Source organism: Hyperolius riggenbachi, chromosome 2, assembly GCF_040937935.1.
Source record: "Hyperolius riggenbachi isolate aHypRig1 chromosome 2, aHypRig1.pri, whole genome shotgun sequence".
NCBI lineage: Eukaryota > Metazoa > Chordata > Amphibia > Anura > Hyperoliidae > Hyperolius > Hyperolius riggenbachi.
Window position 1 is genome coordinate 250,457,791 of NC_090647.1, and position 118,492 is coordinate 250,576,282.

General features: G+C 42.3%; 1 protein-coding gene across 2 annotated transcripts; it reads left to right on the forward strand.

Annotated features, from left to right (window-relative positions):
• Window positions 1-7,294: 7,294 nt before the first annotated feature.
• On the forward strand, window positions 7,295-106,363 carry RABEP1 (rabaptin, RAB GTPase binding effector protein 1). 2 transcript variants are annotated; one of them, XM_068268491.1, is made up of 18 exons: window positions 7,295-7,426; window positions 32,448-32,579; window positions 51,294-51,497; window positions 57,271-57,431; window positions 65,095-65,214; window positions 65,924-66,059; window positions 80,039-80,217; window positions 82,545-82,667; window positions 84,712-85,170; window positions 86,272-86,376; window positions 87,482-87,598; window positions 92,026-92,124; window positions 92,986-93,126; window positions 95,023-95,212; window positions 97,646-97,701; window positions 98,666-98,764; window positions 101,773-101,889; window positions 105,981-106,363. In XM_068268491.1, exons 1-18 carry the CDS (start codon window positions 7,393-7,395, stop codon window positions 106,080-106,082), a joined length of 2,574 nt encoding a protein of 857 aa, XP_068124592.1. In that variant the 5' UTR covers window positions 7,295-7,392; the 3' UTR covers window positions 106,083-106,363. The 2 variants fall into 2 exon arrangements, with proteins under 2 accessions (XP_068124592.1, XP_068124593.1); XM_068268492.1 differs by lacking the exon at window positions 7,295-7,426 and adding an exon at window positions 24,327-24,474.
• Window positions 106,364-118,492: the final 12,129 nt, after the last annotated feature.

The window sequence follows — 118,492 nt, forward strand, 5'->3', positions numbered from 1 at the left end:
GCACTTTTGGTGGGCCTTGAGGACAGGGTTGGGGAACAATGCTTTAAAGGACAACCAAGGTGACATGTGACATGATGATATAGACGTGTATGTACAGTGCCAAGAACACAAATTACTATGCTGTGTTCCTTTTTAACTTTCTCTACCTGAAAAAGTTAAAAATCAGGTATGCAAGTGACAGTTTCTGTCTGGGTAGGGACTGGACCAGACTATAGCATAACCCTCACTGATAAGTGGTTACAGCCATAAAACACTTTCCTGTCAGTAAATGGCTTCTGAAAGCAGGAAAGAGGTATAAAGGGTTAATAGTTCATAAATTCAAGCTCTGGCATATTGCAATGAAGGTGTCATTGAGCAGATGAAACTGTAAAAATGTAAAAAGTAGATATAAATATAAAATAAAACTGTAAGATATCTAAAAAAAGGTCATTTTTAGGAGAAGGAGGATAGATACAATTGTGTATCTCATCACTTTATTTTCACCTTGGATGTCCTTTAACTGAGTGTATTTGATTAAACTGATGCATTTGAACGGAAGTTAGACCAATAGAATGGTACCTATCAGAGTCCTGTTGATCTTGGCACCGCTGACTGGTGTGGGCACTCCCAGGTCGTGGAGTCTAAGTGAACACGTGTCTTCACCAGCGCACCACACAAGGGATGATAGGCAGTCACCCCTAATGGGCGGCAGGCTTCTATGCTACCGAGTGCCCACAAGGTCACAGGTCACGACCCCAAGGACTGCCCCACCAGAGACGAGAAGAACAGAAGGGCTTGACCTTTCCATAAAGGAAAGAGAAAGGCATGACTGGGGGGACAGGACTGACTGGCAAGACTAACTGACAGGACTGGCTGGCAGGACTTGACTGACTAGACTGACTGGCAAAACTGACAGGACTGGCGTTATAAGACTTGACTGACAGGGCTGACATGGCAGGAATTGCTGCCAGGACTTGACTGACAGGGCTGGCGTGACAGGACTGACTGACGGGGCTGAAGAAATGGCATGGAAACCCGTTGAGGCTGTGACTCGATGCAATAGCACTGGGTGATTGGTTTGTATAAATACCCTGACCTTCGCGCCAGTGCTGAAGCCAATGGCGGGACAGCGTCTGTTGTTACACAAGAGGCCTGCATTGGAACCAGGGAGTGGTAAGTGGGACAGTACCTTTACACTGGTGCTATGGTATTGATGCTGCCCTCCATCATTTTTTTTTTACCTCAGTATTGATCTACTGTATATGCAGCGGTGCATTTGTATATTTTCTTTATTCACATTTTATTATTTAGTTATGCTGTAATTTTTTTTCTTCTTTCTCCTAGTCTAAGTTAATGCAGAAAGCATAGGGGTATTTCTCAGTTATTTACAGCATCAGACTACAAGATCTTCTGTGATTGTTTCTATGTATGTACCTTTTTTTGGTAAGCAGTACCTTTATGTGTTGTTTTTGTCTTTCTGAGATGGATGTTACAAAACTCTGATGTATAAAGGTTACAAAACTCATACTAAACAACATGGAAGTCAGGCAGGACATTTTAACATTCTGCCCAAAAAAAAAAGTATGTATTGATACCTAAACAGTCAAAAGGTATTCTGTATAAATTTGATGAAGAAAATACATTTGAATACTAATTTAGATATGAGACTTCAAAATTAGTTCTTTGTTAATTATTTGGAGTTTACAAAACCTAACTCATAGCTCCCAACTGTCCTTCTTTTGGAGGGACAGTCCCTCTTTGGGAACCCTGTCCATCTGTCCCTTTTTCTTTCTCATGTGTTCCTCTTTCAGGACTGATGTACAGATCTGTGTAAATATATATATATTTTTTTTACTGAAAAACGAGCTTAATTGACTTTAAACTTTATTCCCATCCTTTAAATTGATATATTTCTTGTATTCAAATGTTAATATGAAGGAGAATAAACCAGGATAGAAAGGATCAGTGTTGTTTGAATTAGAAAACAACATATTTTTCTTATGAAATGTTTATGGTATGCGTTACTAGGAGGGGGTGGGGGGGGCATGATTGGGGTGTGGCAGGGGCATGGCTTAAGTGTTCCTCTTTCTTATCTTAAAAAGTTGGGAGGTATGGCTAACTGGTACAGAAACTCAGAATATTGCTTCCCAAGTATTTGGTAACACCTTGTATATTTTTAGACTAGTAACTTGTCAGACGCATGTTTTGGAAATGACATTTGGGCCTGCATACTGTATGAGAAAAGTTCCTAATGTAGCGGGTTAAAATGAGTGAAATAAGTACTACTAGAATCTATGATTACTGAAGACTTTATGGCTGTTATGGCTGCACCTCGACCACTGTATGCACCATAAATATACCCTGTAGCAGTATGTGAGTACATTTGTGCCAAACACTTGTATTCTACTGTTCATCAGAGTGATCATGAAACCATGCAAAGGCTGGTCTATCCCCTTCTCTCCAGGGCAACTGCACCACATCATCATAGTGCACTACATTACTTTTTCTGCGAGTTTCTGACTGCATGATTGAACAGTAAAATGCAAGCATTAACAACATTTGTATAATTGTAACACGTTTATTGTTATACTGTAAAGCATGACGGGTGCAACCATAATAAATACAATTCTGCCTGGAGAGGAACTTCTGGTTGTATGTTAGATTAAGGGAGGAAACAAGTATATTCTGCAAAAGAAAGTGTTGCCTTGCTGGTCTGTTTGAGCAAACATACAGTGCTGCCCATAATTATTCAAACCCTGGCAAATTTTGACTTAAAAGTTACTTTTATTCAACCAGCAAGTAATTTTTTGATGGGAAATGACATAGGTGTCTCCCAAAAGATAATAGGATGATGTACAAGAGACATTATTGTGGAAAAAATAATCAATAGAAAAGCCTTTATTGGCTATTACAGCAATCAAACGCTTCCTATAGTTGCAGACCAACTTCTTGCAAGTCTCCACAGGTATTTTTGCCCATTCATCTGTAGCATTGAGCTCCAAATCTTTCAGGTTGGAGGGTCTTCTTGCCATCACCCTGATCTTCAGTTCCCTCCATATATTCTCAATTGGATTCAGGACTCTGGCTGGGCCACTCCAAAACGTTAATGTTGTTGCCTGCTAACCATTTCTTCACCACTTTTGCTGTGTGTTTTGGGTCATTGTCGTGCTAAAATGTCCACTGGTGCCCAAGGCCAAGTTTCTCTACAGACTGCCTGATGTTGTTGTTGAGAATCATCATGCATTGCTCTTTTTTCATGGTGCCATTTACTGTGATTAGGTTCCCTGGTCCATTGACTGAAAAACACCTCCAAAGCATTAGGTTCCCACCACCTTGTTTGGTAGGGATGGTGTTCTTTGGGTTGAAGGCTTCTTTTTTTACGCCAAATGAAGGAAACATCATTGTGACCAAACAAATTTTTGTTTCATCTGACCATAACACAGAAGACCATAAGTTTTCTTCTTTGTCCAGATGAGCATTTGCAAAGGCCAAGTGAGTTTTCGTGTGCCTTATCTGGAGAAGCGGCGTCCTCCTTGGTTTGCATCCATGGAACGCAATAATGTGCAGTGTCTGTTGGATTGTCTGCCTTGAGATATTGCCACCAGCAGAGCCCAGATTCACCAGGATGGCCTTGGTGGTGATCCTTGGGGTTTTTTCACCTCTCTCACTATCCTCCTGGCCAGCACAGGTGTCACTTTTGGCTTCCGAGTCCCGACCATGTCCTCTGAGATTTTCCACAGTTTCGGAATTTTTTAATAATACTTTGCACTGTAGCCACTGGAACTTAAAAACATGTAGAAATGGCCTTGTAGCCCTTTCCTGACTTGTGAGCAGCCACAATGCGCTGGTCCTCACTGAGCTCCTTCTTTGTCTTAGCCATGACAGTCCACAAACCAACTGCAGAAAGCTGCTGTTTTTCACCTGTTGAGTTGATTAAAACAGCTGTTCCCAATTAATCAGGGTAATTATGATGCTTTAGAACAGTTTGGACTATTTAGAATGGTTTAGAACTTTGGATTTTCCCACAGACTGTCACAGTTTGTGAAGGGTATGAATATGAATAATTTTGGAATGGATTATTTTTGCTCAAATGTAAATAAAAGCTGAGAAATGTTTTTTTTTCCACAATAATGCCCCTTGTACATCGTCTTATTATCTTTTGGAACACATCTACAGTATGTCATTGCCCACCAAAAAATTACTTGCTGGTTTAGTAAAAGTCATTTTAAGTCAAAATTTGCCAGGGATATGATTAATTATGGGCAGCACTGTATGAGAAGGTGCAGGTTTAGCGTCACATGCATATACTGTTCACATTTCTGGATATCCAGACAGATAAAGGGTGGTTACTATGACGCCGTCGATATGACATATTGAATGCGTCATGGAGTTACAAACGCCAGTTTCTTTGCAAACCAACCAAAATGACATTTGTTGGTTTAAAATCACTTTTTTTTCCTCTCCTTCCTGGCTCTACTAGCAAGCCCTGGCAGTTTTGTGTGAAATTTGTCACCTAGCGTTTCTGGGAAGTTATATAGCCCCATCCATCACAGATAAGCCTGGCATAAATCGTAAAGCCCAAGTTTCTGGGAGACTGGTGTCTCTAGCTTTCACACCTCCACACAGAACTAGCAAATGCCCAGATCTTATCAGTTTCTCTCTGGAAGCAGCTGACCTACTGTGACCTCAGGAATCCCAATATCCATATTTCCTTCACATTTTCTTCATAATTCATCGCATAGCAAATCTCTATGCCCATCAAATCTGCACAGGTTGTGTGATTCCGCAGGACGCTGGTTCTGAGAGGTTTACGGACCACTCGGACTCCCAGATCTAGCGTAAGACTGTTTTAAAATAACCCTCTAATATCCCAGGGGTCTGACCCCCAAGTTTGGTATCACCGTTCTTATTAAATTCTGACAAACCTAAAAATGTTACTAAATTTAACATAACCTGTATGGTTTGCAGATTACCACACCTATCATGATTCAGGTATATTCCTGTGTCCATGAGAGGGGCGGGCATATCTCCTGTTCCAAAGAGGTGTATGATCCACGCCCCCTAACCCCTCCTGCTGGAGTGAGGGCTATAACTACAGAGAGCCCAGAAAGCTCTGGTGTCCAAGTCCATCATCTGGAATCTTTGTCTATAACATCTGACAGGACAGCTTGACACTGGCAGAATCTCCATTTTGGATTTCTCACTGGCCGCATGGCAAAACTGCCATCTTGGACTTTCCTCCAAAGACTTACGATTGCCGCATGGACTACCAATAACGGTATTTGAACTGTATATCCAGACATTCTGTTTCTTTTCATCTCTACTCTCTTTCTATCAAAGCAAACTGTTCTAAAGTAAGCTCTGTGTGTATGTAGTTTTAGAATAAAAGTAACGATTTTTATCGTTCAGTCTTGTGCCTGTTCTGGTCATCTGATTGCTGCTATAACGAATCTGCCCTCTGAAGAGTCAGTCATACTACCGCATTGTTTTATTATTTGCTTATAAATTCTTGATTTGCTAGCTAGGTTGTAAATAACCGTTTCTTCCTTTTAGGATTATCCAGTACCAGATTTCCTGTGCGAAATCGATAACTTTAGTTTTTCGATTGTAAATACAATTCGAGATTGCATCATATATAGACCCAGTAACCTTTCTTTAAACGTCGCATTGCTCACAGTCTTTAATCCTTCGGAAGTGACTATTCCCCGAACGGTGACTGGAGCATGTCGAACGTGATTGGGCTGGCTACCATATTGTGATAGCATTGGGGTCTCCTCGCCCTATCAATTGGGGAGTGGTGGCAGTGTATTTACCCGATTTCCAGCACGAAATCAATGTTTTTTTAGTTTACAGATTGTATATACAATCAGGATTGTACATGTATGGGCACCTCCAAACAGGGCCGGCCTTAGGTTTCACAGCGCCCTGAGCGTAACCAGATTTTGGTGCCCCCCCCCCCCCCATTCATCCTCTCTACACACGCCACGCAGTGCATTGGGAAGAAGATTTCAGTTAAAACGCGTTAAGTGTGAAAAGAGCCATAGGAAAACATGGGACTGACTTTGAACATCAGTTTTCTTTCTGTTTTAACTGAGAGCAACTGATTAAGTGTAAAAGGGCCCTAAGTGTATATAGGCTGCTGGTCTTGTATATGTAGGCAGATCCCCCTTCAGTGTATATATAGGCAGATCCCCCCTTTAGTGTATATATAGGCAGATATATACACCAAGGGGGATCTGCCTATATATACACCAAAGGGGGGGGGATCTGCCTACATATACAAGACTAGTAGCCTATATACACTAAGGGGGGATCTATCTATTATAGGCAGATCCCCCCACCCTTAGTGCATATAGGCTACTAGTCTTGCAGGCACATCCCACCTTTAGTGTATATATATTAGGCAGATCCCCCCTTAGTGTATGGGTAGCATGGTGGCGTAGTGGTTAGCTCTCTCGTCTTGCAGCGCTGGGTCCCTGGTTCGAATCCCGGCCAGGGCACTATCTGCAAGGCGTTTGTATGTTCTCCCTGTGTTTGTATGGGTTTCCTCCGGGCACTCTGGTTTCCTCCCACATCCCAAAAACATACAGATAAGTTAATTGGCTTCCCCCTAAAAAATTGGCCCTAGACTATGATACATGCACTACATAATATAGACATATGACTATGGTACGGACTAGATTGTGAGCCCCTCTGAGGGACAGTTAGTGACAAGACAATATATACTCTGTACAGTGCTGTGTAATATGTTGGCGCTATAAAAACTTAAATAAATAGTGTATATATAATATATACACTAAGGGGGATCTGCCTAATATATATACACTAAAGGGAGGATCTCCCTACATATACAAGACTAGTAGCCTATATACACTAAGGGGGGTTATCTGCCTATTATAAGCTGTTCCCCCCTAGTGTATATAGGCTACTAGTCTCGTAGGCAAGTCCCCTCCTTTAGTGTACATATATTAGGCAGATCCTTGGTGTGTGTATATATATATATATATATATATATATATATATATATATATATATATATATATATATATATATATATATATATATATAAAATAAAAGTAGAGTGACAGACTGTACTAGGAGAGCGCCAAGTGGATGGATTGTTACCCAACAAATGACCTAAGTATTTTAATGAGAGCCGGAGAGAAGTCGAAGAACAGACAAGCAACCTAGAAAAGATTGTTTTATCAATAACGAGTAATTAAGACATGCTCTCAGCCAGGGAGAAACATGGAAATCAGAACTCCTTGCCAGATCTCTCCGCGTCATGTCCAGCCACGTCATGACGTCGCCTGTCACGCTGTCAGGATGACGCGGTTCTGGAGGATGCCCAGGCCGAGCTCAGCAGTAAACGTTTCCCGACACTGACTGTGGCCGACTCGGGGGGTGGTCGGCATGGCGGAGTCGGGGCAGGATGTCCCCGTGGACGGTAAGTGCTCACTCACACGTAGCTTCCGTTTCGCTCTGCTTTCTAGTGAGTAGGTGAGGGGTGGGCCGGGCAAAGCCGGGCCATGCATTGCTCAGCTTAGGCAGCTAGAGAGAGGGTGCCTGTCAGCCGGTGTGTGTGATGTGCCGGGAGGGAAGGAGGTGTACCGCTAGCTGTGTCTGGCTGCATCTCACACCCTGACTGCAGCCTGCAAGCTTTCATTCTGCAGCTGGCTGGCTGGCTGTGAGCACAGGCTGTAACATGCTGACAGCATCCTGAGCTCAACACTGGGCTGTCATCTTCTGGCACAGTCACCATCCTGCGTACTGTTGCAAGAACTCAATACACCATCCTTGGTGTGCATGCTTATTTTGTTCATCTTAGGTGAAACTTAGCCAGTGATAGAACTGTAGTGGGTGCAGCCCCTGTGGTTACTTGGGGGACCACTTTTTTTTCCTCCACAACTCGCCCTTAGTCACTGTCCACCCTATGTGCAGATGGTTACTTGGGGGGGACCACTTTTTTTTTTTTATCCATAACTCGCACTTAGTAGTCACTGTCCACCCTATGTGCAGACTAGCACTTCGATCACTCAGGCGACATTTCAGGGACAATGCTGTACAAACATGTAGGCTAACGAAGTGGTGGGCATAGGGCCTGCAAGGTGGCATCTCGCAGCAGGTGGGGGGAATTGGGAGGACCATGCTTTTGGCCAAAGTGAGCTTCCAGGCTGATCGCTGGCTGAGGAGTGGATACCATTGGGTGTTCACCTGCTAGATGCTTGGCAGATGTGGTTGTTATTGCAGTGTTCTCCCCAGAATTTTTTTCCAGCCGAGTGGCATGAAATAGTAGCCGGGTGGCATGAAATAGTAGCCGGGTGGGTTGAGATGAAAATGCAGGGCAACTCTGCTTACAGCATAGGAGGAGGTGAGCCGATGACAGCCGGGTGGTCACCAAAACCAGCCGGGTGGAGCACCCGGCTAAAAGAGCCTGGGGAGAACACTGTATTGCATGCCTATGCATTATTTGTTTCATTTAGCATGTGTACGAGAATTAAGTGTAACTGCACGCGGGGACATTATAGGAAACCTTAAAGGATATCCGAGGAGAAAAACAATTGTATCTATCCTCTTTCTCCGTTTTATAAATACTATAATCAATAATACTGACAGTAAAGTGTTTTATGGCTGTAATTACTTATCAGTGAGAGGGGTACACTATAGTCTGACCCAGTCCAACCCGGTCCTGACTCGGACAGAAACTGTCACTTCCATACCTGATGTTTAACTCTTTCAGGCAGAGAATGAAAAAAGTAACACAGCTTAGTTATATGTTTGACACTGTACACACACATGCCTATCTCATCATGTCACATGTCACCTCGGTTGTCCTTTAAGGGCCTGAGCCCATTGACGCAGTTGTATCTGCTTCTGTCCGCTTTTCAGCATCTGTACCATCGATGAGTAATTGAAAAGAGGACACAACTGCATCAGTGGGCTCCGGCCCTAAGTGTGTAAAAAAGAAAAAATAATTTATATTCACTTACCTGGGTTTCTTCCAAGCCCCTTTAGTCCTGCAGGTCCTTTGCTGTTCTCCTAGTCCACTGCTGTCACTGTATGCGCTGTCCCAGCCACACACATCTCCTTGCTCGAGCTCCCATGGCCGACAGCATTCTGCACATTCGCACTTTGTATAACTTGCAACTGCACATGCGCAGATCACGCATGGTGATGGAGGTGCAATCTACTGCATGCGCAGTAGCCTGTAGCTGACTTTTGTTGAGGCATAACGGTGAAGACTGGGAGGACAGCGAGAGACCTAATGTACTCTGGGGGGCTGGAAGAAACCCCATGTAAGTAAATATAAACTTTTATTGACTACTTAAAGCGGAACTGAAGAGTATTTTAAAACACAGTTTCACTTACCTGGGGCTTTTGCAAGCCCCCCAGCAGCTGTCCTGTCCTGCGCCGGCCCTCTACGCGCCGCCACTTCATTTTGTTTATCAACTTGTAAGTGGAGGGGCACAAGTGTATCCTTTTCACGCGTTCCCGTCTGCGCTATTGCGGATTGGAATGCGAAGCGGCAAAACCGAAAGTAGCTGGCGGCGTGAAAACGGAGGCTAGTGGAGGACCGGTGTGGTACAGGATAGCTGCTGGGGGCCTGCAGAAGCCCCAGGTAAGTGAAACAGTTTGTTTTTAAATACTCTTTAGTTCTGCTTTAAGATTAAGGGTGCAATCAAACTAGGTTCATTGCATAATACTGCATGCCACTAATTCTCTTATGTGAATATGCCGATACCATTGTATGGGATGTGAGTTCACCTGCGGTACTACTGTGAAACGCATAGTGGGAAATGCTCTAAAGGTGCGCACACGCCTATTAATGGATGTTGCCTGCAGGGGATCGAGACCCGAGCCCCTTGGTCGACATTGCTGGGCTACACAGACACGTGTCAGCTGTGTAGCTGACGACGTGCTGGGTTGCTATGTGGGGAGGCAGAGAGACAAGGGACGTGTGGGGGAGTGGCGTGAACAATGTGATAAGCCGTCGCGGGGGTAATTTGATTCCGTGGAGCGGAATGTTTGGTGGTTGGGGGCCACTGTACACATCAGGGCTGTAGAGTCGGTACAAAAATCATCCGACTCCTCAGTTTATGAAACCTCCGACTCCAGGTACCCAAAATGGCTCAGACTCAGACTCCTTAGTCTAATACTTACCAGGGCGATGGATTTGGTACAAAAATCATCCGACTCCTCAGTATATAAAACCACCGACTCCAACTCCAGGTACCCAAAATTGCTCCAACTCCAATTTCGACTCCACAGCGCTGGTACACATGCCGGATTATTGCCTGGGGCTGTTGTTATAGCTTAGTCAGGTGTATGCATGAGCCTTAATAGCTGTGTTTACATAGTGGGCGACTGCAGTGAACAGTGGTAGAGTACCTGGCACTAGAGCAAGTAAAAAACTCTTATGCTAGGTAATACCATACAATTTTCTGGCAGATTTACCTGCCAGATCAATTTACAACATGTCCGATCTGAATTTCGATTTTCTGATCTTTTTTTTTAATAGTTTTTTTATTTGATTTTTGTTCTGTTCTATAAAAATCGGAAAATTGTTCAAAATTCAGATTGGACATGCTGTAAATAATCGAACTGGCAGGCAAATCTGCCAGAAAATTGTATGGCGTGTACATAGCATTAGTATTTGTTTACTGCATATGGGGAAAGTGTGAGAGTCTTAGCCCTTCTGACGGAGGTTTTTTCAAGGGGGGGGGGGGGGGGGGCTGCATGGAGAGGAGAGTTATGCAGCGTATCATATACAGTGGCTTGCAAAAGTATTCGGCCCCCTTGAAGTTTTCTACATTTTGTCACATTACTGCCACAAACATGAATCAATTTCATTGGAATTCAACGTGAAAGACCAATACAAAGTGGTTTTACACGTGAGAAGTGAAACGAAAATCATACAGGATTCCAAACATTTTTTTATAAATCAATAACTGCAAAGTGGGGTGTGTGTAATTATTCAGCCGCCTGAGTCAATACTTTGTAGAACCACCTTTTGCTGGAATTACAGCTGCTAGTCTTTTAGGGTATGTTTCTACCAGCTTTGCACTTCTAGAGACTGAAATCCTTGCCCATTCTTCTTTGCAAAACAGCTCCAGCTCAGTCATATTAGATGGACAGCGTTTGTGAACAGCAGTTCTCAGATCTTGCCACAGATTCTCGATTGGATTTAGATCTGGACTTTGACTGGGCCATTCTAACACATAGATATGTTTTGTTTTAAACCATTCCATCTTTGCCCTGGCTTTATGTTTGGGGTCATTGTCCTGCTGGAAGGTGAACCTCCGCCCCAGTCTCAAGTCTTTTGCAGACTCCAAGAGGTTTTCTTCCAAGTTTGCCCTGTATTTGGCTCCATCCATCTTCCCATCAACTCTGACCAGATTCCCTTTCCCTGCTGAAGAGAAGCACCCCTAGAGCATGATGCTGCCACCACCATATTTGACAGTGGGGATGGCGTGTTCTGAGTGGTGTGCAGTGTTAGTTTACCGCCACACATAGCATTTTGGCCAAAAAGTTCCATTTTGGTCTCATTGACCAGAGCACCTTCTTCTACATGTTTGCTGTGTCCCCCACATGGCTTGTGGCAAACTGCAAATGGGATTTCCTATGCTTTTCTGTTCACAATTGCTTTCTTCTTGCCACTCTTCCATAAAGGCCAACTTTGTGTAGTGGATGACTAATAGTTGTCCTATGGACAGATTCCTCCACCTGAATTGTAGATCTCTGCAGCTCATCCAGAGTCACCATGGGCCTCTTGACTGCATTTCTAATCAGCGCTCTTCTTGTTCGGCCTGTGAGTTTAGGTGGACGGCTTTGTCTTGGTAGGTTTACAGTTGTGCCATATTCCTTCCATTTCTGAATGATCGCTTGTACAGTGCTCCGTGGGATGTTCAAGGCTTTGGAAATCTTTTGCAGCCTAAGCCTGCTTTAAATTTCTCAATAACTTTATCCCTGACCTGTCTGGTGTGTTCTTTGGACTTAATGGTGTATTTGCTCCCAAGATTCTCTTAAGGCTCATACACACATCAGACCATAGTCTTTGGAAAATGAAAGATCACAGACCAATCTTACCACCCTTCATGTAGTATGAGAGCCATACTCTACACAGTCTTTTCTATGGAGCTGAACTCCACATCAGAAAAAAATCTTTGCAAGATGCTGCACACACAGATGCTGTACAGACACAAAAGATCAGTATCTGCAAAAGATCTGTTGCTTCCAAGAATCCATTCCCGCAAATTGCAATGATAGTCTATGAGATCTGCAGATCATCATACACACATGATTTAACTGACATTCATCTGCAGATCAAGCAATCATCCGCAGATCTGAAAATCCATCCTGGTGGATCTGATCTGCAGATGAATGTCAGTTAAATCATGTGTGTATGATGATCTGCAGATCTCATAGACTATCATTGCAATTTGCAGGAATGGATTCTTGGCAGCAACAGATCTTTTGCAGATACTGATCTTTTGTGTCTGTACAGATCCGTGTGTGCAGCATCTTGCAAAGATTTTTTTTCTGATGTGTAGTTCAGCTCCATAGAATAGACTGTGTAGAGTATGGCTCTCATACTACATGAAGGGTGGTAAAATTGGTCTGTGATCTTTCATTTTAAAAAGACTATAGTCTGATGTGTGTATGTGGCCTTAGACAGTCTCTGAGGCCGTCACAGAGCAGCTGTATTTGTACTGACATTAGTTTACACACAAGTGCACTCTATTTAGTCATTAGCACTCATCAAGCATCGTCTATGGGCAACTGACTGCACTCAGACCAAAGGGAGCTGAATAATTACACACACCCCACTCTGCAGTTATTGATTTGTAAAAAATGTTTGGAATAATGTATGATTTTCGTTCCACTTCTCACGTGTAAAACCACTTTGTATTGGTCTTTCACATTGAATTCCAATAAAATTGATTCATGTTTGTGGCAGTAATGTGACAAAATGTGGAAAACTTCAAGGGAGCCGAATACTTTTGCAAGCCACTGTAGGTTAAGGTGGCAACACTTGGTATAGGGGGATTATCAATACTGTCCCTGTAGTGTTTTTTTTGTTTTTTTGTTTTTTTTTGTTTGTTTGTTTCTTCAGCTACAGAAACATAATCAGTAATGTAACCATGTGGAAGTGGAGGTGCAATTAGCACTTTGTCATGCATCGCTGCAGGACTTTATAGAGAGTCAAATATATTTGCTAAAATTATCTACTATGTTTTGAAAGATGAGTTGAGTTGCTCATGTGAAGCAGATATAATGGAAAAAACATGTAATCAGTTTCATCAGGTGATAAGACCATGATTTGCTGGTCAAAGTCATATGTCACTTCTGTTTCCTGAGTAGGCGAAAGCAGGAAGTGATGACAGCAGTTTGGAGCCTTACAGATTCATCGCTTGTTTACATTTCATCATGTGTAGAATATGGACATCTGTAAGGCAGAGCTCATACTTGTACCTGTGATCGCTTTTTACATGTTTGTGGGGCTGCTTCTTAGCACACATTGAATATGCATGTTATTGTGCATACCTTTGGCTGCCATCAAAGAAGGCTTTTAAAGCAAACCTGTGACTTTTAAATAGAGAGAAAGTAACATGCTTACCTCAGCATTGTGAAGCATAAGCAGACACGATAGAGCACTAGCAAAAAACACCAAAAATCCATGTTGATGGACAGTTATACAAACTCTAATATCAAACAGATGCCCACAACATCAAAAATAAACCAAATCTCCAGCTCCATCTTGCATATCAATAATCTTTATTAAGGAAGAAATGCTCATTAAAAACAATTAAAAAATGTTAAGGTACACGGGCTGAGCCACAAAGTGTGGACCATATATTCAATACATAGATACAATATCTCACATTGGGTAAGGAGGACAATCCCCTCTGTCTCAATAATCAGTCATTCTGAATTGCAGTGCCACACAGAAATATAAGGTATACAATGTTGTAAAGCCCTCAGGCTAGATAGGTGAAAATGAACCTGCGCAGCCGCAAATAGAAGATCAGACTAAGACAAAAGCTTAGACTTACCCTGCATGTGCTGGTATCCACACAAGGAGGCCCGGCCCGGTACCTATCTAACGCGTGTCGGACATCCGTCCTTCATCGGAGATGATGTGTAGTGTATACATCTCTCCTTAAGTAGCCCTGAACTTCCGCGATCGGGAGGCGTGGCCACGCCCCCCCGCCGGACAGGAACAAGCGTCATTGACGCATGCACACTATCCGGCGCACCGCCGGAACCAAGCCTCATTGTGGTGTCAACCGGCACCAGGAAATATTTAATTACTGTGGAGCGCAGAATCATACAAGATAAATAAACATAACATATATATATAATATAACATAGCTGATCCGCTAGAAAGCACCTGAATAAAAAACGCTGGGGGAATTTACATATACATACAGATTTTACATAGATATGAATATACATACACTTTAAAAGCTCGTATAGGCTGGAGCAATAGGGAATAGATATAGAGAAGCCGACCATCACAGTTGAAGCCTGTTCAACTACTACCCTCTAGTGTTCACAAAGTATAGTGCATGCCAATTTACTATATACTACTGTGGCTAAACAATGCATATAGATCATAAATAGACATAGCCACAGCATTCCTATCATCTGGACATGTGTAGTAGCAATAATAAAATTAAATTAAAAAAGGGGGTCCATACCAAAAACCCACAGGATGTTCTGAACACTCCACAGGAGTTGTGTGAAACAATGTGAAAGTGTGAACGTAAGATGGGTTATATATGTGTATATATGCAAATGCCTATGCACACATATACACATCCAAGGTGCGAGTCGTGCATGAAAAATATGTGCGTGCATGTATAACTCAATATCACATCAAAGTGCTAAGTGTAAAATACATTGATACAATTGTACAAAATATATATATAAATACAGTGCATGGGTCAATATATATAGCCATCATTCAGATCTCAAGGTGAGCTGTCCATGAGTGGATACGTTCACTTGCTTGCGTAGTAATTATCATGTAGGTAGACTATAGACCAAGATCCACCTACTACAAATGAAACACAGACAATCATGAGTACTTGCTCACAATAAAAGTGACATATTTACATAGTCCAAACTATGGACTCCACACCAAATGAGTGCTCCCCTACTTCAAGTGGCCCCCCACCAAGAGAGTGACCCCACATCAAGGTACTGAACTGTACCAGTGATTTGTGCAAACCATGAGCCGCAGCGAGGTGATACTTACAACACCGAGCTAACGGCTAACAAACTATATTCAAAAGCAGTGCTCCTGTACCACCTAATGAAGCATCTATTCAAAAGCAGTGCTCCTATACCACTATGAACACTAGAGGGTAGTAGTTGAACAGGCTTCAACTGTGATGGTCGGCTTCTCTATATCTATTCCCTATTGCTCCAGCCTATACGAGCTTTTAAAGTGTATGTATATTCATATCTATGTAAAATCTGTATGTATATGTAAATTCCCCCAGCGTTTTTTATTCAGGTGCTTTCTAGCGGATCAGCTATGTTATATTATATATATATGTTATGTTTATTTATCTTGTATGATTCTGCGCTCCACAGTAATTAAATATTTCCTGGTGCCGGTTGACACCACAATGAGGCTTGGTTCCGGCGGTGCGCCGGATAGTGTGCATGCGTCAATGACGCTTGTTCCTGTCCGGCGGGGGGGCGTGGCCACGCCTCCCGATCGCGGAAGTTCAGGGCTACTTAAGGAGAGATGTATACACTACACATCATCTCCGATGAAGGACGGATGTCCGACACGCGTTAGATAGGTACCGGGCCGGGCCTCCTTGTGTGGATACCAGCACATGCAGGGTAAGTCTAAGCTTTTGTCTTAGTCTGATCTTCTATTTGCGGCTGCGCAGGTTCATTTTCACCTATCTAGCCTGAGGGCTTTACAACATTGTATACCTTATATTTCTGTGTGGCACTGCAATTCAGAATGACTGATTATTGAGACAGAGGGGATTGTCCTCCTTACCCAATGTGAGATATTGTATCTATGTATTGAATATATGGTCCACACTTTGTGGCTCAGCCCGTGTACCTTAACATTTTTTAATTGTTTTTAATGAGCATTTCTTCCTTAATAAAGATTATTGATATGCAAGATGGAGCTGGAGATTTGGTTTATTTTTGATGTTGTGGGCATCTGTTTGATATTAGAGTCAGCATTGTGAAGCCTCTGGATCCTCCAGCGGCTTCCCGCGTCCTACCTGAGATCACCGATCAAGCGCTGCGACCCTCTGGAGTGCGCACCTTTCAACAAGCCTCGTCATTAAAGAGAAACAGTGACTAAGAATTGAACTTCATCCCAATCAGTAGCTGATACCCCCTTTTACAAGAGAAATCTATTCCTTTTCACAAACTGATCATCAGGGGGCTCTGTATGGCTGATATTGTGGTGAAACCCCTCTCACAAGAAAAGGACCATGTTCCTGGCAGTTTCTTGTCTGTGAACCTTGTTCAGTGTTCTCCCCAGAATTTTTTTCCAGCCGGGTGGCATGAAATAGTAGCCGGGTGGCATGAAAAAGTAGCCGGGTGGGGCGAGTTGAAAATGCAGGGCAACTGTGCTTACAGCATAGGAGGTGAGCCGATGACAGCCGGGTGGTCACCAAATCTAGCCGGGTGGAGCACCCGGCTAAAAGAGCCTGGGGAGAACACTGTTGTTGCATTGTGGGAAATAGCTGTTTCCAACTGCTAAAAAAAGCAAGCAGCAGCTACATCACCTGCCAGCAGTAAAAAAATGTCACCATGTGATAAATGTCAGAATATAAATTAGGTACACTTTAATACAAAAAAAGCACACCTGTCTTTGGGAAAAAAAACAGCTTTTTTCTTTTTTGGGGGTTTATTTTCCCCAGAGGTGGAAATTTGCATTAGACGTGAGCAAACTCATTGATTTACATGGACTGTCAGTTCCAATGCCTTTTACAATTGCAGAAAAATGTTGGTGATAAGGAAAGCAAGCGCTGCTACCAAATGTCTACATGATTTCTACACTAATGGTCCCATCAAGTGCCATGGTAGTTCTTGCTTTCCCAATGAAAATGCAATACTATCTCAGTGGAAAAACCACCAGCAAAGCAAGTGACTATGCTTTTGAGAGTAAAGTCTAAAGACAAGTTCAGTCTAGTGTTAGTATTTCATTAAACAGTATGAAGTGCAAAACTGAAAGTCTAATATCCATAGACACCAACCAAAACATATTCTTTTAATATTCTGGGTTGCCATTCATTTTCTTCAGCGTTTGATGTGCTGTTTTCTATAAAAAGAAAGGTGTTTTTTTTATCAGTCTCTCAAATCTGTCTAAAAAAAAAAAAAAAGTGGTTAGTGAGTGTATGCAAACAGTCTTTTACATTTTGATTAAAAAGTTTTCAAATAAGACAACACAATGAATGCATAGATGTCCACATATACGTTTGTTAAGGTCCTGCATAGAGTCCTTGACAATTTTTTTTTTTTTTTTTTAACGAATACTAGTTTCCACAAAGCTTGCTAGATCAGTGTTTTTAGATCTTTCTGTTAGTCGTTTCTGTGGTGTATTGAAGTATATTTACAAGCATTTCATAAGTTTCATAGGCCTCAATTCACTAAGATCATGCTAGAGATAATAAGGCAAGAGAAAACTTACCTCCACACGTGAGAGTTATCTTACCTCTTCATGCCTTATGCCATGGTGCTCCATCATGCTGGAAAAGGCATTGTTTACCAAACTGTTCTTGGATGTTTGGAAACAGTTGCTATCATAGGATGCTTTGGTGTCATTCTCTGGTCATGGCATTAGGCAAAATATTGAGTTAGCCCACTCCCTTGGATAGGAAGCAGCCCCCAAACAAATAATCTCGGATGCTTTATTGTTGACATGAGACAGGATTGATGGTTGCTCTCACCTTTTCTTCTCCAGGCAATTACAGTGGGATGCAAAAGTTTGGGCAACATTGTTAATCATCAGTTTTCCTGTATAAATCGTAGGTTGTTATGATAAAAAATGTCAGTTAAATGTATCATATAGGAGACACACACAGTGATATTTGAGAAGTGAAATGAAGTTTATTGGATTTATAGAAAGTGCTTAGGCAGCTGCGTAAATGTAGGCACTGTTGTTGATTCCAAAACCTTTAGAACTAATTATTGGAACTCAAATTGGCTTGGTGAGCTCAGTGACCCCTGACTTGCATACACAAGTGACTCCAATTATGAGAGAGTATTTAAGGGGGAGTCAATTGTAAGTTTCCCTCCTCTTTTTTTTAAGTTTCTCTGAAGAGTAGCAACATGGGGGTCTCAAAACCAGGGCTGTGGAGTCGGTCCAAAAATCCACCGACTCCTCAGTTTAGGATTCCACCGACTCCGACTCCTCGACTCCGACTCCTCTAATTTGCATATTACAATTTTGTTGATTAAAAGTATGTAACATGAAATTCGTCTCTTAACTGCCAACGCTTAGGAATTTTACAAGACAACTGAAGTGAGAAGGATATGTAGACTACTATATTTATTCCCTTTAGACTAAAACTAGTCCTTGGTAAGAGTACTTGTAAAAGGTACAAACCGGAACAAAGAACACCTATCAGGCCCTAGGCAATGTAAGTGTGGGTACATGTAAGAATGATGTGCAGGTACTCTGCAGGGGAATGAGGAGATTGTAAACAGACAACACCTCTGTGTTCAATGTGCACAGCATTCTCAGTGGATTCCCTGCAGCTCTGTGGGGAGTGCATATGTAGAGTATAGTACCACTGTGTAACAAAGTAAACCTGAGACAGATTAAATTAAAGTTTTATACATACCTGGGCTTCCTCCAGCAGCCTTCAGGATAATCAGTCCTTCGTTGTCCTCCTCCACCACCTGGATCTTCTGCTATGAATCCAGGTACTTTAACCAGTCGGGTGTAGTGCGCATGCACACACTCCGCCGCCAGGAGCATACTACACCTGTGCAGCACTATTGCGCAGGTGCAGAATGTTCCTGGCTGTGGGAGCGGCATGCGGCCGGACAGTGCTGACTGGCTGAATTACCAGGACTCATAGCAGAAGATCCGGGTGGTGGAGGACAGCGAGGGACTGATTAGCCTGAAGGGGGCTGGAGGAAGCCTCAGGTATGTATAACACTTTACTTTTCATCCGTCTCAGGTACCCTTTAATTTGTAGTCACCAAACAAAATTTTAACAACATATCAAATTATTTGATTTCATCAGCAAAGAGAGTGCGTACATTTGCATAAATCAGCATCAATGCAGAATTATTTCCATCTCGTTGACCATCTCTATTAGTGACACAGCTACACATCAGGCTTTATTCTTACAGCATAGATGTTATTTAGTATATATAAGAGATTCCTGTGTACACATCATATATACAGTCACAATCAGATATGTATATCTGACCTTAAAAATACGGGGACTGCTTTATTGAAGCAGCACAAGTAACTCATTTTGATTGGTTTATTTCATTTTTGTGGACTAAGCACAGCTATTACTGTATATATACTGTATATATACATTATTTTTAATGACTATTATCTGAGAAATAGAACATTTTATCATATTTTCTATTTTAATTACAGTTACAAATTCATTAGGAGTCAGAGTCGGTGCATTTTTTCCCGACTCCGACTCCAGGCACCCAAAATTGCCCGACTCCACGACTCCGACTCCACAGCCCTGCTCAAAACAACTCTCAAATAACCTGAAGACAAAGATTGTTCCCATCATGGTTTAGGGGAAGGATACAGAAAGCTGTCTTAGAGATTTTAGCTATCTGTTCCCACAGTTAGGAACATATTGAGGAAATAGAAAACCACGGGCGCAGTTCAAGTTAAGGTTCGAAGTGGCAGACCAAGAAAAATCTCGGATAAACAGAAGCGACGAATGGTGAGAACAGTCAGTCAACCCACAGACCAGCACCAAAGACCTACAACATAATCTTGCTGCAGATGGAGTCACTGTGCATCGTTCAACCATTTTGCACACTTTACCCAAGGAGATGCTGTATGCGAGAATGATGCAGAGGAAACCTTTTCTCTGCCCACAGCACAAACAGAGCCGCTTGAGGTACGCTAAAGCACATTTGGACAAGCCAGCTTTATTTTGGAATAAGGTGCTGTGGACTGATTACACCAAAATTGAGTTATTTAGGCATAACAAGGGGCGTTATGCATGGAGGAAAAACAACACGGCATTCCAAGAAAAACAGTAAAATATGGTGGTGTTTCCACCATGCTGTGGGGCTGTGTGGCCAGTGCAGGGACTGGGAATCTTGTCAAAGTTGAGGGACGCATGGATCCCACTGAGTATCAGCAGATTCTGGAGACCAATGTCCAGGAATCAGTGACTAAGCTGAAGCTGTTACGGGGCTGGATCTTTCAACAAGACAACGGCTCTAAACACTGCTCAAAATCCACTAAGGCATTCATGCAGAGGAACAAGTACAACTTTCTGGAATGGCCATCTCAGTCCCCAGACTTGAATATAATAGAAAATCTGTGGTGTGAGTTAGAGAGCTGTCCATGCTCGCAAGCCATCAAACCTGCATGAACTAGAGATGTTTTGTAAAGAGGAATGGTCCAAAATACCTTCAACCAGAATCCAGACTCTCATTGGAACCTGCAGGAAGCGTGTAGAGGCTGTAATTTCTGCAAAAGGAGCATCTGCTAAATATTGTTTTCATTTCTTTTTTTGTGGTGCCCAAATTTATGCACCTGCCTAATTTTGTTTAAACAATTATTGCACACTTCCTGAAAATCCAATAAACTTCATTTCACTTCTCAAATATCACTGTGTCTCTCCTGTATGATATATTTAACTGACTTTTTTTTTTATCGCAACAACCAATGATTTATACAGGAAAATCATGATGATTAACAAGGTTGCGCACACTATCGCATCCCACTGTATTTGCCAAATGCCCCAAACATTCGGAAAGATGTTATATCAGTGAAAATCATTTTACCCCAGCCCTCAGCAGTCCAATCTCTGTATTTTTTTTTTCAGAATATCAACCTGTCCTTGATGGTTTTTCATAGAGAGAAGTGGCTTATTGCCCTTCTTGACACCAGGAGATCTTCCAAAAGCCTTCACCTCACTGTATGTACAGATGCATTCATACCTGCGTGCTGCCATTCCTGAGCAAGCTCTACAGTGGTGGCATCGCGGTCCCACAGCTGAATCAACTTTAGGAGATGTTCCTGACACTTGCTGGACTTTCTGGCCTTCTTCACAACAATTGAACCTCTCTCCTTAGAGTTCTTGATAATACAATCAATGGTTGATTTTAGGTGCAATCTTAGTAGCAGTAATATCCATGCCTGTAAAGCCCTCGTTTACGCAGTGCAATGACTGCATGTGTTTCGGTGCATGGTTAACAGAGGAAGAACATTGATTTCAAGCATCACCTTCCAGTCTGCTATTCCAACTCAATCAGCAAGACAGAATGATCTCCAGCCTTGTGCTCATCAACACTCTGAAAAGATTTCAGCTCGTCCTTTTGTGGCACCACTGAAACGCAGTGGATTTTTTTTGGGGGGAGGGGGTATCTTAGCAATCGGATCCGCCGTGATGGTCGTTATTGCTACGCGACAATAAGTGATGTTACGTGGTCGTGCGCCTGTACCCACATTGCGAAATCGCAGAAACGACTGCCCGGCTTTTAAAAAATTGTCGGTCGGGGTAAAATCGTCGGGAAAAGGTACTGTGCTATTTGCTGTTGCAAACAAAACCCTGCGATTCCCCCATGAGGAGATGGACTGGCCTAAAACCTGTTGGTTCTGTCAGATTTTAACTGCCAACTTTTTTCCTTTAACACTGTCTGGGAAATGGTATTGTGCTTAATAGTTATGAAAGTTATAGTGTTTCTGTGTGCATTGTTTGCTGCTTTGCTAGTGCATTGTACATGTCCCTTACATAATCTTATTAGTAATCGGCTCAGTTTTATTCAGATTACATCTTGCTTTTGTCATTGTTTTGTCAGATTACAATTCTGTGTTTTGTAAGTATTGTGCATAACAATATTTTATATTTCTCATGCACAATAACAGTACAGTTTATGCAGACATTTGGAATAACTTTCATTATTTATTTTGAGACAGTTGCCACAAATTTATTTTAGTTAATCTTTCTATTAGAAAAATGTATTTTTACTCTATTATTATAAGAACTATCCTACACATGTAAACAATCCACATTATAATGCAGTCTATTATAATTTGTCGTAGGTGTACTATAGGTCATCATATAGATTGGTAAACTAATGGACTAGAGAGACTGCAGCTGCATCAAGGCAGTCTGAGTTTCCATGACCTATGCTTAAAGGGAACCTTAAAGAGGAACTCCAGTGAAAATAATGTAGTAAAAAAAGTGCTTCATTTTTTACAATAATTATGTATAAATGATTTAGTCAGTGTTTGCTCATTGTAAAATCTTTCCTCTCCCAGATTAACATTCTGACATTTATTACATGGTGACATTGTTACTGTGGGCAGGTTATTTAGCTGTTTCTAGCTGCTCTGTCTGTTACAGACAGCTAATAACAGCTATTTCCTGTCTCTGAACATTGTTACATTGTGGCAGTTTGCCAGCAGTACCGCGGTATTCAGAGCCTCTTGTGGGAGGGGTTTCAGCACAAAATCAGTCACACAGCGCCCCCTGATGGTCTGTTTGTGAAAATCATTGTATTTCTTATGTAAAATGGGGTATCAGCTACTGATTGAGATAAAGTTCAATTCTTGGTTGGAGTTTCTCTTTAACCTCCTGAGCGATAATCCCGAGCTGAGCTCGGGGTATGTCGCGCAGGAGGATTTCTCAGGCCCCGCTGGGCCGATTTGCATAATTTTTTTTTTGTTACACGCAGCTAGCACTTTGCTAGCTGCGTGTAACTTCCGATCGCCGCCGCTCGCCGCCGATCCGCCGCTACCCGCCGTTCCGCGCAGCCCCCCCCCCTCCCCAACCCCTTGCGCAGCCTGGCCAATCAGTGCCAGGCAGCGCTGAGGGGTGGATCGGAACTCCCTATGACGTCACGACGTCCATGACGTCGGTGACGTCATCCCGCCCCGTCGCCATGGCGACCAGGGAAGCCCAGCAGGAAATCCCGTTCTGAACGGGATTTCCTGCTTACTCTGATCGCCGAAGGCGATCGGAGTGGGTGGGGGGATGCCGCTGCGCTGCGGCTATCATGTAGCGAGCCCTGGGCTCGCTACATGATTTAAAAAATAAAAAAAATTAAAAAATAGTGCTGCGCCACCTCTTGGGCGATATAATTGTATCGCCCAGAGGGTTAACTGTGGGCCCCAAAAAAATTCACTTACCTGGGGCTTTCCCAAGCCTCCTGCAGCCGAAAACGAAACTTAGCCGCGGAGGGAGACCGGAGGGCACCGAAGGACCGGCTCAGGCACAGGACGGCTGCAGGAGGCTTGGGAAAGCCCCAGGTAAGTGAATTTTTTTGGGGGGCCCACAGTCAAGGTTCCCTTTAAGGCCTTTTTTTTGCATGGGAGGCTGAAGGAGGTGATGCTCTCGTGCACTGGCTGGAGCAGAGGCAGCTACCTAATTGAGTCAAATCTGAGCATGGCCTTGCCAAGGTATGGTTTGATATGGTTTTTGGGTTGCCAACTAAAGGGGCACTACAGCGAAAAACTGTAAAATTTAAAATGTGCAAACATACAAATGTACTTTTTTTCCAGATTAAAATGAGCCATAAATTACTTTTCTCCTGTGTCGCTGTCACTTAGAGTAGGTAGTAGAAATCTAACAGAAGTGACAGGTTTTGGACTAGTCCCTCTCTTTATAGGGGATTCTCAGGGATATATTTGTTTTTAAAGAGTAACTCCAGTGAAAATAATGTAATAAAAAAAGTGCTTCATTTTTACAATAATTATGTATAAATGATTTAGTCAGTGTTTGCTCATTGTAAAATCTTTCCTCTTCCAGATTCACATTCTGACATGTGTTACATGGTGACATTGTTACTGTGGGCAGGTTATGTAGCTGTTTCTAGCTGTTCTGGCTGTTACAGACATCTGTAAACAGCTATTTCCTGTCTGTGAACATTGTTATATTGTAGCAGTTTGCCCAGAGTACGGCGGTCCCAGAGCTTCTTGTGAGAGGGGTTTTACCACAATATCAGTCATACAGCGCCCCCTGATGGTCTGTTTGTGAAATGCAATAGATTTATCATGTAAAAGGGGGTATCAGCTACTGATTGGGATAAAGTTAAATTCTTGGTCGGAGTTTCTCTTTAAAAGCCCTTAGTGAATGGCAGTTGCTCTGTCCAACTGTCAAAAAACTGTGTAGGAAGCAGGGAAGCTGGCCAGCATCATTGTTTAAATCCTTTTTAGGGAATAACTTTATAAAGAATAAAAGCCTTGCTGATAATTCCCTATGAAGAGATGGACTAGTCCAAAACCTGTCACTTCTGTGAGATTTCTACTACCTACTGTGACAGCAACATAGGAGAAAAGTAATTTATGGCTCATTTTACTCTGGAAAAAATGTACTTCTTATTTGTATATGTTTGCACATATTTTACATTTTTACAGTTTTGCGCTATAGTGCCCCTTTTAACTGCACTGTGGGTCAAATGATGACATGCAGTGTGGTTACTCGGCAGCGCAAAAGACACTCCATGTCTAGTCTGTTAGCTGGCAGAGGGGTGGCTAAACTGACAGTTCAGCTGTCAGTGTGAAAGAGGCACATAGCAATCTTGATACACCAGAGTAAGGTTACCCAGCCGCACACCACTTATTGTAGCTGAGGTGCAAATGATCAGACCACCAGGTGGAATCAACATGTATGTAATCCAAAAAAGATCAGCACACTCAATATTAATAATGTAAACCTCTTGCTGTTTATTACAGAAGTTATGCACAGTGAAAAAAACATGTAAGACAGATGCCAGTAAATTGCAGTAGATAGGCCTCATAAACCCCCAAAGTCCATCAAATGCCCACTGGTAAACCGGTCGGGCTATCCGAGGGCAAGAGTCCATAATCTACAGTACTTAGATCTATGTGTCCTAAAGCATGGCAGCAGACACTGGCCTAGAGCTGTTTCGGGCGTTCTGCCCGTCCTCAAGCTGAAAAATGTGCACTCATTATAACCTTCCACATACAGAACTTAAAGGGATACTGTAGGGTGGGTCAGGGGAAAATGAGTTGAACTTACCCGGGGCTTCTAACGGTCCCCCGCAGACATCCTGTGTTGGCGCAGCCACTCACCGATGCTCCGGCCCCGCCTCCGGTTCACTTCTAGAATTTCAGACTTTAAAGTCTGAACACCACTGCGCCTGCGTTGCCGTGTCCTCGATCCCGCTGATGTCATCAAGAGCGCACAGCGCAGTCCCAGTATGGTCTGTGTCTGCGCAGTACACTCCTGGTGACATCAGCGGGAGCGAGGACACGGGCGTGCAGGCGCAGTGGTTTTCTGACTTTAAAGTCAGAAATTCCAGAAGTGAACTGGAGGCGGGGCCGGAGCATCGGTGAGTGGCTGCGCCAACACAGGATGTCTGCGGGGGACCATTAGAAGCCCCGGGTAAGTTCAGCTCATTTTCCCCCGACCCCCCCCCCCCCCCCCCCCCCTACAGTATCACTTTAACCAGCTGGGCGGTATGGACGAGCTCAGCTCGTCCATCACCGCCGGAGGCTGCCGCTCAGGCCCTGCTGGGCCGATTTTCATGAAATAAAGAGCAGCACACGCAGCCGGCACTTTGCCAGCCGCGTGTGCTGCCCGATCGCCGCCGCTCTGCGGCGATCCGCCGCGAGCAGCGGCGAAAGAGGGTCCCCCAGCCGCCTGAGCCCAGCGTAGCCGGAACAAAAAGTTCCGGCCAGCGCTAAGGGCTGGATCGGAGGCGGCAGACGTCAGGACGTCGGCTGACGTCCATGACGTCACTCCGCTCGTCGCTATGGCGACGATGTAAGCAAAACAAGGGCGCCGGAGGCGATCGGAAGAACGCCTCCGGAGCGCCCTCTAGTGGGCTTTCATGCAGCCAACTTTCAGTTGGCTGCATGAAATAGTTTTTTTTTTATTTAAAAAAAACCCTCCCGCAGCCACCCTGGCGATTTAATCAGAACGCCAGGATGGTTAAAGAAAACCTGTAACATAAAAGTGCCCCTTGAGGGTACTTACCTCGGGAGGGGGAAGCCTCTGGATCCTAACGAGGCTTCCCCGTTGTCCTTCGTCCCACGGTGGTCTGGCTGGGCATCTCTGAACGGCGGCCATGTAAATATTTACCTTCCACGGCTCCAGCGCAGGCGCAGTAGCGGGTCTCTGCTCGGGATCCAGTGAAAATAGCCGATCCCAGTCGGGTCAACTCTACTGCACAGGCGCAAGGTCGTCTTATACGCCGGGTGTCATTGATGCTGGGTGATACGCCCTATTCTGTACCCGCCTCTCAGATCTCGCTGCTAGGACTGTAGTGAAGCTGCGCAGGCGCACATGTGTGAGATCTGAGAGGCAGACAAGGAGGTAAGTGGGATACAAGGGAGGGCCAGAAGGGTGAAAGAGGCATGTTTTATGGGCACAGCGCAATCTATTCTTCCATGCCGTCCTGATAAACGGGTAGACAAGGAAAGCTAACCAATCCACTTAGGGAGAGGGAGAGTTGACCAATCCATCCAGTCAATCGCCTATATGCTGTTATATTCTGGGTACCACATGCAGTACAGCTAACAGTATCTGTTCATACATAGCACCAGCATACGATTTATTTACATTTTGTATTTGGTGTGCGTTGGAAGAGGGAGTAGTCTTATACGGCGGGTATATCCCAAACTCTATTTTAACTGGAAAAGTTGGGGGGGTTGTCTTATATGCTGGAATATATCAATTTAATAAAATGTTTCAGGTATGTTCTAAGATTGCATTCAAACTAATGTACTGGGTTCACAACACATACCATACATATTCTTACCCATTAAAATGTGTATGTTCTTAGTAAAAAAATACAGCACTTTTCAAAGTAAATGTGAGGGGTGTGGGGAGAAGTTTATACTGAGCATCTGGCTAGGAACCCACTAGAGCGTTTTTGGAATTGCCGACAATCGACGGCGATTCCCCAAAACACTTTGCCAATGTTAAGTGAGTAGGGGGAAACCCATGAGTGTGATTGCGATTATTGGTAATTGCAATCGCAGGACATGCAGCATTTTTGGGTTTGTGCTCATTGCAAATTGTATAAGCGCTGCATAAATCTCTTATGAAAGTGATTATGCAGCGATTTAGGTGGCCGAGCGATCGCGGTTTAAATAAAACTTTAAATACTCACCCAGTGTCTGGATTACCTTCTTCCGTCTGTAGTCCCGCCCCTAAAGGAAAAGGTCACAGGTGCTTCTCTGATTGGTCCTAGAATATTACCTATGACCTCTTCTATTAGGGGACAGGACTTTGGTCGGAAGAAGGGCGCCTGGTAGGTATAATGAAAGGTTTAAAAAAAACAAAATGCATCGCGAATCAGGAAGTTTAGCCCTTCAGCGATTTTCTAGTGGGTTCCAGGCCTGAGAAGTGTATTCAGTTAGAACCAGCTGTCAGAAATAAGAAAGAAACAGGAGAAATTCCTGCAGTGTGAATGGGGGCACAAGGTGACTTAATTTACCAATTGTGCTGTAATAGTGAAAATCTATGGGGGTGGTTCCACTGCAGCTTTGCAATCGCAAAAACACTGTTTGCAGCAGGGCTGTGAAGTCTGAGTAATTTTGGGTACATAATCACAGTTGGGGTCGGTGGTTTCACCAAATCCACAGCCCTGGTAAGTATTAGACTAAGGAGTTGGAGCTATTTTGACACCTGGAGTCGTTGGTTTCAAAAACTGAACAGTCGGAGTCGAATGATTTTGTTCCGACTCCACAGCTCTGCTTTGCAGCATTCTTGGAGCAATTGTGGAACAATTGCATCCAAGGGATGCAGGGGCAAATCATGATTGCTTTGATAATCACTTAAGCGATTTCAGAATTTCTGAAACCAAAACATCGCTGCTAAATGTTTAGAAGTTCAAAAACATTTTTTATTTTCTTTTAGTTATTTTCTGTTTATTGTAAAGAATAAAAAAACACATAATTGTGACTAAGTGCACATGGTATCATGAGACGATCTCTCACTGCTTGTGATGGACAAAATATAGAATGTAAGGATTTCCTGTCTTGTATAGTTAGACATATATTTAACTGACCTGATTTTATAGCTGATCATCATATGCTCGATTTATGTTTCTCACATTTAAAGCAGGGTCATTTACAAAGTAAAATTTTGCTAACATTAGAAATAAAAAGGTACTTGTGGTATCATGAGAACCAAATTCTTTGCTCTAGTTTGGTGAAGTTACACACCAACAACTTCTGGCAAAGGACACTGCAGCTTCCATGCTAGCATGCAGGTCCCCGTTAGGGATTTGTTGACTTTTGTGGATCCCGGATTGCAGGACAGGAAAATAAGTTAATGTAAAGGGTGCGTGAGTTAAGCTGTTTTTCTGAATCACTAATACACAATAAGGACTAGTGCACACCAGAGCGGTTTGGTCGCGGTTTCAGATCCGATTGCGGATGTGGAAACGCTAGGGTAATGTATTTCAATGGGGTGGTGCACATCAGAGCGGGAGGCGTTTTGCAGAAACGCATACTCCCGGTCTGCTGCAGATTTTGGATTGCGGAGGTGTTTCTGCCTCCAATGTAAAGTATAGGAAAAACGCAAACCGCTCTGAAAAACGGCAGTTCAGAGCGGTTTTGCAGGCGTTTTTGTTACAGAAGCTGTTCAGTTACAGCTTTACTGTAACAATATATGAAATCTACTACACCAAAAACGGTTCCCAAAACCGCAAAATGCTAGCTGAAACGCTACAGAAAAATAAAGTGTTTCAAAATCTGCTAGCGGTTTTTGGTGTGCACCAGGCCTGAGTGTTTAGATCAGGTATTCTTGGCTCCATTGGTTGCATGTTTATTGCAATTGTGTTGCACAAAACTTCAGATGTCCAAGCAATCAACAAAAAACAAATTGATTGTCACTGCAGTCTCCACGGTCCTTATTGCTTTAAGGACTCTTTCATAAATTTCAACACCTGCACAAATGCTGTTTTTGCCTTCTTTTGCCAACATATGGGGTGCATGGTGTAGTACATTTAAAAGGCGGATGTCAGTGGCTGCAAAACTATACAACCTGCGTTGCCCGATGAAATGTTCCTGGACGTGATAATTTGCAATGTGCAGGAACTCTCTCCTGTGATATAAAAATTAATTGTGGAGAGAAAAACTTGTGTTATGTAGGACAAATTTAATTTGGGAATCTGGAGCCACTTTGTCCAATCTAGAAGTCAGCAAAAAAGTTTTTGGAGCTGTCTGAATCTTAAGAGTTAGGAGCCATTGGTAACCTTTTTGGAGCCTACCAGGCACCTGGGAGTTATCCAGCTCTGGCTTATGGTACTTCTCCCCCCTTAGTACCACTGCTCGCTGATGCGCTTTCGTATATCTTTGTGCACAGTTAGATCTCAAACCCACTTGCGTTTTTGCCATCGTTTTGAAAATGCCCTCCCATTCACTTGAATGAGAATTGTGGCAAAAGCGCCACAATTTCTGAAAATCTTGGTAAAATCTCTCAGTTCTTATTCAAGTGAACAAGAGAGCCTTTTCAAAACGCTGGTAAAAACACTTCAAGTGGGTTTGATCTCTAATTTACTATATCCTGTATGCATCTCTGTAAGAAGATCATTGACAATTAGTTACCGTATACCTCCTCTTTGGCCACCTCATAGTGATACAGGAGCAGTTCTGTGAAGCAAAGCAGTTATCGTATTACCCTGCCTGTTTGGTTAGCAAAAGATTCTATGACTGAAAGGGATGGTGTGATCTTTTTGGAAGTCCTTGTGCCTATTGGCAGATGCTTGAAAGTGTTAAGGTGGCCACTAACGATCCAATTTCTAGCGAAAAATCGTTCCATCAGATGATTCTGATCTGAAGAAAAATCGTTCACTACACCATCAACAAACCAATCTTTGCTTCCTATCTATCACAACCAACAAGAAAATCCAAATTTTGGTTTGATGAAAATCCAATCGGAAGACTATTTTTAGAATTGTTTGTAATCGATTGTGCCCATCAATGGAGATTATTTACAACCAATCCGATCAGATCTGATGTGTTTTTAGAACATTTTTTACTAAGATAGAATTCCAATAGATTTCAGTTTGAAATCTATTGAAATTCGATCTGACGGCATTTTTTTGCCATCAGATTTCCATTAGGGCCAATGCAAAATGATAAGCAATCTCATCAGATCGACCTAGATTTTCCACCCTGCTAGTTCGATGGAAATCCATCGAAATCGATTGAGATCGGCCGTCGATCAGTCGATTGGCCAACCGATTTGCAATCGATCGATTTTGATCGATCGAACGGCCAGAAAATCGCCTGAGTGTATGGGCCCCTTAAGTATATGGTGGACATTGAAATGAGATGTAGAGTGGCATCTCTAGTATATTTTTTCCTGGTGTTTGCTTAAAGGTCACATTTATCAAAATCATTGCTTAGACTTTTAGAAAGAGAAAGCATCTTTATTTTGTGCTGTACATCCCACAAGTCTATTAATTATTTAAAAAGTTCTCAAGGTCATAAGAAAAACTTGGCAAGCATACAATAGACGTAATGGGGACTGAGGGTACAATAAGTGGTTATTTAGCTTTTCAGTCCATTTTAAGACTGTCAATGAAATTTAATTTGCTGTTAAATGTGGTAAAATGTTGGCTGCACAAAACCATGTGTGAGGACTTCTGCAATGATCGCAACATGGTTGAAGGATTGAGATACTCCACAGTTATTTCCTGACTCCTCTGTTGTCAGTGACTGTTTATGGTTGGGAAGAAGGTGAAAATGTGAATTTCTTTTTGCAGGCTATTGCAAAGTATATTATTGACAGTATCTAGTCTGTGTAGTTTTACATTTTATCTAGATGCTGGATCTGTAAATAACTGTTCATGTCCAGGTCTTACCAACAAACCTGTCTTGGCACATGTTCTAAGGCCCTAGTTTAAGCTGGCCATACATGTATAGATTTCCACCCAGTTTTCCGAAATGATCGATGGCTTTCTGAAAGGAATCTATTCCTATCAGACACAGCACATTGATTTTCAACAGATTCCAGCAGGAAATCTAATTCCTTGCTGGCAGTAGAATGGATTTTGCTTTCCCGACCATCTTAAAGAGAATCTGTATTGTTAAAATCGCACAAAAGTAAACATACCAGTGTGTTAGGGGACATCTCCTATTCCCCTCTGTCACAATTTCACCGCTCCCCGCCGCATTAAAAGTAGTCAAAAACAGTTATAAAAAGTTTGTTTATAAACAAACAAAATGGCCACCAAAACAGGAAGTAGGTTGATGTACAGCATGTCCACACATAGAAAATACATCCATACACAAGCAGGCTGTATACACCCTTCCTTTTGTATCTCAAGAGATCACTTGTGTGTTTACTTTCTGTCCCCTGCAGCTCTAATGCACTGAATACTAGTGACAGGATGTGACGCTGATCCTTTCTTCCTGTCTGTAATTCCTCAGTATGTGTCAGCCCAGCTCCTTTCACAGCCTAACAGAGGAGGATTTTTATCCAGCTCTTTCTATCACTGATAAGATAGCTTATGTAAAACACACGCACGCGCACACACATGCACACACATGCATAGAGTGGCCTGGAAAGTGGTGTGCATAAACAGACCAGCACGGAAGAGTTGGCAGCCTTCCAGACACAGGGCGACAAGTCTGACAGGGGAGATGCATTGATTTATTACAGAGACAATGATAGTAGAAAGTGCTGCAGTAAGCCAGAGCACATTAGAACAGGTTTAGGAACTTGTAGGATGGTAGAAAAAACGCTGTAATTTTTGTTACGGAGTCTCTTTAACCCCACTAGTGTTCTTGTGTCTGAGTAAATCCCTGCAGCCTTCTCAGAAGGGTAGAGGCTTTTGTAGCAGCAACCGAATCGTGTAAGGGAAGTCTCATACATCAGAGTCCTTAGTGGAGAGTACTGGATCTGTCGGTAGGTATCCAAAATCATATTATACTGAACATAGACATCAGTCCATATGTACAAGCAGCAACTTGAATCTTTCCATTCACCTGTGTACATCGTCTCCATTTACTGACGATGTGATGTGGAGCCACGCATGCTCCCTTTTGTCAGTCTTACACAGACTGTTGCAGCAGCTTCCATTCAATGGTAATGCCTATGGTTTTGAAATTAAATGTTCGAGTGTATGAGGACATCTGTAAGCTTTTAACCATATGGGGGGGGGGTGAGGTACTGCTCTTGGCAGAAGATGATGGATAATTAGGATGTTGAATGTAGAATGTTGACAGCAAAGCTTGGTGGCCATATGTAGTATGCACGTTTCACCACCTGTGTGTTGTGAGTATAGCAAACAGTATAATCTGTATTCATTTTTTTTCCTTATTTCAGCAAATGCTCTGCAGAAAAGAGTGGAAGAACTGGAGAAAATGAATGCAGAATTTCTTAAGCACAAGCAGCAACTGGAGCAAGAATTCAATCAGAAGAGGGCTAAATTCAAAGAGCTTTACTTAGCCAAAGAAGGTAAGCATAATTTTTCTCTGGCTATCAAGATTTATTTTTAAGATTCCATACAAAACATTTACATGTAATGTCAGCATGCTAAAAAAAATGCCCAGGGAACTCCAGCCCAGTCAATGCCTACAAAAATGGCACCAGATAGAGACCACTCAGTGGTGTAAATGGAACAGGTGGTATAGTTTAACAATATTAACATCCTAAGCAAGAAAGGTTTGCATATAACATTTAATAGCTCGTGTTCATAACCTAAAGAACATCTTAATACAGTTTGTGGCATGTGGACCATCCCCAACTAAAGGTAAGGTTTTACTCTGGGCAAAGGCGATAAGGTGGCTCTGATCACTCCCTGTCTTAATCCAGAGAGCCACTTCTTGCAAATATTTAGTCATATCTGTGCAGTACATAGCAAGGAAATGAGCAGCGCTACTTAAAAACAGACTAGTGCCTGCCTGCAAAAGAGTGCAAGCCCCACTTGTGGGGTCGAATACACACCGAGCATACACATGACCTGTCTATCACTGGAGGATGTTGGTTTCCTGTAACAGCTTGCATGCAACCTATTAAGTACTCGTCCCTCCCACTGCAAAGAATTCAATCCTCCATGGGAGGGGCCTAACACTAACCAAATCCTAACCTATGTATATGCATTCACAGGGATGGAGGCTGGCACATCCAAAAATAAAAAGCTCTTTTATTGAAACATCAAGTTTAAAATCTGTGGTAATACAGCGACAGCCCGCTGTTTCAGGTCTCCAGCCTTTCTTCAAGCTGTTTCAACCACACATTGGAGATCAAGTGTCATCATATTTATAATGCCCACCCTCAATCACATCCAATCATTTTGAATCCCAAATAGCCAATCCGTTTACCTGTACAGACTCGTGGACCTGATGGAAGACTGCAGCCCCTTCCCAGGGAAACACCCACTTCACTGTCCAAGCCTGGGCGCCGTGGCAGACACCGCTCACAGACATAACCCCTGGCTCCTCATTTGCTGAAGCTAGAACAGGTGACTCAACACTAGGTGACGTCACCAGTCAAAGCGCCGCGAGGGGTCCGTTCCAAAATCCTGCGCAAACCTAGTGCGCAATAGACATAACACGTACTCGGATACCGCCCACAGGGCAGATACCACCTGACGTCACTTGTAAACAAAGCGCAGCCATACAGCTACACGCACGGCCGTCCGCAGCGCTTCTATGGCAACACCCCCATAATAAACATTATATTATATCTCACCAATTCCTCCTCAGCAAACATATGGGAAGGGTATCCCCAACCAGGTACCACCACTGCAGGAAAACGGAGAGCTCTGCAATAAAAGAAAATATAAAATATACTTTAAAACATGCAACCCAGATTTGATCAATAGACATTATACACAAAAACCCAATTCATATTCTCGGTTCAATCCTCCATTACCCATCACTCCCAACCTTTTAATCCAACTTGCTTCCCTTCTACGCAGTTCATTAATTCTACTGAGTTTACCCCTCCATGTACTGGGAACCCCATCAATAATTTGAACCCTCAGTTGGGATACACTATGATGTTTCTCTACAAAATGTGCTGAAACTGCCTGTTTTCTATCCCCATTACGAATGGTGCTTTTGTGTGAGCAGATCCTATCCCTCACTTTTTGCGTGGTCATGCCCACATAGCCTAGGCCACATGGGCATTTTAAATAATAGACCACAAAATTAGACTCACAGGTAAAAAAGTCCCTGATCTGATATTTGGTACCTTTAGTGGGATGGCAGAAGTCTGACCCCTTAATGATGTGCCCACACATATGGCACCCCATACAGGGAAAAGTACCCACTCTCCTAGTGGAGGTAGGGCCTGTATCCTTATGATGAAAAATTTTGTCCCTAACTGTGGGTGCTCGTTTAAATGACTGAAGTGGGGGGTACCTGAATTCAGGAATATTAGGAAATGCATTACTAAGGAGGTGCCAATGACGTCTAATACTTTTGCTAATCTCTGAACTGCATGTATTATAAGTTGACACAAAGGGGAGTCGGAATTGTTTGTTCGGTCTCTTCCTAGAGCTCACCCCAGGTTTAACTACCTCCAGGGGATATCCTCTTTGTTTAAATTTCTTGGTCATATCACTCTGTCGTTGATCCAAATTCTCAGGATTGGATACTATCCTATCCAATCTCACAAACTGGCCCTTGGGGATAGCATTTTTAACATGGGGCGGATGAAAGCTATTGTAGTGTAACAATGAGTTACAATCTGTACTTTTAACATATAGGTCAGAAGTTAAGGAATTACCCTCTCTCATGATAGTGGTATCTAAAAAGGACACCTGTTCGGCACTCACATGACTCGTCAATCTAATTTCCTGGCAGCATTGGGACAGTGCAGTTAAGAACTGATCAAGGGTCGAACGTGGCCCCGCCCACACACAAAAAATATCATCTATAAATCTGTACCAACATTTGGCATGTCGTCGGAACAGAAAATTAGTGTAAACAAAAGCCTCCTCAAATAATCCCATGTATAGATTAGCATAGGACGGGGCCACGTTCGACCCCATCGCCGTGCCCCGCAGCTGCAAGAAAAACTCACCCTGGAAGGAAAAGTAATTATCTCGTAGGACCACATTGAGAAGTTCAAGAGCAAATGAACGTTGTTCGTTGGACAAATCTGACTGCGTCATTAAAAACCAGTCTATAGCCTCTACACCCCCATCATGTGGGATGGAGGTGTAGAGGCTCTCCACGTCCAATGTCACCAAAAGGAGCTCTCCATCCCCCATCTCAAGGCCTCTAACTTTCTGAAGGAACATATCTGTGTCCCTTATATATGAATCCAATCCAATCACCATGGGCTGTAGTAGTTTGTCCAAAAACTGTGCAATGGGAACAAATACAGAACCCGTACCGGCCACTATGGGTCTCCCCGGTGGCCGGCACGGGTCCTTATGTATCTTAGGAAGGGTATAGAATCTAGGTGTCATAGGATTTTCTTGAATGAGAAATTTAGTCAGGCCCTCATCAATAATTCCTCTAGCCCTTGCTTTATCAACAAATCAACAATGCTTTTAATTTTCTTTTGTATGGGACCTATTGGGTCCTGTTCTATCTTACAATACACCTCCACTTGTGCTAACTGCCCCCTAATCTCATCTTCATAGTAACTGGTGTCCAATACTACTACGGCTCCACCTTTATCAGCAGGCCGAATAGTAAGTTCAGTTCGTCTCCCAAGATTCTCTAGTGCCTGACGTTCCTCTTTGGTGAGGTTAAATTGTACCTTTTTCTTCTGCTGCTCTAACTCTAATTTTTTGATATCCTCCATAACCGATGTACAGAAGGTATCTATTATCATATTCCCAGATGGAGTAAAGGAACTCTTGTTCCTCAGCCCCATATCTCTCAAGGAGAGCATAGATTCATCCACTTCCCCATGTGCCCCACCAAAGAGAGGTACTGTCCCAAAAAAATATTTCAGCTTGATAGTTCTAAAAAAACGATACAATTCTTGATCAATTTCAAAAAAGTTGGGTAGGTTGGTAGGACTAAAGTTCAATCCATAATTTAATACTTTCTCCTCTATAGGCGTCAACGTGTGTTGTGAGATGTTAACCACTAATTGAGATGGTTCTATCAGTTCCTCTTCCGTAGCTCCATTTGACTCTTTATCGGCTCTTTTCGTACGTTTGGCTCTGGCCCTACTCCCGCCCCTCCTACTGCTCCTCTTCTCACTGGGGAATTTTCCCGGGAGGATAAAAAATCGGATGCAGAATATTGTCGGAGCAGAAGAATTCCACGAGCAGTACGCTCTCAAGTATCACCAATGCTCTTTGGGAATGATCCCACATTTTGCTCTATTTTTGAAAGGATATGGAATAAAGCTGCATTTGATACAATGATCCTCACCATTGAAAGGATTCACCAGGAGCTTCCGGTTCTGGAAAAGAAAAGCTTAGATATCCTTACTCAACTTACTGCAATTTTACCAGCAGAAGAAATGCAAACATTTGTGGACCAGTTGTCCAAGAAAATAGCTACCCACACTAAAGCTATTGAGGAAACTAAACGTTCCAAATTCCAACGAGACTCCCAGGACTATATAGGGGGGTTATGTGTACTCATGGCAAAAGATGATACCTGCCAATTCCCAGAGGAGATTTGTTAAACCCAGGAAACCAAGAGGGAAGTTGCCTCGTCCTCAAGGGGGCAATCCAGGGTCCTCTGCATCCGATTTTTTATCCTCCCGGGAAAATTCCCCAGTGAGAAGAGGAGCAGTAGGAGGGGCGGGAGTAGGGCCAGAGCCAAACGTACGAAAAGAGCCGATAAAGAGTCAAATGGAGCTACGGAAGAGGAACTGATAGAACCATCTCAATTAGTGGTTAACATCTCACAACACACGTTGACGCCTATAGAGGAGAAAGTATTAAATTATGGATTGAACTTTAGTCCTACCAACCTACCCAACTTTTTTGAAATTGATCAAGAATTGTATCGTTTTTTTAGAACTATCAAGCTGAAATATTTTTTTGGGACAGTACCTCTCTTTGGTGGGGCACATGGGGAAGTGGATGAATCTATGCTCTCCTTGAGAGATATGGGGCTGAGGAACAAGAGTTCCTTTACTCCATCTGGGAATATGATAATAGATACCTTCTGTACATCGGTTATGGAGGATATCAAAAAATTAGAGTTAGAGCAGCAGAAGAAAAAGGTACAATTTAACCTCACCAAAGAGGAACGTCAGGCACTAGAGAATCTTGGGAGACGAACTGAACTTACTATTCGGCCTGCTGATAAAGGTGGAGCCGTAGTAGTATTGGACACCAGTTACTATGAAGATGAGATTAGGGGGCAGTTAGCACAAGTGGAGGTGTATTGTAAGATAGAACAGGACCCAATAGGTCCCATACAAAAGAAAATTAAAAGCATTGTTGATAAAGCAAGGGCTAGAGGAATTATTGATGAGGGCCTGACTAAATTTCTCATTCAAGAAAATCCTATGACACCTAGATTCTATACCCTTCCTAAGATACATAAGGACCCGTGCCGGCCACCGGGGAGACCCATAGTGGCCGGTACGGGTTCTGTATTTGTTCCCATTGCACAGTTTTTGGACAAACTACTACAGCCCATGGTGATTGGATTGGATTCATATATAAGGGACACAGATATGTTCCTTCAGAAAGTTAGAGGCCTTGAGATGGGGGATGGAGAGCTCCTTTTGGTGACATTGGACGTGGAGAGCCTCTACACCTCCATCCCACATGATGGGGGTGTAGAGGCTATAGACTGGTTTTTAATGACGCAGTCAGATTTGTCCAACGAACAACGTTCATTTGCTCTTGAACTTCTCAATGTGGTCCTACGAGATAATTACTTTTCCTTCCAGGGTGAGTTTTTCTTGCAGCTGCGGGGCACGGCGATGGGGTCGAACGTGGCCCCGTCCTATGCTAATCTATACATGGGATTATTTGAGGAGGCTTTTGTTTACACTAATTTTCTGTTCCGACGACATGCCAAATGTTGGTACAGATTTATAGATGATATTTTTTGTGTGTGGGCGGGGCCACGTTCGACCCTTGATCAGTTCTTAACTGCACTGTCCCAATGCTGCCAGGAAATTAGATTGACGAGTCATGTGAGTGCCGAACAGGTGTCCTTTTTAGATACCACTATCATGAGAGAGGGTAATTCCTTAACTTCTGACCTATATGTTAAAAGTACAGATTGTAACTCATTGTTACACTACAATAGCTTTCATCCGCCCCATGTTAAAAATGCTATCCCCAAGGGCCAGTTTGTGAGATTGGATAGGATAGTATCCAATCCTGAGAATTTGGATCAACGACAGAGTGATATGACCAAGAAATTTAAACAAAGAGGATATCCCCTGGAGGTAGTTAAACCTGGGGTGAGCTCTAGGAAGAGACCGAACAAACAATTCCGACTCCCCTTTGTGTCAACTTATAATACATGCAGTTCAGAGATTAGCAAAAGTATTAGACGTCATTGGCACCTCCTTAGTAATGCATTTCCTAATATTCCTGAATTCAGGTACCCCCCACTTCAGTCATTTAAACGAGCACCCACAGTTAGGGACAAAATTTTTCATCATAAGGATACAGGCCCTACCTCCACTAGGAGAGTGGGTACTTTTCCCTGTATGGGGTGCCATATGTGTGGGCACATCATTAAGGGGTCAGACTTCTGCCATCCCACTAAAGGTACCAAATATCAGATCAGGGACTTTTTTACCTGTGAGTCTAATTTTGTGGTCTATTATTTAAAATGCCCATGTGGCCTAGGCTATGTGGGCATGACCACGCAAAAAGTGAGGGATAGGATCTGCTCACACAAAAGCACCATTCGTAATGGGGATAGAAAACAGGCAGTTTCAGCACATTTTGTAGAGAAACATCATAGTGTATCCCAACTGAGGGTTCAAATTATTGATGGGGTTCCCAGTACATGGAGGGGTAAACTCAGTAGAATTAATGAACTGCGTAGAAGGGAAGCAAGTTGGATTAAAAGGTTGGGAGTGATGGGTAATGGAGGATTGAACCGAGAATATGAATTGGGTTTTTGTGTATAATGTCTATTGATCAAATCTGGGTTGCATGTTTTAAAGTATATTTTATATTTTCTTTTATTGCAGAGCTCTCCGTTTTCCTGCAGTGGTGGTACCTGGTTGGGGATACCCTTCCCATATGTTTGCTGAGGAGGAATTGGTGAGATATAATATAATGTTTATTATGGGGGTGTTGCCATAGAAGCGCTGCGGACGGCCGTGCGTGTAGCTGTATGGCTGCGCTTTGTTTACAAGTGACGTCAGGTGGTATCTGCCCTGTGGGCGGTATCCGAGTACGTGTTATGTCTATTGCGCACTAGGTTTGCGCAGGATTTTGGAACGGACCCCTCGCGGCGCTTTGACTGGTGACGTCACCTAGTGTTGAGTCACCTGTTCTAGCTTCAGCAAATGAGGAGCCAGGGGTTATGTCTGTGAGCGGTGTCTGCCACGGCGCCCAGGCTTGGACAGTGAAGTGGGTGTTTCCCTGGGAAGGGGCTGCAGTCTTCCATCAGGTCCACGAGTCTGTACAGGTAAACGGATTGGCTATTTGGGATTCAAAATGATTGGATGTGATTGAGGGTGGGCATTATAAATATGATGACACTTGATCTCCAATGTGTGGTTGAAACAGCTTGAAGAAAGGCTGGAGACCTGAAACAGCGGGCTGTCGCTGTATTACCACAGATTTTAAACTTGATGTTTCAATAAAAGAGCTTTTTATTTTTGGATGTGCCAGCCTCCATCCCTGTGAATACTTGATCGGGATCTGAAGGTGTGAGGATCCGTTGAGGCTTGGGCACCCCTGTCCCATGTAATTGAGTGCCACTCTTTTTATCACTTGGACCTATGTATATGCATAGCATGGGTGCGCTACCAAGTAAAATTGAAAAATCGAAAATTGTGCAAAAGGTGGATCAGCGCAACACCAGGCCGCCTCCGAATGGCCTCCAGTCAGAGATGCGCTGAGCCCCCCCAGGAACTACAAACGCACCTTGAACCCAAACAGAAGCTCTGCATATACACCAAAAGCATGGCTGTTAAGTGGGAGCAGCTGACCAAAAACGAATTAAATTAGTACATAGCAAGGAAATGAGCAGCGCTACTTAAAAACAGACTAGTGCCTTAGTGCAAAAGAGTGCAAGCCCCACTTGTGGGGTCGAATACACACCGAGCATACACATGACCTGTCTACCACTGGAGGATGTTGGTTTCCTGTAACAGCTTGCATGCAACCTATTAAGTACTCGTCCCTCCCACTGTAAAGAAGTCAATCCTCCATGGGAGGGGCCTAACACTAACTAAATCCTAACCTATGTATATGCATAGCCTGGGTACGCTATACATAGGTTAGGATTTAGGCTGAATTTACACTGTTGCAAACAGACTTTTCCCTGTCAGATTTGTTGCTGGGTGTGCAGCAGGAAACGCCAGTGAAAATAAGGACCTGGCTTTGTTGGCAGCATTCTCACTAACTTTGGCCATATTCATTTGACGCACGTTAGTGCAGCCTGTAACGCTCCCCCAACGCACAGCAATGTAACACAAGTGGGCTGTTCACACAGCCCACGTTGCGTTACATGTAACGCTGCACGTTCTGTGCAAAGTGCAGCATGCTATGGCGTTGGAGCGGCTATAGCCGCGTTAGACTGTTTGCACATGCGCAGTAGGGGGCGGAGAGGAGGCGGGGAGATGCCGCTACAGTAGCTGCGCACAAGGCTACTTAATATGCAAGGCACTGGCGGCCGCTGATTGGCCGGCGGGACCACGTGATGCGGAGTGTCTCGCTCCGCATTACGTGGTCCCGCCGGCCAATCAGCGCCACTCTGGGAGACCTTATGCGGATAGAGCCGCCTAACGCGGCTCACTCTACCGTCCTCTCCCGCACCACCATGCGTTGCGTTAGGGGCACGTTATGCGACCATAACATCCCCTAAAATGCAACGTCTTATTGTGTAAGTAGCCTTAGGGGAAAACTAAATCCATACATTGCAAAGTGAGTAGTTAAAAAGTAGGAGAAATAACTGATATTTGCTGTGTAATTTGTTCATGTTGTTTGATCCACTGTGAGCCTGCAGATCATCATGTGTACTACTGGCAGACAAAAAAATTAAAATAAAATTCATCAATCATTTATAAATGCACTCACTAGTAAATTAGAGATGTGTGTGTGTGTGTGTGTGTGTGTGTATATGTGTGTGTATATGTATGTGTATATATATATATATATATATATATATATATATATATATATATATATATATATATATATATATATATATATATATATATATATATATATATATATATATATATATATATATATATATATATATATATATATATATATATATATATATATATATATATATATATATATATATATATATATATATATATATATATATATATATATATATATATATATATATATATACATATATACATGCACACATACACACATAATTATTATTATTTTTGCCCTGGGGAGCTACTGCTTGCTATGCAGACATCCCCGATGAACTATTCAATAAGAGGTAAAGGTTTCTTGTGGGAAAGGGGGAATCGGCCACTGATTGTGGTGAAATTCAATCCTGGCTTAAAGTTTCTCTGTAGGGTTTTATAACTATTTCACTTTGTGAATAGGACAAAAACTCATACAGTGCTGCTCATAATTATTCATAACCCTGGCAAATTTTGGCTTAAAGCTACTTTTATTCAGCCAGCAAGTAATTTTTGGAAATGACATAGGTGTCTCCTAAAAGATAAGACGATGTACAAGAGGCATTATTGTGGAAAAAAAATTCTCAGCTTTTATTTATACTTGAGCAAAAAGTGTCCAGTCCAAAATTATTCATACCCTTCACAAACTGTCACAGTCTGTAGAAAAATCCAAAGTTCTATACCATTCCAAATAGTTGAAGCTGTTCTAAAGCATCCTAATTACCCTGATTAATTGGGAACAGCTGTTTTAGTGAACTCAGCAGGCGAAAAACAGCATCTCTCTGCAGTTGGTTTATGGACAGTCGTCTTTGCTAAGACAAACGATCTCAGTGAGGACCTGCGGCTGCGCATTGTGGCTGCTCACAAGTCAGGAAAGGTCTACAAGTCCATTTCTAAATGTTTTCAAGTTCCAGCGGCTACAGTGCAAAGTATTATTAAAAATACAAGATGTTCCGCACTGTGGAAAATCTGAGAACTAAGTCGGGACAGCCACCATTGCCCCCATTTTTAATGCAGAGTATGCGCAGCGGAAGGTAGAGGACATCTCACCTGTTCCACGGCGTTAGAAGGTCCCATCGTGCTGCCCAGAAGCTGCGCGGCCTGTCCTCTCCGTTCACTGTCCCCCACTGTCGTTCACTGCATTAGGAGGCGCCGGCACTAGGGGGCTTTTCCTGATTGCGTCATTATGCGACGCCGCCGGGAGGACAGTGGACGGAGCGAGAGGACGGGCCGCGCAGCTTCAGGGCAGCATAATGGGACCTTCTACCGCCGTGGAACAGGTGAGATGTCCTCTATCTACCTTCCGCTGCGCATACTCTGCGGCAGCAGAAGAGGTAGTCCCCAGCGGCGTGAAGTCATTGCAGTGGGTCGGCGGGTGTTCGTATCGGCGGGTTGTTTGTAAGTCGGGCGTTCGTAAACCGGGGATTACCTGTAAAGGCTTTTCTGTTGATTATTGAGAAGGGTATGAATGATTTTGGACTTGACACTTTTTTGCTCAAATGTAAAAAAAAAGCTGAGAAATGTTTTTTTTCTTTTCCCCACAATAATGCCTTTTGTACATCGTCTTATTATGTTTTGGGAGACACCTATGTAATTTCCCGTCAAAAAATTACTTGCTGGTTGAATACAAGTAACTTTAAGTCAATATTTGCCAGGGTTATGAATAATTATGGGCAGCACTGTATCTGGTCGTTCTGCTGGAATAATCCCAGTGCTCAATGATGGGCAATTTTTTTTTTTGCAATCATTAATATGGCAGATCATGATGGCAATACAAAATGAGAAAAATTAGATGAGAGAGCATTTGCTGTGATATTTTTATTCAAATAAAATCTGATGAAACCGGCTCAGTTTAATCATTGAGAAGGCTAAGAAGGATAATTTTTGTTCTGAGTAATGGAATAGAATTGAAATAGAAAAATGGGCATGTACACAAACGTAACGGTAGGAATAAACTACTGTATGTGAGGATGCTGAGGTCTTGTCGTGATTGTAATGCTTTAGGCTACTTACACACCAGGACGTTGAGTTTAGGGGACGTTATAGGGCACTAAACGTGCCCCTAACGCAACGCCTGGTGGTGTTGGAGCAGGACGCTACCAAGAGCCGTGTTACAAGCAGCTCTTGGTGCGCCTGCTCTGTCAGAGGCGCTGCGGAGACCACGTGAGCGGAGCTCTCCGCATCACGTGGTCCCGCCAGCCAATCAGCGGCCGCTCCAAAGAGTAAACACTGCAAGTGCAGTGAATGCCAAGTAGCCATGTGCCTGGCTACGTAGCGGCCTCTCCCCGCCTCCTCTCCGCCCCTAAAATAAAAAAAACTGCCGTACTGAGCATGTGCAAACAGTCTAACGTGGCTTAGCCGCGTATAAAGTACTGCATGCAGTACGTTGTCTTGACGTGAAGCGTTACTGTGTAACGCAACGTGGGCACTGTGAACAGCCCATTGATTTTTCATTGCTGTGCGGTGGGGGTGCGTTACAGGCTGCTCTAACGTGCGCCTGTAACGTCCCACTGTGAAAGCAGCCTTAATGGTCTTTCAAGCACAGCAGAATACAGCATGTATTTGAAAAAAAGCAATAGGACCCTGGTTCAAACACTGCTGGACCAGCTGTGTGTACATGCCCAAAATGAGGCCTGTCCTTCAACTTGAATGGCACATCTTGCATGAGAATAATTTTGCTTTTGAGGTTTTGTACAAGCTATTTTCCACTGAGTGTGTTTTTTGCTATTGAATTGTTAAATGCTAGGTATGTGACACAATTTTTCTCAATTTTCGATCATTGTGCCAGCTGCATTTTCCATGCAATTGGCCTCTTACACAAAGTATAGGAGCACAGGAATATCACATAGTAATCATGTCGCTGTGCAATTTTTCCATGATTTGGCAATTTAAAATCTCCCACCTATGTGTTTTTTGTTTTTTTTTCCTTCTCCTGTTGCAAATGCAACGCAATTGCATCCATACACACTGTGGATCTCTGCTCAATCGCTGTAGTGGGAAATGTTAGCAATGCGATCGAATCCATTGCGATCATTTTTTTTAAGTGAAAACCAGGCTTATACAGCCATGTCACACTGCTATTCTGAGGAAGTGAAGCTGACCTTATTGTTATGGCTAGTGAAAGCAGCATATGAACTAGGAATAACCACTTCCACCAGAATCTGACCAGAAACACTCGTTTTCTGTTGTTGCTTTAAACCAAAATGGAACTGAGGGCTGGTTCACATTACAAGAGGTTTTCTAAGCGCTTTGTGATTTTTAAAACCTCTTGCTAATTTAATCGTGTGTGTGTTCTCACTGAAGTGATGGGATTTGTAAAAATCTCCCATAGCATTGCATTACCCTGAGTTTTTCAAATCACTACCGCTTAAAAAGCTCTTGCAGTGTGGACAGCTGAGAAGAATCTATAAGGAGCCAGTACACATTTTGTTTGCTTTGAACATACTACATGCCATGCTATTCATTTTCTTACTTATTCTGTGTCACATATTTAGAAAGTACTGTGTAGGCCAGGGGCTCTGACTTCACTATGTGCATGACTAAGGAACTTCGCTAGTCAAAAATGAATCCTTCTAGTCAATTAACTTGTATGTTAAGTAGGAAATGGCAACAGTGGCTGCTGTACACTTTTACATTTAATTCCTTCCAGTGTGTTTTTTTTTTCCAGAGCTTCAGACAGAACTTTTTATCCATCTTTATTACTATATATAAGGTTTGAATTTGGATGTGTCAAATGCTTTTTTTGCAGTGGTAACAGCCTAGATAATTTTATTTTACTGGAATTTTCTAAAAGCTATATGAGACCACTCTGATTAAATTCCCCATAGCTGTTACAAAATAAACTAAGCAAGATCATGGCTGGTATGTAACTGTGTTACTGGCTTATTTGAAGCTTTATTGAGCAAGTACTGCAGTGTGCATACATTTTATCCAGACTAGCCAGATTCCACGGACATGCTTCCTCATTACCCTGTTAACATTAATTGTCTCATAAAATACATCCAATTCACTTTAGATTTAATTGTAACCGCTCACCATATGGCAGTCACAGTGATGTCTGCTGTATTTTTACATTTTTCATTACAGGAAATTTTGTCTGCTAGAATGTAAAGCATCAGTCTGTGTAATGAGAAAGTCTCTTTAAAAATAGTATTCTGCACCACTTTATTACAAGTCTAGCTAAACCTGGCAAGGCACCCCAACCCACGCATTTTGATTGCATTGCTCACACGACCTTATGTATGGAATTCTCATTCAAAGTCTCCGCCCCACTACCTGCGACCTGGATCCTGGCCCAACTGGATCCTTAATGCAGTGCCCAGATCTGATCAGGCCAGCACTTCACAAAATCACTCAGTGCTCCTTGCAAAGTGGACTTTTCCCAGAAGAACTAAAGAAAGCAATCATAAAACCCCTCTTGAAGAAACCATCACTAGATCCTGATTCTGTAACCAACTACAGACCTGTGGCGAACTTACCATTCCTATCAAAAGTTATCGAGAAAGCAGTCGCCAACCAGCTAGAAGCCAGGCTTACAGATAACAACATTTTTGATACTTTTCAGTCAGGATTCCGGAAAAGGCACAGCACTGAAACGGCATTAGTCTGAGTAATGAATGATCTACTTACTGCAAGGGACAAGGGTGATTGCTCAATTCTGATTCTTCTTGACTTGTCTGCAGCATTTGATACTGTGGATCATGAAATACTAATCCAGCGACTGAAGAATTACTGTGGCCTAAGGGGTACTGTTCTTAGCTGGTTTCAGACCTTCCTATCTGGCAGGACACAGCAAGTATGTCTGGGCACACACTACTCTAATCCAGTGCCACTTCCCTATGGAGTTCCACAGGGTTCTGTACTATCACCATCAAGGCCCATATACACGTCTGATTTTTTTTGGAACGACGGGTCGTTTGAACGTCCCGTCGTTCAGACGTCCGCCCGCTAAATCGGGCATGTGTACAGACTGTCGTTCGCGTGATAAGACTGAGTTTGAGCGATCCGCCCGGCGGATCGCTCAAACTCAGTCTTATCACGCGAACGACAGTCTGTACACACACCCGATTTAGCGGGCGGACGTCTGAACGACGAGGCGTTCAAACGACCCGTCGTTCCAAAAAATCAGACGTGTATGGGCCTTTACTCTTTGCAGTCTACATGCTCCCACTGGGCAAAATAATCCAGAACTATGGCCTAGGATACCATTGTTATGCAGATGACACACAACTGTATCTGTCCTTCAAGCCTGGCACCCAAGACCCATCAGCATCCATAAATGCGTGTCTAGTGTATTTACAAAATTGGATGAACACCAGCTGGCTGAGGCTGAACTCTGACAAAACAGAGGTGTTGGTGGTAGGTGGTCCACACATGATGGATAAAGTTCAAAATGCTTACCACCTCAAACTAGCAACTGGGGGAGATACTGTACAGTATAACGACTCTGTGCGAAACCTTGGGGTGATCCTGGATGGAAATCTAAAACTCAAACAGCAGATATCCGCTGTCGTCAAGTCGTCCTTCCATCTAAGAAATATAGCGAAAATCAAACACCTTATCTCAGCTGAAGACCTACCTGTCCTGGTTCATGCATTTGTATCCTCCCGCCTAGACTACTGCAATGCCCTGTTCATCGGATCTACAGATAAGGTTCTGCGCCCCTTACAGCTAGTACAGAATGCTGCAGCCAGACTCCTAGCCAATGCCCCCCGCAGCTCACACATCACCCCATTACTGCAAACTCTTCACTGGTTGCCAGTAAAATGGAGAATCAATTTTAAGATCTGTCTGCTGACGTTCAAGGCTCTACACCACATGGGACCCAAATACATAGCGGATCTATTGGAACTTTATGCCCCTCCACGCACCCTCTGCTCTGCCAACAAGATGAAGCTAGTTATTCCCAGGATACACTTAACATTTGGTGCTCGGGCCTTTTCCTATGCAGCCCCTACTCTATGGAACTCACTTCCACAATCAGTACGAGAGGCTCCCTCTCTGGACCGCTTTAAAAAAAGGCTAAAAACTCACCACTTTTCCCTAGCCTTTGAGACTGTATAATGCAGGGTCACAGCGCTTTGAGTCCCCAGGGAGAAAAGCGATATATAAATATTATTGTTATTGTTATTCCACCATAATCAACCCTAATTATATTCACCCATACCAACTTGCCTGTGAGCAAGACCTGAGAGATGCCTTAGATGCAGACCAGTTGTCTCAATGTCTTGAGACAGTGTCTAAGGGAAGTATGCAGACAACAAATATGGAGGTATCTATTAGATTGCTTCACTGTACCTATTTGGTACCCTATAAATTACATAAAATTGATCCCAATAAAGATCTGCTATGCTTCTGCGGCTGCCAGGCACCATGCTCCATATTTGGTAGACATGCCCCAAGACCTCTCGCCTGTGGAAAAGGGTTCATACTCTGAAAAAATGCTACTTTCCCCAAGCGAATTCCCAGGGATCCCAAAATCCTTCTATTGGGTCTCAAGCCTGATGCGATCCCACATACTCAGCACAAGCTACATCCGTTAAAACCCACGCAACAGCTAGTTGAAATTCATCCCGTCTATCTTACCAGAGGGTGGTGGACAAAATTAACCTCACTCTTATATGCAAATGTATCAATGCAATAGTGTATGATTGTTATGACCACTTTAGTAAGGTGTGGGATTCTTGGATCGAACATAACCTCTCTATAGGTGCACAGATACAATTGGGGCTTTGAAGGTCTTCTACCATGCTTGTGCCCATTCCTACTCTTATCCATCCCCAATGAGTGATCCTATACTCCCAGGATTTTGTGTATTAGCATGATATAATTTTACGTCAAGGTTTCTTCCACTTACTTTTTGTTATTGTGAACTGCTATGCTGCAAATGTATTGCTGCTAGATTGAGTTTTATCATTCTTAAAGGGAACCTAAACTGAGAGGGATATGGATGTTTCCTTTATAACAATACCAGTTGCTTGTCAGTCCTGCTGATTTCTCTGGCTGCAATAGTGGCTGAACCACACACCTGAAACAAGCATGCAGTTAATCCAGTCTGACTTCAGTCAGAGCACCTGATCTGCATGCTTGTTCAGGGGCTGTGACTAAAAGTATTAGAGATCAGCAGGAGAATCAGGCAACTGGTACCGTGTTTCCCCTAAAGTAAAACATCCCCTGAGAATAAAACCTAGCAGGAATTTCAAGAATGCTTGAAATGTAAGACATTCTCCGAATTTAAGCCCTAGCAGCATCCCACATGACACCAGCAAGTCACGCTCAATACAAAGCCTGGATACAGGAGAGCATCAGTATAATGTGAGTTCTACACAGTCCTATATAAGTGTCAGGCAATTTGTGTTTTTGTGGGAGCCAGCCCTTCTGATCTGTTGTGATGATAAGCATCACCAGCACTTCACCTCTTTACCTCTTCCCAGGACACACACACACAGCTTATCCCATCATAGCTCTGGGAGACTGACAGTCCTCTGCCTGCAAGAAATAAACTATTACCCACATGATCAGCAGAATCAGTTTCTTGTAATTGAGAGCCAATATCTGCAAACCACAAGCTCTGTGTATGTTGCACATGGCATACAGTATGCACATTTTGTATAGGAAAAATTCCAGTGTGTTTGCCCAAAAATAAGACATCCTCTGAAAATAAGCCCTAGCACATCTTTTAGAGCAACAATTAATATAAGACAGTGTCTTATTTTCAGGGGAACACGGCATTATTTTAAAAGGAAAATCCATATCCTTCTCAGTTTAGGTTCCCTTTAATCTATGTGTATAATCCATTGCTTACGATATGGTACTGATGTTGGATCGCCATGTTTGTCATGTTTTTGCCTGAAAACTTGGCTCGTTGAGCCTAATAAAAAAAACTTTGAAACTAAAAAAATAGTGTTCTTTATAGATAAAATTGGGCAAGTCAAGTTAGTCCAAGTGCTCATTAGTGCCAGGGGTTGAGCTTCTTTCTTTTAAGGTTTAAGGCTTTTAATTATCATTTTCTAAATGATCAGCATTGTGTGGAATGTATTTTTGCATATCCATCTTATCTGTTGGGGTAGAGCAGTTTAATCAATTATGGAACCTGAGGTGAGAATGACGTGGAGGCTGCCATATTTGTTTCCTTTTAAAACAAAACCTGTTGCCTGGCAGCCCTGCTGATCTATTTGGCGGTAGTAGTGTCAGAAGCACACCAGAAATGAGCATGCTCCTAATCTTGTCAGATCTGACAATAATGTCACACGTGATCTGCAAATGCTTGTTCAGGGTCTATGGCTGAAAGTATTAGAGGCAGAGGATCAGCAGGACAGCCAGAAAATAAATGACAGCCTACATATAACTCTCACCTTGGGGTCACTTTAAAGGGAACCTAAAATGGAGTAAAGGTGGCTGGTTTCATTTACTTCGGGCTTCTTCCAGTGCCTTGCAGTCCCACTTGTCCCTGGCCATCGTTCCGCTCTTCTCCCTTCAGCCGCTATGTCCCTCTGGAAGGCTAGTTAGATGCATGGTCCTGGCTGCTCACCTCCTTGTTCGCCCATCCACAGTAGTAATTTGTTCATGAGAGTGCAATCAGGAGATATTCAGCCTGGGGCCAGCCATGCATGCAACTTACAAAGGAGGAGCTCAGTTGCTGAAGGGAGAAAAGCAAAATAGTGGCAAGGGACCAGAAGGACTGCAGAAGGCTTAAATAAGCCCCAGGTAAGTTAACCACTTTAGCCCCAGCGGTACGTATTTCTCCATCCCTTTTCCCACCCTTTTACCACCAAGGGGCGGAGAAATCCACACCTGACGCCGTTCCCGCCGCTGTCCGCTCGGAGATCAATGAACGGGAAAAACCTTTCCCGTTCGTTGATCTAAGCCCCCCGCAATGATCAGCTGCTTCTACGAGAAGCAGCGCGATCATTGTGAAAAAAAAAAAAAAGGTTCCCAGTCTCCCTGAACTTCCTGCAAGCGTACTTCCTGTACGCTTGCAGGTCGCATAAACAAAAACTTACTGTGGCCATCTTGTGGCCAAAAAGTAAAACTACACCCTAAAGCATTTTTCATATACAAATACATTAGTTAAACTTTAAAAATTAACTCATTACCTCCCACACTCCCCAATTTATTTATTTTTTGTAATTTAAAAAAAAAAAAACACAATTAAAAAAAAAAATACATAAATAGTTACCTTAGGGACTGAACTTTTTAAATATTTATGTCAAGAGGGTATAACACTGTTACTTTATAAACTATGGGCTTGTAATTAGGGAAGGACGCAAAACTGAAAAAAATGCACCTTTATTTCCAAGTAAAATATTGGCGCCAAACATTTTGATAGGGACATAATTTAAACGCTTTTATAACCGGGACAAATGGGCAAATACATTTCATGGGTTTTAATTACAGTAGCATGCATTGTTTAAAAACTATAAAGGCCGAAAAGTGAAAAATACGTTTTTTTCCCACATTTTTTACTATTTTTCCATTAAAACACATTTAGAATAAAATAATTCTTGGCATAGTGTCCCACCTAAAGAAAGCCTAATTGGTGGCGAAAAAAACAAGATATAGTTGGTTTCATTGTGATAAGTAATGATAAAGTTATAGACGAATGAATGGAAGGGGCGCTGAAAGGTGAAAATTGCTCTGGTGCTCAAGGGGTAAAACCCCTCAGTGGTGAAGTGGTTAAACTGGCCACTATCCCACTCTTAAGTTCCCTTTAATACCCATTTTACGAAATGTTTTGCAGCACAACAGATGTAAATGTGCAGAATGCAAGGGCATCCTTGATGGCTTGAGACTGCACACCTACAAAATTGTGTCTAAATGCAGCATGGCGGTGCATATACACATGCACATTCTGTGCAAGTTTCTTTACGTTTTTGTGTTTTAACACATTTTTTTAATTAACTTTACCATGTGTATGTTTACTTTCTATATGCATTTGCCTTACAGAGGACTTAAAGCGACAGCATGCTGCTGTACAGGCTGCAGAGGATGAGATAGGTCAGCTGAATATCCAGTTATCAGAAGCACATGCAGAGATAGAGGATATCAAAGCTGTGGCCACCGTGTCTGAGAACACTAAGCAAGAAGCCATTGATGACGTAAAGAAACAGTGGCAAGAAGAAATGGCATCTCTACAAGCCATCATGAAAGGTATCACACTAATGGTAGTAATTAGAAAAAAAAAAATAGCAGTACTAAACAGCAGTGTACTCCAAGGCCATCTTAAGGGTTTGGACAAACTGTATTAATGAATAACTGCATTTTGGTCTTTAGCTATTGATGGACCATAAGATGCACAATTTATGCTAATTGAATGCACATTTATGCAGCTGGGAAATATTTCGATTTAAACCATTTTGAAGCTGCATTACAGCTACATCATTTACACCAAATTGTGTTTTAAAGGGGAAGAGAGTGCTTTCTTTTCATGCTTTATATTCTAACCAATATATTTTGCACTAAAAAGAGCAGGTGGCCCGTTTATTGTACAGACACACACTTTCACACTTTAAAAGTTTGTCTCTACTTTTTTGCTTGTACATTCCTAATGCTATGGATATATAAATGGATACAATAATACAAATTTGAAAATATGTACACATACATATGAGTTGTAAATTACTTTATTCTTGTGCACCTGTCACTTACAATAAAGGCCCATACACACGTCAAATTTTTTTAACGACGGGTCGTTTGGATGTCCCGTCGTTCAGTCGTCCGGACGTCAAATCGGGCGTATGTACAGTCCGTCGTTCAGCTGATAAGACTGGTTTTGAGCGATCTGCCTGGCGGAATCTGACGTGTGTATGGGCCTTAAGTGTTATTCAACTAGAGGCTCTGACCTGTTACCTGTAGGTTTCAGGTCCATTTCAGGGTTTTTATTTTCAAAAACACCTATACTACTTTCTCACTATATCCGTTGCTTTGCACATCCAGAAAAAAAGCATTGCATTTAGGATCAAGAGTCACATTGCATTTTTTTCAATGTGACACATACAGCGCACCATGCAGTATATAGATTTATGCTTGCATTGCACGCAGGATTGCACGCATCACCTGCTAATGCACTGCTTGCACAGTGCTATCCTGACAGAATGCCAATGTGAATGCACCATAGAAATATAATTACATTGCAATGAGATTTCAATATATTGTCCGCTGCGATTCAACTGACAGTGTGAAAGGAGCCTTACTGCATGGCAATTGCAGTCTAGCATACTGTGCAAGCGATTATGACAGCCAGCCGGCACCTTTGTATAGTCCATTCCAGGAACTGCTTTTAAAAGAATAAAGGAAATCTTGTGGTTGCCCCATGAGTGAATGTAACGGTCCACAACCTGTCAGTAAGAAGTTCTACCGTAAGGTGTCAGATTAGTAATCCCAAATGTATGTGATAGCTATATTGGAAGCAATTCATTTACAATGCATTTTACTTTAGGACATATGAACATTTTTTAATTGTATATGTACCGCAGTTTAAATCTTACAATGGGTGTCATTGTACTTTTTTAAAGGAAACCTGTAAAAAAAAAAAAAAAATAAAGAGTAAAACTTCTTGTTTCTACAGACGCCCTGCAGGCATCCTGTGCAAAACGATCTTCTGGTTCCCCGACGCGGCTCAGTTTCCTTAACGGCTCTGGCCACGTGTGCTCGTTTGTGCTCCGATCGCCGAGAGCGTCCTGTGCAGGCGCAGTACGAGGTTTTCTCGTACTGCGCCAGGCGCTCCCAGGGACGCACGTGGCCATCGACTTGCAAGCCGGCGATAACGAAACTTGCCAGCAATGATGGACCTGAGGATCATTTTGTCCCGGAGCGGCACAGGACGTCTGCAGAGGCCCGGTAGAAGCCCCAGGTAAGTAAAACTTGACTCCTTACAGGTTTCCTTTTAAGAGACAAAGGTTATCTTTTCTGAGACTATCCTCACTGCTTTTGGTATTGTTTCTTGCTGGTGGTTGGACAACACAGGTATAGCTCCATTTAATTCATTTCTGAGATTTGAGGATCAGATGCACCTTTCTGACTATGATCTAATCATTCTTGTACATCATGAATACATCTGTTAGTCCAAAAGCGGCTTTAATGGCTATAAACGACTTGTTTCAAGGGACAGAGATGGACAGCCAGACAGTACACTTGTCACTTTCTCACACAAAGTGAACTAAACGCTGATTTGTGAAATCTGTATTTAAGCATGGAACCATGCCACAGGTCAAACTGTTCAGCTGTTTAGTTATTGGCACTTACTGGATAAAAAAATTGAATATTTTCAGTTTAATATGGCTGTTTAGAGGGTTGCACGGCTCTGTTGCAATGCCATTGTTTTCCAAACTGCTCTCAAGTTCCTCCAGCAGTAGATATTTTTTTGCATATCTACACAAGTATGTAATGTTCATTGTCGAGACACCACTTTGCTTGTGCATAGATGTTACTTACAAAACCTGAACTGTTGGCAGTACTTGAGGACAGGTATATGGAAACGCTGACCTGACTGAATGTTTTGACATGGTAAATGCAGCTTGTTGCACATAGGAGAGTGTGAAACTGAAAGGTAAGTTTACTGCTTCAGATAACCTATAGCGCTCTAGTGTGTGATACGTTTTATTTCTCTTTACAGATTACTGCCAATGTAATGCTAATAATTTCAAGTTGGTTTAGCAGGAGGGCTTTTCGCTCTCTTTTAGCACCTTATACCTTCCTATTGATTCTGGGTCACCATGAGCTATCTGGATATTCTGTAATTTAGCCATGATTGATTTACTTAACATATGAAGCATGTCTGGTGTGCAGTATATTTAGTGTAAAACTGATTAGTGATTCCCTTGGTATAGTCTGACCTGTGTAAGCTCTCTGGTGTGCATCTTTTTATTATAGTAGACAATACCTTATGTGGTAATACAGTGGTTCCCAACCTTTTTGAAGTTGTGACACATCACATACTGTATGTATAATACAGGGCTGTGGAGTCAGTCGTGGAGTCGGAGTTGGGGCAATTTTGGGTGCCTGGAGTCGGAGTCGGGAAAAAATGCACCGACTCAGACTCCTAATGAATTTAAACTGTAATTAAAATAGAAAATATGATAAAATGTTCTATTTCTCTGATAATAGTCATCATAAATAATTTATACATACAGTAATAGCTGTGCTCAGTCCACAAAAATGAAATAAACCAATCAAAATTAGTTACTTGTTCTGCTTCAGTAAAGCAGTCCCCGTATTTTTAAAGTCAGATATACATATCTGATTGTGACTGTATATATGATGTGTACACAGGAATCTTATATATACAAAATAACATCTATGCTGTAAGTATAGTGTTCTCCCCAGGCTCTTTTAGGCGGGTGCTCCACCCGGCTAGTTTTGGTGACTACCTGGCTGTCATTGGCTCACCTCCTCCTATGCTGTAAGCAGAGTTGTTCACCGAAGCACCGGCCCTGCATTCTCACCTTGCCCCACCCGGCCACTTTTTCATGCGACCCGGCCACTTTTTCATGCCACCCAGCCACTTTTTCATGCCACCCGGCTGGAAAACATTTCTGGGGAGAACACTGAAGTATAAAGTATAAAGCCTGATGTGTAGCCGTGTCACTAATAGAGATGGTCAGTGAGATGGAAATAATTTTGCGTTGATTCTGATTTATGAAAATGTACGCACTCTCTTTGCTCATGTCAACAAATAATTTGATATGTTGTTAAAATTTGGCTTGGTGATGACTAATTAAATGGTACCTGAGAAGGATAAAAAGAAAAGATTTATACATACCTGGATCTTCTTCCAGCCCCCTTCAGGCTAATCAGTCCCTCGCTGTCCACCTCCACCACCTGGATCTTCTGCTATGAGTCCTGGTAATTCAGCCAGTCAGCGCAGTCCGGCCGCATGCTGCTTCCACAGCCAGGAGCGTTCTGCACCTGCGCAACAGTGCTGCGCAGGTGTAATACGCCCCCGGCACTACGCCAGACTGGCTCAAGTACTTGGACTCATAGCAGAAGATCCAGGTGGCGGAGGAGGACAGCAAGGGACTGATTAGCCTGAAGGGGGCTGGAGGAAGCCCCAGGTATGTATAAAACTTTAATTTTATCTGTCTCAGGTTTACTTTGTTACACAGTATTACTATACTCTACATATGCACTCTCCACAGAGCTGCAGGGAATCCACTGAGAATGCTGTGCACATTGAACACAGAGGGGTTGTCTATCACCCATAAACCTGGTTCAGATTGTGCATGAAGAATGTGTAATAGAGGAAGAATCTCCTTATTCCCCTGCAGAATACCTGCACATCACTCTTACATGTACCTACAGTTACATTGCCTAGGGCCTGATAGATGTTCTTTGTTCCGGCCTGTACCTTTTACATGTACTCTTACCAAGGACTAGTTTTAGTGTATGACTAAAGGGAATAAATATGGCAGTCTACATATCCTTCTTACGTCAGTTGTCTTTTAAAATTCCTAAGCGTTGGCAGTTAAGAGACGAATTTCATGTTACATACTATCAATCAACAAGATTGTAACATGCAAATTAGAGGAGTCGAAGTCGAGGAGTCGGAGTCGGTGGAATCCTAAACGGAGGAGTCGGAGTCGGTGGATTTTTGTACCGACTCCACAGCCCTGGTATAATAGATATAGTAATAACAACAAAATTGACGGAAAGAGTACATTATCCTGAATAGACTTAAAATGCCTTTCAGGGGGACAGTTAGGGGTCCCTTCCAATTTGGAATGATAGCATAGTACCAGCAATTTTCAAATTTGTAGTATAGTTGCCCCAGTATAGGTAGCTAGTTTGTTTGCTCCCAGTATAGGTACTATAGATTCCCCAGTATAGGTAGGTAGCTAGTATAATTGCCCCAGTATAGGTAGTATAGCTGCCCCAGTATAGGTAGTATAGCTGCCCCAGTATAGGTAGTATAGCTGCCCCAGTATGGGTAGTATAGCTGCCCCAGTATGGGTAGTATAGCTGCCCCAGTGTGGGTAGAATAGCTGCCCCAGTGTGGGTAGAATAGCTGCCCCATTGTGGGTAGTATAGCTGCCCCAGTGTGGGTAGAATAGCTGCCCCAGTGTGGGTAGAATAGCTGCCCCAGTGTGGGTAGAATAGCTGCCCCAGTGTGGGTAGAATAGCTGCCCCAGTGTGGGTAGAATAGCTGCCCCAGTGTGGGTAGTATAGCTGCCTCAGTGTGGGTAGTATAGCTGCCCCAGTGTGGGTAGTATAGCTGCCCCAGTGTGGGTAGTATAGCTGCCCCAGTGTGGGTAGTATAGCTGCCCCAGTGTGGGTAGTATAGCTGCCCCAGTGTGGGTAGTATAGCTGCCCCAGTATGGGTAGTATAGCTGCCCCAGTATAGTAGCTCAAGTATGGGTAGTATCGTTGCCTCCCTGGTATAGGTAGCTAGTATAGTCGCCTCCAGGTGGGGGTCAGCCCGTTTCCCCCTCCTTTCCCGCTGCCACCGTTCATGTATCCTTCTGAGCTGTCGGCTGCTTCCTCTATACTTGTACCTGGCAGGCCCCCTCCTCTGTCACAGGCGTCTTCTCTTCCTGCTTCTCCCCGCCTCCTCTCCGTCTGTAGTTAGATGGCTACAAGAAAATGGCTGCCGATGTTTCCATTTGTGGACATCGGTGGCCTTTTTCTTGTAGCCAGGCTCTAATTACAGCGGACCAAAGGCTGGGAGAAGCAGGGAGAGGCAGAGCAAGCGGCGAGTGTTGACACATACCCGATGACCATGAATGTCGTGGCCTGTGGATTGGGAATCAAGATAATAGATGTCCTGTGTGGCTTCTGATTATTATTATTATTATATATATATATATATATATATATATTTTTTTTTTTTTTTTTTTTATCAAAATTAAACCATTTTCTGAGTGATTAGTTATTCTGATAGCCAGGTGATAGCCAGGTTTGACATTGCTTCTGTTTGACCTTGTCTTAGACACACTGCATGAGTATGAGCTCCAGTTTCACCGCAGATTGGAGCAGGAGCGTGGACAGTGGGGACAGTACAGGGAGTCTGTGGAAAGAGAGATTGCAGAACTCAGGAGGCGGCTATCTGAAGGTCAGCAAGAGGAAAACTTGGAAAATGATATGAAAAAGGTATGTAAGCTGTGTATAGATAAGTTGACAAGTTCCCACCCATCTCTTGTGTGGGTGAGGTCATAAGTGAATGGTGCAGAGTAATTCCATGCCACTGTTCCTGTCCTTTGCCTCTACCTTCAGCTATGTTTTGTACTAAATGTTGAAAATGTAATTTTCCTGTTTTTTTTTTTTTTTTCTTACTTTGGGAGTCACATCTGATTGACACACCCACCAACTAAATCCCGATGAGGTAGGAAGCAAGCTGTGTTGTAGTTACATGGACACTTCTTCCACAAACCAGTATTCTATACACCTCTTTTCTTCTATACACTGATAGTATTTGACAGCTATGAGCATATCCTAATTGATGCAATTACAATTTGCCTCAGTATGGTTTATCCTGTTCATTGTGGAGTACCAATTTCCTTTTTATGCAGAGCCCGGAGGCTCTTTAAATTGACCCTGTAGTAAGAGGCTATTAAGGCTGTTCATTTCCTTTTAAATTATGGCAATTTCCAGGCTGTTCTGATGATCTTCCTCCAATATTAAAAGGGAGGAGGAATTGGAAGCAGACCTCTTTATTCCCTTATAAACAATGTGATGTCAGAGAAATCTGATCTGCATTCTCATTCTGGGCCAGTGACTTAATGTAATAGAAGTCAGGCACAGAAGTCAGGCATTTTTTATTAGAAAACGAAAATGGTTGTCTCCATATTCCTCTCACTTCATGTTTTTCTTACGCCAATGGCCCAGAATGAGTATGCAGATCATCTGTCCTAACTAATGTTTGTCCAGACTTTCTGCATGCTTGTTTCAGGTACGTGAGCCAGACAATGATGCTAAAGACAATTTGCAAGACAGCCAGGCAACTGGTATTGTTGAAAAGGAAATGTATATATTCACCTCTAAATACGTCTCACTATTTCATCACTTTGAGAAGTTGCAATTGTTTATCTGTGGTCACATGTCAAGAAAACGTATCCTGCCTTAAAGTGAACCAAAACTGAGAGGGAAAAAAAGCTTTTAATTTACCTGGGGCATCTACCGGCCCCCTGCAGCCGCCCTGTGCCCTCGCCGTCACTCTACGATCCTCCGATCCCCCACAGCGCCCCTCTGTTGTTTTGTATGCGCAGCCCTGGTCTGCACGCCTCCTGATCCTCCTCTATGCATGTGCAGTACGAAAAAATCTCTACTGCGCTGCATGCTCCCAGCGATGGGAGCGTGATCGAAGAGACGATCGGGTCGCTCGTGTGCAGTGGCCATTGACTCGCCAGTCGGCTGGAATATGGTCGCTGTGGGGGACTGGAGGATAACTAAAGTGACTGGGCGGCTGCAAGGGGCTGGTAGAACCTCCAGGTTCGTTCATTTTTCCCCCCCTCAATTTAGGAATTTAGGTTCACTTTAAAGGATGTTTCTAAATGTCATTCTGAAGTCCTCTCACAGCTAACAGCATTATTTGATGAAATTTGGCAAATTAGCCATGATTTATCCTAGTGTGGGACCAGCCTAAAGGAAACCATGAAGCGTTGGACTCTTCCAAAACTTATCAGAGGCTCATAGCTGTCAAATCAATAATGTCTACTGTAAGTGATGGCTACATAGTAAATAAAACATTTGTAAAAAAAATTATTTACAGGGCAGTTTACTTTGGAACAAATGAACAATGTATACAACAATGTGCACCATCTGTACACATGCGTTTTTAATTTTTGTTGTTGTTTTATCATACTAGTCTTTTTTTAATATGAGGAAGACACATGGATATGTGTTTGAGTCAGCTACTTGATACAAAAGTATTTGAGGTGTAAATATTATGGCTAATGTATCTAATTACTCTGAAATTGTGTTACAAATGTGTTTACTAAACAGTTATGTTACTTCAGAATACAGTAAAGCAGCATATCCCCTCACCCCCCCCCCCCCCCCCACTCCAGATGTATAACAGATTTATTTCTCCTAGTGCATCCTTACAGCCCTCTGGAAGCGCCGTTTCATTTTGATGGGAACTGTATCTCCTGGTTTATAAGGAACTGTACACAATAGTGAAGCATCTATTCCAAGAATCTGGGTGTGGTGTGTCTCTAATGAGCACAAGCCATCTAAATGTTCTTTAACCGCAACACTGCAGGAGCAGGATTTGTTTGATGCTGGACTTATAGTGTAAATAAGAGCAAGCGCTCTTGTTTGTGTATGGTTAGTGTTACAGCTACACTGTAGAAGCAATCAGGTAGAAGGGATCAAGGATTTAAGTGGAACTTCTGCTTCTTTGCTATTGCAGAATATTGTATCAAAACTGCATTTTGTGTTCTTATTATTTATATATGTGATCAGTATGAAACTGCTTTCTGTAAGTTGATGTCTATTACGCCAGCATGTTTTCATTAAATTTAGTCGAATGGTCGATATTTTTGCGTGTTACACAGTTTACATGAATTAGTAAATTTATGCAGCCTAGAATTGGACACAATCAAAATCACCAGTTACTGCATTTTACTGGTACAGGTCTAACCAGCATACTTTTGCTACAATTAAAATACAATTTATTTCAGCAAAAAATCTTTGAATTAAAAGACAATATTTATGTAATTACTTATTAAGTAGACCTCTTACATTTATCAGCTGTAGTGGGTATGAGGTAGCAGACAACTTGAACAAATGCGCACAGTGTCTGGACAACTACACATGAAAAGATGCGCTGGACACTGCAGGCCCAACTGTAAATTCAGACTAAGGCCCCGTTCACACTTGCGTTTTGGCAAGTAAACGGACCGGATCCTGATCGGATCCTGACCTGATCCTGATCAGAACCGGTTCCGGTTCCGGATCCGGTCCGTTTGTATCAGGCATGCATCAGGCTGCCATCCGGATCCGTGGGCAAAAAACAGTTAAATATAAATAAAAAATGTTGGGGTCAGCAGAAGGTGCACCTGGTGCACATGTACAATCAGGTTCCTCCGCTGTAGGCATCACCTCCACCTCCGATATTCTGCCAAACAGCTCCAGCACGTCTGTCACTGCTGCTCCACTCCAGACATGCTTGGCCCATGTGTCCCCATCCGAAATGGCCGCTTGGATGCGCATAGGAAGTGGGGTAGAACGTCAGGTTTTTGTAGGCAGTGTGTTCTGTGCCTTCCTGTTACTCACTCTTATGGGTGTGTTCAAACACACTAATCTGTACATTTCTGCTCCAGTGCTGTCAGTTTTATTTGTTTGATTTCTATGGGTGTGCTCACACATAAAAGGTGTACAGTCCAAATCCATTCAGGTAAAACTGATAGAAAACTGATTCAAAACTGACAGCACTGGACTGGCAATATGTAAATTTATGTGTGAACCAGAGCATTGACTAACATGGGCTGTCACATCTAATGCGGTTCTGTATTTGGGGAAACCTCATGTGACCTCTGCCTAAGGGTCAGGACTTTTACTTGGTCATTCTAGAACATTTACATAATTATTCTTTAACCATTATTTGGTACCTTGAGTATTGTGTTTAGGATTATTGTCTTGCTGTATAACCCAATGCCTTTTGAGATTCAGTATATGGGCAGATGCTTGACCTTTTAACATTTTCTGGTATTGTTTACAATGCATTGTTTCATTAAAGACAGTGACAAGACAATATATCCTCTGTACAGCGCTGCATAATATTTCGACGCTATATAAATAATTAATGAATTAATGATGGCAAACCATTCAGGCCCAGATGCAGCAAAACAGGCCCCAACCAGAACACATTTCCAGCTGTTCACTCATAAAAATTAAGTAAAACCAGCATGAGTTTTAACTGGCTCTCCCCCATGAGTAGGCCACCCAAACTGGCTCCCATTATGCATGTTGGAGCTTCTTCCAACGTGGGGTGAGTCACTTTAAGTGACAAATGCCTCTGATGGAGGAGAGATGATCAAGAGTATTGTATAAGGCAGAGGGGAGGCCTCATTGAATACCCTTAAAGGGCTGCAGACCCATATAACAGGGTCACCTACTAACAGTGAGTTCTCCATCAAAAGGGTGTGGTGCAGGTATTCATCCAACCAGAACACTCCTACCACATTTCAGATATAGGATAAGGTTCTTATGCTGGAATGCAGTTTCTTTTTTTCCCTCCAAAAATAAACACTCCTCATTTAACCACTTCCCTACCACAGGTTTTTCCCCTTCAAAAGCTCTTCACATTCATTTGGTAATAACTTTATCGCTAATTATCACACTGAAATTATCTATATATTATTTTTTTTGCGGGACAAACTAGGCTTTCTTTGGGCAGTACTTTATGCTAAGAATTATATTATTGTATATGCATTTGATAGGGAAGAAGAAGAAAAAAAAATAAAAAAAAATCACAATTTCTCAGCTTTCAGCCATCGTAGTTTAAAAATAAAATGTGCTATTGTAGATAAAACAGACACATTTTATTTGCCCATTTGTCCTGGTTATTACAATGTTAAAATTGTGTCGCTAGTACATTGTCTGGCGATATTTTATTTTGGGTTAGAGGTGGAGTAAAAAAATAATGAAAATGTATTTTATTTTTATATGGTAAGTGTATAATGGTGTATTTGGAAGTAGTTTTACTTTTTGGCCACAAAATGGTGCTATACTAACTCCGTTTTCTAAAAATAGAAAACAGAACCAAGTGTTTACAGGTGTTTATAAACAGCAACTTCTGCCACGCTTTTCTACGTCCCTAAAGTGGTTAAACCATAAAGTTCTGTTTTAGCCTGGTGTCCAAAAACATTCTTCTTCCAGTATCCTTCTGATCTGTTCACGTGATCCTTATCAAACAATTAATAGTCAGCAATATTTTTGGGGCTGAGCAATGGTGTTCTCATTGCTACCTGGCCATGCGTGCAATTGATATTCAGCATTTTCCTGATGGACTCATGAACATCAGTATTCGCCAACATGACTTGGGTCCTCATTGGTTAAAAATTACCTTGGGTTTCTTTGTGACCACTTGGATTATTGCATGCCTTGCAGTGAGAATTATATTTTGAAAGTTGACCACTTCTGCGTAGGTAAACAATGGTCTAGAGTTTCCTCCATTTGCACATGGTCTGTCTAACTGTCTGAGGACCCTGCCACATTGCTGACCAGATTTCAGTTACACAGCTCAGTGTACAGTATGCAAAGAAATCAGACAGGGATGCACTGTTTAGCAGTGCGATAGCACAATGCACTGCTGCACACATTTTGAGCTCAATGCAGAGCCGTCCCATTCAGCATAGTTAAATGCGGCAGTACTGCAATGGAGAGAAACACAGATGCCATGCATTTTGTGTAGAATGCATGGCTGCCTACGAAAGGTGCAGTGTGTAGAGACCCTGATGGCTTTATGGGGGTCAGTAACTTTCTGTGGTCCTCAGACACCTTTGTTGGAACCATGATGCACATCCACATACAGTGAGATGCAAAAGTTTGGGCAACCTGGTTAATCGTCATGATTTTCCTGTATAAATGGTTGGTTGTTATGATAAAAAAAATGTCAGTTGAATATAGGAGACACACACAGTGATACTTGAGAAGTGAAATTAAGTTTATTGGATTTACAGAAAGTGTGCAATAATGTTTTAAATAAAATTAGGCAGGTGCATAAATTGTCATTTTGATTCCAAAACCTTTAGAACTAATTATTAGAACACAAATTGGTTTGGTAAGCTTGGTGACCCCTGACCTACATAAACAGGTGAATCCAATTAAGAGAAAGAGTATTTAAAGAGACTGAAGCGAGTCTAAATTCACTTTTTTTAACATGTAGGCATGTTAAGAACTATAACTCCTGCTAAACCGCTGCTATGACGTGGCAAAACGAGGGGTTTATACCCCCAAATCTCCTCGCATACCTCTGGGGAGCACTTCCTTATGAGGCTGAGCTTATGGCTGTAACTCTGCCTCTCAGTGCATCAATCCTCGCTGATCGCTGCCTCTCCCCGCCCCTCTCAATATTCCTTCACAGAGAGGGGCGGTGGAGAGGCGGAGATCCGCGCAGCTATTGACGCGCATGGAGGCAGAGCTGCAGCTTAAAGCTCTGCCTCCAGGAGCAGCAAAATCCACGACCAAGAAAGTCGTGGATTTTTAAAGGGGGATTTTGGGGTATAAACCCCTCGCTTTGCCGCGGGATAGCGGCGTTTTAGCAGGGGTTATAGTTCTTAACATGGCTGCATGTTAAAGTGAATTTAGACTAGCTTCAGAGTCTTTTTAAGGGGGTCAATTGTAAAAGGTTTCCCTCCTTTTAATTTTATCTGAACATGGGGGTCTCAAAACAACTCTCAAATGACCTGAAGACAAATATTGCTCACCATCATGGTTTAGGGGAAGGATACAGAAAGCGGTCTCAGATTTCAACTGTCTGTTTCCAAAGTTAGGAACATATTAAGGAAATGGAAGACCACAGGCTCAGTTCAAGTTAAGGCTCGAAGTGGCACACCAAGAAAATCTCGGATAAACAGAAACGACGAATGGTGAGAACAGTCACTCAACCCACAGACCAGCACCAAAGACCTACAACATCATCTTGCTGCAAATGGAGTCACTGTGCATCGTTCAACCATTCTAACTAAAATTGAGTTATTTGGGCATTACAAGGGGCGTTCTGCATGGAGGGAAAAGAACACAGCATTCCAAGAAAAACACCTGCTACCTACAGTAAAATATGATTGTTCCATCATGCTGTGGGGCTGTGTGGCCAGTGCAGAGACTGGGAATCTTGTCAAAGTTGAGGGACGCATGGATTCCACTCAGTATCAGCAGACTCTGGAGACCAATGTCCAGGAATTGGTGACAAAGCTGAAGCTGAGCCGGGGCTTGCTCTTTCAACAAGACAACACCTTAAACACTGCTCAAAATCCACCAAGGCCTTCATGCAGAGGAACAAGTACAAAATTCTGGAATGGCCATCTCGGTCCCCAGACCTGAATATAATTGAAAATCTGTGGTGTGAGTTAGAGAGCTGTCCATGCTCGGAAGCCATCACAACTGAATGATCTAGAGATGTTTTGTAAAGAGGAATGGTCCAAAATACCTTCAATCAGATTCCAGACTCTCATTGGAACCTACAGGAAGCGTTTTAGATGCTGTAATTTCTGCAAAAAGAGCATCTACTAAATATTTATTTCATTTTTTTTGTGGTGCCCAAATGTATGCACCTGCCTAATTTTGTTTAAACAATTATTGCACACTTTCTGTAAATCCAGTGCACTTCATTTCACTTCTCAAATATCACTGTGTGCGTCTCCTATATTAAATATTTAACTGATATTTTTTATCGTAACAACCAACGATTTCTACAGGAAAATCATGACTTAACAAGGTTGCCCAAACTTTCGCATCCCACTGTATGGGTTGTAAATTTGATCAGGATTTACTGGATCCTTGTGTGTTTTTTTTTTGTTTTGTTTTTTTAATAAATATGGGTCTCTCACTCTTGCTTGTGATCTCTTTTGTTGTAAACACCTCACTATGGTTTAAATTTTTTAGATTCTTATGTTAAAACATTTGACCGCCCTTCAGGTTAAAGTACACTAACACTATAAGAACAGCAATATGCATAACAAAATAAAATTGGTTTGCAAAGTTAATTAGCGATTTCAGTTACTAAACCATTTTCTTAAGTATTTCCCAAGTGGTCAAACAGCACAAATTGTTGTTAAAGACCAAATGATTCATTTTGTTTTGCTGACAGGCCCAAGAGGATGCTGAAAAACTACGTTCAGTCGTCATGCCCATGGAAAAAGAGATTGGCACTTTGAAGGAGAAGTTGGTAGAAGCTGAGGAGAAGATAAAGGAGCTTGAGGCATCTAAGGTAAACACTTGAAGAGGATCTGTAACAAAACAAAAAAAAAACAGCCCCTGGGGGGTACTTACCTCGGGAGGGGGAAGCCTCTGGATTCTAATGAGGCTTCCCCCCATCCTCTTCACCCTCAGGGATCCAGTGATGGCAGCCCCCGAACAGCGGTGATGTAAATATTTACCTTCCACGCTCCTGCACGGGCGCAGGAATGGCTTTCCGACAAGCTCCGGCGGAAATAGCCAAACACAATCAGCTCTACTGCGCAGGCCTGAGTCGTCTCCGCCTGTGCAGTAGAGTGGACCCAATCAGGCTCAGCTAAGTTTATTATCTTGGCTGCAGTACTCCAGAGACTACTGTTTTCAGAAATGCAAGGAAGTGCAATTTGAATTTGCTGTCTGTTTTAGATCTTTTCTAAATTTATTGCAGAGTGAAATGGAAAGAGAAGTTTGTGCAAATCTTTTGTTCCGCATCCATCTATGCTGAGGCAAATTTAAAACTAAAGTTAAATTTCCCTTTAGATTTCCACTTGCTGTTAATATAATATCTGATTTTTCTCTTTTTTTAGTTGGAACTTAAATATAAAAAGCTATAATAAAATATTGATTTTAAAACGGTGGGCTGATTTTGACTTTACTGGACGTTGTGCTGGTTATTATATTTGTAGTTCTAGCATAACATAGCGATTACTTTGCAAGTAAATACATGTTTTCACCGCTGTCAGATGAAGGAAATGAATCATTACCTGGAAGCTGAAAAATCCTGCCGGACAGATTTGGAGATGTATGTAGCAGTTCTGAATACTCAAAAGTCTGTTCTTCAAGAAGATGCTGAGAAGCTGAGGAAAGAGCTACATGAAGGTAAAATACGTGACACTGAAGATAAGCTTGTATATAGTGGCAGCTTGATTTCAACACTATTTTGCCTAAAGTATGTGAGCCGATCAAAATCATTACATTTGGTTGTTGCAGCCAATTACATGGCCATGGGTGTATAAAATCAAGCACCTGGGCACCTGGACTACTACAAACATGAAAGAATGTGTTGCTCTCAGGAGCTCAGTGAATTCCAGCATGGTGAAATGGTAGGGTACCTCCTGTGCAATAAGTCCAATTGGGAAAAACAGCTGGGCAGCACGAGACAGACTAGAGACAGAGCGACCACACTGGTGACGAAATCGGGGCATGTAATACACTGGGTGCAGAGACACAGACTAGAGGGCTGGACAGAGCGGCTACACAGGGGTCAGAAGGGGGGGGGGCACACCCAGCCACAGAAGAAGACACCTGAGGATACACAGGGGACACCTGGGGGCAAAAGGAGACCAAAGAGAGGACAGAAGGGGACGCCTGGGGACACAGGAGGACACCAGTTGGGGGAGAACTTTATAAGACGTGCCTGGTATATGGACGAACTAGGTTTAGTATATTTTTTTTCACTGGTTTTTGCCCTCTAAGCCTCTAAACCTAGGTGCATCTCTGTATTCCGGATCATCTTATACGGCAGCTAATTAGTTTCTTCCAGAGTGAAATGAGCCATAATTTACTTTTCTCCTATGTTGCTGTCACTTACAGTAAGTATTAGAAATCTGACAGAACCAACAGGGTTTGGACTAGGCAATCTCCTCATGGAGGAGAAAGTGTTTTCTTTATTTTCAAAAGCACTTCGTGAATGGCAGTTGCGCCGTCCAAATGCCAAAAAAGTGTGCAGCGAGCACAGAGGCAGACCAGTATCTTTGTATAAATCTTTTTTTCAGGGAGTGTCTTTATAAAGAATAAAGGCCATGCTAAGAATCCCCCATGAAGAGATGGACTAGCCCAAAGCCTGTCGGTAATGTCCGATTTCTATTACTTACTGTAAGTAACAGGGACGTAAGAGAAAAGTAATTTATGGCTCTGGAAGAAACATACTTCTTAATTGTGTTTACATATATTTTAAATTCGCAAATAAGATTTTTGTGACAGCGGTCCTTTTAAAGAGTAACTGTCAGGCTGCAAAAGCTAATTTAAACCTCTATTCTCCTGTGTTAAACAGTTTAGAAGGAAGCCAAAAAGGCAATACTGAAGTGAAAAATCTCTCTTACTTTGATGTTTGCTGAACAGCAAGATTCTATATTCCCAAGCTCCTAAGGCTTCTGGGGCTGCTTCTTCTCCCCACTGCACTCCCTTGGTCCTCCCCTTCATTTCCCTATCCCGCCCTAAAGGCTCATACACACATAAGACCATAGTCTTTGGAAAATGAAAGATCACAGACCAATTTTACCCCCTTCCATGTAATATGAGAGCCATACTTTCACAGTCTATTCTATGGAGCTGAACTCCCCATCAGACATAAATCTTTGCAAGATGCTGCACACAAGGATGCTGTAGACATTCAAAAGATCAGTATCTGCAAAAGATCTGTTCCTGCAAAAGATCCGTTCCTGCAAAATGCATTCATAGTCTATGATATCTGCAGATCATCATACACACCTTGTTTAACAGACATTCATCTGCAGATCAGATCCACCAGGATGGATTTTCAGATCTGCAGAGGATTGTCTGATCTGCAGATGAATGACAGTTAAACAAGGTGTGTATGATGATCTGCAGATCTCATAGACTATGAATGCAATTTTTGCAGGAACGGATATTTGGCAGGAACAGATCTTTTGCAGATACAGATCTTTTGTGTCTGTACAGCATCTGTGTGTGCAGCATCTTGCAAATATTTCTATCTGATGGGGAGTTCAGCTCCATAGAAAAGACTGTGAAGGTATGGCTCTCCTACTACATGGAAGGGGGTAAAATTGGTCTGTGATCTTTCATTTTCAAAAGACTATGGTCTGATGTGTGTATGTGGCCTAAGGCTGCTTTCACAGTGAGAAGTTACAGCAGTGGTCCTCAAACTAAGGCCCGCGGGCCGAATGTGGCCCCCTAAGGCTTTCTTACCGGCCCCCCACACAGAAAATGTATTGCTTATAAATGCAGTCAGCTACATCTTTAAATATTGGTGGTCCACATATGGAATAGCAGTGCAGCACCCCCCATCCACATGGAAGCCAGAAAGCAGAAATTTTGCTGGTTTCCAATCAAATTCCACATCAGGTGACACTGCTGTCCAATTGGCTTGCAGATTGTCACCTGGGTATGCTTCACTGTCTGGTCCGCAAAGACTTCTACATCATTTTATGTTTACTCCGGCCCACCAGCGGTCTGAAGTATGTTGACCCGGCCCTCAACCCAAAATGTTTGGGGACCCCTGAGTTACAGGCTCATGTTACAGCAGCCAGTAACGCAGCCTAACTCACAGCACTGAAAAATCTATGTGCTGTTCACAGGGCACATGTTCCGTTAGAGTATACTGCATGAGTCCGCTATTGTTCCTAGCCACATGGCTAATTTAATATTCACTGCACAGTAGTGTTGTCCGGATCATGAACCATTAGGATGTTTGATCCTGATCTTTTTTGTGAGTCGAATCATCAGGAAACAGGGTAAGGGAGGATATTACATCACAATTGGCTTCATACAAGACAGACAAACATGGAACCTGCCATGAGCTGTCAGGAGCATCATTCTCTGCAAATACTATATAAAAATTCTGTGAAACGTGGACAGTGAAATGCATATGTAATGTAAGTACAGCCAATATTTAGCTACTGATATATGTGTTTTTTTTCCTCTGAGACCCTATACCTAACAGCTCCTCTTTAAGAACAGTGTGCAGAGTGCTTCATGGAAATGATTGCTGTGGCTGACCAGCTGCTTCCAAGCCTTATCACTATGTGCAATGCAGTGGATGCAAATCTATAGCTATATACCAACAACAGCAACAAAAAATAACATTTGTAGAGCGCTTTTCTCCCATAGGACTCAAAGCGCATAAGCATGGCTCAGACCATTGTGGTACAGAGGAAGAATTTTATAAGTCCGGAAATGCCAGGCTAAACAGGTGGCTTTTCAGTCTGGATTTGAATAGCTCCAGGGATGGTGCGGTCTTTACTGGGTGTGGCAGGGAGTTCCAAAGAGTAGGGGCAGCATAACAGAAGGCTCTATCTCCAGATTTTTTGAGGTGCACTCTGGGAGTGACCACATTTATAGAACTAGCTGATCTAAGGTTGTGAGAGGTGTGGTGCAGCTTCAGCAAGTCCTTCATGTATCCAGGGCCCAGATTGTGCAGGGATTTGAATGTCAGCAGTCCAATCTTGAAGAGTATTCTCCATTCTACTGGTAGCCAGTGCAGTGAGCGAAGGATCGGTGTAATGTGACAGTGGCCAGGCTGGTTTGTTACCATTTAAGGACCGCAGTGATTGAAATCTACACCCTGTTTTGGTGGGCTTTTGGCTGGCAGGGCGTAGATTTCAATCACTGTCCGCAGCGCGTCTCCGCCGCTACCCGCCGATCGGCCGCTCAAACCCGACGAATCTCGCCGCATCTCACAGGCTCTGCCTGTCTCTATGACGGCAGAGTCATGTGAGCCGGTCAGGAGCCGATTTCATTGGCTCCTGGCCCTGTCTTTCAATGTAAGCTGTTCCCATTGGCTTACATTGAAAAACAGGGTCAGGAGCCAATGAAAGCGGCTCCTGACCGGCTCGCATGACTCTGCCGTCATAGAGACGGCAGAGTCTATGTCCTGGGGGTCCCGGCGAGCGGCGATGACGGCGGTTGCGACAGGTATGTGCGGCGATTCGTCGGGATTGGACCAGCGGTCTCTGGTCCTTAAGTGCCCAGAGACTGCTGGTCCTTAAGTGGTTAGCAATCTGGCAGCAGCATTCTGCACTAATTGCAGGCGACGCAGGTCCTTTTTGGGGAGGCCAGCATAAAGGGCATTGCAGTAATCCAGCCGTGATGTGATGAAGGCGTGAACTAGGGTTGGAAGATCCTCTGGGGGAATCAGATGTTTCATCTTTGCAATGTTCTTCAGATGAAAGTAGGAAGATTTAACTACAGATGAAATTTGGTTTCTGAAACTTAAATCCCCATCGATTAGTACGCCAAGGCTGCGCACAAGGTTAGAGCTGTTTATGTCCGAATTCCCAATCCTGATTGGTGTTGCTTTAGGATAGAGCTGTTTTGATGGCGAGCACTGGCTTTGGACAAAGAGGACCTCAGTTTTGTCAGCATTCAGTTTCAACCAGTTATCATTCATCCATGCTTGTAGCTCAGCTAAGCAAGAGTTTATTTTTGGAGTAGGGTCTGTTCCACCAGGTTTGAAGGACAGGTATAGCTGTGTGTCATCGGCGTAGCAGTGGTACGTCAGGCCATGTCGTTGGATAAGTGTACCGAGTGGCAACATGTAGATTGCAAACAGCAGAGGGGATAGGATTGATCCTTGTGGCACTCCGAATTGTACAGGTGCAGGTTTGGACATTATAGGTCCTAGGGATACTCTCTGTGTTCTGTCAGTCAGGAATGATCTGAACCACTGGAGGACTGATCCACTGATGCCACAGTACTCCTGCAGTCTGTTAAGCAGGATTTCATGGTCAACTGTATCAAAAGCCACTGAGAGATCCAACAGGATTAGGATGGAGCATTCCCCTCTGTCCCTTGCCATGAGCAGGTCGTTGCAGACTTGGATGAGGGCTGTTTCACAGCTGTGGTGTTTCTTAAAGCCAGATTGTAGAGGGTCCAGGATGTTGTTTACTGACAGCCTGGTTTCAAGTTGCAGATAGACAGCCTTTTCAATAACTTTACCTAAGAAGGGGAGGTTGGAGACAGGTCTGTAGCTGCTCATTGCATCTGGATCCGTGGAAGGTTTTTTAAGAAGGGGCTTGATGATTCCTTCTTTTAAAGAGGTAGGAAACCTCCCTGCTTGCAGAGAGCAATTTACTATTTTGTGAAATGCTGGGCCAAGCAGGTCAGGACATTTCAGCATATGTTTAGTTGGTCCAGGGTCCAGGTCGCAGGTTGTCTGGCCGAGGCGGCGGAGGATGTCTGAGATCTCTTCCTCACTAATACTTTTGAAGTCAGTCCAGGGTGTTAGGTTGTTTTTGCAGCTATTTCCAGGAGTTGCATTATACTAGAAATGTTTCCAATATGAAGGCTGCCATCAGAGCCAGCATCAAGTCCAGACTCATGGGGTCCCTACACAAGTAGTGTGCACTGTAGTATTCTACACAGTGATTGCATCTACAGTGAGAGATCTATCAAGATGAACAAAGAAATGGAATGAACCTACCTGAAGTTGTCTGGGCCATAGACCCTAGTCCTTGGAAAATGCAGGTTGTTGCATGGGAGGAAATACCTTGGGCTCAATTCACTAAGATCAGGCTGGAGATATTAGGGCAAGAGAAAACTTACCGGTATCTCCACACAGGGAGAGGTATTTTCAGTGGTAATTCACTAAAGAAGCGTGCCTTATTAAGGTGCAGAGTTAAGTTTTCCCACTGAGAGTTATCTTATCATTTCTATCCTTAAAGGACCTCTTTTGCAAATGAGGAAAAAAATAAAAAGTGGTTTATGCATAAACTATTAAACAACCTTCTTAAATAGTGTAGTCACAGTAAAATAGTGTAAAAAGTTTTTTTTTTTTTTTTTTAAATGAATGGTTTCATCAAAGCAATATGTAATCCTCAGTGTTTGTAAACACTGACAGATGGACTGGGAGGCTAATCCATTTGTTAGGGGTGTTTTTTTTTTTTTTTTTTTTACTTTCATTTCACAAACGTAACTCCTGCCTACCTAGTTTTCAGTTGTGTAATCCACTGCTGGCAGGAATCACCTTTATAGCATAATGGCTGAGCTCCACTGAGCTCCTCCATATGTGTTTACATTGTTGCCTGGCAACAAGACTCCCAGTCTGTGCAGAGAGTCATTCTGTGCAGAGAGCCATCTGTTATCAGCTGCTGAGAGAATCAGACCGAATCGGAACCATCTACACCATTCGATTCTTTGTCCAATTTGATTCAATTCGATATGATTCATCGATTCGATCCAATCCAACCTGTCTAATTCATAATTCGATCAATTCGATTCAGATTGAATCGAATCATTAATTGGTCATGTCGGATTGAATCAAATAGAATTGAATCGAATCGGACAAAGAATCGTATGGTGTAGATGGGGCTGATTCTCCCAGCAGCTGATAACAGATGGCTCTCTGCACGGAATGAGGAGTCTTGTTGCCAGGCAACAATGTAAACACATAAGGAGCTCAGTGGAGCTAAGCCGTTATGCTATAATGGTGATTCCTGCCAGCAGTGGATTACACAACTGAAAACTCGGTAGGCAGGAGTTACGTTTGTAAAATGAAAGTAAAAAAACAAACACCCCTAACAAATGGATTAGCCTTCCAGTCAACACTGAGGATTACATGTTGCTTTGATGAAACCATTTAAAAAAAAACAAAAAACTTTTTACACTATTTTGGAAGGATGTTTAATAGTTTATGCATAAACCACTTTTTATTTTTTTCCTCATTCATGAAAGAGTTCCTTTAAGTTACCACATCTGTAATTGTTTCCACATGCGTGAGGGGAGGAACACAGGCAGGATGTAGCTCTACCCCTCCTGCTGCCTCATGTGTCAGGACAATTACAGCCTGCCTGTGGAGACGGCCAGGAGAGAGAGGCTGTGTGTCTGTGTGTGTGAATTTCTGTGTGTGTGTGTGTGTGTGCCTGAATCTTATTTCTGTGTATGTGTGAATTACTTATCTCACACATAACTCTTACATTTCTCTCTGTGAATTAAAAGCCTGTCTTTAACTTTAGAATTCTGTAGTTATTTTAAGGATTGAAATGTTGACTTTAGAGATCTGTCCTTAAAGGAGTTATCAGCCAAATTAGGTAAAATGAGCTTTACTCACCTGGGGCTCTCTCCAGCCCCTTGCAGTCGCCTGTCCCACGCCGACCGCTCTGCTCCCCGCCGCTGTCCCAGTCTCCGTTCACATTCTTCAGGCCGACCGCGGGATCGGCCTTTCACGGCCACGTGGGCCGCGGCGAACTGCGCAGGCGCAGTAGTTCTGCACCTGCGCAGTTTGCCGTGGCCCACGTGGCCGTGATTGACAGTGGCGCTTAGCACAGCCGCAGTAAGGCCGACCCCGCGGTCGGCCTGCAGAATGAGAATGGAGACCGTGACAGCGGCAGGGAGCAGAGCGGTCGGTGTGGGACAGTCGGCTGCAAGGGGCTGGAGAGAGCCCCAGGTGAGTAAAGCTCATTTTATCTAATTTGGCTGATAACTCCTTTAACTTAGACAGAAGAGTTAACTTTAATTTTGCCTGAGGTAAATTGTTTAGTGAATACTATATGCCTTATCACCATGGTGATAACTCTAGAAACAGCTCAGAAGAGTTATAAAAGACAGGAGATAAGCTTAGTGAATTGAGGCCTTTGTCACTTGTTTTTCTTGCATAAACATGGCGGCATACTTATGGGTTAGGCCACGCCCCCTGACCCCATAGGACAGATTTCTCTTTAAGGCCTGGTGCACACCAAAAACCGCTAGCAGATCCGCAAAATGCTAGCAGATTTTGAAACGCTTTTTCTTCTTTTTCTGTAGCGTTTCAGCTAGCATTTTGCGGTTTTGTGAAGCGTTTTTGGTGTAGTAGATTTCATGTATTGTTACAGTAAAGCTGTTACTGAACATCTACTGTAACAAAAAACGCCTGGCAAACCGCTCTGAGGTGCCGTTTTTCCTATACTTAACATTGAGGCAGAAACGCATCCGCAATCCAAAATCTGCAGCAGCCCGGGAGTATGCGTTTCTGCAAAACGCCTCCCGCTCTGGTGTGCACCAGCCCATTGAAATACATTACCCTAGCGGATCCGCACTCGTAAGCGGATCGCAAACCGCAGCAGAACCGCTCTGGTGTGCACTAGGCCTAAGACTGGAGAATCTCCTCCCTCCGCCATTCTTCTGTCCTCGATGGACAGGTTCTCTGAGTCTGTTTTTTTTTTTTTTTTTTTTTTGTTCACTCGTTGGAATGCTCTTACCTCCTTTTATTTTTTTTGAGGTTCTTTAAAGTAGCGGTTTTTCAGCCTCTTCCGCTCACTGCTTCGGCCAATTGCGCCTTTTAAATAAGGGTTCAAGCCGGGATACTGCTGCCCTGTATGCATAGTCACCGCATTTGGCAACAAGATCTCGCGAGATTCTAACGCGAGAATTTACCGGCGCTCCTATAGGCTAAAGGACTGCTGGGGGCTCGCCATCACCTAAGATGGCGCAGGAGGACTCGCTGTGGATCTCGCGAGGAGCGAGATTTTGGGTTATCTGCGCGGATTGAACGGCAGGACCTTTTTAAAACAGGAAGTAGGATGTGGGCAGCGCCAATACGGAGAGATAGCGTGGGTGGCAGCGTCCTGCAGCCGGTACCCTGCTTTTTCTACTTTTTCCTCATGATTTAAAGGTTTCTGATGCAGACAGGTACCTTCCTGGTCTCCTATTCCTCATCGGATACAGGTATGATGAACACCATTGTTTATTTCCATGTTTTGGTCAAAGGACAGAAGACTGCTTAGCAGTTACGGACAAGGAAAAATGTTTTTTTGAGGTGACATGGATGATTCAATGCCATGAACTTCTGCTGGGGTATCCAGGTAACAGGATACTAAATGTATCCTTGTCACCGGTGTGGGCACAGGGGGTGTTTTCCTTATTATTGGCTTTATTGCACCTAGTTGCTCGGGAAGTATCCTAAAAAGAGTGCTTTCTCTCTATTTATTTTTTACGGATTTTTTTTTCAGTGTAAACACCATATTTTGTTTTTTGTTTTCACAGTCCATATGAGGGGGAAGAAGGACTTATGGTCGCTAAAGGCATACAGTCCTTACCTAAAAGAAACTTACCTTGTTCCCAATCTCGAGATAATTATGAAGACTTTCTTCAATTCAACAGATCAATTTCTCCTAGAAGAAATTCTCCTTATATGGACTATTATCAAGGGAGGAATTCTACTAGGAACTATGATCACAGAGGAAGCCCTACTAGGAGGCGTTCACCAGAACAACGTTCAGGAAGAAGCCGTTATAATTCATACAGAGAGAGATCTCCCAGGAGATATGACTATGATCATAATTATAGACGTTCTCCGAGACGTCCTTCCTCATATGACAAATATGACTCTGATCGTTTATCTCCTATGAGATATTATTATGCAAATCATTCCCCTAGAAGACATGGAAGGGCAAGGTTCCAATCCTCTGACTCAGAGGAAGTGACTCGTCATAAGAAACCAGAACCAAATTTATGCTGGTCCTGGGCTCAACCGTCTTTACCAAAAAAGAAAGTATGTGAATCATGCTTTACAGAACTAGCTAGAGACAAAGAAGCAGATTATGAACAAGTGTTGTCTTGCATACAGCAAGCTGTGCAGGACACTTTCCAGAAAATGTCAGCTACACAATCAATTGCCCCTACAACAGCACCAGTCCAAACAGAGGAATCAGTTTCTCACGGGGAGCTTCCACCTGTTGGATTTGATTTTGCATTGGTGCCAGCATTTGTAGTGGCAATTAAAGCAGCAATCGAGTGGCAGGAAGAAGACGAATCACAGCAGGAACCGGATAAGTACTATCCACACATGCAGTCTAAACCAAAATCTTTTCCGTTTATGAAAGTAATAAGAGTTATTATGCTAAAAGAATGGTCTAAACAAGATCAGAAACCTTCATTATCAAATAGATTTTCTAAGATATATCCATTAGATAATGATGAATCAAAATTAATTGAAGCTGCTCCTGTTGTTGATGCATTTGAGACTTGCAAAACATGTAACCTTGCCAATGGATAACGCGGTATTATTCAAAGATCCTTTAGATATAAAAAGTGACACGGACACTAGGAAGGCCTTTTTGGCTGCTGGGGCCGCCTGTAAACCGGCCATAGCCTTAACTTCCTTAGCAAAGGCCATAAAAGTATGGGTGGAAAATGTAGAAATCATGTTAAACTCAGACACGGATAAGCATGTGATAGTTAAAGCTCTAGGTGAATTAAAACTTACAGGGAATTTTGTTGGTTAAGCTGCAATAGACACAATAAGATCTTCCACAAGGTCAATGTTACATAGTGCGACTGCAAAACGAGCACTCTGGCTAAAGCAGTAGGATCAGCCATACTATGCCAGGGAAAAAAACACATATATAAGTAGATAAATACTTGATCTACTTACATAACACATGTATTATACTGTCCACCTTTTGATTTCAGTGAATTTTATATAGTAAATGACGAGAATTCTGTTAGTGGTGGGGACCATGTCTTTTGCCCACAATTAAGGCTGACTCGTGATTACATTTCTGCCCTTTACTTTTTTTCTTGTCTCCTCCAATCGCTGAGTCGCCTCAGCCTTGCTTGTAAACACAAGTGAGTAGGGGATTAGGTTTCAGATAATCTGCTGGCAGGGAAATAAAGGAAAGAGGATGAATACATTATAGATAAAAAGAACCCCCAGCATGCAGTTCTTTGGCACCGACTACTAAAGGGCCAGTGCTCCTTAAGTATGTGATAACTCCAAATCATAACAGCAGAAAAAGTTTTAAATGCAGGATTAGCATCTTTATCACTTAATACACTCAGACCAGTTGCTGTTGAAATTTGATTTTTATGGTGATGATACCGCTTTAAAGCCATGGTCTGCAGACAAGCGTCAAGACATAACTGGTGTAAAATTCCTTACGATGGAGTTCATCTCTTCGGCCCAGTTATGGACAAGGCTATTTCCGTGGTCACAGGGGGAAAGACAGGTTTAATACCACAAGACAGGAAACCAAAAGATTATAGGCAACAAGGCTCAAAAAGTTTCTTTTTGTATAGGTTTGAATGGTCGTACAGACCAGGAAAACCATTTAATAAGAACTGGAGAGGTACTCAATCATCATTTCTCAAATAATAAAAATAGAGCAACTTCTTCACAGCAAAATAAGAAGTCCTTTTGAGGGTGTGTCCACTCAAGAAATTCCGGTAGGGGCAAGACTTCGTCTCCACTGGAGATCTTGGGTGGAAACCATAGATGATCCCTGGGTCTTAAAAACTCTGAAGAGGTCACATGTGGAAATTCAGAAAGATACCTCCTATAAGTCGGTTCATGTTAACAAAGAGTCTAGAAAACAAACTGAAACGTCAGCTCTTAATGGATTATATTCAATCATTGGAGATGGCGAAAGCAATAATACCGGTCCCAGCGAAAGAAAGATTCAATGGCATTTATTTGCCGCTATTCTTAGTGCCAAAATCAACAGACAATTGGAGACCTGTTCTAGATCTAAAGTACCTGAATTGTCATATAAAAGTAAGCCATTTCAAAATGGAGTCTTTACAATCAACTCTCATGATTCAAGTGAACGATTGGATGACATCCATAGATCTAGCAGATGCATATCTTCACACCCCTATCAATCAAAGGAATCAAAAATGTATTCGATTCGCAATTCAGGGAAAGCATTATCAATTCCAAGCACTACAATTTCTACAGCTCCAAGATGCTTCACCAAAATACTACTACCAGTCCTAGCATTTCTCAGAACACAAGAATTGAGAATATTTCACTACTTAGACGATATACTTCTGCTCAATCAAGACATTCTTCTAAGTCACCAACAGAGATTACTATCGACACTAACAGACTTGGGCTGGTTAGTGAACCGAAAGAAAAGCCAACTCATTCCATCACAGGACATGGTATTTCTGGGAGCCAGATTCAAAACGACAAAGAACAAGATTCTTTTACCCCATCAGAAAATATGTGCAATCCAGGAAAGAGTGTGGCAGGTCCTTCAGACTCGTCAGTCATCTGCGAGACAGTATGTGAGCCTTTTAGGTACGTTATCCTCTACAATTCCGATGGTGAAATGGGCCCATTGGCATCTGATGGTACTGCAGAACTTCTTTCTAAGTAAGTGGAACAGGAGGAACCTACATCAGACATTACTTCTCCCAAAGGAAGGGAAGTTTTCTTTGAGATGGTGGACCTGCAAGAAACATCTTTTGAACTGTCATCAGATCCAGCCTTCGACTCCAATACTAATTACGTCAGACGCAAGCATGCCAGGTTGGGGAGCTCACTGCAACAACATCTTCATGCAAGGGAAGTGGTTTCCCCAACAAAGTTATGTTCCATCCAATATTCTGAAGCTGAGGGCGGCTTTTATGGCATTGAAGTCCTTTCACTTCCTGATCCACAAAGAAAGCGTTTTATTGAGGATAGAAAATATAGTGGCAGTAACCTACATAAGATGTCAAGGAGGGACTTGGAGCCTAGCTCTCTTGTGGGAGACAAGTCAAATAATGAATTGGGCTCAAAAGAATGTGGCCAACCTTTCAGCAACTTACCTACCGGGAAGCGGAAAAATAGAGGCGCCAGGCTATGTACCGGACCGCATTGGTGATATGCTCCTATTTATTGCCTGAGGAAGTGGGATATACTGTAAGAGAACACTCGGAAAACACCGCTCGCTCAGGCCGGACAGTGCTGGAGCCGGGATGGCCAAATCCTTGAAACTGTAGTAAGAGAAAAAGGGGATCCGCACGTTGTCCTAAAGAAGTCCTTTATTATGGACGTATCCAAAAATCAGCAAACACAGTCACACATCTCCAGCTGACATGTTTCAGACCAGATGGTCCTTAATCATAGCTATGTACCGGACCGCATTGGTGATATGCTCCTATTTATTGCCTGAGGAAGTGGGATATACCCGCGAAACGCGTTGCACCTTATTCGGAGTATGTAAATAAAATGATTTTTGCTTAAAACAGCAATTTTTGTGTCTGTTTTGGAGGGGTAAGTCCACCGCTACCTACTTCATTTTAACCATTTTAAAGAAATATTGTTTTTACCCTGTTGGCTCCTCTGTACTACTTTTGCAGTTGTTTCCACCCCTGGTAGAGGGAATTCTTCTTTTTTCCCGATCTACAGAGAGTGACTTCTTAATCCTGAGTGGGGACAGGTCTAATCTCCTCACCTGCCTTCATAGTGGTTACCTGGACGGTAACCCTTGTTTGTGAGTATAACCTACCTATACTTACCTTCCATACCCAATTTACAGTACATACTACACTATACTGGGCTCTCGGCGTCTTCCCTTATATTCCAGCTCATAGATCACACTGCACTGTGAGCTCCTCCCATAGAGGTTATTAGCTTGATTAAGTTAATTCAACGTTTTTTTGTTTTTGGCATTGTTTGGACTAAGGTTTATACATAATAAATAGGAGTGTCTGCAGTAAACTGGGAAAAACAAAGATCTGTGTATCCCTTTTAGATTTACATGCACTCTACCTATATAAATGAAATGCTGTGGAAAGCTTAAGGAGTTAAGCTGGTAATACAACACATTTACTTAAAGGAAACCTGAGATGGGCAAATTAAAAGATTTTATACTTACCTGGGGCTTCCTCCCTCCGTTCCTCTGGTATCCCTCCGTTCACCTGGTATCAGTCCCAGTAACTGGCTCAGCTGCACCAGTCGGGCTCTTCTGCGCATGTGTGGAGGGGGTGTGCATGCACAGAAGAGCCCGACTAGTGCGGCAGAGCCAGTTACTGGGACTGATACCACGCAAACGGAGGGACTCATCTGCGCTCATGGGGCTGGAGGAAGCCCTGGATAAATATAAAATCTTTTAGTGTCTCAGGTACACTTTAACACAATCAGAACAATTCTACTGCAATTGTTTATACACTAGATGTATTATTGTGTACTGACATAACTAGATCTACTTTTTGGGGGGTGTCAAGTCTACAAAAATGTTTTGCAAACTAAAATACAAAAGTATTAGATGCCAGGTATGTTCTAAAGCATTTCTGGAAACCAGACATCACTACTTATGGTGTAGGTGCTCAAATATACAGTATATATGTAGTCTGTTCACTGCTCCATTCTTTTGGTTCGTTTTTAGTTACTTTACTTTGCTCTTTCTGTGGGTTAGTTTGTCATCTCCTAGAACAAGAGAGGCAACAACACAATCAACTGAAACACACATGGCAAAAGGCAAATGATCAGTTCCTGGAGTCTCAGCGTTTAATGATGCAAGACATGAAACGTATGGAGTCTGTGTTGACTACAGAGCAGCTCCGGCAAGTAGAAGAAAGGAAAAAGAAGGACTTGGTATGTATCCATAAAGTTAAAGGCCTATTCACACACGCATTGTACAAAATGCCTTATAAAGCACAACCAACTGTCCTTTCTTTAAAGAAAGTGGATCAGTAAAAATGGATTTTGCCAAAAGTTTATTAGTGGTGATTATTTGTATGTACTTCAGTTATGTGCACTTGTATACCATGATCAGAGAAATTACCCAGTCTCTCTGTTACAACATACTCTTCAAGACAATGTTGCCGGTGCCAATCTTTCATGCAGCTACACTACTCCAGAGTTACTAATGCAATATCCAGAACATCAGTGTGCCAGAGATGAGCCATCTTCTGAAGGGCTTGTCCTGTAACATGTAGTGTGCTGTTCACATGCTAGTGCTGTTCCTCCTTCTGTCCTGTTGAACTTTTATACCATGATAAACTCTATTTCATGCTCTGCTAAACTGCATCTCACTGATCTGCAAGTTATCCAGAAAGGGTGTTAGTGTAACAGATGGGAATATCTTGCTTGATTCTTCTTGACTTTTATGTGTTCTATGCACTAGATCTAGGCTGTCTTATTTTCGTGTTTCCTTTATTTTTTGAGAAGTGTAGTAATTCAGGCATACTACACATTCTTCCTATCAGGGAGGCAATGACGCACCACTGGGTCACACAAATCCATTTCTTTACATTATAAATCTGGAAGCAGGGGCATAGCCTTGACTTTCTGATATGCTACATAGTTCTGTTTTCATAAAATAAAAAAAAAAATTTGTAAGACTCAGTAGAGATACGCTTATGTTAAACTGCAGGGCCGGACAGAAAACCAGGTGGCAAATGGCACAACCAGTAATGAAGCCATGTATGGTGCTGCAAAGAACTTCCTTATTGCCAGTGAAACTGCATGTTTATACTTACTTTAAAAAATTGATGGCGTAACTGCATACTGTCCATTCCTATTGACTGCTATTGCGTCCGTTGGCATCCGGCATCCAGTACATCTTGTTTCAGGTCCGAAAAAATGCTTCAGGTCTGGGCCTTAAGATACCTTGGTGCAAAACCAATTTAAAAACTGGGGAGTAGGCATGTGTAGTGGGCTCTCCCCATGCCCACCGCTTCCTCCGTTAACGCGTACCATTCCCCTGGACTTAATTCTTGGTCGGTGTGGTCGTGGCTGACTGCGCAGGCGCTGCCCTGGGACATGTGTGTCCTTGATTGTGCCCGAGGCTGGCAGCGCTCTGCGCTTGTGCACTAAGTTCTATTTTTGGGACAAATTAAATAGAATTGAAATGTGTGAAAGGTTCTATGCTAGAACATTGAATCGTTTTTTATGACTGTTTATCAGACTATGTACAGTCTGGCCCTAACTTCACTTCAATGCATTATAACTAAGGACGTTCGTGCCTAGCTGTGGAAAAAAAAATCATTTTGGAGCTTTATAAATGGACATCATGTTTAAGGGCCCTTTTCCACTACCCTGCATTTTGCGATCTGATTCTGATCGCTACCCTATTACAAAATGCAGGGTACAGTAAAACTAATGGAAACGGCACCATCCATTTGCATTAATGGGATCTGATTGCGTTGTGATTTTGTTCGGAAAGGCAATTGTCGTCCTGCCACGTTTTGGATGCCGTTAAGCTCCTATACTGAGTGTAGTTGCTCAATCACATTAGTGTAAATTAGTTTGAAATGCGATGGCATCGCAGCATGATTGTAATTGTTTCATAGGGGAAAAGAGCCCTTACATCTTAGACTTTTTGCTTAAAGGACACAGGAAGGGAGAAAAATATGAAGGCTGCAAGTGATTGAAACTTTTAGCAAGCTGAAAGGAGGCTAAATGAAATGTTTAAAGTAATTCAGTTTACCTTAAATACTGCAAAGGACAACTGTAACATAAGGAATCTGTAGGCTGCCATATTTATTTCCTTTTAAAACAATACAAGTTGCCTGTTTCTGAATAACACAGGAAACAAGCACGCAGCTAATCTTGTCAGATCTGACAATAATGTCAGAAACCCCTTATTTGCTGCATGCTTTTTTAGGCTTTATGGCTAAAAGTATTAGAGACAGAGGATCAGCAGGACAGCCAGGCAGCTGGTATTGCTTAAAAGGAACTGAATATGGCAGCCTCCATATCCCTCTCGCTTCTATTGCCCTTTAACAAACAGGAAATTTTATAAATTATAATCTGTGTTTTATCCATTTTAAAATGTATGTTATGTCGTCTTAACCATACAGCCAGAAGCTGGCATTTCTGAAGCTTGTCATGCTGTGTGATTCCATGAAACACAGTACTCAGTACAGTCTGAGAACTGTTGGGTAATTCAGAAGTTTTCTCTATATCGCTTTATCTAGGACGAAGATGAGCAAATAAGCCGAAGCAGAGCAGAGGGGAAACAGAAAGAGGAAGAGGAGGAATCCAATAAATATGTTGCACTTACTCATGATGAATCTTTTCCAAATCTCTACAGCCAAGAGGTTCTCAATCTTTCATATCCATTATTTTTAATAACTTAGTTTTATCTATTATATTATATAAAATAAATGCTGTATTTGCTTTGCTCTTGAGAAAAAAATGGCTAATCTATACAGTATATGATTTTGCTATTCATAATATAGTGTAATTTGTTTGGTGTACTTAATATCCATTCCTTGTTTACCCAGAATAGCTTACACTAGCAGGGTTATGTTAAACCTTTTAGAGACCGAGTGCCCCACAAAAATGACTTATCACAAGCAGAGCAATTTAACCTCAATATTATGCCCAGTATAGGTAGCCAGATGACACCACCACCCGGCCAGTATAGGCAGCTAAATGACCCACCCCTCCTTGTCTCTCCCCTGCCCCCTTCCCTCACAGCCCCAGTATAGGCAGCTAAAGATTCTTCCTAGTATAAGTAGTCGGGCCCCAGTAGGTTGCCAGATTACACCATTGCTCTCCCTAACAACCCATCTAGATGTCTTCGCCAGTTGTAGGTAGCCAGATGACTCTTCCAGTATAGGTAGTCAGATGGATGACCCCCCCCCCCCCTCTCAGTATAGAGGTAGCCAGGTGAAACAACCCCCCCCCCCCCCCCTTTAAATTAGGGATAGTCAGATATCCATATATGGGTAGATTACAGGGCACTATATTTTATCTGTCAGGACCCATTTCAACTAGGGCTGATTGTGCCAGGTTTCACACACACGAATATGGGTCTGCAAGGTAAGCCTATTTAAATTAATAGGCTGCTTCCGAATTTGTGTGTGTGAAGAAATTCTGAAGCACTGCATCAGTATTCTGGACAACGCATCTGAATCCCCATGGAAACGGATTTAGATGCGTAATCGTGGTGCACAAGTGCTGGCGTCCATCTCGGAGACAGCACTGGTGGAAACTGCCTTCAGTATAGCGCTGAAGGCACTCTGCTGTTCTGTGTGAATGTCTCCAGCAGGTAGAGCACCAATCGAATATGAATTTTTATATACATTTCAAATTTTCTTTAGTTGAATGTAATAATGGTATTAAAGACTCTTCCACTGCATTCATTACAAATGCTGTGAGTGAATTCAAAGTACCACGTACCTTTTATATGATGAACATGAGACCAATCACTGTAGTGCTGATAATATTCCTTTCTCAAGGTCTTATGTTTAATGCTGGGAATACACAATGGCCCATGTGCAATTCACGTTTTCTCCTGGGTGGTATTTTCAGACTTGCTAATAAAATGCCCTTTTAACCACCAGCAAGCAAAAAAAAATACTCAATTTTGAATTTTGATAGTACTTTCTCACCAATGTTTAGGAACGTTTTTCAATTGTTAAGTGCTTTAAAAGTTTTTTTAAAAAAAAATAGGACATTTATCTCCTAGGAGGTAACTCAGGAGAAAATGAATTGCATATGGGCCAATGAGTTTTTTTGGCAGATAGCTCGATAGATAATTTCCCACAGGTCCGATCTGATTTTGATTGTTTTTCTGATCACTTCTATACAAATTGATCAGAAAAACGATCAAAAATCACATTGTACCTGTTGGAAATTATCGAGCCATCTACATGCCAACAAAACTTGTGTATTTCCAGCATAACACATACTTTGCACTCAATGGTTCTTATTCATTTCGCTTTTTTTCCCTAAGTATTCTCTTGAGAGATACTTTTTCACCTTGTGTTTAAAATAACGCCTCAGCACTCTGCAAATGAAAAAGTACCAAAAAGCAGGTGTAAAATCCTGCCAAAATTACTTAGAACACTTTCTTGATTGCTGGTGGCATTTTATTGGCAAGGTGTGACAATATCAACTAGGAGAAAACTGAGGAGAAAAAGTTGACTGCATATGGGCCATTGCATCACAAATGTGGACTTTTATAAGAAAATAGGTTTTTTTTTGTTTTTTTTTCTAAGCTTACCTTCTGAGCAATGTGATGTAAATTAAAAATTATTTGTATAACTCTTATGATCTGTATATATATTTTTTTTACTTTTTGTCAGACAAATGGTCATGTCACAGATCGTCAGTTTTTATATTACTTTTTTTCAGGGCATCATAAATAGTTCTCATGGCTCCATCCATTCCTTAGATGCAGATATGGCTTTGCATGATGGCGAGTATAAGCAAGAGGACTTATTTAAAGATGGACTTCGAAGAGCACAGTCCACAGATAGTCTAGGCACATCTGGGCCACTGCAGGCAAAAACTTTAGGCTATAATAACAAAGCGAAATCAGCTGGCAACCTTGACGAGTCTGACTTTGGGCCCCTTGTAGGAGCAGATACTGTTTCCGAGAATTTTGACACTTCTTCCCTTGGGTCTTTGCACATGCCAAGTGGATTTATGCTTACCAAAGATCAGGAAAAAGCAATCAAAGCCATGACTCCAGAGCAAGAGGAAACTGCCTCACTACTTTCCAGTGTCACACAGGTCATGGAGAATGCATATGTTCCTCCCTCTGGTTACCGTCTGGTGAGCGAGACAGAGTGGAATTTACTACAGAAAGAGGTAAGCTGTTGAATGTGCAAGCCACCACCGTCCAATACTTTCTTCGAGATGAGCATGTGATCATGCAGCTCAGCCAAGTTCACATGTGGGGATGGAGAAGGGCTTGGGACTTTTTTATTCAGTTAGTTTTTTGGCGTGGGGGGGGGGGGGGGTGAGAAGGGGAAAGGAAATGGGCATTGCCAATGATTCATACTTTATTGCTACAATGAGTTTTTTGTAAGCCTGTATAATGTCTTTTCCCTGCTTTGGGGATAGTGTTTTGTTTTTTGAGGACTGAAAACCTAATAAAAATTGGTTAAAAAAATAAATAAATAAAAGTGAGTGCAGATGAGCAATGTTCTCCCCAGAATTTTTTTTCCAACAGAGTGTGATGAAAAAGTAGCCTGGGTGGGGCGGGACAAAAGGAAAGCTGGATCAGTGCTTCTCTATGCAACTCTTCTTACAGCATAGGAGGCGGATGAGCAGGTGAGCCGATGATTGCCGGGTGGTCGCCAAAATAAGCCAGGTGGAGCACCCAGCTAAAAGAGCCTGGGGAGAACACTGATGAGGGAAATGTTTTTCACTTGCATTGCCTAGGTGAAAAGTTTGTCTTTCAGTCTCTAACTTATTTTAAAAAAAAAAAAAAATTAATAGGAAGTTATATAAAGGGGCATTTCTCTTCCCACGCATTTTAACCCCTTATCCAAGTCTGGTGTTGCCCTGTACAGGTTAGCCCATGTGTGTGTGTGTGTGGGGCTCCATCACCTGAGCAAAACCAGCTCACGTCATTCTTGGCATTGGGCACTCTGCAAGATGTGGGCAAAAATTGATTGAAAAAATGTTCTTCACAGCTGTACAATTGTGCATATGTGGAAAATGTATTGGTTAGCTGTTTTACCTTGACATATTTTCTATCTCTATTTTAATACTATATATATATATATATATATATATAAATATATATATATATATATATATATATATATATATATATATATATATATATATATATATATATATATATATATATATATAATATTTTGTTTCCACTGTGCACAATTTATGTTGCTCAGGTTCTAGAAAAGTGTTGACATTTTTATTTGCCACCATGTTGTTCTGCAGGTGCACACAGCTGGTAATAAGCTGGGAAGACGCTGCGATATGTGTTCAAACTATGAGAAACAATTGCAGGGGATCCAGACACAGGAGGCTGAAACCAGAGATCAAGTGAGTTCTTGGCTTGTCTATGGTAACTACAGAAGTTATAGTAAACTCTATAGTAAACCTCTGGATATAGTAAACTCAGTCCTCAGGTCTCAGCAAATGCATCTGTATAAATATACAATATATGACCAATTCTGATATAGAAAACTTCTGAAATAGTAAACTACTTTCCCTGGTCCCTTGGAGTTTACTATAAAGTGATTCTACTGTATTATCCTGGCTTAAAAGGTATCAAAATAAGGCCCTGATAAATAATGCAGGTTGTCTGCATTATTGATTTGACCCCTTTAAGATGCAGGCATGTCAATACCAGCGCGTACAGTATAGGCTGTTACCCTGTGCCTATACTGATATAGTAAATTAGTCTCTATGTTAGAATAATTTCAAAGCCCATTATTCAAGCAGAGTTGTTAATTGACTTTTTCCACTCATCACCTCACAACTGAAGTGCTGATAGCATCTACAGAGTACAACTACTAGAGATGGTCAATGAGATTCTGATAATTCCAGCTTTCTTGCAAATCCAGTGCAGATCATTTGTAGCTTGGAATTGGGACAATCAAATGCAGAGGGTGTATCTACAGTGGTACAGGTATGGCATGCACCATGGGCGCATGGTGTTATGGACCTGGTGTTCTCTATATGGATTAGAGTTTTTATCTGGGGACATTTTGCTGCCTGGTTACATCTTTTGGAGGGACAAGCTGCCTAACTGTTGTTTGGGAGATATGTATAGGCTGACCTATTACAATACTCCATTCTTACAGGTCATGCTTCACCTCAGCTTAGACAAGTAAACCAAGGCTAAGTATTTGGAGGTGCATCCGCTTCCCTGTGGGTGGTTTCAGTGTTTGCCATAAGCGCTGTTTTCTCTAGATACGCTTCTGATCAAATTCTCTCCCTCTTGATTTTGATTGGCCTAATTCCATTTTGCATGCAAGCCAGATTTAATAGCCTCTCATGGAGCATCTCTTGCTGATAACTCATCAATATAATTCATAAATTGATAAAATTATAAAGCCAAGGTAAAATAAATTAAAATATCTGACTTTGTGGTTTACTGACAGGTTTTTGAAATTCCTATTCACTGTAATGGTCTTTCTCTCAGGTTAAAAAGCTACAGGTAATGCTAAGGCAAGCAAATGACCAGTTGGAAAAAAGCTTGAAAGATAAGCAAGATCTGGAGAATTATTTAAAACAACATGCAGAGGACACGATTAAACAGGTACTAGTCAATGTATATCCAATCTTATCAATTTGCTAATCGCTACTGTACAATCCACCTATCCTAAACTCAGCCATACTGTGTTAATTTTTGTTTTTTAAAAATCAGGTAAACTATTAAAGTATTCCGGTTATAGATTACCGCTGTGCTCCACTAGATAGTCAGTAAGGCCTGAGACCTGCTGGGAGTGATTTTGCAGTGCTTGCTGTCTGCTGGCAATCAGCAGAGCGATACGCCAGTGAGGTGGTTCCATTCGCAATGCTGCGATTGTGCATTAGTGGCTGAAGAACCAAATCAAAATCTCTCTGGGAATCGCGGTTAAATCACAGGCGCTTTGTGATTTCCCACAAAGCTCTTGTAGTGGGTTCCTAACCTAAAGGTGACCATACACTCATGGATTTTCCCATTCCCTGCAGATTCGATTAATTTGCTAAGAATTGATTCATCCGAATTTCAGACCGATTTTTGAACAAAAAAACCCCCCACATATATCCAGGCACATCGCCTCTAGTTAGGACATTATGCAAGTTATTAAGGAAAGGGAGGTGCTGAAGGGGGTGTGGCCAGAAAACAGCAAAAATCAATTAATGTTCAAACAAATGCATTCACAGATTCGCTCATCCAGGCACCACTGTTATCCCTACAGCCAAGTTAAAAGCCGGGGTCTTAGTTCACAGAAGAATGCATTCTTATGCTTAGTCACCTACAATGCGCAGAAGTAAACAGGTAAACATAGGTGTCCTAACTCTGGCCCTGTAATATGCATAGTGCAGACATGCAAACATTCATTGCATCAAACCTATCTAGGGATTGGGAGCACACATCCTGACGTCCTCTCCTGGGACAGATAGCGCATCTTACCAATCGCACAAGGGAGCTAACGTAATGTATCCATGCGCACCATGCACATACACCAGCATAAGCTGTGTGCATGCTGACAAAAAAAAAACACATACAGGGGAAGGAGGGAGTGCACTGAATTAAAACCCTTGCCACAGGGGTCCGTAACAAGAAAAAAACACATATATCCAGGCACATCGCTTCTAGTTAGGACATTATATAAGTTATTAAGGAAAGGGAGGTGCTAAAGGAGGTGTGGCCAGAAAGCAGCAAAAATCATTTAACCCTTCGCACTCTCACATGCAAATGTTCAAACAAATGCATTCACAGATTCACTCAGTTAGGACACCTATGTTTACTTGGGTACTTCTGCGCAGTATAGGTGACTAAGCATAAGAATGCATTCTTCTGTGAACTAAAACCCCAGCTTTTAACTTAGCTGCAGGGATAGCAGTGGTGCCTGGATGAGTGAATCTGTGAATGCATTTGTTTGAACATTTGCATGCGAGAGTGTGAAGGGTTAATTGATTTGTTATATTTGATTTTTGAACAAAAATCAATCAAAAGTATAGATCGGACATGACAGAAAATGTAGGTCAATCAGGGACGGGGTGAGAGCATTGGTAGATCAATGGTCCATAGTCTTGCACTGCATCGAACAGTGCAGCGCTGCGGTTCAATCGATTTTCAATATATTCCCTGTGGGAATCTATTAGAAATCGATGTGCAGTGTGTGGTAGGAATCACATCCTTCTGAATTATTTTCAGAACGGAATGAATAGTTTTGGAACGTTGGGTGGAAATCTAAGTATATTGCCAATTAATATACTTAGTATTTTACCAATTACTATTCATTTAATAATCTATTAAGAAGGTCTTGGCATTTACTAGATTTTAAGTTAACCACTTAAGTACAAGCGGTCTCTGCCCCCTTAAGGACCAGAGACCGCTGGTACAAGAAACAACGAATACCAAAGTATAGCCGCACATACCCGCCGCAATCGCCGTCCATGCTGCATGCTGGGAACCTGGGTCTCTGACGGCAGAGTTCCTGTGAGCCAGTCAGGAGCCGCTTTCATTGGCTCCTGACCCTGCCTATCAATGTAAGCCAATGGGAGCTGCTTACATTGATAGACAGGGTCAGGAGCCAATAAAATCTTCTCCTGAACCACTCACAGGGCTCTGCCATTATAGAGATGGCAAAGCAAGTGAGCTGCAGCGGGGAGACAGCGGCATTGGTGTATTGAAATCCACACCCTGGCAGCCAGGTAGCCATCAAAACAGGGCGTAGATTTTAATTTGCACGGTCCTTAAGTAGTTAATATTGCGGATTCACACTCCTAGTAGTTACGTAATGTGCATGCACAAGGCGATCAAGAACACACCAATCTTTAATCATTGCTAGGAGTTGCTCTGCAAGTCTGATATAAGTAATCAATAGAAGACCGCATTCTACACAGGCTTAAAACTTGCGTTTGTGGTATTATTGAGCAACCAAACTCACTACGTTACGGGTGCACAGACGAAGTAAGTTGTTTCGAAACTAGGCGACCCACAGCAGTAAGGATATGTTGCGCGGGTGTGTAAGGATTATTCGGGGCTCTGGCAGTTGCTGGATCCTGAATTAAATCTCCCTCTAAGTTGCGACAACTCGTATGGGGAATAGTATTTAATGCCGCTGGGGAGTTTTGCGGCAGCAGGAAGAGCTGTCATTCGGCTTGCCCTGCACCCAACTCACCGGCGACCGAGATATACGTATGCTGCACAGACCCATCTGGAATAAGCCCTGAGACTCAGGTTTCTTGCAAGAGTCCTGGAACTTACACCTCACACATGAACTTGCAGATTGGAGGACAGGAATTAACACCTTTCTGGAATGTAGTCCTAGCCTGGAGGACAATACCGTACATTATAGCTAATGCAGGTTAGAGAAACTAATGTAAAGAATAGAAGAGGCCATTAACTGCGCAGAAGTAGAATGCAGTTCAGAAATTCAAAACCTGTCACTGAAGTGAAGGAAGGAGTGGACAAAGTGTCCAAACGGCCACAGTGCTGGAAGCTGTGTGGATCATAAATCTGTTTACACAAAGCTGAAACGTTAAATGAATCCTATATTCATCCCTGACTTTACCATAGATTTAGCTTTTAGAGGACCTTGACCTTAACAGTTTTCAGCGTGCAAAATCTTGTGTGTGCAATTTATCTCTTTGCTTTGATTTTAAGTTTGTATTTACATCTGTTTTCCATGTCTGTAATACAGGGTGCATTGCTGTCATTGGGTTTATCTGGCATTTTTTTTTTTGATTAGCTAAGCACTATAGTTGTGTGTCTTTCTCTGAGGCTAAAGTGAAGTCCTGTTGTATCTACTTGTAAGGAAGACAGGGCTGTGTCAGTGTGACTCATTACGAATAACTGAAGCCTGGAGCTGCAGCTGTAATCCAAGCTTCTGGGGGCTTTCAGGCTAGGAGCACGCTAGGCAGAATCACCAGTGTTGTGGAAAACGCTAGAGTTTTTGCCCATATTGAAAGTCTATGAACCGTATGAAAACAATCATAAATGTGCGTTTTTCAAAACTTGCTGCATATTTCAAAAAGCTTGTAAAATGCACATAATTATTTCATTGTAGACACAGAGGACTGCGTTTTTACAAGCATTTTTATTAAATATGATACTGTATTTTACTCCATTGAATAAGGAAAACTATTGGAAAAACGCAAACGCATGAAAAGGGCATACGAAATGCACCAAAAAATATAGAAATGCAGAAACCGCATTTTTTTCAAGATTCTTTATCTTTCATAAGAAAACCTCATATATAATAATTTGCAAGTGTCCCTGCGTCCTGTCCGTGTGTCAGTGTTTTTGCGCTACTGCACATGTCCTGCACTGACAGCCGTTGGGACAGGGCCGGGTGGGTGTGGCGGGTGTGTGTGAGCGCAGCGGGCTTATGCATGTGCGCTGTGATGCTGCAGCGAGGACTGACCTAGAGCCCATTTGTAAACGTGCTTAGGTCGCATAGTACAGAAGAAAACTCACTGCATCACAGAATGGCATACAGAGATAAGAAAGGTTGACAGCTAACCAGTACTGTCTATTGCTGACATTGAAAGGATACAATATGCTCGGCAATCCACATATGATCATAAAAAGGTGTCATACATAAGGTCAAAATTTTATTCAGTTAAGGGAAAATGAAGAAACCGCCTGTTTGTTTACTGCCTGATGTGCTCCCAGTCTCAAGGTTGCTTGGAGTGCTGTCCACTGGGTACAGATGATAAATTCATGGTTAATGTGATGCAAATAATTCCATCTTGCATGCAGATTGTATGCCTTTTGGAGGTGGGTCAGTCCAAATTGCCAGGAAATGCATTTGACTGGGCCAATTCTGAGCTGCATGCAAGCCTGAATCATTTGCATCTCATTGACCATCTTGTCTGCTTAACATTTTAAGCAACCACTGAAGTATAGCTTTTATGTTGTGCATCATTTAAATTAAATAAACATAAAGCAGTGTGTTAAGAGGTTGTTGTGTAATTGGTGACTGTGTGATTATATTCTATTACATGCCTGTTTTCTCTCGTTGCTAGATAACTGCCCTAACACAGCGAGCTCAGGATTCCGAGGCTTTGCTCACTGACATTCAGCAGACTTTCTCTTTAGCAAAAAGAAGTATACAGGAGCAAATGGTAATTTTCGTAGAATGGAAAAATCATAACTAGGCAGATAGATGGAAACTGTAATCCTACGGCAAGCATGGTCTGTGCTCTAACCCCCCGAGAGCATGCAGATATATTTATTATGGTTTTATTCATAGAGGTCTCCCTTTTCTCCACCAACAATTCTGACATGCTGCTATCATTTTTCTGAGCAAGATGACCCTATAGCAAATCTCTGTACCATGCCATGCATAGTTGGCAAGAGTAAGAGCAGATGGATCTTCATGGTTTTTCATTAATTGAACAGTATGGTGGCGTAGTGGTTAGAACTCTCTTCAGTGGGTTCCCGGTTCAAAACCCTATCTGCATGGAGTTTGTATGTTCTCCCTGTGTCTGTGTGGGTTTCCTTCAGGCACTTGTTTCCTCCCACACCCCAAAAACATACAGACAAGTTAATTGGCTTCCCTCTAAATTGGCAGTAAATTACGATACATACACTACACAACATATGACTTATGCTTCATGATTGCTATAGTTGATTACAGTATTGTTCAGAGTCTGAAGTGTGGCTCGCCTCATAGAGCTGTGACCAAGCCTTGCAGAAAGTTAGACTGCAATAAGTAGGCAAAGCTTAATATATGGGTAGGATAAGTCAAAGAACACCATATGCGATCAACAGACTACCGATATATTGCATACTGAGTGGGTTTTTTTGTGCAGCAGGAACCAATATTATCTCGTAGCACTGTCCCTCCCATGCCAATATTATAAGTATGGTCAGCTCAAAAAACATTGTATTTGGTTGTATGATGTGTGGCCAAGTTGAAAGCTGTCAGGAAATTGTAGATGTTTGCTTTGAGTAAGTATTCATAGCCTTCCTTTGAATTCCAGGGTGTGCTTACACAATCACGGGAGCAGGTCTCTGAGGAGTTGACTAGACTGCAAAAGGACAATGAGAGTCTTCAAGGAAAGCATAGCTTGCATGTATCACTGCAGCAAGCCGAGAACTTCATCCTACCTGAAACTGTTGAGGTAACTGCTTTTGTTTTGTTTGTTTTTGCTACTTCCATGCTATATTGCAGCTGTTACTGCAGGGTTTATTAGACACATTTTCAAGAGGTGTCAGGAGGTTTTGTCTGTAGGACCCTCAGTGTGGATGTGATTGGAACGTGTATGCATATCCCACTTATAATTCCAATCATGCAACAAGAATAAAAAGTGTGTGCTCCTTTTGAACTACACTCCTGCTATAGATTTACAAGGTTGTACAGTTGGTGGTGACTGAGAATATCTATGTCAGTCATTTGCAATATTTTCCAGGCCTCAGCACCTGTAGTGCCTTGGTTATTTTTTTTCCAAAGCTCCCCTGAGCTTAGTGGCTGTCCGGTATATCCCCGATCATTGATGCAAGCCAACATTTGTTTCACCATGCCCATTAGCCTCAGTCGTTTTCAGACTTCTCCAGTGTATCCCTTGCTTCGCCATTACACCCACTGTTCCATCACTATGGTGCTTCACTTAGTTTGGTAACTACCCTTAGCTCCCTTTTATTATATCCAATAAGCTAGTTCAGAGGAGCCCAGTGTAGTCTAGCGTTCTGGTATAGATGTAATACAATTATATAGGAGAGGCATATAGGCGTACCTCTCCTGAAGTAGTAAGGACAACCCCGAGTAACTGGAAGGTATTTTAATTTAGCACTAAAAGGACAGCCTGTTTCATGGGTCTCTGCCCTCTTCTGCTCTGCCCTTTCCTAAAATGGTGCCTGTAAGTTCTGGGCGCAGCAAACGTGAGCACCGCTAAGTCCAATATCTCCACTATAGTGCTTTCCCACAGAGCTCCCACTTGTGTATCTCCCTTGCACTCCTCTCCTAGTACCACTCCTTAGTACTCCCTTCATTATTGTGCTACGCCACAGGCAGACCCTGGCATTATAGTGCTTGCCCTCCGTGCCCCCATTATCAAAGTGCTCGTTCACAGCATCCCCATTACTGTTCTCCTTCACAAAGCCTCTGTTATATGCCTTCTTCACAGTGCTCCATAGTGCCCTGTTATCATAATACCACCCATAGTACACCAGTAGTGCTGCCCTTGTTGCAGCTGCCATTTAATCCCTCTACCCTGTGCACAGTAGTGCTTGCAAAGAAGCATGCTGAGTTATAATACTCACGTGTCTATGCTTCCTCGCAGTCTATTCCCGGGCACATGCACTACCTTAAAGAGACTCTGAAGTCTCCAAAATGAAGTCTTTACTTTAAAAACCTCTTCAACATAATTGCCCCTCCTAAAACGCTGCATTCCCACGGCTGAAAATTCAATTAATCACCCCTTCCTCCCCAGGCAAAATCTACAACTTTCTTGTTCGTGGATTTTGCTGCTCGGGGAGGCAGAGCTTTTGAGCTGTAGCTCTGCCTCGATGCGCGTCAATCAGCGCTGATCACCGCCTCTCCCCCGCCCCTCTTAGTGAAAGAAGACTGAGAGGGGGGAGGAGAGGCGGTGATCCGCACTGATAAACGCATGTAGAGGCAGAGCTGCAGCTCAAAGCTCTGTCTCTATGTGGAAAGAGCCCCACGATGTGCCCCAGGGAGTTTGGGGTGATTTATGGAGTTTTCAGCCTCGGGGATGTAGCGTTTTAGGAGGGGCAATAATATTAGAGGTTTTTAAAGTAAAAACCATTTTTTTGGAGACTTCATAGTCTCTCTCTTCTCAGTCATGCTGAGCCAATGGTCATGCGACTGTTGCGTCACATGACCATCTGTTAAAAAATGCCACCGATTCATACAGGTTTTTATCAGAACAAGTGTTGTGGTAGCTTCAATATGATGTATGGGAATTGTAGAATCACTGGATTTTAGCCTTATATCTCTAGGACAAAGATCCATCTGAATAACATATTATTTTCTTTACTCTTATCACTTTAACCTGCAGGAGCTAAATGAACTAGTCTTGAAATATCGGGGAGATATTATTAGTGTCAGAACTGCGTCAGACCACCTCGAAGAAAAACTGAAAGCAGAAATATTATTCTTAAAGGAGCAGATTCAAGCTGAACAGTGTCAAAAAGAAAATATAGAAGAAACTCTACAGATTGAAATAGAGAATTGTAAAGAGGAAATAGGTACGAATGTAATAGTTTCCACTTTTATGGATCAACTACCTATTAAGAAAGATGTTTCTCAGAGAGTAGACTAACAGTTTATTTTACATACACAATTGTAAAACATTTTTCTGTGTTTTTGTCTAATCCAATTTTTACCAGTTTACTCATAGCGCCATGAGTAAGGTTCGAATACACAGAGAAGTAGTACCTGTGGTCTGGAGCTCAAAAGTAGCTGCACACATTAGGTGCCATACTTTCCCATTGTCTTATTTCCAAACCAACCTAAAGTGGAGCCGAATTCAGTATATTTACCTAATTTCCTATGGGAGCAATTAATGCCACACAAAAAAACACAGTATTTTTTTATATGTAAAAAATGCATTTTAGCCTAACTAAAAAAAAAAAATACAGCAGAGTCCCAATTCAAGAAACACTGAAGCGAGATAAAATCAATGCGTTTAAGTTTTATTAATGTTAAGCACTATAGCTAGTGCTAAAACACTGCATCCCGCGGCAAAACGAGGGGTTTAAAAACCCCAAATCCTCTGCAAATTCCACAACTTTTTTTATGTGAATTTTGCCACCCATGGAGGCAGAGCTTTGGGCTGTAGCTCTGCCTCCATTCGTGTCAATCCCTGCGGGTCTCCGCCTCTCCCCCGCCCCTCTCTGTGAAGGAAGATGAAGAGGGGCTGGGAGAGGTGGCGATCAGCAGGGATTGACACGTGTAGAGGCAGAACTACAGCCCTAAGCTCTGCCTCAATCAGGAAGCACTCCCTGCAGTTTGCACAGGGGATTTGGGGGTATAACACCCCCGTTTTGCCGCTGGGATGCGGCGTTTTAGTACTAGTTATAGTGCTTAACAGTAATAAAAGTTAAAAGCATTGATTTTATCTTGCTTCAGAGTCTCTTTAACTGAAACTCAGACATCCGGCAGTCTCAGCTAACCGGCATGCCTGGTGGGGGACAATGTTCCTAACGAACTTTGCAAGTGGTGCGCAGCGGAAGCTACTTATGAATCCTCACATGCAGCCCTCTTCACTTCCTGCAGCTACTAGCTGCTTTGCAAGGTCCTTGTATGGCTCATGAGGTCACGTGACATATTGGAGCCATGCAGGGAGGATGCCGCAAAAAAGCTGGGAGCTGCAAGAAATGAAGCGAAAGGTTGGCCAGACTGTTTGTAAGTAGCTTCTGCTGCACACCACTCTGAATCAGTTGGGGGGAGGTTAGTGCAACCGCCAAAAACGCATTTCCGGCATTAGGCAGTCCCCACCTGTGCCAGATGAATAAGACTCTACTTTAATTCAAATTTACAGCTTTGGCTACACCCCTTTTCTGTCCTCAGTGACTGTGAAATATGATTGATTCAAATTACATTTACTTTAGACTGAGTACAGTAAGGTAAACAAACATCAACTTGTGAGCAAACAGCACTACCTAGTGGTAAGCTGCAAAAATAACATGCTAAAACAGTTGTAGCTGAAGAAAGGTATTGTGATACTGAGGTCTGATCTATAAGCTGCTGTATTTCATGATTCTGATCTGCATAGCTCATTGGGAAAGGCAGTACTGCTTATTAAGAATTGTTATGCTTATTGCTGTATTTCCCTCTTTTTTTCTTTTCTTTGATACTTTATGTTCTGTCTTTTATCCATCCCTTTTCCCGTCTATCTGCTCACTTTGCAGACATCTTAGAAGGTAGGATCTTCCTGTCCATTTTGATTCAGATTGCTAGGTGTCATGTTTGTATGGTTAACATTCTTCTATTAATCAGGCATTTTCAATGTGTGCTACAGCCATGTTTATATATGTGGATGCCAGATGTTACTCCTGACACACAGATTGATAGGGGATAGCGTTGCGTTATAAAAGGGAACATTTCTAGAAATGTCTCTTTTTGTTCTCCTTTATAATTGTGAAAATAAGTTAAATATAGGCAGATGGTCAATACTTCCCATGAGGCAGTAATGCATGATACAACCAAATTGTTTTACTATTCAATTAATTCATGGATTGTATAGAAAAATTGATTTTATAGTAATTCAATAAAGTTCCTGACTGGATATGGTTAAAATTTCTCTTAACGTGATCTGTGGCGCTGTACAGAATAAGAAACAAACATGGGGCACATAACAATAAACAATTGTGTACACAACATAGACACGTGTACATAATACAGCATTAGTAGACCTAGTATTTACAGTGATAAATGGAACACGATAAACAAATGTATATTAAACGCTATGACACAAATGGCGAGAGCCTTTCTCTTTAAGCAGAAAAATGTGTTTATATTTTTTCCTCTCATACTGGTCTGGATGATGTGTACAGTTTTGTAATACCATTTGTTTTGTATGCTTGTGTTCCATGAGAGCTGTTATACTGTGGTTGTGGTGTAACATTTGAATGGTAGTTATATTACCCATCTGTAACTGACATTTTGTTTTTTTGCAGCATCAATATCAAGTTTGAAACTAGAGCTGGACAGAATCAAAGTAGAAAAGGAGCAGGTATGAAAATTGTGCTTCCAGGAATTTGTTGTTAACAAACTAGCATGTTATTTAAAGCCATGATCAACTCATGTCAAGTAACTGACTTGTGAAATGCATGAATAGGAGCCCAGCCATAGTAGGAACACAATCCACTAATCAGCAGGAGCACCTCCCACAGAAAACGTACTCCCTGGTCCTAATTCAATAAACAGGTTTTTATTTTGGAGATTTACTGTACTTATAAAGAAACTCCGACCAAGAACTGAACTGTATCCCAATCAGTAGCTGATACCCCCTTTTACATGAGAAATCTATTCCTTTTCACAAACAGACCATCAGGGGGCGCTGTATGACTGATATTGTGGTGACACCCCTCCCACAAAGAAATTCTGAATACATACTCTTGGCAGTTTCCTGTCAGTGAACCCTGTTGCATTGTGGGAAATAGCTGTTTACAGCTGTTTCCAACTGCTAAAACAGCAAGCAGCAGCTACATCACTTGCCAGCAGTAAAAATGTCACCATGTGATGTCAGAATATAAATCAGGGATTTAAAATATTTTACAATGGGCAAACACTGACTAAATCATTTATACATAATTATTGTAAAAATAAAGCACTTTTTTATTACATTATTTTCACTGGAGTACCTCTTTAATATTCCACACTATTCAATATGTAAAATACTTGAAGTAAAACCAAGCAGTGCTCTGTTATGTAGTTTCTTAAATGCTGTGCTTGTGCACATGTGGTGTGTATGATTACTGGGACCTAAAAAAATGATTTTAGATTAGTTTCCAGCAATGTCTGAAAATAACTGTTTAGTAACTTTATGGTAGCGTGTTTTTTTTTTTGTTTTTTTTTTCATTTATCAGGAATTTACAGAAGTTATGTAAATCTGGAGTTTGACGTGCCACTTTACTCCAGTCATATTGCATGTCTGTTGTCAGGCAGCATAATACCTGTTAACTGTATCATTGCAGCTAGAGGCTACCTTACAAGAAAAGACAAAAGAGCTTCAAGAGATTCAAGATCTCAGAACCTCCTTGGAAGATCAGCTTAGGAAAGAGACAACCAGCAAGGTGAATGCAGCATGAACACATTTCATCGTGAAAATATAACAATTATTGTATGTGTGTATTATAAATCCATCAGGGAAATTTGGGCACTTGCAGCCAAAAGCAAACTTGGGTGCTGCATAGACCACAATAGCAATTGTGGCTATAGCGGTGCCCAGTGGACAATTTGAGCAAGGGAGGTGATGCGTGTAGCCAAAGTGCCGAGGCAGCAGAAGGACCAAAAGCACCAGAGATTGTGCTGTAGATGGCGACGGTGTGGCTACGTTGTCAGGTTCGTGTTAGGAGGTGGGGTCGGTAAATGTTTGGCTTAGACAGCTGTAGGTTACCGTATTTTGGCTTAGATAGTGGTAGGTCAGTGTTAGGTGTGGATAGAGGGAGGGGTTAGTGTGAGAGAAAGCTTAGGTGAAGTGGTAGTGGCTTCACCCGGTGCCCACATTTCCCTGACACCCTTTTTTCATAGACACATATACATACATACATACATACATACATACATACATACATACATACATACATACATACATACATACATACATACATACAAACCGTTTGGCATTGGACAAATGTTAAGTGAGGATGCTTCCAAGAGTAATGCAACTATTTTATTTATTTTTTTATTTAAACCTTTATAAGCTACATAAACATGACAAAAACAACTAATTATTTGTAGTGATCACTGTTTCTTTTAAACCCGCATCAGTTCTCTGTTCTCCCAGGTACACTTGCACACACTTAAGCATTTTGCAAGCATACGGTCCAGTGAATGATTAAACAATTATACCAGGTAGGTACTGAGATCAGCAAGATAATATGTTGGTTAAAACACAATCGTTAACTGAAACAAAATCAGGTTTGGAAGAAAATTATTGGGATCAGTATAAAGTGTTTTCTGCTGCCAAGGTCACTGAATATAGTGCAGTGTAACAAGATCTGACTTGCATGGTTGTAAGACTGCTGATGCAGTAAGACCACCCTGTGTCCTGCTGCTGTGCTTAAATTGTCTCAGAAGCGAACATTTCAAGGGAGCACCTGCTGCACTTCTGCAGAAACAAATAGAAACCCTGAAGAGTGAAAAAGCAGAGTTTAGGAGGAAACTGTGCAGCCAAAGAGATACATTATGCTGACTTTCCTGTACACTCAATAGATGTCCAGTGGCAGTTAATTCATACCTGACAGAAACCAGTTGGAACACCAGCCTACAGTCCATAGTAGCCAGCTTAGAAGTGTTGTGTATGGGAAACTTGAAGCCAGCAAGCCTACTGCTGATTTCGTAACAGATAATCTACTTGTGAATGCATGTAACAGAGGAAAGTATGTGTGCAGACAAATGGCAATCTGTACTCTGAACTGGTGTAAACTCGGTCCTAAGCTGAAGTTTAATATTCAGATGACAATAATGTTGTGGTAGTAATTTGTCACTAGTTAATATCCAGCCATGGGACTAGGACAAGAAGATTTTGGTTACAAAAAACAAAAACAAATGTACCTCTGCCTAAGGGAGCTAAGGGAGCTTTGTGTCTCCATCTTCATGCGCTGCACATGAAGCCGTTCAACCCAGCCGCAGTGATGTTGCGAATTCCTGGCTGCCGCAATGCATGCCAGAAGATGTAAATACAATACAGTGGCTAGGAAATCCAAGAGAATGTTGTAAAGAAAAAAAAAAGTCCATTTAAATTCACTCCAGAATTTCACAGTGATTTTAGCAGTCTTTCAAAGCTTCTTGTAAGCAAGACAGAAATGATATTGACAGATTAATCACAATACCTCTAACTAGGCAACTTTTACTCAAAATATCTTGGCGTTCTCCCCTAATAAAGGTGTAATTCCATTAAATCTCAGGGAGGTGTGGCATCATGACTTCATACCATTCTGGTGCAATCCACAAGGGCATATGTGACTTGAGATACAGCAAACCCACAAAACGTAGCCTAGATGACAAATACTTCAGTATTTTCCAGCTCTACTGTCTGCAGTAAAAACCAAAGTGATCTTGAGATAGCACTTTACATTCTACAGTAGTCTGTCATCCAGCACCGACGGGGATCTGCTGATGCTGGATAAGTGTGCTTTCTGGTTGCTTGGGATTCCTTGTTAAAAATAGGCCTAGCTAATACAGTACTATACTCCACTCTGTGTGTGTGTATATATGTGTATATATATATATATATATATATATATATATATATATATATATATATATATATATATATATATATATATATATATATCATGAACTCTGTATTAAATGTGAAGATACAGTAAATTAAAGTACGGTATATTAACTTTAGGGGAGCCATGGAACTCAGTCTTTAGAGAGGAACTTCAGCCTAAACAAACATACTGTCATTATTTACATTAGTTATGTTAATTAAAATAGGTAATATAATTAACCTTAATCTTAACCACTCAGTTTTAAAAGAACAGTCAAATGTTTGTGATGTCATGAGGGCAGCCATCTTTTTGGTTGAAAGGTGACAGGGAGCATGAGACACAGTTCCAACTGTCCTGTGTCCTGATCACCCCTCCCAGTTGCTAGGCAACGAGAACATCATCATCAGAAAGCCCATCATGCTTTGCACAGTATCAGGGGAAAATGCCCGGGCAGTTTTCTTTGATGGGGCAGAGCTTAGCTTCTATGCAGCTAAAAATTAAGCTTGGGTAAGAAAAACAGTTTTGATGCTGTGAAACTGTTAAAGAAACTCTAAGCTTTTTCAGTGCTTCTGAGTAGATTTTTAGTATGGAGGTCAACTTTAAACACGGAAGAGCCACAAACCGCCTAAGAAGTTGGGCTTTACCATTTGAGTACTGCTGGTGATTTGTGCTAGTTAGTTGTTTCAGCTAAACAGGACTCTACTGCATTAGCCAATTACCATAAGGTATTTTTTGTAAACATCAAGTGATGCTCGCCAGCCAATGAGAGAGTTTCAGAATATCTTGCTGTCTTATGTTTGATAAAATTAGTCTGCTTCTCTGTACTTACGATAGTAAATTTCCCTGTGACTGTTTTATAGACCAGCCTGGAGCAGCTTTTGTTTGAAGAGAAGAATAAAGCTCAGAGGCTGCAGACTGAGTTGGATGTTAGTGAACAAGTGCAGAGAGACTTTGTAAAGTTATCCCAGACTTTGCAGGTAAAGACAAATATATTGCAATTTGTTTTAATCTGTCTTTTAGTGCCTTAGTCATTAACAATAATGTTCATTGTTAAAGAAAGAAATATAAGTACACATACTTTATACATTTACAGTGATGTGAAAAACTATTTGCCCCCTTCCTGATTTCTTGTTCATTTGCACCTTTGTCACACTTAGAGACACTGAAGCGAAAAAAAAAATGATGATATTATGATTTGTATGTGTAGCACAGCTAAGAAATAAAACATTAAGATCAGATACATCAGTGTAATTGTTTCCAGTACAGGAAGAGTTGAGAAACTCCAGTTGTTATCTCTATGTAAACAAGCCCTTAAGCTCTCCGACTAAGTTAAGGTCCGTACACACGCCGGACTGGAGGCAACGACGGGTCCGTCGTCACCTCCCACTGGGTGGGCGTTCCAACGACAGTCCGGCGTGTGTACGCACTGTCGGCGGACTGATATGGCTGCTTCTGAGCGATCCGCCGGGCGGATCGCTCAGAAACCGCCGTATCAGCCCGCCGACAGTGCGTGCACACGCCGGACTGTCGTTGGAACGCCCACCCAGTGGGAGGTGACGACGGACCCGTCGTTGCCTCCAGTCCGGCGTGTGTACGGACCTTTAGTCGTGGAGAGGGCTGTTATCTGACTTTTTATTATCTCAACTGTCCTGGATTACCGTATATACTCGCATATAAACCGAATTTTTCAGCACAAAATATGTGCTGAAAAGTCCCCCCTTCGGCTTATATGCGAGGCAGCAGTCAGTAACTCCCCATATCTCTGTGCCCCCATGCCCCCGAGTGCAGTAGTGAGCTGATTACGCTGTCCCGATCTGTGCAGCATTGCAGGCACAGCCGCTTTGATGATTTCACTCCCTGCCGGAAACTTTCAATTGCTTCTTAATTGCTGCGTCCCCACAGCCAGGCTGTGCTGTGCTATGTGTCTGGACCTGTGTTGTGTGACAGGCGGCTGAACACTGATTATACTCAGATCTGTATACGCTATGCTTGCAGCTCACTACAATGTCAGAAGCACTCGTAGTGAGCTACAAGCACAGCCGTATACATCTCCGAGCATAATCAGTGTTCAGCCGCTTATTACACAACACGAGTCCCGACGTAACAGCACACAGCCTCGCTGCGAGGAATGTAGCAATAAAGGAACAAGTTTACCGGCTGCAGGGGGAGGGAGGGGAGGAGAGCGAGTGAAGGATACGAGCACATACCAAAAGAATCTTCTACACTACATCTCCCTGCATGCTTTGCTGTGTTCTGCACATGTGCGGTAGGACGCAAGAGTTCTGGATGGAAGAAAGTGAAGTGCAGATGGAGATGTAATGTAAAGAGGAGATAAAGGATGGATGGAAGTGATTTATGGGAGAAGTTACATTCTTTGAAGTTCCAGGGGAGGAAATTAGTGCCCTGGTGAGTCCAGTTTAACAGATAATCCTTTGTTTATTTTTTGTTTATCTAATTAGTCATTCAGGAGACTCACAATTAAATGCACTGCTAAGCTTGCTGGTGTCTGCAGAACATCCATTTACATTGCTGAATATTTCTAAAGCAAAGTTCTGAGGGGCACTGACAATTAGCAGACATCTGGCTATGGGGAGGGGGGCTGCTTCATGCTGAGGGTCAGCTGCATGACATAAGGCTCATACATGTTTTAAATAATTGTTATTTATTATGCTTATTAATTCATGATTGTTTTGGGCAGTAGTTTAAGAACAACTGATGTACAGACATTCTATTCACCTCCATGTTTGGAAGGCAGCGCTTATTTGCGAGTCAATCACTTTTTCCTGATTTTTGAGGGAAAAGTGGGTACCTCGGCTTATATGCGGGTCGGCTTATATGCGAGTATATACGGTATTTACTTTTCCTCTGCTAGAGGAGAGGTCATTACTTTACAGACTGCTCTGAAAGACTCATTTTGAATGCTGAGTGTTGTGTAATGTGCACATATTATAGAATGATGCAATGTTAGAAAAAACACTATATACCTGAAAATAAAAGTATGAGAATATTTTCTTTGCTGCTAATCTTCTAGTAATTATTCATAGTACACAAACAATTCACTATATCATATTTTTTTTTTCGCTTCAGTGTCTCTTTAAATGTTTCTGCTCATCAAAAACCGTTAACTATTAGTCAAAGATAACATCATTGAACACAAAATGCAGTTTTAAATGATGGTTTTTATTATTTAGTGAGAAAAAAACTCAAAACCTACATGGCCCTGTGTGAAAAAGAAATTGCACCCTGAACCTAATAACTGGTTGGGCCACCCTTAGCAGCAATAACTGCAATCAAGCGTGTGCGATAACTTGCAACGAGTCTTTTACAGCGCTCTGGCGGAATTTTGGCCCACTCATCTTAGAAGAATTGTTGTCATTCAGCTTTATTTGAGGGTTTTCTAGCATGAACCACCTTTTTAAGGTCATGCCACAACATCTCAATAGGATTCAGGTCAGGACTTTGACTAGGCCACTCCAAAGTCTTCATTTTGTTTTTCCTTCAGCCATTCAGAGGTGGATTTGCTGGTGTGTTTTGGGTCATTGTCCTGCTGCAGCATCCAAGATCGCTTCAGCTTGAGTTGACCAACAGATGGCCGGACATTCTCCTTCAGGATTTTTTGGTAAACAGTAGAATTCATGGTTGCATCTATCACAGCAAGCCTTCCAGGTCCTGAAGCAGCAAAACAACCCCAGACCATCACACTACCACCACCATATTTTACTGTTGGTATGATGTTCTTTTGCTGAAATGCTGTTTTACTTCTACGCCAGATGTAACGGGACACGCACCTTCCAAAAAGTTCAACTTTTGTCTTGTCGGTCCACAAGGTATTTTACCAAAAGTCTTGGCAATCATTGAGATGTCTTTTAGCAAAATTGAGACGAGCCTTAATGTTCTTTTTGCTTAAAAGTGGTTTGCGCCTTGGATATCTGCCATGCAAGCCGTTTTTGTCCAGTCTCTCTCTTATGGTGGAGACGTGAACACTGACCTTAATTGAGGCAAGTGAGGCCTGCAGTTCTTTAGATGTTGTCCTGGGGTCTTTTGTGGCCTCTCGGATGAGTTTTCTCTGCGCTCTTGTGGTAATTTTGGTCGGCCGGCCGGCCACTCCTGGGAAGGTTCATCACTGTTCCATGTTTTTGCCATTTGTGGATAATGGCTCTCACTGTGGTTCGCTGGAGTCCCAAAGCTTTAGAAATGGCTTTATAACCTTTACCAGACTGATAGATCTCAATTACTTTTGTTCTCATTTGTTCCTGAATTTCTTTGGATCTTGGCATGATGTCTAGCTTTTGAGGTGCTTTTGGTCTACTTCTCTGTATCAGATAGCTCCTATTTAAGTGATTTCTTGATTGAAACAGGTGTGGCAGTAATCAGGCCTGGGGGTGACTACAGAAATTCAACTCAGGTGTGATAAACCACAGTTATTTTTTAACAAGGGGGGCAATCACTTTTTCACACAGGGCCATGTAGATTTGGAGTTTTTTTTTCTCACTAAATAATAAAAACCATCGTTTAAAACTGCATTTTGTGTTCAATTATGCTATCTTTGACTAATAGTTAATGGTTTTTAATGAGCAGAAACATTTAAGTGTGACAAACATGCAAAAGAATAAGAAATCAGGAAAGAGGTAAATAGTTTTTCACATCACTGTAATTTGCTAGAATAAAGCCTATATCACTATTATGCTTTTTGGATGCCTGAAGGTTTGCGTAGCAATGTGTTAACATTTTGGCTTGGCTTTGAGAAGGTTTTTTTCTTAATTGTCTCAGCGCTGGTTCACCAATGCTCCAAGCAGTTGATGCTGTCAGTTATATAGTTACTTAGGTTGAATAAAGGCATACGATAGACGTATAACACCAGTCTGCACGCTCACATCTCCACTACCCTATAGACAGTGGATGTTATCTGGGAAATTTCCTTTATGCAGCTCCAAAGGAAACGTATTCTTGTCATTGAAAGGAAAGGGTGTTGTTTACCATGTGTCTGGGATGTCTTGCGGATCATTTCGTTTTTGCAGGTGTTCCCATTTTATTAATTGCTCTGATTTGTTGAATTGTTTCCTCTTAGGTCCAGCTGGAGCGTATTCGGCAGACTGAGTCCTTAGAGGCCATTCGAGCTATCCTGAATGACACAAAACTGACTGACATTAATCAGCTTCCGGAAACATGACCTCTTCATGTCACCAGGATGTGAGGCTGCAACTGAGTTTTTATTTTTAAAACTCATCTTTCTAGTAACATTAATTATTATTTAACTCTTATGCCAGATCAGGGGGATGTGGCTGTATGTGAATGAGAGCACCGTATAAGGGAATAAATCATTATGCAGGTTGGAGTCTTGAGAGCAAGGAGACGAGGAATCTTTTCCATTGGGAACACTAACGAAACAACGTCACTTTGTCTGACTAAACAGAGCTGTCTCTACATTAATAAAAGTCTGTGTGTTTTGTCTCTCATTCTATTTTTGGGAAAATGAGTAGTAAATAAAATGCTTAGTAAGCATATGGAGAATATGCAACAGCATGATTGCTGCTGGTTACGACCTTCTTTTTATCCCGTCCAGTTCCATGTTTGGCTAATGAACTGCTTCTCACACGTGACTGTGCTGAGTCTCTGGCAAGGTACTGTTTATAAATGTGGCAAACTCTTCCAATGCAATATCTGTGCTGTCTTAACTTATTTACTCACTGGGGCAGGTATGGGAGAATTCTGTTTTAAAGTGGATCTGAGATGAAATTTTACTCATTGCATAATTGTGTTCCTTTCCTATTGTTTATAGGGCATTTCTCAAGCCAAATACTTTTTCTGTTTTGTTTTTATACTCTAATTCCCTATAAACTAAACAAGCCACACCCACAGGGTTTTTAGAGAGCCAAGGCACTTTCAGACAGTAGCAAGAGCTCATGGGAGCTCAGTCTGGACTGGAGGAGAGGGGGAGGTATTACTAGCCAGATATTTCAGAGGGAGGAGGGGGGAATTAAGTTTTTTTTACAGGCTGAAGATGCAGATAAGCCTGCCTCTGTGTAATGTTTACAAACAACATTGCTGCTGTCATTGTATCACAGGATGAAAAATTCATATTCTATTAAAGCTGTTTTCAGCTAGATTTGCTATGTAAACTATCTAAACTTTAGATAAGATATATAGATAAGTTACTTGTTAGTTAGTTTTTCATCTCGGATCTGCCTTAATTCACCCCAAGCGATTGCGTATTGGAGGTCTTTCTGGAGTGAACACCGGTTCAGCTCATAAATGTGTTTAAGCAACAGCTGTTCACACAGAATAGAATATGAATAAGCAAATGAACAGTGGTAAACATTCCAGTGACAGAAAATCATGCAATTGCGTTTGAAAATAGAATGCAAAGCAGCAATGATTTCTGTCTGATTTATCATAGCAACTTCCTGTGCAATAGAGGCTAATGGCTGATATTATATTACTGCAAATCTCTGATTATCACAGGATGATTGGAGTGACCATCATTTAGCAGCCAACTCTTGGCATAGATCAAGGTCTGGCTTCCTCCAGTTTGTCCATGCAGTCATTTCAGAGGATGGGCAGTGTTCAGAGAAGTGAAGATCTGTGGAAATATACAGGGCACGGCAATAAAGCAAAATGTATTTTGCTTGTAGTTCTATTCAAAAAATAGCATGCCATGAATATACCATTTTCATTGTGGATTTCCAGACCCTTCAGCAAACAAAATAAATCTATCAATACCTTTGTAATACACTGTGTGACAGGTTCTAAACAAATTCAGTTTAGTGCTATAAGTTCTATTGTGCAGTAACCTTTATTCCTGTAAATTGCAGCACGTATAGGCTGTGTAAAGTAGCAGCGGCAAGTTGTCTATTGCATGTCATGTTTCTTTCATTGAACATCTATAGTAAATACCAGACACCACATCACTTTGGTCTGTATAATTGGGATACAATATAGTGCATGCACTGCAGATGGAGACTATACAGGACTGCTGAGCTGAGGCAGCTGTGGTCAGAAAGCTGATATAAAGGTGCATCTTGCTAGCGTTGGGTTGGGTTTAACAAGCCAAATGTCATTTGTGTTAATTTTACAGTTACATTCCACACAGCCCACCATTGAGGATGCCAGTTCAGCACACTGTGTCTTATACCAATTATGAAGCATTTTTTTTTGTAATTTAATTTAGGGATGTTTTACATTAAAAAAAAAATTACAAGGACGCTGGTGAATACAATTGTTTTCCTCTGCATTTGCTCTGTGATGTTTGGTCTGGTTGTGGTGGATTTGGAAATTCACATTTAATTGCACTTAATGGCAGATGCAACACAAATGCTGTGCACTGTGCTTCAACAAGAGTTGCATAACATTGCAATGCAAGCAGTGGAAAGCACTGCGATTTGCCTGAAAAAAACGTGTCCTCGAGATCAGCAAATCACATGCGTTCCAAAAAACTGAATCAGTGGAAAAAGGACTTTCCATACATTTTTGTTTGTTTTTATAATTCTACAAGTGACCCTAAGAATTTCTCTAAATGATGCTCTCTGAACTCAAGGCAAAATGTTAAGTACACTAGTATAATCTATGTTCAATTCTGTTGTGATCCAAGCACCCTTGTCAGCAGCATGTCTAGGCTCTGTTAATGTCTGGACATCGTGGCGCTGCCATGCTGAAGTTATTTTGCACCTAATGTTTGACTAGCATTACTGTACAAAGTAGTTTAGTTCTTTGCTCCTGTTCCTCTGAGCATTAGTTATGTTGCGGTGGACATTACAGAATATTGAAGTCTATCTCTAGGCACAGATGTAAATTGCCATTTACAAAGCCTATTCATCAGAGAGTAAAGATGGTACTTTTTTTGTATGCAAAAAGTTGCAGCTAAAATCCTGTCTTAACATTTTGAAGATTTGACTGCAGAGTGGAGTTGAGACAATTAGATAATATAATCCCATCGTAGTGCAATTATTCCCCCCCAAAATCAGTTTTTTTTATTGATAACGAGAGTTACAGTTAGGATGGTACAAAATGACAAGTATGTTTCAAGTAAATTGAAAACGTGCAACTGTTGTGTTACATCATAGCAATGCAGGTGTAACTCTTACTATATTTTAAACAGAGAGGCAATGACGGTGGGGAGAGGGACAAGTGAGCAAGGAGGCCAAGGGAACATTAGAAAATGTGGGAGGGGGGGGGGGTGTCTACCTAATTTGAGCATAAACCTCAAGCATACAGTGAAATGGCAGTCTATGCAGGAATGTCTTATAACAGAGTCCTGGAGCTGTTGAACAACACACTAGGTCTAGGGTGGAAGCATGAAGCTAGAGAACATGTATTTGGAGACCATAAATGTAAAAGGGACCAACCCACCCCCTGAAGAGGGTAGTGAGTTAGCGTTTGTCTTAATTATTAATGCTCAGCTTAACTGCTTCCAGTACAAGGGTATGGACAGGGCCCCAGTAGGGAGAGGGGTGTAGGGTACGCTATCCTAGGAAGGTCTGGAGGGAGTTTGAATTGCAAATCTTGATCCACACAGCTTATCTCTGCACAAAAAACTTTACATTTATTTTGGGCAGTTAACAGTTTGTCCATACGTTTAATGTGGTTTTTCCTGGGCTATTATATCTGAGGCGAGAGGAGCAGCAGCAGCACACTGCTTCCAGTTTTTGGGAATGAGTCCTCTGCCTGCAATTTAAGATATATCTAAAAGGAGACTTCTTAGCTGTAGGCAAGACTTATTTCAGGGGTGCATGGCATAGGTTTGCAGTAGAGAATGTTATGTGGAAGTGTCCCTCTGGGGTAGTCTGATCTGAGGCCATTGGACTCTATCTCTACCCAGGAATGCTTGCAAGCAGTGTCGGACTGGGAGGTGGAAAAGCTGAGGAAATCCACTTGCTGGCCAAGCAGTAGTAATCAGGTGTTGCTGCTCACAGTGAAGACTTGCTGCAGGTTCCTATTGGGATTGATAACACAGGGTTACTGCTGCTTGGCCAGCAGGTGGATTTCCTCAGTTTTTTCACCTCCCAGTTCGACACTGCTTGCAAGCCTACCCCTTGGCCTAATTCAAAATTATCCAGGATAGGTGTAAGTGGCCTGAGATGGTGGATATTTATTATGTTCACATGTGGCTTCCTATTTTGCCAGAGAAACCTACTAAGTTTTTGCCTAAGATGTTTCATGAAAGGTTGTGGCAGGGATATAGGGCTAGCTTGAAATACATATAGGAGGTGCAACAACATGTCCATCTTGAGCACATTTTGCTCCAACGAACCATGATAGGCAGAGCCTATCCCAATTAAAGGGAACCTAAACTGATAGGGGTATAGATTTTTACTTTTAAACAATACCAGTTGCCTGGCAGTCCTGCTGATCTCTTTAGCTGCAGTAGTGGCTGAATCACAGACCTGAAACAAGCATGCAGCTAATCCAGTCTGACTCCAGTCAGAGCACCTGATCTGCATGCTTGTTCAGGGGCTGTGGCTGAAAGTATTAGAGACACAGGATCAGCAGGAGAGTCCGGCAACTTGTAGTATTGTAAAAGGAAAAATCTCTACATCCTTCTCAGTTTAGGTTCCCTTTAAAGGACTTACGAGGCCTGATTTTTAAAAAATAAACAAAAAAAGTTAGATACCTGTGTGTTTTTGTAAGGCACGGAGGACGCCGTCTGCGCCCTCCGTGCCGTTCCGCCGAGTCCCCACTGCTGAATATCCCCCCGAACGACCCCCGACCGCACGGCCCGGGTCGGGCTCTCCAGCCTTCACCAAGATGGCCGCCGGAGCTGGCCGCGGCTGCGCAGCTCTAAGGCCAACTCCCCGATCCACGCTACTGTTACGTGGATCGGGGGGTTGGCCTTAGAGCTGCGCAGCCGCACTCGCGGCTATGCGGACTGCGCAGCCGCGGCCAGCTCTGGCGGCCATCTTGGTGAAGGCTGGAGAGCCCGACATGGGCCGTGCGGGCGGGGGTCGTTCGGGGGGATATTCAGCAGCGGGGACCCGGCGGAACGGCACGGAGGGCGCGGACGGCGTCCTCCGTGCCTTACAAAAACACACAAGTATCTAACTTTTTTTTGTTTATTTTTTAAAAATCAGGCCTCGTAAGTCCTTTAAGGTCTGTGTAAGCTCCACAGATTGTGATCGGTTTCAGGCTGAAATTGATTTACAATCTGTTTGCAGTAAGGGTGGCCATACGATCCCTCTCTGATCAGATTTGATTAGAGAGGGATCTATCTGTTGGTCAAATCTGATGGCAAATCGACCAGTGTATGGCCATCTCTAAAGGGAAAAGTTTTGATGCGTAGATACTGAGTGGGAGTGATATGTTCACAATTTTGTTTTAATTATACAGTTACTCAAATTCCTAAATTTTTCTGCTTCTTTCAAGAAATTGGGGAGTGAGACTAGGGGGGGGGGGGGGGGGGGGGGGGTGTAATGTAACGCAACAGGTCATCTGCATATATTGTTTCTCCAAAAATAAGTGTCATATTCATTTTTGCTCTAAAAGATGTGCTAGGGCTTATTTTCAGGGGATGTCTTGTATATCAGGAAGTGTTTCTCAGCAGAACATTCCTGTTCTTTTGTACTATGCTGTTTCTGTGCTGTATTTCCTCCTGCTTTCCCCACTGTGCCACCACTTCCTCTGCTGGATCTGAAGGTGTGTTATTGTACTGATCAGACACCTGCCCCATTATCCCTGCACACAGCTGATAACCTTGCTGTATGGTGCGATGACAGGACCAGTGCCTGATCGGCACTGCTGTGTCCCTGCTGCCCCCCCCTCCTTCTCTTTAACTGCCTCTAGGGCTCCTTTTCAAGCATGCTTGAAATTCCAGCTAGGGCTTATTTCCAGGGATAGAGGGTATGGATAGTTTTGCCATATGTCTACCACTATATACCTTTTGCAGTAGGGGGTTGGCTCTGAGGGCGTTTATATTGTCTGTTTTAATGGAATGCAAAAGATAGTGTGAAAGGAGCCTTATGCTGGGTACACATGATGCGGTTTTTCTGTCAATTTTCCGTCCAATCAATTTCCGATTTGGTTCTGTTATCTTTTCTTATCTATTTCCATTCACTTCTATGAGAAATCGATCAGAAAAATGATTGAAAATAAAATCGGACATGAACCATCTTATCTAGGACTTTGCTGATTGTCAGATATTACAAGGATCTTGTATTGTATGCAAAATATCCTCCTAAATGCCTGGCTCATCCTGTTTTGGCAAGTTGAATAGTAGTATTCTAGCTCTAGCATTCATTTACTCAGCAGTTTTCTGTTTGCAACAAACTGTGAGAGTGACTCAAGTGCTGTTAAGTTACCTATACACTGGTCGATTTCTGCAATCGATATATGGCTGATTCAATCACTCTGATCAAATCTGCTAGAAAATCGAGGCAGCAGGAAGTATAATTGACTGATCTCTGACCGATTTCAATCGATTTTACTTTATTGGTCCAGATTGAAAATCTAGGTTATGCAGCTGGCAGCAGATTAATGGCCCATAGAGTTGCATTGGATCAAATAGTGTAATGCTGCATTTTGATCAGTTTTCAATAGGTTTCATTCTGAAATTGATTGGAAATCTGTTCCTAGTGTGTAGCACCCATCAGATCAATTCCTGTCAGATTTGACCTGATGGGCATCTGACAGGAATCTGATGGTTAAATCTGCTGCAAATCTATAAGTATGTGGCCTAGTGCACACCAGAGCGTTTCGGCTGCAGTTTGCAATCCACTTGGGTAATGTATTTCAGTGGGCTGGTGCACACCAGAGCGGGAGGCGTTTTGCAGAAACGCATACTCCTGGGCTGCAGCAGATTTTGGATTGCGGATGCGTTTCTGCCTCAATGTTAAGTATAAGAAAATGCAAACCGCTCTGAAAAACTGCACTTCAGAGCGGTTTGCCAGGCGGTTTTTGTTACAGTAGCTGTTCAGTAACAGCTTTACTGTAACAATACATGAAATCTACTACACCAAAAACGCTTCCCAAAACTGCAACATGCTAGGTAAAACGCTACATAAAAAGAAAAACCGTTTCAAAATCTGCTAGCATTTTGCGAATCTGCTAGTGGTTGTTGGTGTGCACCAGGCCAAAGTGTACCTTTAATGTCCAGCCATGGCAGTGAGATAAGAGCAGCCTTCGGTTTAAAGAAAAGACATCCTGTAAAATGTGGTGGCTATAACAGAACTGTAATGCTGGGAATGCACAAGGTGGTTTTTTTTGGCAGATAGATGGCTCAATTTCCTACAGGTTTGCTCTGATTTTACAATCAGTTTTTCTGAAGTATATTCTATACAGCAGTTTGAAAAAGTGGTTTTGAAAGTAATATGGGAGAAACCAAGATAAATCGATATGGGTTAATCAAAAAAAAAAAATATCTTGTGGGATTAACCCAGCCTGGGCAAACTTTATGCTGCCTGGGCATAAAGTTTGCTTTCCCTCCTCCCTGCCTGCAGAGTTGCGAGTGGGTGATAAGTGGGGGTTAAAGCTCACCTGATCACCAATTCCAGTGTCACATCTCCATGGCTACAGGGTGTCACATGAGGAGAGGAATTTATGTACAGTGCACCTGCCCACAGTTTGCCCAGCCCTGGTTTAGCCTCAAGTAGTCATTAATTATCAAACCGCTTCGCTTTAGTCCGCTCATGAAAAAAAAAAAAAACTTTTCAGCTATGATGGTTATTAGAATATTTTTGTTTTAATAGCTGTAAGAATGCTATCAGGAAGATGTTCCTCATAAAATATATACTGTACTTATATTGTTTGAAAGCTATTTTGTGATGGAGTTGGCTGAAAAACCACATTGTCATTAACCAGTCCATTTCTACAGCTGTTTATGGATAAACTGTGCTACAACAAACACACTAAAAGTTTAACAATGGTCATAAAAAGTGATATGACACTGACAGCAGCTGTAAAATAAAAAAATAATAATGCACTCTATTCTTATGGATAATGTGTGCAGTGCTTTGTTTATGTTGTACTTGAAATGAATCCAGGCCTAGCATACCCCAGCAATTAGCAAGAGCTTTTAGAAGCACAAAGCGCTCAAAAGCTCTTGTAGTGTGAACCAGCCCAACATATCACTGTTAAATGTAATGCTCTGGCTGCCTTTTATAGCCTGGGTGTGATAAAATATCAGGTGTTCATTTTATGTAGTCAGATTACTGCCACCCACAATGTCTGGAGCATTGCACTAGGCTAGGGCAATATGGGAAGAAAAGCACAACCTAAATACAGCCGTATTTCTTTCTAACTAAACAGAATTACCAATATAATCTTTTTATCTGAATAGCAATACTTCTGACCCCTGGATAAGTATGCTAACAGGGACAGAGTTCAGGCCCAATGGGTCTCCTGATGTGTTTGAAAGAAAATGTATTTAGACTGGCAACTTCCCATTTAACATCTGGAATTGGGTTTCCATGAGCAGTGTTCACACTAAGAGCGCTTTTGTCTTTTTTAAAGCTCAGGCGATTTTCAAAATCACCCTAAAAGCGCTTGTGCAATGATATCCTATGAATGTTCACACATGAGGTTAGATTCCAATCCATTCACCAAGGCACTGCCTGTACCATTTTTTGCCTAAATGGAAGGTATAGGGAAATCGCAAAATGCTTGAAAAAGCTCTTTGTATAGCTATTTCCACAGTGCTTTTAAGAATACATACATTGTATTTATTCTTTTCCAGGTCAAAGAGTTCACTTCTTTACTTGTGTTAGGACGTGAAAAATCAATTCACTCTGCAAAAGTGCTTAGAAAAGCACTTTACAAAAAAAAAAAATCACAATGCACTGGGAAGCACTAAAAATAATTGCACACAAAATTGCAAAACGCTGGCATCAGCTATTGCTATTTTAGACGTGAACAAGGCCACAGAGCCTTCTAGTAAGATTACGAATATATCCCTGACAGCTGGAGGTGGTAATATTTGATGGTAATAGTTTTAGGCTACTTGCACACCAAGACGTTGCGTTAGGTGCTATGTTAAGGTCGCATAACGTGCACCTAACGCAAGGCCTGGTGCTCTTCGAAGTGGATGTCAGTGAGCCACATTGTGCAGCTCACTCTGGCGTCTGTGATGCATACTCTTGGACGCATGCGGCATCACGTGGTCCCGCCGGCCAATCGCCGCACCAGGAAGTAAACACTGCATGTCACAACGTGCAGTGAATGTTAATTAGCCATGTGCCTGGCCACTCTCCGCTCCTCCCCAACATAACTGAGCATGTGCAAACAGTCTAACATGGCTTAAACCGCTGTAACGCCGTAGCATGCTGCACTTTCGGAAGAACGTGCAGCGTTACATGTAACGCAACGTGGGCAGTGTGAACAGCCCACTTGTGTTACATTGCTGTACATTTGGGGGAGCGTTAACGTGCAGCCTGTAACGTCCCTGTGTGTAAGCAGCCTAAGTCAAAACTGTATAGTGTTTTAACTGGGAAGTCACGTATAGGGCTTGTTTGCATTACACTAAGAATTTTTCTGGATACAATACTACATTAAGTCTGAAAGGACATGCTAAATTTATGGCCTGTTTCATCGAATGCATTTGTTCGGTGTTAAAAAAAACAAAACAGAAAGTCGGTTGCATTAGCAGAAGCCATTCACATCAGCTCAAGGTTTTACATTGCTGCTGTGGAAAACTTACATGAAGTCTGGAAAACTGTTTGCAGAATACATGCAAGTGGAAACAAGTTGACAATCCATAAGCTGAACTTCTCCATAACTGATGCACTTCCTATGGGGCATGCATTTGGATATGATAGCAGTGAAATAAGGTGTAAAATGCCACTTGGTAAAATGTTAGTGAAAAGTATGAAAGCTCCCGTGACTGTCTTTTCTGCTGTTGAAATGCAGCAGTAGTTTTGTAGTCACTAACAAGAAACAAATCTACAGGTCATGAGTTTTAATTTTTTTTTCTAAACACATCTACAGCAAAAAGTTAATTCACCAAAAGCATCCTGCTCTTAGGCCCAGTGCACACCAAAAACCGCTAGCAGATCTGCAAAACGCTAGAGGTTTTTGAAGAGGATTTCAGAGCGATTCTAGGCATGTTTAGAGACGTTTTCTAAACATGCCTAGCGTTTTTGGAGCCTTTTTGTGAAGCAGATTTCAAATATTGTTACAGTAAAGCTGTTACTGAACAGCTTCTGTAACAAAAACGCCTGAAAAAAACCGCTCTGATCTAGAGTTTTTTAGAGCGGTTTTCCACTTTCCTATACTTAACATTGAGGCAGAAACGCCTCAGAAATCTAAAAAATGCTGCAGCCCTTGAGTTTGTGTTTGTGGAAAAAATGACCTGCTCTGGTGTGCACCATCCCATTCACTTTCATTAGCCAAGCAGTTTCCCCCCTGCAAGCATTTTAAAAAAACGCTTCAGAACCGCTCTGGTGTGCACCAGCCCTTAATCTCTTATTTGTCAGGTAGTTTTCCTCTACTCCATTAATGCAGTTTGTCAAAGCTTGCCAACAGTAAGAGCCCATTTCCACACAGTGCCACCATGCATCTTGCAAGACACACCTGAATCCTTCTAGCCATGCTCGACCATAGGAATCAGCGTATGTGATGAGAAAATCTGCACCATGCCATCTATACCCACTGCATGTGATTCGGACAGCTGCCTAATGATTTCAGTAGGCTGCATTTTCCTGCCCCAATTGCATGCAGGGAAACACAATTTGCAGCAGTGGAAACAGGTTCAGAGTGTTTTGCAGGAAACCACAAACCTGCACAGATGGGGTAAGTGTCTCAGCTGAGTTGATTTAGCTACCTCTGAGGGCTGGATCACACTGGGCGTTTTAAGTGCTTTGCTGATTCGGCAATCAACAAAGCACTGTAACTAATGTATCCCTATGGGAACATTCTCACTGGAGCATTTGCGATATGAACTTGCAACAGCTTTTGGGGACGATTGTGTTGCAAGTCCCATTCAATAGAACAAGAATCACAAGTGCAAATCGCAGTAAAAAATGAGAAATTTTGTGCACCAAAATCACACTTGCAATCCTAAGGTGAACAAGCCTTTTCCGTGAAACATACACTGTTTCTGGGCCTTAATAACTGCTAGAAAAACAAGTGCTTTAAAAAACACCTACTCTGAGGCAAAGCTACTTACTAATCGCTCTGTTAAAAAAAAAAACCCAGCCCAATTCATGCCCTTTAAAAGGGGAGGGACTAGAATGATTAGCGTGATCACCGCAGGCCCACCTCCTCCTGGCTGTTATCATGCATACAAAGATCTGGTGTTCATCTAAAGCCAAATTTTCAAAAGGGGCCCATTCACTTATACTATTTCCCGCCAATATACAGCAGATTCAATCACGGTGATCGAATCTGCTTTGAAATTGTTGCGCAAACGCTGACCAAACGATCGATTTCCTTCCAAAATCTATTGTTCCCATCGATTTGTCCGCGCGGAAGATTTTGCTTGATCACCGGCGGGTCAGGAGTGCGTCAATAGCGGCGTTCGAATGTCCGACGCTAGCGGTAATACAATACCTGTTCTGCCGGCGCGTGTCCCCGCTGTCTCTTCTCCGTGCTGGATTCCGGCTGGCTTCACTTACTTCCTGTCGGGGGAAGTTTAATTAAACAGTAGAGCACCCTCTACTGTTTAAACTTCCCCCAGCAGGAAGTAAAGCGAAGCTGGAGCCCAGCGCAGAGAAGAGAGAACGGAGAAGAGGCAGCAGAGACCGGGGACTCTAGCAGGCCGGATCAGGTAATATGTACAGCGTCAGCTCCACAGATTGTGAATCGGTTTCATAGTGAAATCAATTCAAAATCTGTTTGCAGTGTAGGCAGCCAATAGATCCCTCTTTGATCAGATTCGATCACAGAGGGATCTATCTGCTGGACGATCTGGTGGCAATTGACCAGTGTATGGCAGCCAATAGGGGCAAACAAGAAAGGGACAATGCACAGCTGTATCTGGAGCCAGTATGAAGGAAACTGTGCTTACCTTAGGGAGCCAACATAAAAATTGATAAGGGAGACTGGATAACTAACAATGGCTATGCTAGAGTTATCTAGTTGGGTTTTGCACATTTGAAACCATTCAGGCTTTCTCGATCAGTTTTCAATCATCAGATATGTTTTGTTTTTTTAGCAAACACAAGTAGCAGTACTGCTGAAGTGACAGCAAACAATTGACAGTGCTCCTAAGCTGCAAATGAAACCAACAGAGGCGTGCAGATCCCCCAGGGGCTAAAATACACACCTTGAATACAAATCATATGCCAATTATGCACTAATCCCCAATCTAAAAATCTGAATGCAAACTTAAGCACATAGATGCAGCTAGCCATGCTTATACTTAGGTTGTACAGCAGGAGATATTGGCAGCACTTCCAGACAGATGCTGCACCCAAAATTAACTACCTGCACAAATGTGCAGACCTCGAAAAACTAACTCTGCATCTATGCAGGTAGTAAATTTGGGTGCAGCATCTGTCTGGAAGCGCTGCTAATCTCTCCTACAGTACCTGAACATTTTATCCAATTCCTCTTAAAGTAGCTATACACTGGTCGATTTGCCATCAGATCGACCAACAGATAGATCCTTCTCTGATCAGAGAGGGATCGTATGGCTGTCTTTACTGCAAACAGATTGTG

Excerpts from the sequence above, each read along its gene's own strand:
- RABEP1 (XM_068268491.1), top strand. The coding sequence starts at position 7,393 with ATGGCGGAGTCGGGGCAGGATGTCCCCGTGGACG. Across the intron at positions 65,215-65,923 it reads AGGAGCTTGAGGCATCTAAG|ATGAAGGAAATGAATCATTA; the intron begins GTAAACACTTGA and ends CACCGCTGTCAG. Across the intron at positions 101,890-105,980 it reads AGTTATCCCAGACTTTGCAG|GTCCAGCTGGAGCGTATTCG; the intron begins GTAAAGACAAAT and ends GTTTCCTCTTAG.